Source organism: Colius striatus, chromosome 2 (genome assembly GCF_028858725.1).
Source record: "Colius striatus isolate bColStr4 chromosome 2, bColStr4.1.hap1, whole genome shotgun sequence".
Taxonomy (NCBI): Eukaryota; Metazoa; Chordata; class Aves; order Coliiformes; family Coliidae; genus Colius; species Colius striatus.
The window spans coordinates 96,051,694-96,195,872 of record NC_084760.1 but is presented as its reverse complement, the minus strand read 5'-3'; the positions used below and the strand labels follow the sequence as shown (position 1 = coordinate 96,195,872).

At 38.2% G+C, this 144,179-nt stretch overlaps 1 protein-coding gene across 1 annotated transcript; it reads left to right on the top strand.

The window, feature by feature from the left end:
• The first annotated feature begins 63,492 nt into the window (after positions 1-63,492).
• On the top strand, positions 63,493-143,554 carry FSHR (follicle stimulating hormone receptor). The gene is made up of 10 exons (XM_010196653.2): positions 63,493-63,755; positions 95,012-95,083; positions 118,057-118,131; positions 118,519-118,593; positions 125,463-125,534; positions 127,688-127,765; positions 131,204-131,272; positions 131,388-131,462; positions 136,137-136,322; positions 142,327-143,554. The coding sequence occupies exons 1-10, from the start codon at positions 63,493-63,495 to the stop codon at positions 143,552-143,554; spliced, it is 2,193 nt and encodes a 730-aa protein (XP_010194955.2).
• Positions 143,555-144,179: the final 625 nt, after the last annotated feature.

Here is a 144,179-nt window from a genome sequence, read left to right as displayed (position 1 = left end):
CACTTTAAACAGTGAATTGCAGACTCCAATTTTCATGCCTGAGAAAAGAAAACACGTGGAAAAGCAAGGCTAGTACTCATGCACACTTAAACTTATGAATGTCAAAAAACTCTTATACTTCTTTTTGCATCCAGGATTGTACCTCTCCATCAAGACCTTCATAGAGGCATGGTGGCTTGGATGATATTATCTTAAACAGCAAACATTACTTAATAGCTCTGATGAAATCTCATCAAGCAATTCATGCCTAAAAGGTGTCTTCTTTGATAAGTGCATGTAAAAATAATCAAGTTATAAATCAAACAAATTAGTTGTTGTCTACTCCTTTGGTGTTATCGTGCTACTGATAAACAGAAAATCCTCAAGAACTGGCTTGTCATTTTAAGTCTGTACTTCACATTCAAAAAAGAACTATACCTGGCTTATTTCAAATCGGAAAGAAAAATTGCTTTTATTTGCATCTTTATGTTGTTCTGAACCATTGTATGAATGACTTAAGGCATCATGTTTCTCATTCAGATCCCTACAAAATATATTGGCTGCCCAGAGGGGTTGTGGAGTCTCCTTCCTTGGAAGTCTTCAAGACCCATCTGGACATGTTCCAACCCAGGGGGGTTGGACTAGATGATCTCTAAAGGTCCCTTTCAACCCCTAACATTCTATGATTCTATGATATTTCTAGGCTCTTCTTTAGCAAAAATCGCTGCAGTTTTGAAGGTATTTGCTCAAAAAAAAAAAAAAAAACGAACTTAGATAGGACAAATGAAGCCTTAGCATGAGATTGCATGAGAAATCAGAGGTGCAACCACCAGCAGGCAGCCTATATTTCAACCTGGCATGTCTCTTTCCTATTCATCTAACAGGACAATTCCACCCAAGCTGTCCACACAAATTTGCAGTGGACTGTCTCAATATTTCTGTAGAGCCAGCAAGATTTAATATAGTATAGGAATTATTGTGGATGTTCAAGTGCAGAATTCACCCACCCTCAGTGAAGTTAAGTTGATGGTAGCTTTTGCTTTTGAGGTCACTCTCAATCAAAGCTTTCTCTCCTTCAAGGGATATATTTTGTTAGCTCTAGCAACAATCTCTTAAACCTCATTGGTTTGAGCTATATAGACCATTCTTATAGCAGCAATCTTTTTGTACTTGAAGACTGAAGGAGCTTTTACTTTATAACAGTTTCAATGGCTTTTTAAATGGTTAGTAGTGGAGATTTTATACTACTGGACTTTAAGGTGTCATTCCATACTCTAGTTACTAAATAAGATAAATAGACTGGGTTTGTTTCTCTCTGGAAAGACTAATTTCTGGGGTCACCATTAGATGCAAGCACTCTCATGTTTTAAGTTTTTACTAAAGAGCAATGACATCTCTGACTTTTTCCTGCTGAGGGGGACTAACAAACCCATGTGACTCTAGGAAGCTCTAGGTTTCCTATATTTCAGGTATATATAAATAGAATAAGCTATAATCCTGGCCCCCAAAATGGTTTCTAGAGGAGCTAGAATACTGGTCTCTGTGGAGTCAGTGATAATGAGCACATAAGCTCCAATACTGAAGTAAACTTTGGTTATGGAGATGTTTGCTTGCAAATGCAGAGCGCAAATGCTATACAGAAGCTGTTACAAGGTAGCTCTCTTCTGGGCATCAAAATCCTCACTGCTATGGAGCCTTGAACTGAAAGACAGTAAAGTAGCAACTTTTTTCTTTTTCTTTTTAAAGTAATCCAGACCCTTACCTAGACTAGGGCATGTGTAGAAGGGTCCTAGCTATGTCTGTGATGTATCATATGAGATGAAACAGCATTTCTAGCTGTTAGAACAGCACGAGACATGTAAACTGCTCAACTTCTATTTCCATGAAGGTGGCAGCTAAATTCATCATGGAGCAATCCCAATTCACGCTCAGCCTTCAGTGCCAATAGAAATTGTGCAAGAAATGAAGGTATAATCTGCTCTGAAAACATAACTACCTTACCATGGCTGATAGTTGTTAATGTTGCAACAGGACTAGTGCAAATTTACTGATTAGGACTGTTTGGAGCCAGACAGATAGTGCATGGAAAATAATCCACTAGCTCCATTAGAATTAATATCCTGCCCATTGATCCTTAGGTATCTTCCTCCTACTGCATTAGGAAAACCTGATTTAACTTTTCTTTGGTTCAGATAAATAGTAGTGCTGGCCAAAATAGGATTTGCTTTCCTGATCACCTTTCCAGGAAGCCATCCTCGACTGCATTTTCTGAAGAAAGCTTTTTTTCCCCAACATTGCAGAAAGAAATATAAAATGTTTTGCTACTTTTCCCAGTATTCTTGTGAGATTTTCTACATAATTTGATGCTTTTTTAATACTGTAGGGTCCAACATTTAGATATGAGTTTTCTTTCTGCAGTGACTGACACAAATACAAGCATATGGTGTGTTTTCTGAACAATACCTTGTGGTGGTTGCTGCTGTTGCAAATGAAGTTTTAAATTATGGATCTTGAACCATAGAGTAATTTAGGTTGGAAAGGACCTTTTAGATTTAATCTAAATGTTAACTTAACACTACCAAATCCACTACTAAACCATGACTCTAAGCACCACACCTACAAGTTTTTTAAACATCCACAAAGATGGTGATTTTACCATTTCCCTGGGTAGCCTCTTCCAGTGCTCGAAAACTCTTTTGGTGAAGAAGTTTTTCCTAATATCCAATCTAAACTTTCCCTTGTGCAATTTGAGGCTATTTCCTCTCATCCTATTGCTTGTTACTCGTGGGAACAGCCTAACCCTCACCTTGCTACAACCCCTTTTCAGATACAGGAGACCTTATCACTCTCTGTATTTGAAACTCCTCCAGGCAAAGCAATACCAGTTCCCCAGTCACTCCTCACAGGACTTGTGCTCTAGACCCTTCTGCAGCTCATTGTCCTTCTTTGGATACACTTTGGACTTAATATCCTTCTCACAGTGAAGGGTCCAAAACTGAACACACAACTCTGTGCAGCCTCACCAGTATTGAGTACAGAGGGAAAATCACTTCCTTGGTCCATCTGGCCACACTATTTCTGATACAAGCCAGGATGTCATTGGCCTTCTTGGCCACCTGGGCACACTGCTGGGTCATGTTCAGGCAGCTGTCAATTAACATCCCCAGGTTCTTCTCCACCAGACAACTTTCGAGCCACTCTGTCCCAAGCCTGTAGTTTTGCATGGTGTTGTGGCCTAAGTGCAGGACCCAGCAATTGGCCTTGTTGGACCTCATACAATTGACCTCAGTTCATCAGTCCAGTCTGTCCAGATCCCTCTGTAGAGCCTTCCTGCTGTCAAGAACATCAACAGTCCCACCCAGCTTCGTGATGCTGGCAAACTGACTGAGGGTGCACTCAATCCCCTCATCCAGGTCGTTGATAAAAATGTTGAACAGAAAAGGCCCTGACACTGAGCTCTAGGAAGCACCACTGGTGACCGGCCATTAGCTGGATTTAACTCCATTCACCACCACCCTTTGGGCCTGGCCATTCAGTTTTCCACTCAGAAAAGCATGTGTCCACCCATACTATGAGCAGCTAGTTTCTCCCATGAGAATGCTATGGGAAACATTGTCAAAGGTTTTACTAGTAACACCTATACAGACACTGTCCACAGCCACTGAGTCATCTTGTCAGAGAAGCAAATCATGTTAGTAAAGTAGGACCTGTCTTCATTAAGGCCTGGGCCTGGTCACCTGATTGTCCTGTACATGCCATGTGATGGCACTCCAGATGGTCTGCTCCATAACCTTCCCTGGCCCCGAGGTCAGGCTGACAGGCCTGTGGTTCCCTAGATCCTTCTTCTGCCCTTTTTGTAGATGAGCATCACATTTGCTAACCTGCAATCAACTGTGACCTCTCCAATTAGACAGAACTACTGACAAATCAATGAAAGTAGCTTGGTGAGGACTTCCACCAGCTCCCTTTCTACCCTTGGGTGGATCCTATCAGGACTCAAAAATTTGTGTGCATCAAAGTGACGTACCAGCTTGCTAATCATTTCCCTTTGGATTATGGGGACTTCACACTGCTCTGTACTGATACTGTACTATCTTCTAGCTCAGGAGGCTGAATAGTAAGACCAGTTTTCACTGGTCTTACTATTAAAAAAGGTGGGAGTGATTGCTGCAGAATGACTCCAATATACAGTCATATTTATGTAGAGGGAAAACTTTTATGCTAGGACCACCTTTTCTGTGGCTGTGCCATAAAAACAGTGGAGTTCAAACAAAGCTGAATTATGGTATAGTCCCATAATCTACCCAGTTGAGTCTACCGTAATGTGTTGGCCACCCCTGCCTTGAGAGGTAGAGGTTGCCACTCTGAGCTCAGTGTATCACTGCACGAACTAGCTCATTTATCATAGTGCCCCTTGCAACAGTGAAGCACAAGAAGTAAATGTCACACTGTCTGTCGCTGCAGCCCTTCCATACCCAGCAAGTCTTGTGACAGTAAGTTGTTAACTGGGATGCTTGGTTACTAGAGGAGAGGAAGCCAGCAAAACCAGCTTCATGTGATGCTGTACCTTGGGCGTAGAGTGGGAATACGCTGTTTACAGAGACTGTCTTCTGGTTTGGAAATAGGAGATAAAAAACTGAGGAGACATAGTTAGGCATAATGTTAAAGGATAGCTGCAGTAAGGATGTGGATATTGCAGTCAAACATTCCCTACAGGGCTTTTCTCCTATGATGTCTCACAAACTGAGATTTTTCTTTTTTCCTACGGTTCATAAAAACTGTGCTGTGGTAAAGCCCCCAGTGACTAGATCCACGCAGGGCTCTGGGGATACTTGGTGGTGGCTGCTCCCAATTTACTTTCCAGATATAGTATGGAGTTGGTGTAACAATGGTTTTGATCTCATGTCTATTCTGTCCCCTATGAAAACTGTTAATCATTACTTGACAGCTACAACTCATGCACAAGTGGTGCAAGGGACAGTACTCTGACCACCTCCTTTGGAGATGTACAAATCCACATTCTCCCTTCCCTGCTACTCCTTTACTTCTCATGGGATCTCTAATCTGGCCCTGATTACGCATGGATTATTATATGCATCCTTTAAATAACACCAACAGTAAGGAACTGGTAGCAGATTTTAATCATGGAAGGCTCAATAATAAGACTCTCCTTTAATTGACATAGCTCTAAAATTGTAATAAGGTGCAATGTAATTATCCATCTGGCCTTTATCCAAATCTAATGCCTAATGTTCTAGCAAAGAGAGTTTATAAAATACCATTAGTGGTAAGGAACAGCCTTATGACTGTTATAACACAGTGGCCCCAGCCCTAAAGCTGAGTATTGGTTTTTGCTTGTTCCTCAGCACCCCTTCCTAATCTGCTCTTGATGGTGACTGATAAGGACATGTTCAAGTCTGAAAATGTGAGAAACGGTAAGGGTGTATACCAAATGATGCAGCCAGCAAGAGCTCACCCTGTATCTTTTGGATCCATTATGTCTTTTGCCATACAGAACACTCTGGAGTCAGGAAGGACCTGAGCTGGTTTTAAGTTGAAAATATTATGGCTAATCACACAACAGCTGGACCTTCCTAGGAAAAAAATGGTGGGTTTTTTTTTAATTCTGTTTTTTTCTCCTCTCTCACACCCTGCTGCACATTCGGCATTACTAATAAAACAGAAAGAAAAAACAAACAAAGCAAAAGGGCTAAGCTTTTATAGTTCTCTTACTGAAGCAATTAAATTACTACAGCACTATATTGGGCCAAATGAAGTCAACACTGAGGCTGTGGTGTGCCTGTTTCTTTTGGGAGTGAAAATTAAAACTCTAATTCTTGATGAGGGAGGAGTTAAAGAGATCAATATCTGTCCATTTTCACAGAGAAAATGGTCTCAGGAAAGAAAGATTGTTTCAGCATAGGATCTTTGTCATTTAAGAGATCCTGGATTTTGCTATTTAAAACATTCTTTGAAAATAATGAAACAAAACAATAAATAAAAAAATCTCTAAGTAAACAACAGACCATTATGAAAAGTTTGTTCCATTTATACTTCAAGTCCATTTTTCACTGCTATTACTTTTTCTATTAAAAATTTTCCAAGAAAGCAAGGATTCCACACTGCAGCTCTTTCCTTAAATATTTTTTTCCATATACATGTATATGTACATTGGAAATTTGGCAAAGAATGAAATAGCACTGAATAATGCATACAAGTACAGTAGCATTCCAGCTGGAGCTTTTGGGTACTAATCCAATATAAATGAAAAACGAAAACAAGGAATTCTGGTTTTATGACCTGTATATTGTTTTTTCCATCAAACACCAAACTTAGCTATAGCCCACAGGTAGGTAACTGATTTCAGCATGACCTATGATGCACAATAAGAGGAATTAAGTTTAAACCATCATATACCAAATATATCTGCCAGGCTCAGAGCACTGCTTAGATGAATTGCACCTTCCTTTCTGCAGATCTGGCACCAGTCACACCAGTTTGTAGTCTAACATTTGTGGCTGCCCAGACCTGCAAAGTTCTCTTTACGCTTAAACACTTCTCCAGCAAGCCATGTTCTTCTGACACCAGGAGGTCTTGGAGTGGCATGCACTAAATCAAAAATATCCATCCCCTATGGATATCATCATTGTCAGGTTGTGAAATCAGCTAAGCATTTGCTAGATCTTAAGGCTTGGTAAGAAAAATCTGGTGAGAATAAGTGCTCTCCCGCTTCTTTGATTCGGTTTTCACCTAGCAAAATGAAAAGAAACTTAAAATCATATTATTTCTGAGGCAGTTTACCCAATGACAGTGTGGCTTTGTTTTGCCTTTCTTCATCTTTAAAAATATTTGTGTTGCAAGCATTGTTGGGCATATGCCTCCATTGTGTTGTATAAATAACAAGACTTCTCACATACAGGAAAACATAATGCACTGAATTAATGAATCTGAATATTTTCACCTTAGGGCTACATTTGATCCACACTATTGTGACAACTACATTGGCCATACCAGCTAAATGAATCTCTTCCTCCTAAAATGCTAAAGCCTTGTTTGTCATTTCAAGATATAGCAAAAACCAGCCACAATTGCAAAAGAAATATATACTGCTTTGACATGGTTGGGTTGTAATATGTGGTCATAACAACCTGCACAAGTTTTGAGGAGCAGAATATCAAAGAAGCAACAAGAGCAGTTTATCAGTAAAGGTGTGATTGATAGCCAAGTCCGCTCACAATTTCCACTGGGGGAATTGTTGGTGACGAGCATCGTCCCAAGTGCTTGGGAAGATGCAGGAATGCAGACCAGAGGAATGTGACTGGGGAGAGCAGAAGTAGGGAGGGTAGCTCCATAATCATCTATACTCATTCAGATTGAAAAGTGGACATCCATCACAAAGGGACTGTAAAAACAGTGGTCGGTCCTACTGAAATGGCAGAGAACAGCAGAGACCACGCTTAACACCTGGCAAGCCAAATGCACCTAGGAGGCTTGGAAGGGATTTTGAAAATTCAGTAGCATTTCTGAGAGTCTCATCTTCTGAGACAAATTCAACTCTTTTGTTTCAGTAAAGGCTTTGGTTTGGTTTGGTTTGGTTTGGTTTTCTTCTTCAACGTGACTTGTCATTTCCTGGTGTTGAGTGGACATTGGGAGTGGAGTGAACCCAAGTTCCTGGGAGGGAGGATGGGAGCAGTCTCCAAGGAGACCCCAGCATGTGCCCTCAGCATCACATGTGATTATCCTGAATCTTCCCCTGTCCTTGCCCCTCTCCCCACATCACAGATATTGGTCTTGTATTTTTTTGGTAATGAGTTTGATATACATGTGGATTTTTTTTTTTTTAAGTCTCTGTGGGCACAGGTAATGGCTTCATCTGTTTCCAGTTCACATTTTCAAGTTTATTTGCAATGATGATGGTGAAGACACTTTTAATGATATTTTTCTGAAAGTGGAGATTCTGCTCTAGTTGTGCCATTAGGTTAGTGGGGACCCTGCAGAGCTGGTGCCTGTCTGCCACTGCATAGAGACGTTTCTCTTTGACTGGGAGGGACCTGGAGCACATAAGACCCTCAGAAGATTTTCTGTCACTCTCACCGGGGTGGTTTCCCAGCACCACGCACCTGCTCCCTAGCCTGAGGGATGTTCAACATCAATAGAGACTCACAGTTGCTCACAGGATTTCTTTAAAAAGCAGGAAAGGAAAACATTCCTATCAAATGCACCACTTTTGAGTTTGAAACCATGTTCAGCTGCCGTAACATTCCCCATCCCTGCTTGTTTGATGTCAGATGTTTCACCTGTGCTTTCTGATCTGCAGGAAATGTATTAAATTAAGGTTTTTGAAGAGCACCCATCTTCAGATTCCCCTCTAGAGGTCTCATCTCTATTTCTCTCTGCACTTTTGAAAGCATGAACGTGTTCTAAAAAGCCACACTAACGTGAGGTTCATCAGTGCACTATATGTTCCTAGTAACTTCTTCATGGTAAGTTAGAGTTGGTTTGTAATCATCACGGAATGCAGAATGAATGGAGTACAACACAAGAAAGGTTTTTATTTCAAGTTTGTGCATCTGGATAGGCTTGCAGATGTTATGAGGTTTAAAAAGATCAAGAGCATTGATCTTTATTCTAGGCCTCTGAAGGAAAAAAAAAGTTATTAATGTCATGTGGAAATCTCCCAAGTCAAACGACATACAAATAAAAGGAGAAATACTGCGATTCTACAACCTCACTTTGCTGAAAGAAAACATCAGAAGCATTTTAGAGGTTTCTTTCTTGGTTTTTTTTTTTTCTTAACTTCATCTTAGGTTTAGAAAACTGTCAGGATAGATTGTTTTAATGTGTTTTATCTTCTCATCTACATGAGAAATTTCATGCAAGTTAAACTCAGATAACAGAAAAGTGATAGCAGATTACACCTGCTTGTTAGGTTCTGCTTGACTCTAGTGGCTGAGGAATGTTTTGAAAAACTGTGTTAAGACTACTTGCCTTTGAATTTACAATTACTATCATTACCCATATTGGAAATGTTAGCATCCTCTAGCTATACTGGGAAGGGCAGTGTCAACATTGCAGATATTTATAAACAGGAAGGGACTCAAACACTTTTACCTCTTAACCCTCCTACTTGTTTTCTTAAGGTCACTCTTCTATTATTTCTCAGTTAAATCAACTCAGTTCATCAGAGTGCCAATTAAACAGATTCTTCTGCATGCAGGGATGACATTACAAGATGCTTCTGCTTTGTTGTCAAACTTCAATTTTCACTTCTGGTAAACTATCATTTTCTTTACCTGTGCATAGACCAGATTGTTTTCCAACACTGCTGTCCAGAGACGGGCAACAAAGATGGTGAAGGATCTAGAGAACAAGTCTTATGAGGAGCAGCTGAGGGACCTGAGGACATTTAGCTTGGAGAAGAGAAGGTTGAGAGGAGATATGATCACTCTCTACAACTACATGAAGGGGGGTTGTAGTGAGGTGGGCGTCAATCTCTCCAGAAACAGATGACAGAACATGAGGAAATGGATTTAAGGTGCACCAGGGGAGGTTTAGTCTGGACATTAGGAAGAACTCAAGAAGGTTATTAAGCATTGGAACGGGTGGCCCAGGGACATGGTGGAGTCACCAATCCTAGACATATTTAAAAGATGCATAGTTGAGACGCTGAGGGAGATGGTTTATTTTAGTGATGGGCTTGGCAGAGTGAGGTGAATGGTTGGACTTGATGATCTTAAGGGTCTTTTCCAACCATAACGATTCTATGATTCTATGAAAGGAAAAGCCTGCACCATGTTTGTGCATGGACCCTCCTGTTCCAGCATTGCTGAACTCCAGACACCTCAGTGTTGACCTGAACATTAAAAAAATAAAATTCTGTGTTTTAAACTCTGTAGAAAAGATGTAATATATCTCAAAGCTTTCTAATTAATGACCACCTTTCTTAGGTTTTGTTTAGGGTATTATTTTGTTATTTAAATGAAATTAAATTTTATTGTTGAGAGCAAGCTGGTGGAAAAAAAATCCTTGCTAAAATAGCATTGAAGAAAGCAGTGCTGAACATAACATTTTATTTCTGCATAGCTAGGGGGGATTAATGTATTTGCCTTGAGCTCTTGCATTAGTATTCCCAGCTACTAAAACCCAAAAATCATAGTGTTTGAGGTGTTGGGTTTTTTTTTCCTTTTGAGCGGTTTGTCTAGCTCTGGGTGATATGCTTACTACTTAGAATTAAAAAAGCTATTAATTTTTTCCTAATTTATTTCTACCCCTGTAGGCTCTCATTTTCTCATAGGAAAAAAGTAATGGCCTTTATTTGGCTGCGTTATATGTATTTTTTTTTTTTCACAAACACGCTGTAGCTGTAGCAGCTGGGCACAGATCCTAACTCTGAACCCAGACTGAACCATTTATCATCATAAATTTAAATAGGTCTCAAAAGCCTTTTTTTTTTTTTTTGTCCAATGTGTGTATCAGAAATGTAGATATTTTTTAATTCTTTAAAGGGTAAAACCAGATTAACACAAACTTTTTTTCCCAATAACCTATTCAACCTAAAGAAAATGAAATTCAGGTTTCTTTTGTGTACTTTTTTCCCTTCTCTTTTACAATTGCAGCATTAGCTCCCTAAAATAGGTTAACTACTTGGGGGACCTCTTATCATAAACTGCTGCAGCTTCCCAATGGCAAAATGTGAGTAGCTCAGAGAATGCTGAAGGCAAAATATACAACATATTTCATTCACAACATATAAACCACAAGAAATTTTGGGTTAGCCCAATATTTGGACACCCACTTGAGACAAAATACCGAGGCTTTTATTTAACAGTGCTCATCTCCATGTAAGCTTGTGTCTGCTACGTTATTCATAAATCCTACCAGGTTTTTTATTTTATTTATTTTTTCTTTGGCTAGGAAAACATGAGACATAGTAGCTGTGAAGACCTGCACAAAGATGATGATGTCTGTCTGTTACAGCGGTGTTGTATCTGCCATCAGCCTTATGTAATCATAGTGAACATGATGGTGGGAGTCTTGTTCTCATGCAAGCATGAGATCTTAAGGACAGGGTAAGAAAGAGGAAAAGCTGCTTTCAGGTTCCTTATCACTGATGTTTGCACACAGCAAGGAAACAAGCCAAAACACCCATTGCTTGCTCTTCTGTGGAGCGCTAAAGTTAGTTTTGTCACAAGTAGTTCAAATGAACTGAAGGCTGAAGATGCAGAACTGTTCCAGTTATGCTGTAACACTTGCAAGGAACTGTGAAAACATCACCACTGTTTGCCCTGGCCTGTTTAGCAATGCCAGTAAAAGCTCTAATTGCAGGTATTGTAATACCTGTGCAAGGTTGCTCATGTTGACTGGACTTGTTGGGAGCGTGCTGGTATTGCTAGTGATGCAGGCTGCACCCTTGGTGAGTACCTCTGCCAGCACTTCTCAGGAGATAATGTTGCTATAAACAGTATTATTCACAGATACACATGAGCACCTAGGCTTTGGTTAGACTCTGAACTGTTTTATGCTACTCTTGGAAATTGAGGCAGTTTCCCTGGAGTAATTGAGATGACATGTAAATATGGGTGAAACAAATTCATACTTAGGTATTTCCCTTTAATTTTTTCTTTCAAGAAGGTTGTTTATCAATACATCATTAATCACTGGAGTTTATAATCATTTGCATTTCTTCTTAAAACTCAAATCAGGCTCTCTTTCCATACACAGGTGGTGGGTCTCCAGAATAGTCCTATCTGAAAGAGACACAATCTCAGAGGTCATCATAGGCAGGTATAGACAGAAAATCTCATGAATCTGAGGTTGACATAATAGAAATAAGAGTTAGCAAGCCTTGTCATCAGTTTTATAATATGTAACTGAGAGTAATTGAGACAGGTGACTTATTTTAATTGTCCATAATGGTCAAGGATAAATTCTCTTCATGGGTTAGCATCTCCCACCCCGTGGGGCTCTCAAGGCCAATTCCCTCACTTCTACTCTGCCTGATTCCAGTAGCATTCCCAAACTCTTTGCCTTTGTAAAGATGTTTTTGTAAGTAAGTACCCCTTACCAGAAGCTCTTCATCATACTGGCTAAAATTTATCCAACATGTTTTGAAACCATGATGCTGATGATTGTCTGAGTCTGAAATGCTCTTGTAAGCAGTTATTAGAGGTCCCTACTGGCAAATGCAATAGGTGGTTGATTTCTGCTCATCAGGCACAGTGTGTTGATACTCAAGAATATGTGAAGAACAGCTTTCAAAGCTAAAATGGTGTCATTAATAAAAATAAGTTTCTTATCCTACTGTAGTGTCTTATATTTGTGATACCAAGTTCTTGGACATAAGGCATTACAGATGCCTCTTACGTCCTGGGAGACAATTATTGTATGAGAATTGTACATCCTGAAGGAAGTTAATCTGCTAAGAAAAATCTTGCCAATAATATAAGGGTTAAATGAAAAGAGAAGAATCTCTAAATTCATGCAGTCTCATTAACAATGTGTGGCAATTTAGTTGTATCTTTAAGATGAAATGGGTACATCAGATAGATGCCTTTTACTTCAGAACATGGTGCATATAAACTGAGTACATTCATGCTCTGTATTAATTTTTATTCAAAGTAAATTTATTTTTCTTTTAATTAACAAATTAAAAGATTTAAGGATTCAAGCAAGTTAAACAATAAGAAACATTTATTTGTTTATTTATTCTACCAAGTTTGCTCAGATCCGGTTCCTTTTGCTACTGGCCTGAGATTCACCTATCTTCATCAAAATCTCACTGGAAGAAAATTTTAGCCAGGCTCTGTTCTTGATCATTATTATTTCAGTCCATGGTGAAGCAGCTTATGTTATGAGCAAAAATCTGCCCTTGCTGTAAATGCTTCCAATCAGGGAGTGAAAGGAGCCCAGCTGGAGCATTGTGAGTATGAGGCAGCTGATGATGAATGGCATGCACCTGGTAGTCTCTCAGGTACTTTACTGCTTGACCAAATCAAGCCACTGTACTAAATCAAAGCCAAAGAATAACCACTTACTTTCCTACCTATGACTCTCATACGCAAATAATGTTGTATTTGAGCACAGTGCTTTAATCAAAATTCATTTGTATTTATTTTCTAGAAGCTGGGCTTCCACTTGCAGTTGAAATTACTCTCACTAAAGGCTCAAAGCTGCCTCCAAGTACCCAGTAAGTGAAAAGGTCTCCACTAGCAAAGGAGAGGTTTTGTTTGACAAACTGCTTGTTGAGAGTTCGGTCAAAAAGAGCTGGTGTTTTAAACTCTTGTAGCATATTGCATTATTCAAAGTATCATTTTAATCTAGTAAAACCTTTACTCTCTTCTCTTTTGTTGTCATTGTAGTTGTTCCATTTCCCTGGTAAATGATTAAGCATGTACTTGTTCTAATTTTCAGTGCCTGCAGGTGGTAGTGAGTAAAGCTGTCTCTAGCCCTGCTCTGTAAACAATACAGGTATTATTCTTCATGAAAATCACAGTGTAGCTTTCTATAGTGCAGAAAGTAGCTCTAGGCAGTGAGCTTTGAATTGTGAAATAACTTTATAATTTAAATGTGGGCTCATGTTAACAAAAAGAAGTACCACAGTCAGACTGGCTACTATATCATGAATATGTTCATTTTGGCTAAAAAAGCACCTGTAAGTTATTGTATTCTCCTGGGCTTGTAAATTCAAACCGCAGGTAGTTAACAACTGAAAATATACTTGAATCAGAAACACTTTTTCTGCATGTCTCCTATGAACCTCTTTCTGGGGTTGAAGGGGACAGCCTTGTGTTGCTATGTTGGTTCTGCTCACTAGCTTTCATCCAAAGAAAAAGGTTTCACAGCCATGCCACAATGTATACTTCAGGATTGTGCTGCTGTGCTTTGTATTGGGAACAAAGGAAGAAAATGTATTTGAACCTGGGATTCATCTTTTAAATGCTTGGTAAGATTACAGTGCTGGTTATAATTAAACTGTCTCATAATTTCAGTAATTAAATATAATGTTGGTAAAAAGAGCTTAATCTAAGAAGCATTTGTTGGCTTCACAAACTGCTGCTTCAAAGTGGGGATGCCAGCCTTGCAGCAGTTAAACACTAGTATAAAGCACATACTCTAGACCACGAATGAAACTAAACAGAGATAGTTTGCTGGGCAACAAGCAGATGAGGAGATAAGTGGTATCTTGCATAAAACAGCACTTCTGTATTTTCTAGCTAAGGCCTGATAAGTGCTTAAAGGTGAGATTTGGTTTGATGTGATAGCTGAAATTACAGTTTTATCTGTAGCATAACAAGTAATGATAGGAAATGAAACTCAGGAACTGTAGGCATTAACTCTGCTCAAATTGAGATATGTGTGGTCCAAATTCTCTTTTTATTGACATATCTATAGTCAAGGATAGTAACTACAGTATCATCAGCATAAAGGAGTGGATGTCTGAGAGTACAGGGTGGAAATTTGTAGCTCTGCTGCTTTGTGTTCAGTAGATGGGGCACTCTGTGGTTGTTTGTCTGGCAATGCATGTGGATATTCAGTCCTTGAGGTTAAGGCATTTCTGTATTATACCTCTACAACATCCATTTCTTTATTACTATAGGAATAAATGATTACTGGCTTTTCTCTAAAACAAAATATTAGGCATCATTAGAGAAATTCTCCTGTTGTAAAATAATCAAAGTATTAATCTTTTTACCTTTCAAGGGACTGTGGGAGGAGAAAGATAAAAAACTAAACTGCAAAATGCCTTTGCAAATATTTTGTTAATAGAACATGAGATTGTTCTTGCATTCAATATAGCAACTTTAGATTCTCAGTCCTCACTCCTGGTAGTGTTCATTAATCAATACATGAATTATTGAGTCTAAAAGCAAAGACATATGACTAGTGAAGGCAAACTGTGGACAGATCAAGCTAGAGTTATCAATGGTGTATTTTCAGGTGAGTAATAAATGCTTATGTGATCAATAGGTTTAGCTTTGCACAGAGTGCCAAAAATGGGGCTATCACAATGTCTTAAAGAGACAAACTGATGTATAGCATTTTAAACTGAGAAAACAGCAAGTTACCGGAAGCAAGCAGTGCAAATTTGTTGACAAACTTGCAATCGCCTGCAAATTCAGCAGTGTCTTCACAACATGAGCTTATCTCCACACATCTCTGATATTGTTAAGTATATTTAATGACAAGAATAAAGACAACATGCTCTGTAAGTAATATTTTTTTGCCTTAGTTCAGAATAATGCAATGCACTTTCCACACAGTCTTACATTAATTACTTGTCTGTTCTATATATATAGACGTAGCATTACTGTTAAAAATAGACAGCAGAGGTTCTTACAAAAGTTGGTCCGATAATTCCACCTTGAGTATTAAGAGTGGGAGGCTTCATGTGATTTGTTGCCTTATTTGACTGTAAAAGCAGATGGAAACGAAAAAGAGTCTATTTTATTATTATTAGTGCATTGCCTTCTCTCACTTTTGCACACTCTATAGGAGCACAGCCTCCTCCATCTTGGGGTAGCAGCAGAGAATAGCTCACCTGTTCTCTTCGTTGTATTAACATCTTTATTACAGAGATAGGATTTTGAACATTACTTTTAAAATAAAAAGTCATAGCATATCTAATTACTAATGCAGGTCAGGAATATTTTGTGAACACTCTGTAATCCAAAAGAATAAGAATTGTGAGGAAACAGAGGTTTGTAAATTTTCCTGCTCACCAAACTTCTTGCTTGGCATGAGATAAAGTGTTAAATGTCCACGTGAGTAAATAAGATTTTTCCACCTTTTCTTAGTTAATCCAAAAGAGCATAAAAATCTTACCATTTTTAATGGGGTGTGAAGGGAACAGGTTTGACGCTACCAGGAAATTGTGGGCAACATAAAATTAGGTTAGAGTAGAAATTCTGAAGGCACTGTAAAATGCAAGCCAGGTATGTCACTGGTTGATCAAGTCTAAAAAGATTTTTCACTGAAGTGTGTTGCTGCTTTCCTTTAGGGTACCCCTCAGTTACCTGGACCAGCAATACTTCACTCCTACCTGCAGCCCACCAGGCAGACACTGAAATGCAGAGTTTTCTGAGATGTGTTGTAGTTATTTCTTTGAGAAATTAAATGCTAATTCAGAAGCTCTGAGTAAACATAAAGCCTTTCATCAGATTTCGGGAATGTTTTTAATATCTTTATGTGATGTAACATACTACTACATAGAAAACATGATTCAAGTTTACAAGGGATGAGAACGAGGATTACAAAGATTTCAAGAGGGATTAGCCAACAGAGAAAACAGAGGAGAGTTAATATTTGTGCCAAGAGACTGAAGTGAGGGCTTTTCAAATTCTGCAGCAACTAATGCTGTTACAGTATGGCTCATAAATGTTCTAACAGTTCAGCAGAGGTATTGACTATCTTCAGTTTGGTTTGCATTGAAATAGTCACACTCAAAATACTTTCTTTTAGTGAGTGATGCTTTCTTGAGATAGTTCTTCAGACACTTGCTAGATCTAGGAATATTGAAGGAGAAAGAGCCATTATGAAGTTTCACAGTGGTGAGCCGTCTCCAGTTGCTGTACCTTTACAGTAATGAGTAGATTGTTAATAACTTACTGCCCCTATGTAGCTTTGGTAGGCTGTATAATTTGTCTTTTTTCTGCACTTTGCTGGACTATATCAGAACTGGCTACCTTTGTCTTAAGGGTTGAAACATGCCAAGCATAAATATGTTAGTGTTGTTGAAGCAAATGAAGAAAAATACTGGTAAATAGCCCATTGTGTGTACAGTAGCGAAATTGTAGGCTGTGTCTTACTCATTGTCGGATTAAAGCACTTATCGGTGTATTTAAATACAGAATATTTGCATAGCTGTATGATCAGAGTCTTTGCTTTTTTCCATTATGCATCTGCAATGTACAGACAGGTGTTAGTTATACTCCAGCTCTATTGGACAGATATCAACTGAGTCATGGCTGGGTTGCTGTGGCATGACCTTTGAACAACTGTATTGACTCACAGCAGATGCATTAATCGCAAAACCACAGGAACTTGCGCCTCTCCGTAATGGTAGTATTTATAACTATATATCCATATGAAGGCTTTCTATACCACATAACTCCCTCAGCTAGGTAACTTGCATTCATTCGTGAGTATAATACCGTCTCACTTGTAAGAGAGGCACTGAAGATGAAAATGGGTCTTTTATACAGTTGAGCTAACGTGCTTCCCACAATAACGTATATGCAGTAGAATAAATTGCTGTCTTTGTAGAAATTGTTTGTTCACCTTTGCTGCATGCAAAGCCTCCAGACTATCTTTTTAGTATTAATGTGGCATTTTTAAAGATCTGCTCTCTATGAAGCAACATTTCTTTATTCTAAACGTGGTTTTTAGGGGGGATGTCAATCTCTTATTCTCCATAGTGCACTGTGTCCAGTTCTGGGCTCCTCAGCTCAAGGACAGGGAGCTGCTGGAGAGAGTTCAGCACAGGGCCACAAAGATGATGGAGTGGAGCATCTCCCTTATGATGAAAGGCTGAGGGAGCTGGGGCTCTTTAGCTTGGAGAAGAGGAGACTGAGGGGTTTACAGTTACATAAAAAGTGGATGTCAGAAGGATGGAGCCAGGCTCTTCTCAATGATGTCCAGTGATAGGACAAGGGGCAATGGGTCCAAGCTGGAACATAAGAGGTTCCAAAGAAATACAAGGGAAAACTTCACTGTGAGGGTGATGGAGCACTGGAACAGGCTGCCAAGATGGGTCGTTGAATCTCCTTCTCTGGGGACATTCAAAACCCACCTGGACGAGTTCCCATGTGACCTACTCTAGGTGGTCCTGCTCTGGCATGGGGGTTGAACTAGGTGATCTTTCGAGGTCCCTTCCAACCCTCAAGATTCTGTGATTCTGTGTGATAGTGCAAGCTCTTTCATCCAGCAACGCACATGTTAGAGTAACTGAAATCTTCTGACCTCTGAAAGTTACACATGTGAAATATAATACCATGAACTTGCTATGATATCATCCTTGTTTGGATAAAAATCCCACTGGTCCAGTAAGAGTTCTGTCTCAGTAAGAACCAAAATGGTGACCATTAGTTCCCACCAGTGCACAGTATCTCTGAAGGAATATTAAAAGCATGGTTATAATTTTTCATTAAAAACACACCCACCTCCAAGGTCACAGATGAGCTCATCTGTCCTCCTCCTTCTAGACCAGAATAAGAAGGGAATGCATTAATAGGAAAACGGGGAAAAAACCTAAAGAGAAAGGACTGAAAGGAAAAGGGATGGGGAAATGCCTCCCTTAGATAGGAGGCAACTTCATGGTTCACATCTTCATAGCTGTAGGTAGCCTCACTGCTAGTCACACCTACACATTCCTGTGTGTTGCCAGGCTTCAAAGGCATGTCATGTTTTTGGAAACAAAGATGTTTTAGAAACATCTTCATGATTTCTGGAAGGAGATATAACCAGCAGAAGCCTCGATTGTGAGAAGACAATTAAATAGGTGTACTCACTGCAAAACAGTTAGGTTAGCAGATTGATATTAAAAGCTGGCTTGGATGAAACAATTGCTCTGTCATTTTCTGTTGCACATAACTTACCAACTCACTGAATTGACTGAACCTCGAAGTTTCCAGAGCCACTGAAATCTCTTTTATTTCACTAGAGAACTGTGCCAAAAGAACATCAGGCTATTAGCAAACCATTGCTTACCCTCTATTACTAAAATATTCTCTGAGTGGATAACTTCCTCCAAGCCCAGGATCAGTGTGTCCCCACATGCAGGAAAGTGAGAAAAGGAGGCAGGAGATCTCCATGGATGAGCAAAGATGTGCTGGGACATCTCAGGGAGAAAGCAGCCATCTATGAGAGGTGGAAAGAGGGCATGGTTTCTTGGGAAGAGTACAGGAAGAGTGTCAGGAGCATACAGGGGTAGAACCAGGAGGGCTAAAGCCCTTTTAGAATTGAACCTGGCCAGGAAAGTAAAGGAAAACAAGAAGGGGTTTTTCAGGTACATCAGCAGCACAACCTGCTGCTGAATACAAAGAGAGGGTGACCTGGTGACAGAGGATGCAGAGAAGGCCAAACTACTGAATGTCTTCTTTACTTCAGTCTTTACAGCCAAGGCCAGCCTTGAGAAGCTCAGTCTAGCAAGGATAGTAGGATGGTCTGGAAAGTAGAGGACTTGCCCTGGGTGGAAGAGATTAAAAACTTTTTGGGAAACCATAACACTCATAAGTTAATGGATCCTGATGTGATGCATCCAAGAGTGCTGAGGGAACTGGCTGATGTGGTTGCTAAGACATTCTCCATCATTTTTGAACAATCATGGAGGACAGGTGAGGTGCCTGAGAACTGGAGAAAGGCCAGTGTCACTCCAGTCCTCAAAAAGGGCAGGAAGGACGGCTCAGGAAACTACAGGCTGGTCAACCTCACTTTCATCCCTGGAAAAGTGATGGAACAACTCATTCTGAATGTTGTTAATAAACATATGAAGGAAAAGATGGTTATCAAGGGGAGTCAACATGGATGCACCAAGGGTTGACCAACCTGATAGCCTTCTATTAGGGCCTAACTGACAGGCTAGATGAGGAGAGAGCAGCAGATGTCATCTACCTTGACTACAGCAAGGCTTTTGACACTGTCCCCCATAACATCCTCATCAGAAAACTCAGACAGTATGGATTGGATGAGTGGACAGTGAGGTGGATCGAGAGCTGGCTGAATGACAGAGCCCAGAAGATGGTGATCAATGGCACAGAATAGAGTTGGAGGCTTATGGCTAGTGGAGTTCCACAGGGATTGGTTCTAGGGCCAGTCTTGTTCAACATCTTTATCAACCACCTGAATGAGGGGACAGAGTGTACCCTCAGCAAGTTCCCTGATGACACCAAACTGGGAGGACTGGCTGATTCCCCAGAAGGCTGTGCTGCCATTCAGTGGGATCTCGATCGGCTTGAGAGTTGGGCAGAGAGGAACCTCATGAGGTTCAACAAGGACAAGTGCAGAGTCCTGCATCTGGGAAGGAACAACCCCATGCAACAGTACAGGCTGGGTTTGACCTGCTGGAAGAGCAGCTCTGCAGAGAGAGACCTGGGAGTGTTAATTGACAATAAACATGAGTCAGCACTTTGCCCTCGTGGCCAAGGAGACCAATGACATCCTGGGATGCATCAAGAAGAGTGTGGCCAGCAGGTCACTGTGTCCAGTTCTGGGCTCCTCAGTTAAAGAGGGACAGAGAACTTCTGGAGAGAGTCCAGCGCAGGGCCATCACAATGATCAGGGGACTGGAGTATCTGCCTTATGAGGAAAGGCTGTAGGAACTGGAGCTATTTAGTCCAGACAAGAGGAAACTGAGGGGGATCTCATTAATATTTCCAAATATCTAAAGGATGGGGGTATCAGGAGATTGGGACATCCCTTTTTTCTATTGTAGTTAGCAACAGGACAAGGGGTAATGGGATCAAGCTGGAACACAAAATATAACAAAAAACTCTTTTACTGTGAGGGTGAGGGAGCCCTGGCACAGGCTGCCCAGGGAGAGTGTGGAGTCTCCTTCCTTGGAGGTCTTCAAGATCCAGCTGGACACGTTTCTGTGCAATCTGATCTAAGTGTACCTGCTTCTGCAGGGGGGTTGGACTAGATGATCTCTAAAGGTCCCTTCCAACCCCTACCATTCTATGATTCTATGAATTCAGGAGACAGTTTCATTGCTTGATATAAAAGCAGTAATGTAATTATCTCTTGAATTATGTTCTTGTATTTTTAGTAATAAAGAAAATGGCCTAGGGGAGAGGCTGGAAAGGGAATGCAGCTCAAGTTTATATGCAGACCTCTAAGTTTCATTAGCAGTGTGTCTCAGACAACGCTTGTCAAAAATCCTGAAAATTCACCAACTCTCTGTGAGCAGCTTCACTGAAACCCAAATTGCAAATTTCATTCATTCACACTTCAGACAGGTTAAAATTTACCCATGTCAAAGAAATACGAACAGAGTATGACAACAAAATCTTGCATCTATTAGAAATACAGGCAGATTTCTTTCAGCTATACTTTGAACATCTCAGTATAAATGCAGAAGACTATTGAAAAACATCATAACAAACCTGGCACTGAAGGACAGGCTTTAACACTCTAGACACTGTTTTTAAAAGATCTTCATCTGAAGCTATATGGCTTGAGGAGGCAAATGTAATGATATATTACAGAAGATATGGGGGAGAAAAATAACTTTTGTTAGGACTCTCTGTAACATGCATATCTGTTATTTCTTTGCTCTTGGCTGTGAAGACAAATGAGTCTGTGGGTCAAGTCATTTGGTGAACACTATTCCTCTAGGAGAAAACTGCATGTATTGGTTTGCTCAGTTCAAGACACCAGACAAATAAACAAGAACAAGGTATAAAGAGTCTGTCCTGATGTATAATGAGTGAAGGGCTGACAAGGAGGTCCAGGCTGGAGTGTGTCTATCAGGATACCTAGCAGATGATGGATGATGATAAATGGTAAAAGCAAGCATATATGCAGATTCATTGCTTTTTTTCTGATTTACTATTTTTCCTTTTAAATCTGTAACACAGAATAACACAGAGCTTTCTGAAGGCTAATATGTGTCCAGTTTCCCCCCATTGTTGCCACTAAGACAGAAGACAAAAGGCAAGTACTTGTGCTAAGATTAGTTCCTTGGTGGTAATTACAGTGGATGACCGTGGGCTTGGAAGCTGAAAATCATAGTCCTGGGGGGAGAAAGGTGATCCTGGAAAGACAGTGGTGGCTTTATACCTATAAGCACTACCAGAAAGGAGAAAAAGATTTTTACCATTTTAATAACCAGTTTTATTTTTAAACTATGGTGAGCTGCAGTTTTACCTTGTTGCAATTGATTAAGACGGGTTGTTTCATTACATCAAAGCAACTCTTTACATAAGTTGGTAGGCCCCATAATATTTCTCTTAGAGAGCATATCTCATTCTTTTCAGTGACACAGCTGTACTTGCTTGTTGAAAAACAAAAGCTGGTCTCAGAGGTGGAACATCTTCATCTGATACATCAGTCTTTAGAAGCTACTAGGTCTCTACATATAATTAACGCTTTGCTGATGTATAAAACGTATAAACACAAGTATGGAGTCAAGCATTTATCTTCTTGCAGCTAATCTTGTTAGCATTCTCATGGGACGTCTAAGCAATGTAAGACCACATTGTCTGTGGCTAAATGCTTTTCTGCAGATGGACTTCAAAGCCCCTGGACTCACACGGTCAGAAAAAAAAAAAAGCGGTGTGAAAGTATCTTAACTTCTTCCCTTATAAAACTTAAGGGATAAACAGACTAAAACAGCTCTCACTAGTCTGATAAACTTAATTCCTAAATAAATAGGCCTCTACGCTAAATGTTTTACATTTTGGTTCCTGATTTCATCGAATGTGATCATTCATTGAAAGTTGTGTACAGAGTAGAACAAGTACCATCAAATCAACAGACAACATTTACAGTTTTAATTAAAATATGTCATATTCAGATTATCTTTTATTTTGAGATTTGTTTTTTAATCATGTGTTCAGCTGTCACTTTACATATTGTTATCAGCTAAGGACTACTGTAAAAATCCACTTATTCTTTCTTCAGCATCCTTGTTTTCAATCATCTACAAGGACACAAAATACTGAAGAACAAAACATGAATGGAAATTTAGTGTCCTCGACTAGGAAATACACAGTACAAAACTGAAACAGAATTAGAAACACAATAAATTTTGGAAAGCAAATTCTTCTTTGCACCTTAATAAAGCAAAACCAGATTAAATATACAGAATGTTTATGAAGTATATGTAAATATATGATAAGATAAATTTTACTTGTCTACTGAAAAGCATGAATTTAAATGAAAGGTATGTTAGAGTGCTTCTACACCACTTTTCTGGTAAGACATCTTGATTTTTGGTCAAGTTTAGAGCCATCCTGACTTCATAGCTTTCCAACGGATGAGGTTCTCACATGTTGTGCACAATTCTCTATTACTTCCTCAAAGTAATTAGTCTCTTCTTAAAGTAAAATGCAAAAAAAACCTAATCAAGAAAACGTGTGAAAGCAACCAAATTTATCTAGCCAAAATATGTCAGCAGAAGGACCCAGACTCATCTGTAACCAGAAACATGGGTGATGATTTTTTGTTGTTATTGTATACTTGAACTTAGAAAAATGTTACAGTGAAAAAGGATAGCCTGTTCTGAAAATCAAAAGTGTATAGGAAAATTGCAGAATTTTTCCTTGCACCTGTTGAAGTGCTGCATTTAAATACCTGAAGAACTAAGTGGCTTAAAAATCTAGGAATTTCAGGACCTTCATTAATGTTATCACTTTATCATTTCTCTGCAGATTGAAAATCGTGATTCTCCTCTTAGTGGGCCTCAAAGTCTGCATTTGAACAGAATCAGAATCTGATTCTGTTCTCTCTGGTTATGGGCTCTGGCTAACAATCTCTTACAAAAATGTTTTGAATGATTAGAGGTTTCAATACAAGGCTCTTGCCAAGTAGTGTGGTCTAATTAGCCCTTTCTAAAAGTCTAATCAAGACAAGGGAGGTGCCTTTTTGTGTGTTGAGATGAAAGATTTAAAGCTTTGTAAGGAGAGAACAATCATCTTCAACCAACTGTACTGCAAAGTAAAATCATACATATTCTTTAGTGAGAGTAAAACTTTTCAGTAGACATCCAAGGTCACAGCTCTCTCTTCAGATCACCTTTCTTAGGTTTCTCTTAGGGGTTAGAGTGATATGATATAGCCAATACATGTCACAGAACTCACTGTCAAGTCCTGGAGTGTACAAGCCACTATTGTTTTTAACAAGGAGAATCTGAATGAGATAAGCCACAAGTACATTTCATCTTTTAATCTCCAGGCAAGATTCACAAGATACTCCATTATCATTAAGATTTTATGGAGGTAGCTGAGATGCACTTCTGTTGGTGAGAGCAAGCTTCATCTTTTGAGTGAAGCCCAAAGCATTGCTGTGCCTCTTTGCTAAGGGAGAATTGCATACAACTTCATTTTGCCCTTCAGATCTGGTCTCTCATATCAAAGAGCAGATGACTGCTCCTATTTTCCTAGTAAGATGATGGTGTCTCCTTGAAAGGCCATGGCAGAACAGTGCAAACCTACTGCTATACTAAATGGAAGGAGAAGACGCAGTACAACACTCATACTTCTGCACCACTTCTGACGCAGTTTCAGTTTTGTATCTTATTCTGGGAGCCTGACCCCAACATGTTGAGCACTGAAAGTCACTTTGCAGGAAGAGACTTGCCAGACCCCGAGGAAGAAAAACTGCAAGACTCTAATTTTGCTTTACAGCCTGAGTCCAGTCTTCCTTTCTCAATGTTAGCCTAACCAGTGTCAGTCACCCAATTCACAAATTCCTCCTTGGGAAGATTTCTGATCACCAATACAGCAAGTTGAAACTCAGCTGACAGACACAAAATGAGGGTATGTCTGATAGATCTTTTTCATGAGTTGAGAAACTGTTAAGTACATTCACCTACTCATAGGAGCAAGACCAAATCATTTCAACAGTTAAAGACCTTTGTCTGGAGACCTTCTTTCTCTTCAAGAGTATCTGACCCTCTGAGAACAGGCTGAATTTAATTCACAGCAGAGTTGACCACAGATGTAAGTTTGTATTTCTTCTATCTCTCAGCTACTTCACTGAATTTCCTTGTAGGGCTAGTAAGCTGCTTGTGCTCCAGGTATGCACGAATGCTTTCTGAAATGCCTACAACAATTTTTTTTCTGTTTCTCAGCCCAACCTTTCCTGATGTTTCTTCAGCTTCTTCCTATGCTGGCACATTTGGAAAGATCTTTCATCTCTGATTGTGGAGTGGCTGATTCAGACACCACATCTAGCAAACTTCCTACCTCTAGTTGCCTCTACTTTCTGGACTTTCACTTGAGACAGAGCTCTCCTGGAAATGTAACAAAGTGACAGCTTTTCTCTTCTCTTGACCAGCAACCTTCTCTCTCTCTCTACTTACAAAATTCGGTATTGATGATACCTACCACAGAGGGACTAGTTTGTACCTTGAGTATAGTGATATGTTCTATGGCTTTTGTACACGAGGGAATTTGGGAGAAAACTTTCACCAACATTGCAATGTTTAATTCACGTATGGATAGAAGCCATCAATAACTTGGGTCTAAGGTGTCTTTCTCAAGAGCCAGTCAGCGCTGATAAAAAATGCAAATATGATGCTTCAAACCAAAGACCAGGAAAGGTTGAATCTTTTTGCCTGGATTTGTGACAAAATCATGCATGTCCACTAAGTCAACTGCATTTTGCTCTGCTAACATGTATTACACTCTGATGAGAAGTACAGGCCTTTAACCAACCTAGTGTTGATTCAGAGCTGTGAAAATCAAGGCACGCTGTTTCTATAGGCAAAGATTTCTGCCTTCATCAAGCCAGTATGTTTTTAAGTAGTTTTGGCTTTTTTTGCCAAGGTCTCTCTCAAGTGATTCAGGAAGTATATAAGCTATTTCTGCTGCTTCTGCCAAGTAAAGCACTGAATAAATGTCAAAATATTTGCATCTTAAATAGGCTGTCCATTCATATATATTTTCCTCTAGACCATAATAATCTTTATTCCAGACAAGTTCTCTAACTCCAACAAGATCAACCTGCCCTACCTTATATGTAAACTTTCATTTGCCTAGCAAGATACTAATACATTTTTATTTTTAAATCGTATTGAAAATCCTGTGAACATCTAGGTAAAATGAATATAGTAAAGTCTGCTTCTCCTGTTCTGCTCTCTTATGTCCTTGCTTGGTCCTGTACAAAGTAGGCTTAAGTTTTCTCAGTGTGATATGAGAACATTTACAGCCACACAGATCAACGATCACACAAAGTTACAGGCCAGACAAGTTGTCTTTTCAGCAACAAATTGCCAACATGCTTTAGCTCCCAAAGAATGTTGGCTTTCTCACCTCAAACATGACCATTCCACCCTTTGTTAATTGTAAATGCAACCATGGCTGTTATTGTGCTTTGAATCATTTCTTTGTTTTCATTATACTGCAATTTGTACTAATGCAAATTAATTGGATCCCATGGAATTTATCTTAGTTTCTGTGTAAATACCTGTCATCTGTTTGTCTGAAACAATTTCATTGGAGGGAATAATTAAAAAAATAAAATTCAACTGCATTCTTTTTTTGACAAGCAGATGTTCCATTTCAGTTAATGTTCGTTGATAACTAAATGTTATAAAAAATGATCAAAGAGATGGTGAAATATTAAGTAGTTACTTTCATTGCCTCAAGGACAAACCTAATGAAGCTTTAGTGTGAGTTATGCTTCTTGATATGCAATTTAATGTTTACCAGTTACTATTCAATCAGATATCTTTATGAGAGGTAGCCTGCAAACCTCAAAGAGATTGCTGGGTTGAAATGAGTGTTAGCATGACATCATGCTATAATTTTCATTGGACTCTTTGCCAGAGGAGAAGAAAAATGAAACAAGACCAACTGATGAAATAAGCTAAGTGGGGATTTATGTTTGTGATAAATAAAATCAGGTGCAGGTGAGATGTGATGAATTCTGCAATTCTTCGCCATTAGGAGAAGGAATCAGACGAATCTCCTTCTAGAAGGAGGTACGTCATGTTTCCTTGTGCAAAGTGACCTTGTGATCCAAAAGCCATTAATTTGATAGCACAGAACACGATCGCCACCCTGTGGTTGCTGGTAGAATCGGGCTAATATAATGTACTCGCTAATTAAAAAGTAATTAATCCTTCCTGCCATCTGCAGCAAAGGTATTTGCATGTGCTTTTTGGATGCAACCAGAAACTTGGAGGCGATGGAACAATGCTGGTTGCTCCTTTTGGAATGGACATTCAGAGCTGAGGCTCCAGAAATTTTTTTTTTGTGATGTTTAGCATCCAAAAATGACCCTTACCTCTGTGTGTGAACTATATATTTTACAGACCTCTAAGTTTTGGGGATTTTATTTGATTTTCAAAGGGTGATAAAAGACTCATCCCAAAGAAAAGCCATATGGGGAAAATGGTTTGGGCTGGAGTGTTTTGTTTTGGTTTTTTTTTTTCTCAATTCTACAATAGAAATCATGCAAACATTTCTCTTTACATTTCCCATGAAAAAAATCAGCATGCTATAAATTCCTAGAGAGGACTATCCACAATATTAGCCACAATTTAATAAGAAAATAGCCTTACACTGCCTTAGTATTTTTCTGAGAGAAAGCCCTGTCTCCTGAGGGCAATTTTATGCACAAAGCTATCTGTATGCAGGCTACGTTAGCAAAGAAGACTTTCTCCTTTTGCAGAGGAAGACTGAGAAGATTAATCCCCCTACTCTTGAACCATCTTGTATAAACATCTTACCCTGAAACTTCAGGTCAGTTTAAAAAAAAATATATAAGCTCCATAAAATAAAAGCCTCTAGCAGGAAGTATCAGGTGATATTTAATAAGCCTGGCTTCCAATACTGTGTTTTTGTGAATGCTTAGTGTTCATGTAAGATGCTCACTATTACAGGCCAAGAAAGACAGATACAGTGCAGGCTGGTACAGAAGAAAACTTTCATGGAGTGGTAGTGCTGTAGCCCTTCGCGTGGGTAGCTAGACCTGCATGCAGAACAGTTGGCTAGAGACAGTCTCCATGTCTTGTAGTCTTAATGTGCAGAAAATCTCTGTAGTGGGGACTGCAGCTTCAATGAAGAAAAAGGTTTTGTAGAGCATAAAGCAAGATCTGGTTGATGCTACTTGATTGGTTTTCTGCATCTTTGTGTTGGGTGATAAATCTCTTGTTGCTCAGAGATGCTGGAGCTGATCTCTTCTCAGAATGCCTCTTTAGTGCCATAATGCTTCTAAGCTATTCAGAGAGGCAATTCAAGGATGACCAGCACAAACTTGGTTCACTTCTAATTTAATTTCATTTAGAATTTAAAGACCTGAAAAGTTAAGTGAATGCATTTAATTTGCATCACTCCTAACCTTCAGAATAAATTAGCCAGGACGGACTGCCCAAGTTACAGTGAGAGCTTATGCTAACATTTTCCTTCTACCAAATGCTTTTTCATCACACCAAGATCCTGTAAAGGACAGAAATAAATATAACCAGTCACCTCAAAATCAAGATTGGAGGTGAAGAAATGTAACAGCAAAGCAGTGTTACCATAGTAACAAAAGCTCTAAAGTGATCTAATCTACTGTTAAATTCCAGCTCAGAGATGAACAAAATCAACATAACAGAATAAATGTTACATTAAAAAGGGAACAAGGATATTTTGAGAGTGCTATTATGTCTGTGACCCAAAATATAGCATAAAAACACATTTGAAGAGAGAGGAAATTTTTAAGCATTTAAGTTGCACATTCATTACATTTGTGTCTAATTTGGACTCTAATTAATATCCAATGAGTTTAACTGTCAGGTGATTTTGTAACATACTGCCTGAGTTTACTCACACAGATGTATTCCTTTTCAGAACACATCCCTCCTGTCACTCAGGTTGCACAGATGAAGAATGGTTGGCCCGTATGTTTTAATGTCCCAGATTTGTCAAGCCGTTAAAGTCTTGCACCCCTCACTGATGCAGGGTTCAAACGGTGAATCTCTTCTAAAAATTGGGACACACCACGAGGAGCTTCTGAAGGGCCTTGCATTGCTAGACAGAGTAGTTCGCAGTGCACGTTTTTCTTCCTGGTGAATGTTGATATGTCAATAATCATTTTCATTCTGTTTCAAAAAAGAAAAAAATCTTTAAAACTTCCCATGAAGTTCATTCACCCAAAAAATGTTAATTTTGAGAAAAAGTGGATTCCTGAAGTTTCTTACAGCCTTTCATGGCATATCACTCTGAGTATTGACACTGTGCATTAACTGAACAGGCAGAAAGTACTAATTTTCTTTCAAGTCTTGTTTTAATATTGTTAAGGACACTAAATAGTCAGTTGGCATTGAAGATTAGCTGTGATTTTGATTTGAGTATTGAAGGTTGGGGGGTTTTTTGCATTAAGCACTCTCTGCTTGTGCCTTAAGTTTGAGATTTTAAGTACCTGCTATTTAAGCATTTCTAAAGTAGATGAGAAATTCGTATTAGTAGTCTAGTTGAGTTCAATATCATTTTGACATATGCATTATAATGTAAAAGTAAAAGAAAATATCTGGACTATCACCAATACATTTGAAATAATTTCCAAAAGAATTTTCTAACAGACATTTAAAGAAAACATATTTTAGTGACAGTTTGACCAAAAAATCCAGACCCTCTGAATCTCAGCATCTGGCATGTATTTCATAACAAGATATGTCTTCATGATCAAAGACACCCCAAAATTTTATTTCATGCTGAAGAATAAATTAACTTTGTGTATCTTTTAAAAGTAGGTCTTTGACTGTATTCGTCAGCAAGAAACACACGAAAATGGAATTTGCAGAGCACATATTTTGGTTTACCTTAATAGCTTATAAACAGCATGTGAACAGCATGCTTTAAAGTTGAGTTTTCCTTTCCCAATGGGAGGGGATGTGCTCTTAGAAAATGATAATTCATTTGCATGCAATTTACACACTGTATTTTTGCAGGAATAGATTTGACTTTTTGTACTTTTCTCTGGTAGTTCCATTTAATTTTCTCTGTGCAGGATAGAAGCATTTAGACCAGATTTTAAAAGACAGATGCTATATTCTTTACATAGCTAGACTTAAGAGTGGTATTTGCAAAGAAGAGAGGTCTCTCTTCCTAGCTCTCTCTTGCACATTGTATAAAATCCAATAATTTTTTTTTTCTGGTGTTAAATTGTGTGTGTTTCTTTCTCCTTTATACCATGCTGATCATTGTGGTATCTTCCATAAAGTTCTTGCTTCATTATTGCAAGATAGGGAAAGTAGAGCTATTTCTGAAGCAATAATCCTTGCTTTTATGGTCTATTCTCCTTCACATTGATTGCTTGAATTTGAAAGTCTCATGACATTTTGCAGGCAATAAAAACCAGAGGAAGGATGTGTTTCTTTTTCCCAGTGTATTGTTATTAAGCGAGGCCAAGCTGCTTACAAGCTGGATGCAGTCACTCTCACCAAATTCAGGCGAATGAGAAAAAAGAGCAATTGTCATGAAGGATGTAGCTGGAGTTTCCTTCATCTGTTCTACAGGCATCCTTTGCTTTTCCATCTCAATTTGTCCTCATTCTGTTTGAATCTTCAATGAACTTGAATATATGAAGTTCTCTAGGGAGGAAAAAACCCTGTCTCCTCCTCTCTCAGACAGGGCACTAAATCAATATTCTTAAGTACAGTGCAGTTTCTGAAGGGACTGGCATAACCCAAAAATCTCTGGCCCTCCAAGTACATTAGAATGTGTTACACTGTAATGAACATTTTTGTGGTCCTTCTGGACCTACGTGGTTTATTGACATCAATGTATTTAAATAAAGAGTGCAATATAATATCTATTGATATAGAGAAACAGTCAAACTTGTGATTCAGTTTTCAGGAATATCCCCGCAACAGGTTCAAGGTCCTTGTGTGTGGAAGACACCAAAGAGTGCAAAGAGTGCTGTTTCATTTCATACTTTATTTTTTAATGGGTAGCTTCAGGTAATTACAGCAAATCTTGTAGGTAAATACCAGTTCCGCATCCTCTTTTTGTCAAACATTAATTCATATTTTAGTTACACTTAGAGGTTCTAGTCAGTGTTCCAATCCGTATTCTTCTTGCATTGTGTAGACATTTTTCAAATAGACTGGGCAGTTTATAATTTGATAACTGAGAAAGAGAAAATCTAAGAGAGATCAAAGCAGTTTAGGTTTATTACAGAGGAAGCAAGTGGTTTACATTGCCATGATAGGATGAGAATATGAGAAATTTCAGATCTTAATTCCTTACCAAACTCTGAGCAAGTTTCCATAGATGTTTGCAATCTTGAGACATGATGCATGAAAAATTCTTATTTACTAGGGAACCTTTTTACCTCAAGGCTGTATCTAACTGCCCAGAGCCTACTCAGACAAATTCAGACTTAACATAAGAAGGTGCAACTTCTCAGAAATATGAGGTCTAAATACAATAGGGAAACTACCACAATATGTATGAAAGTGGAAAAGAAGTACAGTCTTATGTCTTACACATCCAGAGTACAAAATGATTGAGACATCAAAATCTAAATAGATAGGAGACAAAACCAAGTTAGTAAAAAGAAAATAAAGATTCAGAAATCAGGACTTGATTGCTCTTTTATTAAGTCCATGTCTGTTCTCTTGGTGTTCCTCATTGTCAGCCACTGAGGGTGACCAGTTGTGCATGTAGCCCTGTGTCTGACACTGGCCAGGAGCAGATATTTCTGAAAATAACATAAGAGCAAAGCAAGTACATAGTAGTTGCTTCTCACAGCACTTCCCCAACTTCTGGCAGTCTGTGGCTATTGACTTAACATACCAAACCTGCTGTTGTGGTAACATCTTTCTGGCTGTTATAGGTCATTCCTTCCATTGTTTATGCAGCTGGTTTTTTTTACCTAAACCCATTTATACAGCTGGCTCCCACAACATCCTTGGTAATGAGTTTTGACATTTTAGTTATAAATTGTGGTCAAAAAGATAAACTTGTTTTCCTTTCCCAGTTTTCAAACTGCTATTCTGATATTCAAACTGCTGTATTCTGATAATACAGAAATTCAGAACCATCAGATCAAATGTGCTTAATAAATAACTTGTTCTCTACGATCCTTTAATGAAACTTTCCTCTATTTTCAGTAATTCCACCTTATCTTTCCTTGATCATTATTTTCCACATTCTTAGTCTGTATGATCTTTCTTTGTATGGATGCTGTATTGCATCTTGGATCCTTTGGTTGTCTTTACCTGTTTTCTTCTGCAGCTCTATCCTTTTAGAGGTGAGATGCCTAGAAAGTCATGCAGTATTCAAGCTATGGGAACACCATAGGTTTATAAAAGGCCATAGTGATGTTTTTGCTGTTGTTTTTCATCTTTCTTTAATGATTCTTGCCATTCTGTTTTCCGTGCTCACTGCCCATGGTCCTTGAATTGATATTTTCAAAGAACTGTTCAATAATGACTCCAAGATCTTTCCTGAATGTTGAGAGATAATTTAGAGTACATTAATAAATCTGTATATATTTAGACTCTTTTTCCTCCAAATGCTATGCTTTAAATTTCATTTGACATTGATTGATTGTCTCATCATTCAGTATTGTGAGATCATTCTCCTACTTATTGCAGTCAGTTTTCATTTTTAGTACCCTGAATAATTTTGAATCATGAATAAACTTGTCACCTCACTATTCATTCCTTTGCCAAGCTTTAAATACGCTAAAGAGGATTCATATGGTCCCACAGTTAAACTACTCAATGCTATGAAAAATGACTATTTTTTCTTATGCTTTACATTTTACATTCTAATAAGTCATTAATCCTGTGAAAGACTTTTCTTGTAGTTCCATATAGCTTAATTTTTTTAAGAGCCTTTTGTGAGAAACCTTGTCAAAACCTTATTGAAAATCCAAGTACAGAAGATCAATTGAAATGGCCTCATACCCGTTTATAATCTCTTTCAGAGAGCCTGAATATCCTCATGAGACATAGCTTTGTGTCTTGGCTTTTCTATGTTATATTTGTTGGTTTACAATTTCTTCCTTTATTAGAGTTTTTTATCCATTCACTTGTTATAAAAAGTCAGCTTTACTGTTCTGAACTTTCCCCAGTTTTCTGTGAATTCCTTTAAGGAAAACTCAAAAATCTGTGTGTCTGTTGAAGTGGGGAGCATTTCCATGTGTGATTTCTTTTAGGACTCTTATTACTGCTTACTCTTTTCTCATCTTAAACCTTCCTTGTTTACTTTTCAGTGTGAGGCAGTTGCTCTTGATTTTTCTAATGTAAAGAAATTCTGTGCCATTTCTCTTCATTATTTCTTAACAAACACTGAACTCATTGATTTCAATTCTCTAATAAAGAGCAATCCTTTTGACCAATTGTTACTTCTAGAAACTCTTTGACAGACACACTACAATCAATATATTCATTTGAAAAAAGAAAAACAAAAAAAAACAAAACATCTTTGCTTTTGGTAAATTGATCTTTGAAATCTATTTTGCCTGTCCATATTATGATTTTCAGATTTTACTTTCTAATATACCCTTTCTTGTTTTCTTCAACTGAATATAGCTTCCAGTTCTTGATTTGTTGAGTTTGCTGGAAGCTTGAATATAACTTCCAGTGTGATTTTTTTTAATCCTCCTTCCTTTCCTTCACAAGAAAAAATGAAATGGTTAACAATATTGACATCTGAATTATCTCCACAAGGTGCTTGAATCAATTCCGTACTGAAGGATTTCACCTCCCTCACTGCTTTATAGAGACTTGATGAAACATGAGGATAAATGAAGACACAGCAGCATGGGCTTTGGTATGTTGTTAATGCATTGCTGGATTAAGTTATTGCTGCTGTATCTTTGGTGCTAGCACTACTGGAAATGAGTAGATTGAAAGTCAGTAGTTTTGCTGATTCATCTCTAGCCTGCAATACAGGCATTAATCAGACATTGCCTACAAAAGAGCTTTTTGCCATCTCAGGTGTCTAAACCCAAACATAGTATTCATAGTTTACTTTGTGTGACAGTACCTGGTTTCTACCAAACATCCATGTGTATTCTGAAATAAATATGCTGTGCATGTAACTCCATGAAGGCCCTTTTTATTAATCTGCCTTGTTTATTTTGCTATTAATATACCCAGTGTTGTTACTGACTTTAGTAAAGTATCTTGTGAAGAAAATGCCTTGTTAAAGTAGACTCCATGTGCTGTTTGGAAACAAGAAGAGGTACATGCTCTCTGACTGTACAGACAGCTTGCTCTTCAACTTTGAGAAGGGGAGCCTTTAAGAATATCTTGGTTGTAGCGCACTAGGTTAATCACAGGTGATGGAAGGCAGGAAAGGTAATGTTTCTGTAGCAGAAGGTTTTGTTGTCAGGAATCAGGTTTGAGTTTGGACCTACTACCACTTTATGTATGGAAAAAAAAAAACAACCAACCAAATCCAAAACAAACCTTATCCCCAAACCAGGTTTTATCAGGAAAATATTGAAAATTAAACCAAATATTGAGCTTCTCTGTATGGGATACTCTCTGTGTATGCATTTAAGGTCTGCTTCATCTGCTGTAAGAAACAGCAACTACTTTTTAGACAGGATATTCTGGTGAATATCATAACATATTTTTGACGACATACCATGCTTTCTGTCATTTCACTCTGAACCTGGACCTCAAAACATTTAAACTTAAGATTTAAAATCCAGTTTCATATACAAAATACAAGGACTATATCTGCATAGCTAAATATGCCTCAGGTTGAGTAAACACATGAGCTGCTAAATTCATGAAGAAACATACACGATATTGTTTGTGCAAACTAAACTTTGTGGGAAAAAAAGAAACCTAGTTTCAGAATCTTGCAGTGTTGAACATGGTATTTAGGCAACAATTTTGTAAAACTTTTAAGAAACGAGTTCTAACTTAATTAGGACTTTCTGCTGATGAAACCATAAATATCTGCCATGATACCAAGTACAGTATTTCAGTTTTCGAGAACTTTTTCTGTGAAAATACTCAATATTTAATGACTAGGGATCTGGAGTTTTCCAAAACTTTTGGGGGATTCAACTTGTACTTTCTCTCTGACGTATCAGTTGCTTTTAAAGTGGCTAAGCAGTCTTTATATATAAGTATGGTCTCTGTAGTTTTGGTTTTGCATCGTCATTGGTATCTTTCAATTTTATAGCAACGACACTTATTAGGCATTTATCAGTCTGTATCAGTTCTTTTTATTCCAGTTTTGTTTTTACATTTGAAAGGCTATTAGGGTTAGAAGAAACCTCTAATAAGTTTTTTAATCTTCTTTTAACTGTAATAAAAGTAGTTTCCCTATGTTAAACCATCTCTAATCCATGGATATCCCAGTCTAGGATATTGCCAGGATATTATTAATATGCATGATACCTTCTTCTTAATGCTCTGTGTTGCTGTCATTATTTCACTGTATTTTCTCATGAATTTGATGACAAAGTGAGTATTGGTGCTTCTACTTACATTTTCTCCTGAACAATCAAGGTGTAGTTTCATATTTTCTGTAGTACATTAAACTTTCTTTTTTTCCACGTCAGCCACTTTTAATCTTTGGACCAGAACACCAGTTTGCATTTCCTGTTGACCTCAAAGATTAACTTTATTCTTTATAAGTTGCTGTATTTTACTTGCACCTTCTAAATTCAGCCCATATATTCCCAAATTTCATTCATTTCTCACAGTTTTAAGATTTGTAGGTTAAACGTGTAGAGAGTAAGGGAGGGAGAATTATTCTTACTTTGAGTAGTCTTTTCAAACGTGGTACCTTTAAACTCAGTTTCTGCAGGTCTCTTACGTATTTATATACAACAACTGAACATATTTTTTAAACGTAAAAGATTCTCAGAAAACTTTGAAATTATTTCTTTTTATGTTAAAGTATTCAGAGTAGCCAACATTTGTGTATTACTCAGGGTCTTTCTCAGGTCTGAAAGGCAGAACTTTGATACTCTCCTTTCACTACATCTAAAGTAGTGCAACGGTAGATCAGTAAAAGAATATAAACGTTGAGATCTGCAAAGCAAATGTCAGAGAAAAATTTGCACGAAAAGCTAGTACAAAAGATACTGGAGCTGTAGAAAGTTTCCATCAATTTGTATTAATAATCTGCCTTTGTGGGTAATTAAGCTGCTAACCTGTCAGCTTAATATGAAACATTTTTTGCAATTTGCATCTTGTCCTTTATCCACAAAAGACATAATATGAGTAATGATTTAAAGACATGTCTTAAGATGATACCACCACATTTACCACAATGTTTCTAGTACTATACCATTTTTCATAAAGTTCACTGGCACTTTTATGAATCCCAAGCTTTTCACAATTAAATTCATCATAATACAAATAAATATTGGATTCACCTCCATGCAGGAAGAGAAAATCAGACAGATTTTGCTACACTTCTTCCTCTATTGGGAATAGAGACTGGGTTGATTGCACTTATTTTTTTCTAAAATAAGCCAAAATTTCTGTTTAATGTTGAATTCAAAGATTGTTTGGAGTATTTATGTATTTATGAAATGCAGAGTATTATGTATTTCAGAAAGCTGTAAATCCTAGTGCTGGACTGAAAATCAGCCCACGGGAATGTAGCTTTGGTCGGCTGTGCCTCTTCAGGCTGACAGTTTCTCAGATTGAAGGAGCGAGCAACTTCCAGTGTTTCTCTGGTTGCAAACTGTGGGGTTAGTTAGTATGCTGCAGCTGTGCAGATTTTCATTTCTGATAAAACTTAGTCTAAGAGGTATTTGTTGATGATTGTCAACAATCAAATGAATTATAGATGATGTTGGTAAACAAAATGCTGCCTTGATGAATGATGAGTTGGCTGTACTATGACATGACTGTTAAGTCATTCAAAGCACTGATTAAACCCATTACAGTAAAATAATCACCATCCATTACCTTTAATGTCGTGAACTGACAACCTAGTTAAGGCAGCTGATGGTGTCAGCAAAATGATTTGTTGGTCTCATGTCCAATGACAATAAATCACTTCGATAAATCAATGAACAGTAGCAATAAAACAATATATTTTCATTTTTTTGACATTCAATTACAGAATGTGTATACAGGCTTATTCTTAAACACTCAGTGATATGGAAAGATTCAGCACCTATCAGCAACTAATGCATATGTTGTTGAGATTGTGTTTTGTCCAATCATGTTTTTCCCTTACTTGTGTTTTCTGCTGCATCTACTGTTGTGATACATCACTTCTCTTATGGAAACAGATTCATTCTCAGGTATAAAAGGCAGAGTTTTTGTATTCCTTTTTCATTACATCTGAAGAACTTTCTTCTTCTAAAAAAGTTTCTATAGGTGGTGTATATTTTTCAAAACTTCAAGGATTAGTGGTAGCATTCTTGTTTTTTCTCCTTGCTAATAACACTTCTAGGCTAATACTGTCTATCATTGGTCTTGCAGGTTAAACAAAATCTGAACTTAAGCATTTGATCAGCCAGAACTGACTTCAGACTCTTGTTCTTCCCATGAATGAGTAGTTGAAGATACTGCTAAAATCCAACTCAACTGGCAGCTATCATCTTCTCTCTGTTCTGCCATCATCAGGGCTGTACTGAATGCTAGTTCTGGCAGGCAAACAAGAGTTTTGGGAGATATTACTTTAGAAGTCTACATCTATATCTACCAATTTCTCTTTGGTCACCTAGATATCTTCCTATGTGTGTGTTGTTATCAAATTAAGTGCATACATTGAAGTATCAATCCTTTAAAGTCAATTATATGCACCCTGGAATTTATGAAAAGCAAGATATCTCCCAAAGATGTGAAACTGTCTTGTATTTTTATTAGGTAAGGCCTTGTGGTTTTTATCTAAATATGGACAAAATTCAAGTCCTTGTGTTTGTTTGTTTCTTTTTGGCTAAAGAATAAGTTTAGAGTACTCAAACATTTTTTCTCCAGATTCCTCCCTCTATCCTACCTATGTACAAACTCTTAACATACCCCAAGAAATTCACAGAGCATAATTTTTTAACAAGAAGTTGGGAGGAAGAATGGCCAGGAGAGCTGACCCATACTAGCCAAAGGGCTATTCCATACCATAGAGCACTATACCCATTAGAGAAACTGAGGGGAGTTGACGGTGAGGGGCAGATCACCACTCAGACATCAGTCAATGGGTGGTGAGAAACTGCATTGTGCAGCACTTGGCTTTTCTTGGGTTTTGTTTCACTCTTTTTGTTATATTCTTTTTCATTACTATTACTGTTATCCTTACTTTCTTATTACTGTTATCAAATTTTATTTTCGTTATTACATTGTTCTTAATCTACAAGTTTTGTTTTCTTTTCTGGTTTACCTCCCCATCCTCTGAGAGAAGGATGTGGGAGTGAGTGAACAGCTACACAGTGCTTAGTTACTGTCTGAGGTTAAACCACAACAATATTACCCAGGTGGATAACAAGAAGACAAACCTGGAAAACCAGATGTCTGTGAATCCTCTCCATTGAACTCTCTTACCATTCATGTGACCCAAGTCTCCATTTGGTTGATCTTGATTTGTTTGTGTCATACTTGAGTTGTAGGAAGTTTACTATCAGCAGGAACACATATGTGCAAAGAGAATAATCTGTGGTGGGGTTTTTTCAGAGTAGTCCCAGAGATTGAAAGGAAGAGCTCTGACTGAGGAAGTAGGTCACACGTATCACATTTACATTGACTAATGTTTAGAGCTACATCATAAGTTACTTCAACATACAGGGCCTTGCCTTTATTGTCAATGTTAAGCAAAATAGGAAGTTCTAAAGATATGCATTGACTGTTACATTGCTAAACTTTCTGACATAAGATTGAAAATCAAGCCTGGTGTGCCCAGTGTCAGATCCTGTGCAGTACAAGAAGCTTCCTCTGAAAATAAGATACAGTTTTGATTTAGTTCTGGAACCAGCACAGTCCAAGGTAGCTATTTAACATGGGATCCATTTCCCTGAGCACTTGCTTGCTGAAGACAGAAAGATCATCATGGAAATTAAACTTTTTTAATGTGGCTATATTACATGGCATATGAAAGATTTTCTCATTTCTTTCTAAAAATGAATCTGTCAGTGTAGAATGATTGGTCTCACTGGACATATGGGCAGTTAGAACAAAAAAACCTGAAAGTCACTAAGGAATGGTAAAAATGAAATGTTTGACTATAAACTATTTTTTTATGTTATACTTAAATTAGAATATATAAAGTGCAAGTAGTCGATATAAGTTATGTAGCAGATACCAGAACACATCAAGAAATGTTCCATGAGTTGATGAAAGTAAACTACGATGGGGACTCTGCACTGACTTTGCAGAAGATATAAGTTGTTAATACTTCTCCAAAATGTAGTATCTGCAGCAAACACCTCTGAAATTATGACTTCAAAACATTGTGGGATATTTGCTCTGTAAGGGTTATTAAACAATCATTTGAGATAATCATCTTCAATTTGGTTCTAGAAATCCTCAGTAATTGTTCAGAAAACAGATAGTGGCTGCTGTCCTTTTTCAAATTATCTGTGAGATCTGTATAACCAGTTAAAGTTTGTAAAAGGCACAATTCAAAGACCTTTTGTGAAAAAGTTGAGTCTTCTCAGAGTTTGCAATAGAGGCAGGGGATTATTTGTGTTACTATCAGTGAGAACTCATTTCCTTCCTTATAACAGTGATTCATTTACTTGATTATATCCCACCCTCCAAATGTTGCATAGGTCAGTGTGTCCAACTTCATGGCTTTTTCCAGGGGTTTCTTGGCATACTGGTGCCTTGCCTTACAAAGAAGAATGTGCCTTTATCATCAGGCAGGCTCTCATCTAGAATTTTTCATCTTTGCATCTGTAGAGCATTTTTCAGGATATATTGTTCCATAGCTTGCAAAATCTGCAAAGAACAATAAGAAAATGGATGGTGCAGCATAGATAAAGTTTAGAAACAACATGTAGCTCATAATTTTTGATAGGATCCTAACTCTGTTTAAGGGGTCGAGTAATGCTTTTTTAAAAGTGAGAGAGTCACTTCTTGTACTTTAAATTGGGAAGTTGTTGTAATAAAGTAGTACTTTCGTACTGTACCTATAGAAAGCATTCATCCCTGTGCACTGTCTGTGCCTGGGAACATCTGCTTGAAAGGATTGCTTGAATGAGGCTGTTGTGATTTAAGCCAGCTGTCAACCAAGGGTTACACAGCTGCTCACTTTATCTCAACTCATGGGTTAAGAGAAAGATAGTTTAATAAGTAAAGTAAAAGTTACACATGCATGCAAAGAAAAACAAGGAATTAATTTACTACTTCATATGGGCAGGAAGATATTCAGCCATCTCCAGGAAAGTAGGGCTTCATCATGTGTAATGGTTATTTAGGAAGACAACATCATCACCCTGAATGTCCCCCCTTCCTTCTTCCCTCAGCTTTATATGCTGAGCATGACGTCATATAGTGTGAAATATTCCCTTGGTCACTTGGGGTCAGCTGTGCCAGTTGTGTCACCTCACAAATCCCTGTGCCTACTCACTGGTGGGATGGTGTCAGAAGCAGAAGGGGCCTTGACTCTGTTTAACAACTGCTCATTGGTAACTGAAATATCCATGTATTATCAACACTGTTTTCAGCACAAATCCAAAGCACAGCTCATATAGTAGCTACTGTGAAGAAAATCAACTCTATCATGGCCAAAACCAGCACAGAGGAAGATTATTACTGGACATGCTTTCCTACTGTTTGTTCATTTAAAATTTCTAAAGATCACACCTGAATATACCTGTTATCATTACCTGAAGGTTAATAAGAATATGATACAACATACTGATTTAAAATATGTATTTTTACATAGATATTAACATTTTTTATAATTTTTTAATTGTTTCTCAAAATTACTTTCATTGAACATATATTAGGAGACCCTTTTATGTTATAGTCTACGGTCCTCCTTGACTCGGGAAAGGATGAATGTATTAACCTTTTTAAAATGTCATCTATAAAATCCATGCAATGAAATAGTTAAGTACATAAGCTCCATCCCAATCAATATTTATTTCTTGGTAAAACTGACTCTGCAGCATAAGTCTTGCATCCCTATAAAAGTTTACATAACAACCTTAACAATTGCTCTTTTTCAAAACTGCCGTAGAATTTTTGAAAATGTCTGAATTCGTTAGTAACACACATATTGGAAGTTGAACCCAAAGTTTGCTTCCCAAACTCCTTCTGGTCTTGCTCATGGCTGCAGGAAATGAAAAATGAAAGACTGAGACTGCACAGTTCCTGTCGTCCAGCTTGAAAGCTATAACAAACCCTGTCGATCCCTACAATGCATCATTCAGTATAGCTGCACATGTCTCAGAGAAGACTGGGTAGATTTGGCTCATTATGGCAAGTGGACTTTGAAGGCATACTCTAAAACAGGAGGAAAAAAAAAGTAAAAAAAAGGCAAGCATACTCAGCAGGTGGACAAAGGATTAAAGAAAGAAAAATAAAGGGAGTGGACAGTATTTGAAATCTAGCTAGAATTAATTTTTTGGTCACATTTTATCTCCTCACGGACCACTGTCACCATCAGAGCAGCAGTGTGTGGAGTGACTTGTGACACAGCTGGCAGAAAGCAGAGCCCCAGGGCTCAGGCAGCAGGGATGCTAACTACTGAAGCATTCTTTGCTCCTTAGAGAAAGTGCATCTCCTCAGACTAGGACAAAGATCAGTATAAGGGTAGCGAGGGGAGAGGATTGTGGGAGAGGAGTAGAACAAGCACATCAAATTTTAATAACTCTCACAATGCTTTCCCTTTGTCTTTGACACCTGCTCTAGTGTATATGCAGCATACTGCTAAACATCTTGTTACAAATACCGAAACAAAGATTACACTCAGACTGGGTTATTAAGACAACTTTATTTCACAACTTTCTATTAAGATAAAGTAAGTAACCGCATGGCAAAAATCATCTTCCAGAAAGAGAATGAAAGGTTCTTTAAATGGTCTTGGCTTTTTAATATCTCGCCACTGAAATGACCAGAGTGCTGTACTGCAATCATAATTAAAGCAATATAAATAAATAATAATAAAAAACAAACAAACAAAATACTTTCTCCTTCTTAGGCATGCATTCTGTGTCAGTGCTCACCAGCAGTTTATCAAACAGACTTTCCATTTTGTCAGGTCAGTATATGGTGTTCATAGGACAAAAAAGAAGCAAACATCTATTGAAAGCCTGCTTCCCAGCACTCAGTTAAAAAAACAAAGTAAACCTTATATTTCATCATTAAGTTTGTTGTTTTGATTAAAAGGTAAAAGTTGTTCACTTTAATTCCTTGTAAGGCTTTTCCACTTGCCAATAATCTCAATTTATACCTCCGTTTCTCCCCTAAGAATGTAGTCAGGACTGAGAATCTAGTATACATCGAGAACATATTTGTATATAAATTTTGAATTGGTAAATTGCAAATATTTACCAAAATATCCACAAGATTCAGAGCAAAGTAATTATCAAGTGAAAATACAGGGATAAGAGAAGTAATAGATGTATGTATACATACTATTTTGCAGAATGTCCTCCAGAATGACTTTCTGGATTGGAATATCTCTGTTAACAGAGCTTAAGAGCACATTTACCTTTCTCACGGCTGTAGTCAATTGGTCATCCATAGTCTCTGTTAAGTCTGTTACGCTCTTGTTACTTGTGCTAGTCCTGACAGCTAGATGTCATTTACTTTACAAGCAGAAGAAGTTTCAAAGTATATGGTGAGTGAGCTGCAAAACACCTCCTCCAGCAAACATAGCTGTATTTAAGTAAGATGATTCAGGCATCTACTGATTCTCTGTAACTGTGTTGCCAGGGAAATGGGATTTAGATATCACAAACTTGCATTTCTTGAACCATTTGATCTTCTTGAGAATTAAATTCATCAGTAAGTTAATAAACCAACAATGCTGTGGCATGGACACACTTCCCACTGAGCCATTCCTGCTTTTGGTCAGTTGCTTTTAGTAGGGGGACACTTGTGTGACATCTTCAGCATTTAAGGTTCATTTATCAGACCCTGGAGCCTGTCTTTGCTCTGGCTCAGTTCTTGCAAAAATTATTTCTGTGACAGAGCCTGATGATCATTTGTTACCAGTGTGGGTGCACCATAAGTCCATACTTACAACCTGTGGTTACAGAAAGCATTTAGCTAATGTTAAACAAATTGCCAAAAGAAACAGACTGACAATAGCTTTATCATCCCCAGGAAGGGATCTTATTTCACTTATCTGAAATAGATTGTGATAGGTAGAAGGTTCTGTCAGTATAAAGAAATACATCAGTATGTTCTTTATTTGTTTGTTAACTAGAAGACAAAAATACTTCTTTTTTTTGCAACTTTTCAGTGTTCTTTTTTCCTAAATAATCACCATGAATTATAGTATTTGTGTTATTATGTCACTCCTTGTATAGCCTTGTCCTGTTGAAACATTCACAGATCTTATAAAACATAAGAGCTCTCATGCTAAATGTTTATTTATGCAGGGAGCCATACTTTCTCTCTCAATTCCCAGGTTATGCTTCTTTCTTCTATCGGCTATTCTGTCATACCATTCAAATACCAGACAATAGCAAACAACCAAAGCAACAGGCTCACAAATTTGTGCAAGTCCTCTTCTAGTATATTTCATCCAAATTTATTTTCTTGTAAATATTTGCAAACACACTCAAGGACAATCAGGCTTGACAAGGAAGACGAGTCTTGCCTGGACTCTGACACATATGGCTATGGGTTGAGAAATGCAATACAGATGTGTTCCAGCTATCCAGCAGGTTTGTTTGATGACTAAAACCATTCTTTTTCTTTTTTTTTCTTTTTTTTGTTTTTGTTAATGATCATGAACTGCATTGGCATGAAGGAGAGTTTACTGTAACTCCCTCACTCCATCAGACCCAGTTCATATTGCTGTGATAAGAGGAATTTTCAGATAATCAATTAATTGCCTTCATGGCAGGAAAGAAGCATAGTAGTTGAGGGAAGTCAAAGAGTTTGATTTTTTCTGTTTTCTTTTAATGGATAACATGGATTGTTCTTTACATGCTTTGCTCTGATGATTAACAAGACATATTGAACTCTGAGGAACAGCGTGGGAGTAAACAGATTTGTCAATGATATTCTCAGTATTCATGACCCAGAAGAAGTCCATAGGTTTCCATACAGAACACAGAATATGAGTTTTTTCTTATGTTTTTGTTTCATATTGTTGTTTTATATATATTTGAATTCTTCATTGTGCTAATGTTCAGTTATTGGCAGTTGCCAATAAAAAAAAAAAAAAGGTTATTGCATGGTAATGGGAACCACATGTTACACCATGAGGAGTAGTTCAAAGTTAGTGCAGAGTGAAGCAGATTTCTGCATAACTCTGGGTTTCACATGTTCTCTGAAATCTCTCCTGTCACGCAAAAGAGATAGCATGATAACCATCCAGCATTGTGATGATGTAAAGATTAAGTGCAGGAGTCTGTGATTTGGTAAACCTGCTAAAACAAATCTGAAGTGTGCAAACATAAAATGTGATGTAAAGCCAAAGTAAAAAGTGTTTTAATTCAAACACATATTCACAAATAAAAATGATGAGTAGTCTGACTGAAGATGTTTATTTGGCTATCTTGAAAGATATCTGCAATTTTGTCAGCTATTCCAATGGTGACACCAGAATAGGCTGAATCCAGCTTCAGAAATTGCAAAGATGCTGTAGCAAACTGGTATTATTTGTACTTACCAGGCAATGGCTACAAACATTCTATCATTATTTTTAAGTTTTGCAGTCTCTTTAACTTAAGTAAATCAGCAAAGTATTTTCACCATATTCCTTCTATGCTTCCATACGAGATCCCAAATGCATTATGACATAATTAATGGTTCTCTTAATCATTCTGTGAATTACTTGGAGTTTATTTGTTTCTAATATATTGTGTCTTTGCAGTTAATAACCAAATGAATACATTAATAAGATTTAAAATATTAAAAATATGCAATTTTAACATAAAAGTGAGGCAGTCAAAAAGTCAACAAATGCCAGAAGACACTTTTTATGTACTGTCAATAAACATAACAACAAAAAATTGAAAACTCTAGAATCCTGCTAAGACTATATCCTTTTACAGTATAAAAGGGATTTATACCAGTGAAAGATACATTCCAAAATGATACTGCCTTCATGCAAGATGGATGTGCAATATCAGCAGTGAGCACTCCCACACTATTTAGCTGTCAAATGGTCTGTGGACTTGTAAAACTACATTGCTTGGTTGTGAAGAAATCTGTTTGTGAAAGCACCACAACTGTAGTAAGTCAGCCTAGGAATGGCTCTGATGTCTTTTCTGGTACCTCCAGGAAACTTCTGAGGTAAATAGTTGTAATGTTCTCCTTACTGTGTTGACATCTTTTTTCCCCATAGAGATAGTTGTAATTTGCAGGAGTTGTTCCCTGCCTTTTCCTAATCACTGAGGTAAAGATTAATAGTTCCTAGACTGAACTATGGACACGGTCTTTTTTTGAGGCACCACTGCACCCTAATATCTCTTAAGCCTCTGATGACAGTAGGTACTTCTACACAATAGGTGGGTAGTGACACTGCTTAGTCCTTTGCCAGTGTCTTGGTCTTCTGGATTGTTCACACCCATTTGTAGTAATTCTTATATCCAAGCTAAAGTTCTTACATATTTTCTTGCCACTGGTAACATTTCCTTAAATACTTTAGGAGACAAGTCCTAAAATCTCCACTTCTGCCCAGTTGTCTCATATAGACTAGTCCTATTGTAGTTTACCTTTTGCCACTGTTTTGAGCAGCTGTTTGGACCAGTCCTGACCTCTATGTACAATGACTTCTAGTAATTGACACCTCTATAGCAAGCTGTTTGACTTATACAATATTTCTGTAAGCTAATGTAAACACTAAACCATGTCATATTTCATTTTATGCAGCTTTTAGCCACAGCCTGCTCTTGCCAGTTGGCCTCAAAAGGCTTATTTTCCATCACCTGCAGTTGGTCACCCTTGCCCAGTCTAAGATTGCTACTTATCATTGTTTTAATGATATTGCATCTGGCACTACAATCCATCTGGAATCAAAACAGTCATTCATTTAATAGTAAGACTACAAATACAGCAGCTGAATGATAGGTGACTGACTTTGCTGTGCATACGCTTTAAGAGTTCTTGCTTTTATTGAAATTGTGCTGTAGACATCATCTTCTGCACTAAAGTCCTCTCTGTACTCTTGGTCTGTGTATGCACTACTCTCTTCTTCCTGAAATAGCTGCAGGATTGGGGATTACAAATTTCTCTATTTCAGATCATCCTTGCACCTTTCCCTCTCTCATTCTTCATGATTGTGTTTAGTTTTGTGAGTGTTGGTTTTGTGTTTGTTTTTTTCCCCAAACTGTAGTTGTGTTGTTTTCTCTAGTTACTTCAGTGGCCCAAGTGGAGTGTCCGTGTCTGGAGGTGCCTCTTTGAAGGGAAAGCATTGCTCTCTCAGAAAACTCTCCTGTAGCTAGGATCCTGGATTGGTAGGAAATCATCTCCAAAGCTACATGTAAATGAGAAAATTTTCACTTCTGAAGCTTAAAATTTTTGCTACTTATTTCCACATAAATACGTGGTAGGTCTCTTCTGGCTCAATTTGTTTGGAATCACAACGCTTATTCCACACTTCTACCGGATGTGGTTGTTTCAGTTATTGTTCTTGGCAACGATGTTTATCTCACCTTTCCTTTTTTTCCTCCCAGTGCAATGGATAACCTTGCCCTCTTTCCATTCTTTATCTTTTAGCAGCCAACACTAGTTCTGTATACAGACATTGTTTTCCCAAAATTTATATTTGTGACAGATTCTTTGTCAGAAATTCAGCACGGCCAATGGTCTGAGTCACTCTATGTTAATCACTTTCTCTGCCTAGAATGCCTCCACCAGATTTCACATACCACATGTTGACTCATAAAACAAGAGGGTTTCATGCTGATAAATCTAAGTTGCTCTTTATTTAGCGATTTACTTCAAAGGTGCTGCAAATGAAGCATACACAATGCAGAATATATATTCCCTACATTATATAGGTTGTTATCACAGTTCATCCCTCAAATTCTTCCTCCTTTTTGTGTTCTATGCGCTTTGGATTTTAATAGGGAGAATATCTCTAGGGTCGAAACAGTAGTTAAAGTTTCATTTTCCATGAGTATTTAGTACTTTTGCAAACAGTATGCTTACTCTTTCTAAGAAAGGCTATTCACTCTGCACCTGGACAACAGCCTGAGTCTATGCCAGACAGGCAGTCATTCTGATGAATATCATATCAGTGATAAGTGTGCTCCTAGAGTATCATTTTTCTGTTCTGTGAAAATTTGCCCTCTCTTTTCTCACCCACAAAAAAAAAAAACAAAAAACCCACCTTTTTAACAGGAATATGACTTTTTAATCAGTGAGAAAGATTCTGAGTGCTGGCCTGGGATGTAGGAAGCCTGGATTTAATCCCTACAGCTACTGCAGAATTACAGTGACCTAGTCCAAGACATGGATACCCACTACTTACCAGATCTCTCCTCTCTAAGGTGATTACTAGAGGTCATTGTCTACCTTTCCAATTGCAAGTGATTTGAATTAAGTGGAGTTACACTTTGGCTACTAGAATAGAAAAGTCTCAATACAGGCCATTCCGTCGTCATAGAAAACATGACGAGACTGAAAAAAAGTCAACCAAACTGAGGAGAGAATGTGTTTTGCAAATAGGATTGGGGCTTGATAGAACTCAGGGAACTGAGCTTGCCCTATGCAGAAATTTGCCTGTACACACGAGCTGTGCAGAAAAAGATGACTGCTCATTTTGACTTTGTTTCTTTTGTGTACATGAGTGCTGCCCTCCTCAGATTCAAAAGAGAATGCTGAAAATCTTAAAAAATATTTTTTGAATGTACCTGTGATGTACCAGAACATGTAACAAAGCTTGAGAGACACACAAGCCCAAAAGTGTTTGAAGAACTTTGACATAGTTAACTGTTAAGACACAAGTTTCAAGAAGGCAGATAATGCATGCAATGTAATATTCACTGATCTCAGGGCCTCAGTAAATTAATGTCACACAAAGAAATGGGGTTTTTGAGCTAATTCTGTACATGAGAAATACTTTTCTCCCTATTTTAAGCCATGGAAGTTAAGACGCACATGGGTATGGAGGTTATGCTGAAAATCTGTGAGACGTTCATTATTCTGCATCTTACTTAGAAACCTAAGCCAAAAAGGAGAGAAATGGAGAAAAAAATCCCTACAATATGATGGCTCCAGCACTGTTAGTAGAAACCAAACATTTGAGAATTTCAAACTTCTTTTTTTTTAACTAAATAGTGAATATCATTATACTGCACATACATTTTTTAGTTGCAGTTGTAGAGTTTATGTATGTCTTGAAATGAGAACTTCAAAGAGGGTTAAGGAAAATGTCAGAGTTCATGTTGACACTTTTACTATACTTATATAGATTTTGTGTTCAGTTAAGTTGCCTGTGTTTGGCTATTTGCAATTTTGATTGTCCAGAGAATTCTCATGGTTTAGTCAATCTTTTGTTCAAGTTTTTTTGGGTTTGACTATCAAAAAAACTTCTGATACTGCTATCACAGAAATAGATGAAATACAGTAATCTATAAAAATATAAGTTGTTGTGTCAAAGTAATGCAAACTGTCAGACCTGGGAACAAATCTGATGAAAAACAGAAGAGTGGGTGAAGCCAGATGTAGAGAGCTCCTTGGGATTCATCATCTTCAACAATTCAGATCATTATTCCTCATTGTGGATAATCAAACGGGGGAAAAATTAAATATGCAGTTTTATTTAACAGAAACATTTTGAAGATGTATGGAATTCTTTGTGAATAATTCATACTCTTTAAGATTAGAAGCATTGAAACAAAACAAAAAAAAAAGGTGGGAATTCTGCTGGGACATGCCAGTTTAGAAACAAAGCAGCACTCTTGCTACATGTAAATGTAGCTGAAACAGGATGGCTCTAGCGTCAGGGAAAAAAAAAAAAAAAGATGTCTGCTATAAAGTTGTAGCAATGTAGATGAATTCTTCCTCAGAAAGTAAATTATTCATTTTGTCCTTGATCAGTTCCAGTTAACATGTACTTGTGGCTCACAATTGTTTCTCTACAACATAAAAGTAACTCATGGGGGAAAAGAAAAGTCACACTTTGGTAAAAGAGCATCAAGAAAATCCTGCCACACTGTAGCCTTCTCCATCTTATGCCCTTACCAGGCATCTCTGATTAAATAACACTTCCAATGACTGGCACTAACAAGTTATTTAAATTTTCCTTGCCTCTCTCAGTACATTGCTCTACTTATTTTTTTACCAGATTAGATACAAAATTGAAACGGAAAAGGAAATATCGGAATGTGCTTTCTATTTGTGGCAGTTGAACAGCAGCGGGTGTAGTACAGACTGCAAAGTGAAGCCTAGGGAGGGATGGGTGACAGCTCTGTTACTTTATGTAAGCTTTTGTGTGCTTTCTTCTGTGAGCTTGCACTAGCAGAGTAATGCAGGTAGTAATTAATATTTTTTCTTTATCCATAGATAGGGCCCCTAGTCTTACAATCCAAAATGAAGAAAATGGGAATCTCCTGGTGCTTAAAAATTGGTTATTTTGTGAAGAACTGTGGCTTTGTGGCACATGCACATTGTCCTCTGGCAGCTTAGTGCAGGATATGCAAAGCAGCTTGTCGCTGTTGGGGATACCCCATCAATGGGCAGCTTTACAGCTTTCTTCCATTTCCTTATTCTAGCAATACTTTCTGTTCCCCTCATTACAGGGAATGCATGAAGCATTCTCCAGAATTGATATTTCTTTGTTTTTTCATGGTGCTTTGATGACTTCTGGATTACCTTGTGGTTGGAGTCAATGGTCTTAAAGGTCTTTTTCAACTGTAATGACTCTACGATCTGGAAATCTTATTTATCTACCATTTTTAACTTATCTGAAAATTGGATGTAAAGTGTTCAAACTGTATCCAGAAGCTGAAATACTTCTGTACATTTCCTATATAAAAGCAGAGTCCTTCTCCCCATATGTGTGCTAGCTATTAATATATCCCTTCCTGTTCTCGGGGATGAATAATAAATTTGAACAACCAGGACAGGACACTTCTGGCTACACAGGTGACTCATAGACATGAGGTAGAAGTATGGTTTGTCCACTTACACCATAATACCAGGATATTTTCACTACCTAGGTTTTCAAATGACACTTGGTTGGGAAGGCAAGTGTAACAGAAATATGTCAGTCTTAAAATATTGCTTTACCAACTGTTTGGACTTTTTTCAAACATAAATAAATAAATTTATAGTTTGGTGATGAAGTTCATCCAAATTAAATTATCTGAGTACTAACCCATTTTTTGGGACTGCTGTAGCCTGCCCTGTACCACTTCTTTTCCATTTTACATGCATGCAGAGAAGGTCAACCAGTGAATTAGCAGACAGCTTTGATGGTGCCAAAGACAACAACCTGCTTCAATACATTATCAAATAATAGACTATAAATTATGTAAGCACTGAAATGCCAAGCAGCAAACAGCATTTCCACTGCTAAATAGAATCACTGAATTCATTAGAAGCTGCTAACCCTGATGATGTATTTATATTGAGGAGTCTGAGCATTAACTCTCTGCTACCATCCTTCCTTCTCTTTCTACCTTTATCAAATGGGGTCGTTTTTTAATCACGTTTCCTTATTATGTGATTCTCCATCAAATCCTGCCTCCAACATGAAAAAACTGTATTGAAATTTACGTTTAGATCAACTCCATAAGCTGCCAGGTGTTGAAGGCAGTTTATGGAGTGGCACTATATAGGAGTAAAATGTCGAGTAAGTAAAGCTCAGGATTAAAATGGCCCAAAATTGAGTTGGAAACTTGGAGTTCCAAACCTTTTTGTGTAGCTTAGCTCCAGAATTTCCATAAGAAGGTGACAGAGAAAAGACAAAGCCAGAGGCTTTGCATAAGTACATCTATGTATTACCTGCTATGCACAGATCCTGCAGCCTCTGAGACAGGAATCTCTCAGGGCTTTGAGCATCTGTTGTGGTGAGAAGGTCTCAAAGGAGATGGAAACGATAAAAAAATAAAGGTGTAAAAGGCAGATTTTATTAGAAGTTAAGCTATTATTATTTTTTAATACAGAAATATCAAAGTAAGCAGGATAGATAGAAAAGGCTTTTAAAAAGTTTTATGCGTGCTTCTTCCACACCCTATGCCCTTACAAGTTGTCTGTATTTCTAGGCTTGGTTTCTCTCACTTCGTAAAGGGCAGCAAACTCCATCCAGCCTCTTCTCTTTCCTGGAGACCTTTCTGTCTTTTCTGGAGCTGGACTGATTTCTTCCCATCTCCTGCAGCAGCCCTAGGATGCGCTGCTTCTCTGCTGCTGCTATCATACTCTGTGTACTCCCAGCTTTCTCTCCTGGAGTGTACTCAGACACAAGTGCAGAGCTCTACATAAAAATGTAGTTTATATACAGTTTCTATACAGACTGTTATCAGTGTTATTTTGAAGAACCACTAGATTCAGTGAATCACTATCAAAGGATAAAAAGCATAAAGTTTAAAACACATCAGAAGTATTGAATCCAACCATCTGCCTCTGAACATTTTACTTCCTAAGCCTTTTTCTTTCAGTGAACTCTGAAGTTCCTAAAACATCTCTCCTTTACATGACCGCATATAGCTTTTAGGACAAACTAGTTCTGCCAAAAAAATAATAGCATCTTTTTTATGTTTTATCTCAAGATTTCACTGAACAGAGAAATTTTGTTAAAGCCTCAAAAGCAAAGACAGTTTTCAAACTATTTTCTCTTCTAGTCTGAAAAAAGAAACCATCAAAAGAGCATGCCATGTCCTATGGCACTGCATTTCAGTAAGAGTAAGGGCAGGGGACACATTTAATGATGTGTTTCTTAGTTTAAGTTTACTCTGATGATTTCTATGCTCATGATAATTTGCTAGCAATATTGCTTAAAGCAGCGCTGTGGTTGTTCCACATCTTAGTTCAGGTGGTCTGGATTCCTTCTTCTGCAAGCAAGCTTGAAGTGGATGATCAGAGAAATATATTTTTTGTGTTGTTTACTCCATGTACCAAGAGGCCAGAATGGTCTTTCAGTTATAGTCTTCAGAAGGAGAAAAGCTTAATAAAGGAGAAAAAAAGCAAATTACTTTGATGTATTTCTTCAAAACAGGGGAAGCTATACCATACCAATGGAAGTCCCTAACTGAGGAATATTCTCAAGTAAGTATCCAAGTTTAAGCATGAGTTGTCATTTTGGTATGCATGAAACAATTCAAATGCATAAAATTAGACATATACTTGACAAGCAATGATTTCAACTCTTAGGAATGAACCACTGTCCTTACATAAATCTGGAAGCAATAGGGATATGACTCAAGAGCTAACTCCTAGAAAGTTTCTCCCACTTCTAGAATTATCAGTACCAGCATATTTCAGTGGTATGACTTCTACACAAGACAGTGAGTATGTCAGGAAGATTAACACAAATAAAAACCAAATTCTTCTAAATCAGGTCTTTTTTCCAGCCTTTTCATTTTGACTTCTGTGTCCTAGGTAAGTTTTTTTCCCAGGTCAGCATAGTCCAGTTTCTCCCACAGCTATCTGGCCTCCTTAAAAGCCATTTTGGAAATATAAACAGACTATTTCAACTAGATTCCCCATTTCTAAAAAGATCTGTAAGGCAGCATTTCTCTTTGCAGTTCCTCACAGCTCTGGCATTTTTCCATGCTCTGTAGCTGCATCTTTTATTACAGTTTCTGCTAATTTACACAGCATTGTCATAATGATTACAGACCTGAAATTCCTCAAGTCTCCCTGGGACTTCTTCTTAAGGATTCACATTACACCCATTCTTTAGATTGGAGGATGTTTGAAGTGGCTAAAATGCTTTCATATTGCCATCAGTAACTCAACTACTTGACTCTTCAGTTCTCTTAGACCTCCTGGGTGACTGTCGTTTAGATTTTGCAATAGGTTAGCACTCTTCTGGAGCTGAGTTTAAGCAGTGCAATTGTATTATCTGCTCTCACTGCCTTTCTGATTCTTCTCAGTACAGAGCAGTCACTGTCATTGGTCTCGTAGGTCATTCAGTAAGAGGTGCTTCCTAAGGGATGTCCTTCTTGCTAGAGGGTCCGTGGATGTGGATCAGTATGATTGTTTCTTCCTCTGCCTATTCTAATTATGTTTCTGGAGCTAATCATCTTTTACAAGCCTCTCCCTATCCTCTTCCTGGGAAGAAGCATTTAAAAACAAAAGGAAGAAAAGTTGAATGTTGGACTCTTCATCAGACATGACCCTGCCTCATGTGCCATAATTGGTTCTCTTTGAAGGTGATATTTGACTTCAGCATTAAGTTTTGCTGAGAAAACAAGTACAGTTGGGACTGTGAGTCTATTGTTTCAAGCTTTTTGCAGAATGGGGTGGATTCAGAGTTTTTTATCTGAGAAATGTTGGATTTTTTTTTAATGAATCAGACACTCTAATCTCACCATGAGATCTGAAGACTAAGCAGGAGCAAACAGTATTTACTTCTCTGCCTCTTTCTGCTGCCAGAAATGTGCCACATTGCCCTCTGACAGATCAGTTGGAGACAAAAAAAGAAGAAAAGGGATGAAACAGAAGCTATTTACAGATGCAAGGCTTAACTTTGGTGTTCTCACCTTCGTACAAGGCAGAAATGTCACTTTCTCCTACACACTTTGAAGAATGCTCCCTACAACAGCTGTGGTATGTCAGTGATGAAAGCCAGAGATTGTGGTAGGATGTGAAAGTGTGACTATTGGCCAAGAACAACCTTGGGAACCTTTTCCTGATGGAGCTGGTATGCGTTTTGCCCAGAAGCTGGATGACTTTCTGGTGCTGTCAGCTGATTCTAGCTTTAGATTTGGCCAAGTATCCTATCAGAAGAGTACATTGGGCTGGGTTTCTGTCTCTCTCAAAACTTTATAGACCTTTCTAGTGGCTCACGTACCTTGACTGTTATTCATCCTTTCTTCTTTAGGCACAGATATGCCTACTGTTACACCAGTGTGGCAGGGTTGTTTAATGACCATGGAGAGGCAAAATAATTCAATTTCTTACACTACTCTTTTCACCCAGAGAGTCTTTTTTAGTAACTTTCTTCCTCCTTCAAAGTTGAATCCTGTTCCCACAGCTCAGTTTCACTGCTAGCATTTGGTAAAATCACTCCTATAATGAATTTTAATTGAGACATATTAGGATGATCAGTGGCTTAATGGCTGTAACCATTCCTTGAATAAGCTCCTGGGTAATAAGTGAGGTAAGAATAGCACCTCATCTTGTGTGTTGCACAACCTGAGTCTTCTGCAGGTAGCCATCATTACTTGCTACTTCATAGACTGTTTGGCCAGATAATGCTTTGCAATTAGGCCTTAAGATCAAGCGATGGAAAGCTCTCCATTAAAGCTTATTATATTAGAGCCCAGCATTACGCCTGTACCACCATTCTCTGAGATTTGTTGCCTTTTTGATGTCTCACTGTTATTGCTGTGATCCAGAGGCCAACTGTTTACCCAAACTGCTGCAGGCCAAATCTTCAGCATTGGTGCTCCGGTGTAGCTGCGCTGAAGTCAAGGGAAATATGGCCCATGTCCTTCTGACTTACATCCCTTTGTATTCCATAATGTTAGTTGTATCCTATTGGTATTTTTCCATTTTCTGTCACATTCATCTTCACACAGTTGAAATAGTGTGTCAACATTAACTCAATAGGTCTGTTGTTGGAATCGGGTTTGCTGAATCATGATTTTTGCATGGGCAATGAAATGTTTGTAAGGGTGGTAGGAGATGACACAAAAATAGAAAACCTTGAGATTTTGGAGAATGTCAATACAATTTAGCAATAAATCTTCACTGACTCTTATGCTTACACTGTGGTGTATGAAAAGGATGGCTAGTTTAAATTGGTCCCAAAAGTAGTCCCATATCCTGAGTAGATGGAACCTGCTTTGTTCATGCAGAGTAGCAAACAAGCATAACTGGTTTCTAAGGGCAGCCTTGCAAGCCCAGTTTTAGCAGATTATGTTGGGGTGGGGAATTTATAGGGAAATTTTTAACCTTCTTCCATTCTGTCAGAGGGTATCCATATGTAGCCAGGAGCCCTCTTTCCACTTCCCATACCTGCTGTTGTTTGAGAGGGTACAAAGCAATTTTCTTTTGCTTTGTATTTAGACAAGCAACAATAATCTCCCTGAGGCTGGCAATGCAGTGTTCTGTCTCCAAGGGCACACTACACGCTGTTTTGCAAGCAGAGGCAAGGTTACTTTACCCACATGCCAGGCCAGTCAGGAGTTATATGAGTAAGACTGGTTAGCAGTGAATGTGAACTAATGGGTTCTAATGAGATTTCTGCTCAGCTTGGAGCACAAGCAGAACAGGCTTGGAAAACACAGCCTAGATACTTTTTAAGAGAAACAGTACAAAACCTTACCTGTAAGCCTTTTGGTTTCCAGGCATTTTGAACTTCACCTGGTTAGCATTAATTGGCCAAGATGTCATTTTCATCACCTGGTTTGGCAGCATTTAACAGATTGTGCTTCACCATGGCAGTCTATCTTAATAACAGCAAAGAAAAGTGACCATGAAAGATAAAATAGTCTTGCAGCCTTTCACAGGCAGTTTGGACATGGGTTGTTGTGCCTAAATTGTTGTCAGCTCAGTCCAAAAGATACTTGTTTGTTTCATCTCAGATGTAACATAATAGGATATGTCATTTGTCAACAAATTATATCATACTACATCATGTCATGTGAGTCAAAAAGGTAAGGAAAATCATAGTAGAGGCAAGAAAAATTAAATATGTTGGTGGATTATGGCTTTTTTCTATGCTTTGGGTTTACAGTATTCAACAGACTTAAATCTTTTTTGGAAATCTAATACTTTTCTCCTCTAGCTGTTCTCATCAGTGAACGGTACTCATCATCATTACAAGCTTGGTAGCAGCTAGAAAAGCCTTTCTGAGTGGAAGACATAATTTCTCAGGATAGGCAAGTGGGTAGTATAACATAAATGTGTTAGTACTTTTTTTCCCCACACAGGTGAGGATCTTGGGTACACTGGTTCTTCAGCTGTGGCTTGTAATGTTTGTCTGAATTCTTTGAATAGCAAGTAACTCCTATGTAAATGTCATGTATGATGGCATTTTAGAGACAAGGGGTAGTTGAGGTGTTGACTGGGAATCTCAGTGCATCTCTGTCATTCCACAGGCTTCCCCTGATGGATGCCATTGAGATCCCCAGGGTGCAAGCAGCAGTATTGCTTTTCAATTGTCAGGTCACAGCTGCATGTGCAAAGAAATACACTGTAGATGCGAGAAGTGGCTGTAGATGGGCCAGATAGAGGTCAGGTGAGGATCCTGTGAGGGCCCCGATACATAGCTTTCTGGCCTGAACATATCACTGCAGGGATATAGTGTCCACAGAAGTGCATCTCCTTGGAGTCTGCCTCTAGGGATCTCTGCTCTGCACTCTGGTGGAATCACTCACCAGCAGGTTGTGGATTTGCCATTAGTTTTCCTGACATCTAAACAGCATCATCTGTAAAATTTTGCTAGAGGTCTTTTTGTACTTTAGAAGTGAGGGTCAAAAAGGACATTAGAACTGCAAGGTGCCTTGGTAACATGGTTATTGAGGACTATAAAGTACCTGGGAGAGATGGAAAAACTTCCTTTACATCATCTGCAGAATTGCCATAGTCTATCTGCTATGTCTTTCTTTGCCTTTAAGAGTGGTGGCAGGATCACATCCTCCTTTTGCAGAGCTGTGACTGACCTACTCCTTGGCGCTGAGAGCACCTGCAGGCAGATCAAGAATTGGAAGCTCCTCTCTCTGTCACCTTCTGTGCAATAACCTGCTTCCTGGTAGAGAAAGTGTCAAAGTGAAACTATTCCAAGAAGGAATATATCACTGGGCAGTGTTACAGCACCAATTCAAACTTGCTGAAGCAACTGGAAAATGCTCCTTTTTTTTTTTTGGTTTTGCCAGGACTCCAGCTGCATGAAGACAGACATGCCCAGCTTTCCTTTCAATGCTCATTTGCTTGCATTTAAGTGCATGTGTCATTTTTCATTATTTTATACACTAAGGAGCAGATTCTGAATATTTTAGTCATGTTTGACAGAACTTTGTTCCATAAATAATCTTATTAGCTTCAGTGGATCTGTTTGTGGAAAATAGTACTGTTCAGCAGCAGCTGAGGAACCCCAGTGGGAAGAGCAGGGAGAGTGGAAGAGGAAAATGGCTGCCAGAGATCAGAGTAATATTTAGTTTGTGATGCAGCCCCACATCAGTCACTGGATGCAGTAGAACATTTTATTAAGTTTACTGTAAAAGATTCAGCAGGAGTAGGAAAAACCTTGGCTGCTCTTCTAGGGATCACTTTAAAACAAAGGTGCAATATTCATTCTCACTCTACAGTGTTAAAAAAAGACACAGTGACTCTTTGGCTCCTAATTATCACCTCAGGCAGCTTATTTAGCCTACCTGTCATGAAGGCAGGAAGTATACAACACGCTGTAACTCTTGCAACGTAATTGAGCCACTTTTTTAGCTTTCCTCTATCAATATTAATAACCTACACTAATTGCACAATACTTTTATATTTTTTTTTCTCCTTTTTTTCAGTCTGCTACAGGGATTAGTTAGTCATTTGCATCTTCTTTAGAGGCCTTAACAAATGTTAATTTGTCATTTTTACACCTTTTTTTTCAGATTCGTTTTTTTATTAAGTGTCAGAATAAAATTAATTTCCCAGAAGGATATTTAGTGTCTTTCATGTATCAGTCAGGGCTGAGCTCTTCCTTTTCTCATGCAGAGATTGTTTCTCCTAAGCTGTATGAGGTCAAGAAAAGAGAAGATACAGTTTTATGCATTGAAGAGTACCTTGAAAATAAAGACATAGGAAGTAGAATGTTAAGTCACTATGATGTACTGTAAAGATATTTCCATTTCAGTCCTCTTTAATGTATTTTCAATACCTGAAATGCTTATCCAGTCTGAATGAATTTCAGCAAACATAGTAGCACTGGCAAAACATCAGGTTGTTAGTACTGTCTATGAGCAGGTTGTAAGCACTAGAGGAGTAAAGCAAGTTTTCTCCATATTTCAGTCCTTGAAATTCCTCATATTCTCTGCACAGTTGCTCCTTTTCTTTAATAGGAGATGCTAATTACGTGATGTGTTGGGGAGACATTATTAAAGTTTCTTTCTTTTTACTTAATTATAAATTATATTTGAAAGTATTAATGGTTTCTTGAATTTCAATGAGTAAGAATTTTAGGTTTGCTATTAAACTGCATAGCTTCCTGAATGGAAGGTTCACGAACTTGCAAATGGTGGATAGGAAGCACTGACTGTCCCTGTCGGACTTCATGAGGTTCTATTGGTGCCAATATGAACAATGCATGGTTCTTGTGGTTCACAGGCAGGTCTACTGGAAAATACAGTTAGGAAAGCTTCTTCTTATCTCCCATCTATGACCTTCAGATACATTTTGCTGGCTGGGAAAGGCATCAGGGAAGAATATAGGATGCCAACTGCAGTTCTAGGCAGGCTTCAGTGTCTCTTGTGCATTATTTTGGTCTAGTCAAACCCACTCATGGACAGTGAAAAAAAAAAAAAACACTTCTATAATTGTGCTTCTACAGATATGTGGTAGGAACCTGACAGATGGGCTGCATCTTTTATTATTAACTGGAGGTGAACAGACTCAAGCCTGGGGAGCAGTACTATATGGGGTGGCCAAGACTGTTCTCTGAGTTAAGTGTTGCCTCTTGCATATTTCTCCCATTGTCTGAAAATACATGAGGTACTTATATCCTCAAATTGACTCTGAAAAATTATAAAGGGCTGTGTGGGAGCTTGTCAGCCATCAAAGCCACAAAAGTATTTGGACAAAGTGAAATAAAGAAAGTCATAATTCCCCCGTCTCCCCCACATGGTAACACAAACGACTGCTCACTGCTGAGAAGTGTCAGTAAAAACATTAGAAGTCTTCTAGGACCATCCATCTGGGCAGTGCCCTTCCTGAATCGAACAGATCGGCAGGGACATTTTCATCAGATGCTAATTAGGCTTTAAGGAATGGGGTGGTGGATAACAGGAGGGAATCGAGAGACACAAAGAGGTTGGTTATTGCTGCATTAAGAAGGATGCTATGCAGTGTGCTGCTCTACGGTCTGCGGAACTGCTATTTAATACGGGAGCTAACCACGGCCAAGTTTGGAACTCAAAAGCCAGACAGTCAAAGGAACCCTGTTTGAGCATAGATCTGTACAATCTCCAATCCTCTCCTGACACTGGTGTGTTTTCTCGCATGAACGCACTCCCTCTGGCGGCTAATTCAGTACGTCCATTTCGGTTTTTAGAGTTAAGGTCACATGAGAGAAGACGGCCAAAGAACAAGGGGGGGGCGGGAGGGGCAATAAGCTATTGCGTTTATTAGGCTAGTTTCATGTTTTGTATTCTCAAGGCTGAGGGTACAGATAAAACCTGGCCTTTCAAATGTATCTAAAAATAATCCCCATTCATGGAAAAAAGATGAAGCTAATAAAACCCAAATCTGTTTAGAACAACTATTTTCGGGAAGAAGACTAAAGCACCACATTTTTATCAGGCAAATGGCCACTGCAATCTGCTGTTTTGAAACACTTTTTACTGATTATAGCATGGTAGTCTGGACAATAGATGCCACTGCTACCTAAAAACCCCTAAAGAGAACCTATGTGCTGGAAATAATCAAAAGAGCAACAAATTGCCACTCTTTGAAAGATAAACTTCTTTTGGATGTGATTTGTATGTCAGCTGTTCATACAGGTGATTTATTTGCCTAGACATTTTTATACAACACAGTTAGGCAAAGCTGGTGTTACAGTGGCATTCGTTAATTTAAACACTATTCTGAAGCTGGGAAACTTTAGCAGAAAGAGTATTTACTTAATTAGCTGTCATGTTGTGTTTCAAAAGAGAGAAACATAAGCAGAAACTGCTGCAAACTTACTTGCCTATGGGTTGATACACTCCAACACACTGTAAGCTTCCTGCTTTATGAAAAAGAACTGTTCTCACAACTCTGACAGGTGGATTTAGATGCTGAGCTGACCATGTCTGCACCATGGTGGAATATGAGTTGTTTCAGTATATTTGGAAAAAATTTAGTGAAGGCAATAGGGTAAGAGTAGTTCATTTTACCTCCCACTGTATCCTCATCAATCCAGGTGATAGCATGGTCTAGGAAAGGCACCACTGCTTAGTCAGAGAACAGGATCTGCAAAAACCCCTCAGTTACTCTGGATCGGTGCTTGAAGAATCAGGCCAAACCTGACATTAGAGGCCAGTTCTATCAACCAGAATCTTTTACTATTGTCTTAAAAAAGATCCCTTGGTGACCATATAACCTTGAATTGACTATCTCAGAAGCCATCTAATTTCATAATCTGTAATATCATTGTTGAGTTTCTGTCATAATTCGCTTAATTGCATGTCTGTTGCTACAGTGCTTCAATTTGGGGAAATTTCTGTTTCCTTACTCGGGAAAACAGTTTACACTCTCAAGACCAATTTGCCAGCTGGAGCATAGTTCTTCTGCAAATGGATGCAAAGATGAGGCTCTTATAAATATCTGAAAGCACCATCATCTGTGTGTTTATCTTCTCAACAAGTATGTATCTCAATGACAATGCATCACAGTCAGCCATCTCCACAAGATAGGTTCTTGCTCCTAGTATGTGGGGCTCTGAAGGTGGCAATGTGCATAGCTGGGGCAAGCCTATGGAGGCTTGAGTTTGCCCCTTGCATTGCATTGACCAAGATACAGAGAAAAAATATGAAAACTTTTGATGGTACAAAGATGTGGGACATATTTATGACTAGCTTTAAGTAGCTTTCATGGTTCCCCTGCAACAAGTCCTTTGGGTTTTCAGGCATGGTTCTAGCTGCAGCCTGGTTATCAAGAAGACTTGTGAGTCAGGCTCCCCAGAAAGAGACCAGGAAGTATCATGGCATTTTTCCCCCTCCTTTACACAGATTTTGTTCCTGAGAGGAGGTAATTGTACTTCTGAACTGATAGAGGATCATCAACTGACTGATCCATCCAGGGGCCTGCAGTGATTTGCATGTAGGGCTATGTGTCATTTGAGAATCATGAACAGAAATCAGGAGAGAGGTTCCCAGTTCAAAAATAGACATCAGAGTCTATTCTTCACAACCTTGTTATCACATGTATGAAACAACTATCCTCAGATAGTTTTAGCATAGTCCAGAACTAGTGCTTGCTCTAGTATGAATGAAATGTCAGTTCCATTTTGCATACTAGTCTAGTCTAATTTTATTGAATTTAGTTATAACTGGATATTTTCCTCTGAGACTTATCTGAATTATATTTCAAGAGAATCTTAGAGTTTGGAGGTTTTTGTTATTTAGAATTGTCATCTGACTCTTAACTGATGAAAATGACAGTAGACTAATGTGTACTGTACTGATAAAATGGCCTCAACAAACAAAAATGGAAAGGAGTCAACCTACCCCCAATTTTTCTTCTTGATGCTCATGACTTGCTGCTGGACCTGACATGAGGTTTTAAGAAGTCTACATTTTACTAGTTGTGTGAAAGCACGCTTGGTATAGTTTTAAAAGTCACTAATAATTGGAAAGGTATCTTGTAGCCCTACTGATATTTTCATAACTTTTGCATATGGAGGAATTATTACTATTGTCTGAAACAAATTTTATACTTTGACATATGAAATCCAAAGTCAATCAAATTACAATGTCTTCATATCAGTGCAGATTATTTTGACATTCAGAGTATGTTACTACTTTTTGAAATATGTTGTAAATATCACTATCCATTTCATCAGTTTAACAAGACCATTTATATTGAAGCATTTCAGAATAAAGGGATATGGCTTACATTTATTTATAACCAAATGTTCTTGTGACCTCTATATTCCTCAAGCTCTATTTTTTGTTTCTTGAGTTTTGGTTTTGTGGTTTTTTTCAGACTACTTTCAGTCTACAGCCGTACAAACTAGAGATTTGCTATTGAAAAGACAGAACCAGCCTAGCCTCAATTAATTGCCTTCCTGGCATTTTTTTAAAATCCTGAAGAGTTTACTTAGTCCAGTTTTTAACTGGTGGGAATTTGTTTGACCATAGGATGGACTTTTCATCCTACTGAGTGTGAAGGAAACTAAAGGTTGTACTCTTTTCAGAAGATCTTGCAGGTCTAAGCTCTTTCAAAGGAAAGGAACTACAGATAGGCAGGCAGAAAGACATATATATAAGAGGAAAGTTTTTATGACAGTCACCGTAATTCTTCAGATGGCTTAGTAAATTCGACTCTGTTTTATACATGCAGCTAAATGAATCCTCTTACAATTCATACAAGCCTATCTTTGTTAGAGATTATTATGATTTTTTTGTTTGTTTTACTTTTTTAATGTAAATATCACTGTTGTCATCTTGAGTAGGCTTAAATGAGAGGGCAAAAAATAAGAAATAGTTGGTAACATTTGGTAAAATTAGAGTAACTCAGGATATCTAAAAAAATTAGTTGAATTAGGTTTTAAAATCATAATTCGCTCCTTTAAGAAACATCTACATTTTGGGCCTTATTTTCTTCAGAGAAGAAGAAAATGTAATGTATCTCATTACATTTACTTGTGCATTTTGAATATGAGAAAAGACAAAAAAAAAAAATTACCCAAACCCCAGAAAAACAACCAAACAGTTGTGTTTAACAAGATCTAAATCCTTCCTAGCAATGTGAATTCATTGTGAGTCAAGTTTATTAGAACTACTCCAGCACTCACTTAAAATACACATAATTTGAAAGCTTTGTGTGTCTGAAACAGCTATTTACGGTTTAAAAGGGAGAGTGAGGGTGGGAAGCTCACAAAAAACCCCCAAACTGACAAAACTCACCAACTCTGTATCTCAGAATTCTCATTTTAGATGTCTTGTACTGAAACCCTGGTTCCAGTCGATAGCTTTACTCAGAGACAGGACAGAATTTACAAGATCCCTTCCTCAAGGTTTAATATTTGTAACAAAAAAGACATTTTAGCTCAGTCAAAAAGTAAATAAAACAAATAAGGATTCAAATATAGGATTCAATATCCAGCCCTTATGATTATATTCTTGAAGCTATTTTCCTCCTGTTTTGTCACAAAGAGCCACTTCATATATTTCTGGGGTTTTTTGTGAGGTTTTTTTCCCAGATGATGAAATTAGTATATCAGTCTTCTGGGACTATTGGGACTGTAGCATCTTGTCCTGTTACAATTCCTGTAACAGTGCCAAGGAAAAAAGAGGAGAAGAGATGAAGAACCACATGTAAAAAAAAAAAAAAAAAAGTGTATTATTTAGCTCTGGCTTTAGGACTGTAATCCTTTTAACCTATAAAATAGATTATATACCCTATAAAAAATAACATGTTTCCCTTGCCTAGGAGTAAGAAAGAAACAGGGGCTCTCATATCCATGAAGGGGATCATAAATAGTGCTTCTCCTTCAGGGACAAAAGTCTGTGGACTGTAGAAAGTAAAAATTCTTTATTTTCCCTTAGTCTTACCAAATAAGACATGCAAAATAGCATTGCTGAGAAGGAAGGACCTTTTCACAGGGCATCAAAAGTATCCTGATTAGTTTACTTGGGGCCCATGATTTCAACACCATTTTAGATATAAAATACTTTTGTCCTGGAAAATAAGCATTGCTTATCTCCACCCCTACTCTAAGGCTGTAAAGGATCTGGGGCTATGAACTGAACTTTGCTGAGAAGTAATCCACCAACCACATGGTCCATCCCAGTTTTTTGGGCGGATCTTCCATTCAGGGAGTTGAGCTGGGAGGTCTCTGCATTCCTCCCTTTGAGATGAAGGAGACAGGCACAGATATGAAGGCAGACATGTCTCCAGTCCTTGCCTGTTTGGTGGTTTTCCTGGTGGGCTGCTCAGGATGTCAGCACCATGCCTGCAGCTGTGTGGGCAGGGTTTTCATTTGTCAGGAGAGTAGAGTGGTCCAGGTTCCCCGGGACATTCCTGCCAACACCACCGAACTGTAAGTAGGAAGAGGGAACTTTTGCAAGAAGCAGTCTTGTTCCTGACTCTCAAACTGCTGCTTGGCAAGTCAAGGGTCAGATTTGCAGGGAGACACTTGGGAGACTTACGCCAGTTGTTTGGAAAGCACAGCCCTTCTTCTGATGCTTGCTTAATTCCATCTTGAAGCTCCTCACTGTTACTCTGATTGGGCTCATTTAAAAATCTCTGTTAAGAAAAGATATGGTATGTTATAATGCAAAGTGTAGACTAAATTTTAAACAAGCTTCCTTGGTGCTATGACAGTAATTTGAAGCATAAAGTGTAAGCTTTCTTTACAGCTTGCTTAACGTTGTTGAAACGTGTAGTGCAACTTGTCTGCCCCAAACAACTTGATGATGAGAGTTTGTGTTTGCACTGTGAAAGCTTTCCAAAGGTTTGTGCTTCTTTGCCAAGAACCAACTTAATGTTTTCTTTTTGAAAACATAGAGGCATTACAGAAAGAACTCTGATAAACATTCAGAGAACGATCCTCCTCTATCAGAGGAGCAGCATGACTGCAGTTGGAGAGAAAGAACAATGTAAAGATACCATACTTTGTTACTCAAGGAAGGGTTTTATCTATCTTAAAGCTTCTCTTTGTTTTCCATAAAGTAATGTGAGCAATACCATATGACAGCTGTTTTTTGTGCCAATGGCACAGACGAGAAAAAGTGCTTATGCAATAACAAGTATGTAAATGTGTATGTGATTGTTTTCATTTTAATTTTTTTAAAGTAAATTTTATCTCCCCTTGCTTACACCCACATCCATTTCACATCATTACAACCTAAAGCAAAAACAAAAGTACTCCTGGATAAACTGTTTGGTTAGTGTTAAGTTTGGAGGCAGGATACAAGGAAGAATGATATGTCACTATTTGGAAAAATATACCCCTATACCAATTTTACACACCACGATATATCCATGGTTACCGCACCACAGTTCTCCTAGGGTAGAAGTTTGGTTTCATTCAGAAAGAGAAGTTGTTATGCTCACTGAATAGGTAGTGAAAACTTGAGAAAAAATGTCTGAATTAGTCACAGAAGGTCAGTAAAAGTTTAAATCATTCTCTCAACTAGAGGCAAAAATAATCCATCTGTGATTTAGGTCATCTAAATCCTGAGTCAACTGTCCTCCAGGCATATACTGCTAATTTTGTTCAATTTTGCTTTGATTGTTTCTTTAAATTATACTGTTAAGTTCTGCCTTTCAGGGATTAAGCAAAAGCTTTTTTATAATTATTTCTGCAAAGAAGTAGAGTTTTATATTGCCAAAAAGCACCTGTTAGCAAAATGGGATTTGTTCACAGCTGATCCTTTTTAACTTCTTGAGAGTTTGTGGAGGATACTAATTTGCAGGTTCCTCAGTACAGGTGACTATTCTCTGAAAGAGGCAGACTACAATGTTAGTGTGACTGAAAACAGCAAATGAATCCTTACTTCTAGCCGCATTGTGTAAGTATTGGAATTAGAATATCTCAACTTGACTCTCTGTTTACACTAACTTTTGGTTCCTCAGGAACTAATCCTGGTGCTGTTCAATCATTGTAACCCTGAGGCTGATTTCAGCATGGCTTAAAAATTTGTGGAAACTATGTAGGGTTGTTTTGAATATGTCAACTATTGGTGTTACTAAAGCCAGACACATTCGCTGAAGAGCTATTTAGTGACAGATAAACCTTAGATTTTTACCTAAAAGTCAAAAGAGGACTCTAGAAAGGTGCCTTTGTATGCATATCTCAGTTGAGTGCCCAGTGGGGTGATTCAGGTGACTAAAATAAACTCTCCTGCTCCAGGTGCTGTTGCAAATGCACTTTTGGTAACAGGAAAAGCTTGCTTTATGTTTCTTCAAAAAGCTTCAATGGGTCAAAAGGATAATAGGTCAAAAGGATTTTAAAATCAGTGTAGCAGTTGAGAGTAGATGACCATGGTGCATAAGGACCCTGTATAGGGCACAAGCAGAGACCTTCTTGTTAAGTACAGCTTCTGCAAGGTGCTTTGTTCACTTAAGAGCTCATTCTGGGAATGCTGGTTGCAGTCTATTTTCAATTGCAATAAAGGCGGACAGTACACTTAGAGCTCTTCACCTTCTCTTGTGTGGTCTTGATAGTTTTCCTGAGCTATCCTAGTGTCCTTTCCTAGTGCCTTTTAGATGTTGAATAACAAGTCAGTGAAAGCTTTGGAGAGAGGAGTCTGATAAGCACCAAGCACTTCTGTTGCTGTGTGTTTCTGTTCTACTACAGCTGTTTCTTAAGTCAGGACATTGGTGTTGTGGCAGACAGCTCAGTTATTTGATAAGAAAACCCAGGATAAAGGTAAAATTATTACCCTCAACAACTTTTACCTTTGCTCTTTGCCATAGCTGGGGTTTGGGTTTCTCTTGAGGATTGGACACCGATAAATGTTTCATAATCGGTTTCTTTGCGGTTGGTTTCCTGAAAGTGAGAGCTTATACACCAGAATGAACTCAATCTCTTTGGCATGATACGGCAGCCAGAGGTCTACTCCTGGCTGGGTTAGCATCTGCTTTAATAAGGGTGTTGCAAGGGGGAGAGCTGGCCGTGAGTTTATGGTGAGAGATTTCATTTTGTAGTTACTATGTGGAAAGAGAGCAGAAATCAGAAACCACGAGGTTTTGTTACTCCTCTTGCTGCCAGATCTACTTTTTCACTTGTAGGCCAAAATCTCACAAGAGGAGATTTACAATGTGTTTTCTATGCCCTTTCTTGTAGATTAGCAAGCACTCTGCGGCTGGCTTGCTCCAAATGTTTGCAGGAGAGATATTATTAGCTGTTTTGCTTTGTAACCTTTTCCTGGAAGAGAAGCTGCCTAGAAGAATTTTTTACATATTTTAATAGATACCAAAATGCCTGTGAGAAAAGTAGATGACTGACTTACAGTTCTGGAGCTCTGGAGGTAATACATGAGAAACCAGAAACCAAAAGTTCAGATGGTTGATCTGTGTCAAAGTATTAACCATTAATTACCTTGCAAAATGAGAGGGAGGTAGCAACTCAGTGGTCACCTAAGGCAACTTATTCCTTGAAAATCTAAAAGTGTTTTAAAACTCAATGTTTTGTAACCCATCCTTAGTATTCACTAAGATATCCTTTAGTCATTAGAGGTCTTGCTTTGAGAAAGTAATGCAAATAAAAATAACTTATCTGAAGAGAAAAGATACTTCATAAAGTTTAGCAAACTAAGCAGAAAGGTATGAATATCAACCTTAAATGCCTTCCTTGCTTTTGGGTTTCTCATCTCAGCAATGCTTGAAGTCACTCTTACAGTATTTCAGGGAAACAGATCTCTGCCCTATCACCTAGGTGCATCCATTTGCACAATAATCTATATCTCTGTTTTGACAAAATAAAGCAACTTAAGATGGAAGGTGAACAAGGCTGTTTGGTGCAATTCTGCTCTCAGTCCTGCAGAGTTATAAGAGAGAAATGTTAATATCAGCATTTTACTAGCATTCTGTAACTAACTATGTGATAAAAAGGTATTAGGAAACCAAATTTGGTCATGTTGTATTTGTAATAAAGAGGAATTGCCTCAAACTCAGTTATTTTCTTCTCCTCCTAAACTTCCCTGCCTTCTCGTTTGGCCATCCTTGGCTGACATACCAGTGCAGCAGCTAGCACTAGAATGTAGATGTTGACCAGTTGGTTCCTTTTGCCTGACTCTTTCAAAACTGTGTAAGAAGCATTTCCTGAGAACTGAAGCTTCTCAAAGAAAGCTTGCAAACTTGGGTGTGTGACTCAGCCAATTAAAAGGAATTGTTTAATGTTTTAGCATGCCAGAGGCTTCAGCAGAAGAGTGGTGCCAGTTTTAGAAAGGAGCAACTGAGATGACTGAAATAATTGACAACAGAGACAGTCCATCATTTGGCACCCATCTGTCAAAGTGCTATTTAAGAGGAAGTTGTAGGTGAAATAAATAAAGCCTAGGCTTTATTATGTGGTGTTCTGTATTTTAAAAAACATTTTCTGGCTTCAACAGCCAGTTTAGCCATTGCCAGAGCAGTTTAGAAGTATGTTAGATAGAATGTTTTCTCCCAAGCCTCTGCAAACTATAAACAGTGGGTTTTTTTACTTGCTCTCTGCATAGGTGTTTTTGTACAGTTGCTCAAGGATATTTATTTTAGATTAGCAAGTCAAGGCTGAGTAGATGTCTGACCACCAAAACAGTGTCTGCCTTGAAATAGCAAGTTCTGTGTCGTATACCGAGTTAGATGTGCTTCCCTGTGACACAAACTGCAAATGATGTGAACAGTAGCTACAATACTGTTATTGACAGCTGCAATCGAGATCTCTTTTTTTGTGCTTTCGTACTTATATTTGGAATTACATTGAAACCTGCAAGCAATTACAGTTCTGTCTCAGGTGTTTATACTAGTGGACTGGCTTTAATCTAACAAAAACAGGGTGTAGAGAGGATATGATAACAAAACGAAGACCCAAGAAATTTCAAGTCCGTGTGTTAGGGTGGTTAATCATGTAGTTAATCAATAAACTCACATACTATCAGAAGACAATGAGAATATTTTCACAGCAGAGAACGTTGAGAACATATTACATTCTATATTTTTTTGGTTTGTGGGTTTTTTTTAAAACCAGCTTTCCTTCTGTTAGGGTAGAATAAAGTCTGTCGTTAGCGCTACATTCTCCTCATCCTGAATTTATGATCAGTTCATACTTTGAACCAGAAAGCTATAGAGGTTGCTGTATGAGCACTGGCTGTATATCGGTGGAGTGGCTTAACTCATATGCTGGATTCTGTATTTGACATTTTCATTGAGAAGATAAAAAGACATAGAGTATAAGAGAGAAAAAAAGAAAAGGAAGACAGACACACTAAAGCATAATAAACTCTACAGGGCAGATCCTCAGCTAGTATAAATTACCAAGTATATATCTTTATAGAAACATCCAGTTTCCAAAGCTTCAGGAGTTTTTCAACATGAGGTGTGCTGTACACAATGGGAGTTGCTTTGCAGTGTAGTATTGTCTGCTGGCTTACTCACAATACTATGGCAATAAATTCACACATATGACTTTCATCTGACTTATAATGACTACAGTTTGAGGCATCTATGAGAGATGTATGACCAAGTCTGAAGATGTATAGATTTGTGCATATCTATCTAATGTGTCTTTGAAATGAAGGTGTATTCAGTTAAAATTTAATGTCAAGTATGTGGCTTATTAAATCACTGAGCTTTTTTCAGGGAAACACAGTGAAAGATAAGATTTTATTTTGTTTTTATGCAGCATTGATAGAGTACTAAGTTCTATGCCAGCTGATGCCTCTCACTGGAGTCAGCTACAAAGAGATCCTCCCGATGTACAAGTTCTGGATTTTCCAAAGCACACACAAAACAGAGGGCCCATATCACATTCCTACATGTCTGATACCAGGCAAAATGGATTTCTGGGCCTGATTAGCTCCATGTTCTGAAATAAAGCCTCTCTGTTAAACATTTTAGGTATATTCTGTGTCAGTTCCTATAAAAAATCAAAGTTTGCCTATTTAATGAGATTATCATCAAGGTTTTTATGAAGTGTTTGGAAGTTTAAACTAGTCACTTGTAGGTGTTACATTTTCTTGTCTCAGATATGATGTCTTCATCTTGATTGTCCATCCATTCAGATCTTGTTTTATATAATTACAACCTGGGAGAGTTTGACAGTAATGTTATTCATGAAATGCGAGCTGGTAAATACCAAGTTTTAGTGTAAAGGCACAGCAAGAGACAAAAGCCCTAGTAAGATAAGAAATAAGCAGTTTTAAACTAACATGTGGTTAAAATTGAGTTGATAAGCCATGGGGACATTACAAAGTAGGATAGAGGTCTATCTTTTACTTCTACAAGAAGAACATGAATTACAAAACACTTCTGAGGAATCATTGACTCACTGGTGTCATGCAGCAGTGAATTTCCTTTCTTCTGAATGATATGCCATGCTAAGTTCTTCAACAGTATGGATGATTTCCTAGCTTCATTTATTTTCCTTACTACAGCTTCTCACAAGTCATCAGTTTTCATGGCATAATATTAAAATTCTGCATTTTAGACCTTGTTACCTTTTCTTTTCTAATATTAAAATGTATTAACTTTATCTCTCACCCCACACAGGGAGGCCAAGACACTTTGGCACAGGGAATCCTACTGATACTCAAAGGTGGCTATTGCTAGTTGGGAGAGCAGAGCATAGTCAGAGCTCTAGGGAAAGGTTTTGAAAGCTGCTTTTATGAGCTCAAAAGACATAACAGTACTTATATGTTCCAGCTCACAGTATTGCTCTCACATCCCTTGCATAGGGAGCTTGGGGTATTTATACACAGGGGAGTGGAGGAAGAGCAGGAGTGTGCGTGTCCCTTGTGCTCTGACACAGCAGGGTACAATCTGCTACCCTGTAGGAGACATCAAGCCAGAACAACTTATCCCTATCCCTTTATCTGCATTTGTCTATGCAATATGCTTTCAGCTGCTCGCTCGAGTTTATAAATGATAACTTGGGGATTTGAGTTAATTGTTTTCTGAATCTAGCCCTTAGCAAAGTCATATCAGCATTGCAGTCCTGAAGAACAGAGCTTATTATCTCTCTCAAAACCCAGGCCATGCCTCTTAAATAAAAAATAATTTAAAAAAATTTAAAACCTTCTCAAATACTTTATCTTCCCAGCAACATTTCTGAGAGGTAACAGAGAAGACATTTCCAATGGAAAATGTCTTTAAAGGCTCCAAATGGAGTTCCTCTGGAAGAGTATCACACATAAAATGCATCACCTGATAAGCCAACAGGAGAAAGTCTGCTGTACAGCTCAAGGGTTTGCTTTGCAGATGCCAAGGGGGTCTCATCAGGCTGGCATGTCACTGAAAATACTGAGTATGTGAAGAGTTTGAGTGAAATAAGAGAGTGGATGAGGAATACTGCAAGAGTAGAGAGAACAGTTGCACAGAAGAGAGATGTCAAGTAAATATATATGCCAAAAGGAATAGCGGCTCTTATTGCCAGCAGTTTGTATGCAGTAAGGGCCCTGCAAAGCCAGACTGAATTATCTACCAAAGATAGATGAACAAACTTGTTAGACTCCTAATTGAAGAGTAAAAGAAAGCCATGCAAAGTTAAACATACCTCACTCTCTTCTTACTTGATGATGTATTAGTTCTGCTTAACTTTCCTGAGAGTCTTTGCAAGGTAGAAGATAATTGGGGTAAGTTCGCAGCTAATTTAAATTGTCATAGCTTCATTAACTTCAGTGGAAAGAACTAAGTTCATTTTCACTGTCTGACAATGAAGACCTCTATCAGCCATGTGTTGTTCATTTTGGCAGCAGCTGATTGGTAATTACTGTATGTGTGTTTGGTAAACAATATACTTCAGGCACAAAAGACAGGTATTATTTTTCATAGCAGTCTATTAGTTTTACACAGCAAGGAGCAAACACTTCGTAGGAAAAGTCACTTTTCTTTGTTTAAGACCTTGACCTTTTCAGACAAAACCTGTAAATTATTTTACACTCTTTGCCTGTAGTTTGGACTACTCTTATTAGCAGTGAAATTTAAGTCATTAAAATGAAGCTTCTTTCAAATTATAGGTCATAGTCAAGCCTGGATTTCGTATAAGAGTACAGAAAATTATTTGCATACACTGTAGTAGTCCAATTTCAGCCTTTACTCAGATGCAGCTTCCTTGATTTTGAGTGTTGTCTGGGTCAGAAAAGTTTGTGATTTCTTTGCTTCTGCTTAATGTTTTCCTCCAAATATCCTTAGGTGTTTCAGGAGCTCAGCCTGGGAGGTACGGATGCTTCTTATCTCCCTCTACCTTATCAAACTACTCAGATGTATTTGCTCCTAGTTAGCTAGAGGAGAATTTACAGGCTGCTATTATAAGAAGAGGGAGATATGTTTCTGAGTGGAATGAAAACACCTTTCAACCCAACTAAGATGAATCAGTCCTTGTTTTCCACAAGTATATTGAGTTTTCTGAGTCTTTGTCTTTGCCTGGACCAGCTAAATAATGCTATACCCTGAACTGTAACTTATTCAGAACTTGCTATATGCAGGGAAGCCTCAATTTTAAACTTATACCTGGTGGATGAGCTGCAGGCTGAAGTTTTAACCTCTGTCCACTCTCTTATCTACTCAAGAGTGCAGTTGCTTGTCATCATTTTAGCATATTTGCCTGGAAATCCTGTTTTGCTATGGAGCATGGCTTTGGTAATGGTCCTACTGACATAAAGTTTCTCCATAGCACAAATGAGGATGTACTTTATGATATGAATCCTTGCCCAAATACAGTCAAATAATCAGAATTAATTTGAAAATATTAATTTGTAACAACCTGTAAATCTTCAGTGGGTTTCCAAAAACTCCATGTGCAGAAATATGCAGTGGGGAAAACTTCCAAGTTTTTGATGTTTGATTCCTCTTCCGTTTGAGAGTGGAGCAAGGAGTGAATACATCTTCAAATGATGGTCAGTAGGTTTGGGTTTGTTTTTTTAAATTTGAAATAGTGTGCAATGAAGAATTGGATTGACTGTTTTAAGACTGGAAAAGGAAGTGGTGCTTGTTTTCTCAGGAGAGTTTCTGATGGCCTATATTCATGTTCTGAACATAAAATTGTGTGATGTGTTCTGATACCCATAAAGCAACCTCCCCTCAGCCTTAAGCTAATACTAGATCCTACAGAAAGAAGTGAAGGGAATGGCATGCATGCACACACCTGCAAGTGTGCATGGGATGACTTTGTGTTTAACGTCTTCCTTTCACTGATTTGTCTCGGAGCAAAGAATATAAGAACAGAAAACAGTAGTACATATGTGTACCTATAACTGATAAAATAGCCAAAGCTCAAATGGGAGACAGTTGCAATGGAAGAAGGGAATGTTCCTGTCCCTTTTTTCCCAAAACCAGGAGTATGTGATGGGAAGGAGTGATATCTAGTTATTTGGTGTTGGTTTTCTTCACTGAAAAGAGTTGTCATATGGGTAGGATAAGGATTATAATGATTTCAGTTGCACGCCTTCTGAAAGCCTTCTGATGGTTTTATATTCTGTGCTGTTCCTCATGCTTTAGAAATGATCCCTGGTGTAGCACTCTTGCCTAGCCTTGGCTTTGAGAGGCTTGCATTTCAGTGCTAACTTCAGTGTAAGCACTGATTTCTTTTTTTCACTTGTACCATAACACAGTATAAATACATTAGGCTACTGCCTTTAGTGTCCCAATAAGCATTTTTGAGGAAAGAGCCTTGTTAAATAACATCATATTCAATGGAAAGCATTCATGTTTATGAGAGCCATGGACTCTCATCAAGTTCAGAAAACAAATCTATCTCCAGCAGTGGAAGCACTGCCCATGCTGTTTTCTCTGATGTCTCCAGTCTCCCCACAGATACAAAAGATCAGCCAAATCTTTTTTTTTTTTCCCCTTGCTTGTTAACTACTGGGAAGTAATCCATTCTAAGGAGCCTTTCCTTTGAGTCCAGGCTCCCACCAGGAATATCTATAGACAGAAATTTTTGAACAAGCAAGGTATAGGAAGATAGATTATAAACTCTCCTGTTATGGGAAGGCAGCAGTTTGATGCTAAAAAAAAAATGTGTTGTCCCTGAAGGTTTCTTTAGCCAACAGAGCTGCTATGAAATTTTTGCTTTTCCTTTTTTGGCAAGTGGAGAGTCATAAAAGAAATACAGACCGTGTCAAAAAAGTGACAGCAAAACAAGAAATGCCCCGGCAGAACAACTCTCTCTAGGTGGAATTACTGTTTTGGGGAAATACTCACTGTATCTGAATCCCAGGACCTGTAATTTCCTATCTGCAGTATATTGTTACCATGGCAGATGAAGCCCAGACCTCATTCTTCAGTCCTTTGAAATCAGCATTAGTGGCCCCTGTGAGGGAATACCCTGCAAGAAAATCTACGGTTTGATTCCACAGGCATTCATACACATCCTAATTGCTTGCCCAGGCAGCTCCGTTACATTCCAGTGGGATGGATCACAGGTGTGAAACTGCCCGTCTGTACATGTTTGCAGATTCAGGACTCTGTGCTATTGCAGTAGACAGGAATCCACTCTAGGAAAAATAAAGCGGGTGTTGAAAACACAAGTTAAATAGGTAACCAACTGTTTTAATTTCATTACAATTATTAGGGGAGATTTTAGTTGTTTTAATGGGCCATATGGAAATTATAAGATTTTCTTAGGGCTTACAAAGTTTTCAATAAATGTTGACAGATTTCACATCATTCCTGGTAAGTGTGTAAACATAATTTCACCCATCACAGAAGCAGCAAAGCTATAGGTTGTGAAGGACAAACCATTTCTTAAGAGTACAGGGTAAAAAAAAAATCAGTGTTTTAACTGACACTATAACCCCTTCAGGATCCCACTCACCAGAGACATGGAAATATATTTCTTCAATTTTACAAAAAAACTAAAATTACCTCTTGTACATTCGTATTTCTTTCCAATATCTACTTCGCATCAGAGGAAGACTTTATGCTCAGCAGCATGAAATGTAGGCCCGCTGCTTTGAGTCTCCCGTATAAGGCAGTGCAAAGTCATAGCTCTACTATTTTTTAGTGTTCAAGTGATGTGTGCACAGTTTCAGAGTTTTTTTTCCCTCAAATATATTTTCACTGACGTCGTACCTCTGCATCATAGCCTAACTCTTTTCATTTCTGTACTTCCCTTTGAATCAGTTTCTGTCTCTGTATTAGACGAGCAGCATTCACAGTAGTGTTACAGTAAGTAATTTAAAGACAGCTGAGGTGGTGATTTTTTGTGGCATTTCAATTATGGCTAACTGTTGGCTCTGTTATGGTCAGTAGGGCTGCCTATGGAGAACTAATTGAAGAATTTTAACTCTTTCTGAGTTTAACTACTCTCTGGACACCTCCTTAGCTAGAGCTTTTCATAAACACCTGAATAATGCATCTACATTATTTTTTTTATATACAGTATTAATGTAGCAAAAAAATTTACTTTGGCTTAATTTCAGTACATGTTATTGTCCTGTTATGTCAAAGCAGCTGAGCATACTGCATGGACCCACATCCCAGAAATAAGGTTGGTGTTTGACCACTTTGCCCTAGAAGCTGGAGCATGATCATACTGGACTTTACAGGAGCACTACATGGGCTGGACACAGAGGCATGTCGCTCCATGAAGTGCCCATTGAGGAGTTCCTGCCCTTGGACATACTCATGCCCTCGTATGGTGGGGACAGCATTGTAGCTTCAGGGCTGTTGAACCAACAGTAGCTAGGGCTTTGCCATTTTGTTTGTCTGTCACAGACACAAACGCTGTCTGGAAGAAACTCTCCTGCAGTGTTAGAAAACAGAGAGATTGGCTCTTTGTTCAAGGCTTTGAAAGGCTTTATTATTTTTTTCCCCCTCTGCATGAGGCTGCCAAGAGGTGGCCTTGGTTCTAGGTATAGATTGATCTACTGCGTGTCATGTAGTAGTGGTTATCAGCTAAAATAGGGAATGAGGCAGGGGGTGCTTCAGAAGCTACTGCTTATGTCTTATTGAAGATTTTCTGCATTCCACAGAGAGCTTGTTAACCTCTGCTTTGAAGGGATGGCAGGTTGTTATTTTTATTAGTGGTGCCTGACTTGCCAGCCACAGTACATCTTTACAATGTTCATCATACAAAGAAGTTCATGCATTTCTGTAAAACATCTTATGCTAGTATCCTCCTTTTGTGAACAACTCTGGGCTTCAGCCTATGTTATGTAGAAATATTTAAGGTTTTGTTTGTCTGAACTCAACCAGTTCAGGTTGTCTCTTCATTCTAGAAACTCACAAGTCTCTGAAGACTTAATCTTCAATATGATGTCAACCCCTTTTCTTAAAATGCTCTGAGAAGGAAAAAGGCATGTGTAGACTATATGGCGTTCTAAATTTCACCTTCAATATCAAGTATAGCATCTGTGTGAGAGTTTCCATGGTGTTGAGTGCCCACAGCTGGAAAGTCCTTTTCCAACATCAATATGTGTATTTCAGCAGTTGCTGTAATAGATCTCAATGCCCACATTTTATCTGCTAGCCTGCCTAACACTTTCATGTTATGAGTGGATTGCACGGTCATCTGCAGGTTCTTTCCTCTTGTTGACCTTATTCAATAGGTGATGATGGAAAATACTTTCACTAGCCATTCCCTACTATCTCATTACTAAAACAGCAATAATCTATGTCAGAGGCTACTTCTGCCAGATAAAGGGATAACCAGCTGAAACATGTGTGTTTCAGAGGATTACCTTTGAGGGAAGGAGGTAAGAAAATCAGAAAAGCATACATAAAGGCAGACAATATATTGGTTATGGCTTTCTATGCTTTCATTGCATGTTATTTGCTCTTCTGTAACTCAATATATGGGCCCTAAATATTGTTTTGGTGAATGATAATAAGAATATCACTTACACGAACTGCAGCGTTTGCCAAAAGCAGAATAAAATAATCTTCTAAATGCTGCAGTCTTATAAACAAAGCCCTAGGAAATACACATCTTTTACAACTGTGAAACTCAGAGCAAACGTTCACTTTTTCATCGCTAAAAATGTGCCTCAATCTGAGAAAGTGAGAGAACCACCACTATTATGTCTACTCTTTGAACAATCTATTTGCAAGAACGGATATAGATGCTACATTTTAAAGAAATAAATAAAAAAAGATTAAAGAAAAAAGAAAGTTGGCTAGTGAGATGAAACAATCAAAAGGCTGAAATAACAAGCACTACATCTAAGCCAACAGGTCAAGGGGTATAAAAGAGTGGCAAATTTTCCCGACTATAAAATTCCTGTGTGCTCTTATTTTTTTTGCAAGTTAAACTCAAACTCATCTTTAAAACTTAATAGATATTTTACTATGTAAAGCAGAGGAAAAAAAATAGAAGATCCTGCAAGGAAGCTGCAGTTAAAATAATGACGCAGACCTGTGAAATAAATCTGAAGAAAAATTTTAACAATTCTGGAAAAGTACATGTGAAACTTCACAATGATATTACAGGTTTGGTGGTGATGCTGGCTGTCATTTTTGCTGGCCTAAAGCAAAAGAAGCATAGTTAACCAAGCTTCTTGCAGTGAATTGTATCAGCTAGATAAGATGTGGAGTACTTAATGTACAGTACATTGACTGATTGTGGATGTCGCTGGAGAAGAATGTGAGGCCAACTCATTTTTTTGTTACAAACTCTGATTGGGATGATTCCATCTCCACATAAAGAGATTACCATTGTGTTTCTGATTGTTTAACCTCTGTTCCCATTATTCAGACTTATGCATGCAGTAAAAGATCTACCCAATACATGTTGAAAAATCAGTAGAAGAATTTCTACCTATTGCCATTAGATTATGCCATAATATTTGGCTTAGTCTTTCACTGTATTGTTTCAGCACTTGGTCATCAGTACTGAAGTGTCAGCTAACAAGAGCCAAGGAGTCATGGCAATATTTTTCACATATGACTCATGAAGAGATGTATATATAAAATGAGATAATTAGATAAAGTCAAGTTCTTATACAATTTATATCTTTTAAATTATCTTAGATCACAGTAAGTTTTCATTGTTTTTAATTAAGCAGTCCTTAGACTACCAAGATGTGTTGTTTCATGCTTTATCCCTACTGGAAATGTTACTTCTGTTTTGAAATGTTAATATGAAATATCAGGGAGGTGGAAGGCGAGACGAGGTTTTAAGCATCCTGACATCTGGTACTGGATATTATGTTTTCCTAACTCTCTCTTCAAGGTGAGCAGTCGAGATAAGCCAATGATTTGCAGCTCATCTAATTTGTTTTTACATAATTTTCTTAAGTTGTCTTACGTGCAATAATCATTACAGTGTAAGTGACACTGCTGGGAAAATCAATTCTTCCTCACTGAATAGAAAATAACTAACACTACACTTGAATCGTAATTGGTATTTTGTTTATTTTGTCGGACTTGTAGTTAACAGATGAGTACTTTGGCCAAGAAAGTTCTATGTCTTCTGGCAAAGGCACTGCTTGCTATAAAACATTACAAAATCGACGTCTGACTGAAAAGCAATAAAAACCTCTTATGAATCTACACTGAATTTTCTGTCAGGTGTTCAATATTATGTCCTTGAAGATTAAAAAGTCTCTGAATATTTATCAGCCAGAAGAAGGCTATTCCAGATAGGCTTTGAACCATGCTTGTCACTGGAGCATGTGAATGACTTTAGTAGTACATCTGTCATATATTCTATTATTATAAGAACATTACTCCCCTTTTGCTGTTTATCTATAATTCAACCACAACAATGAAAAAAACCTCAGATGTGCTATACATGGGCACAAAGCCCAGGTAACTGATGCCAGCTTTTCAACCTGAGGCTGAATAGGACGTAGCAGAGGTTACCAGCACTGTGCATTGTTCTCGCACCTCCAGGGTGACATGATGTGCCAAATCCTCTTCAGCTATACTGAATTTAATGAAATAAATTCAGGTCTGGTAGTTTGTACTTGGCCTAATTTTAATAAGAAAGTTACATTGGAGGTGGAGGAAGGGCTAGAAGCATTTTATAAGTGCTTTAGTTTCCTGTGCAGCACTTGTTAATGTTCGGAGTGTTTGGGATAAAACCCTTGCAATGAAAAGTGAACTTATATTCTGATGATGAACAATGCAAGCTCTTCACATGAAGATCCAGGGCTAGTGAACTGGGGTCCAGTTGAGACTTGCTGGATGTTTGGAACTACAATGTGCTTTTCCTGGTTTTCATTGTTGGGGGAGGAAGCCACTGTCAAAACAAGCTTCTTTGAAGTAAGGTTATCCTCCCATTATCCCTAGTAAGGAGGCAGATGCAATTCACTATTTTTTCCCTACTCTTGCAGGTGGTGTGTCATGTACCAGGAGTGTCTGTGTGCTGAACCTTTACATTGCCACAACAGATAGGGAGACCATCTGCTGCTGTGAGCACTCATAGAGCTGTGTGCCCAGGTGACAGTGCCCCATGCAGAGCAGGGACCCACTGCTAGCACACTGCAGCTCGGCTCCTCAGTGACACAGACCCAGTTTAGCAGAGCTGGCCCTTGGGTGATACACTGCAGCTTCCCCAGAGGAAAGTCTCACTGAGAAAAAAATGAAACAAATGAACAACAAAATACAAAGAGGAAAACAAGATTCCTGTGTGTAAATACTCTGTGCCATTGACAAGAACCTGATTCCAGTTAAAGACATCTCCCTTTCTCTCCTGCAGTGGATAACCCTTGGGTGATTATTTAGGGGAGAGAGAAGTCCTGAATGCGTTCCAACACTCCTTCCTAACCTAATATGTGGAAAGACATCTTTCCAGATATTTGATCAAGAATCTGTTGTCTTGAACATTAAATCCCATGTATAATGTAGGATACTTTGTGCTTGTTTGCCTATTTAGTTCTGTCCTCCCCGAAATTCCTGTGTTTATCTTCAGGACAAATTATTTGTTTCCTGATTTATTTTTTTTTCTTCTTCTGGGTAAAGGAAAAAGAAAGAGAATCTGTACTCTTGTTTGGATAACCAGGAGCATTTTCAGGCTCTGCCTCCAACATCTGTTCTGGGAGAGATACTGAAAAGCTGCACGTGGATTCTTGTGCCATCTTATCTCTTTCAGACAAGAGACGACACCCCTTGGCTTATAATGATAAGCTACAGCCTTGATAGATTTGATCTATGTTTTTGTCCTTCATAATTTGAGCAATTGATTCTATTCATTAAAACCATTTTTAAAAACAAAAGCTCATAGTGCTCTGCTGTTCCAGATCAGGCTGCTCTGGGCAATCTGATCTGAAGCTAATCTGTTCATTGCTGATTTATTTTCTCTCTGTTTTTAAGCAGAGTCCTGTTCTGGTTTTTTTTGTCCTCGGATTCTCTGAGAAAAAAAGACGTTTGATTTCACACCTCCAGTGAGAGAAGAGTGATCTAGATTCCTTTGTTTGATATGTGAAGTTTGCTCAGGAAAGTTTACCTGGCTCATACTCATGCAGACTATGCTCAAATGGTGGCGTATATTGTCTTAAATCAAAGCACTACCTTTATGATAGGTAAGAAACTGGAATATTTGCTTAAATGCACTGATCTTGTCATACTGGAGTTAATGGGACTCGTGTTCCTGAATTAAGGGCAGTAGAGGAAATAATTTTCCTCCTGTGAAGCACAAGTTTGTATAAGTGCTGGGTGAAGTTCACTAGAAATAAATACCTTTATTCACACTTAGATAAATCAAATAAAGTCTTTTTCATTAAAAATAAAAATACCTTAAGGACCTATGCACCTTTTAACAAAAAGATAGATATGAGCCTCTGGGCAAGAATCAGAATTTAGTGACTTAGTGGTGTTTATTTATTGTCAGTGCATTTTGCTGCTGATGCTATTTTTCATTTTTTCCCTTAGGTTAAGACAATTGTTTAAATCTCAGCCTTCAAATTCTTCAGCTGGTTAAAATCTCTCTGGGTGTCCTGCTTGCACAGAGACTGCATATCATGTCTAACACTTCTTTCTGTGTTTTCTGCTATAATGTACTCTTTCCACAGTAAAATAACTCATAGTCCTGTTCTTAATTTTTCCTAAGGTCTTCTTGGTCATCCTCACAGTCTAAAGCCTGTGATTTCTCCTGCAATATGCCCTATCAGCTGCAATCAATTAGACAAAACATAAGCTTATATATCATCATGAAGAAAGCAGGCATAGGGTAATAGCCTCTAAAGCCTTGTTTTGATTTTAAAAATGTTACACTTCAGAATCAGTACGGACAATACTGACAAGATGGAGTCAGTATACTGAATATCTCTTTGTAGGTTAGAAATGCCTTAAGAAGTGCAGTAGGAAAATATCTTTGTTTCAAATTGAGAGCCACGAGTAGGGTATTGATTGGATACTTGCTGCAACTAATATTTAAGCAAAACCATAGCATTTCAGATATGGTAAGAAAGTGAAGTCCTTCAGCTTGTCATGATGTGAACTTGGCCTAAAGCTTCAAAGAGATCTTATATAGCTCAGCAATGATCTTCGTGCTACTGGTCAACAGCTCAAATTTGGCCCATTAGGACCAATGAAGGATGTGCTAGATCAAACTTCCACAATCCCCTGCCTTGCCTTCAGGCAGGAGTACAGCCTAACAGAGATGACAATCAGTCTTTACTGCATAGGAAGGGAGCCTTTTCTTTGCCTGCTCTTCTCTTGCAATATAAGCTATGGCTCTAGTAAGATTGACCAAAAATCCTGCATACAACATGGATTCTTAAGAACTGCTAAAGGTAGAGTAAGAACACGGCAAGCATTTAAAGTGTATTATCACCACACTTCTCCAGCATCCAACTAATTCCAGTCCAAGGGATTGTCTGAAATACTTATTGTTTGTTTAGTAACCCTCAAATACTTGTACATCCCACCTGTGAGCCCGCACCAGTTTCTTGCACCCAGGAAATCTGCATGAAGGGCTTCTGGCAGTCTGGAGTCTGCACAAAGAGACAGGTCCTCTTGTTTGCTTTGAAAGCCTTTGGGCTTTCCTCCAAGTTTTTGTAGGGGAAGAGCTGATAAAGCATCAGTCCTTGCCCACTCTCTCCAAGATGTTTTGTAGACCTCTAGCATCTCTAAGTTTTCCATGCTGAAAAATCTCAATTGAATTTGTTATTCCCAAATTTGTTAGCCATATCATGTCTTTGATCAGCCTTATTGCCCTCCTCTTTATCTTTCCCAATAGGCTTTTTGAGATTAAAGGGATCAGACCTGCACCCTCCATTCAAAGCCTACATTAACCAGTGCTTTTTTACCATATAGAAGGTAGGGTCAATGTTTTAGAAAAAGAATGTAGCAAACAAGTGACACAAAACACATGAGCATTTAGAGTATTATGAGCCTGAGTCTGCTTTGTAGTCCACCTCTCAAAGTCAAGGTGGAGAGGACAATGAGGGACAACTTGAGATTTTGCAGTGGCACTGCATTTCCCGTGATTTTACAAAGATTATCGAAATGACCTAGCAAAAGAATTGGTGGGGAGCTGAAACATTTTTTAATAGTTTTATTATTAAAGAATGCTGAAGTATCCTTTTAGCATATATTTTCAAAAATTTTTTGTAGGAGCAATTCTGTGCCATGAAATAGGAGTCTGAATGTGGTGCTGGAAACATCTTCCCTGACTCAGTTTTACCCTTTCGTCTCTGGCAAGGGAAGGGAGTAATCCTTGAATTGTTCTAATCTAAGGAGCAACTCCTTCTTCAATGTACAAAAGCTTGCACTATCTGTAAATACTGAAAAATACTTTTACACTTCCAACTATATAGAGATCACCTGATATAGGTGAACCCACTTCTGCAAGGGAGTTGGACTACATGATCTCTAAAGGTCCCTTCCAACCCCTACCATTCTATAATTCTATGATCACTTGTTTCAAAGAGTGATAGCTTTTGCTTTTTGACAAAGCTGTCCCAGACTGGATGCAGTGCAAGCTCTTTGCTGCTGTGAAGTGTATCTCATCAAAGAGATGTGTGCCTCTCCAGCTCTGCATGGCTTGGGGACATCTTGAGGACAGCAATATCTTGGTACTCAACCCTCTTCATATATTTTACTTTTGTATATTTATCCATTTCTTCTTGAATGTCTACTATCCAGTGTTCTGTAGCAATGAGTTATATCACTGAATTGCAAGTTGAGTGAAGACTTAATTCTGCTTTTCAAATCTTCTCACTCAGCTGTTGTTTTACCACCCTGGTCATCATATATGTTTTTCACTTTGCTCCTCACTCCCATACAGGTCCCTTATGACTACTGTATGCAGTCCCTGCAGAGGTCTCTGTAGGATGCCGTTCGTGATCTTCCTTCACTCAGATGACTGTTTCAGTCAGATTTTATCTACTTTTATGCAAGAAGATGCTGTCACAGTCATTTAGAGAGCTGATGACAGTCAGTTCAAGGGAGCTGGTAAAAGGGTAGAGCAGAAGTCTAGGTTTCATCCAGTGAGGTTAGATGTTGCAAAGCATGTATTTTTCCAGGTACCACTGCTAAGCTCTTTCTTAGAGGTCTTTCATAACCTGTAGCTGTCCCATGAGCAGATCAAGTCTCTTCCCTATCTATTTCACTGTATTATCATCCTTTTTAAGAGGATTATTCATTTAAATATAAAATATTTAGTATATTTTTAAATACTCCACAGATGGTTCGTGCTTGAGAAGCATTCTGAACATGAAAGCACAAAGCACATCCTTATTCTGAACATAAGCTATTTTTACAGTTGTGAGTGTGGTCAAGCTGGCATCTTTCTGAAACAATGACACTCTCAAATATATTAAGGATCCATGCTTGACACCAGTGCAAACTTTGCCCTGTATGTTACTGGGAAGAGACTTGTCAATCTTAAACAAAATCATACAGTCAGTAGTTTTAAGTTTACTAGTACATTAGCTGCTGTGCTATATTTATTCAGGAACACCATTTTAACATGTAAAAGTAAATCCATGGCTAGCAGAATGTAGATAAACTCAGAATTTTCAGTGCCAAGCTAATTCTTGCTACAATAACAGGAAAATATAGGGTTTTTTTCTGTAGTACAAGGAGAAGTAATAAGGATTTCTTGCTTTGTCATTCCTTTTCTATCAAACTGGTGATGTCTATGGGAAAGAGATCTCAATAACAGAAAAAAAACTGTGAGGGAGAAGAAATGCTCTCAGGAGAGTGCAGGATGAAATTGAAAGAGTCCATCCACGAGCAGCTCATATGCCTGTGAATGTTTCCCTCAGCAATCACTAATAGATGAGCCAAGAAAATTTCTTGACATGAAAACTGTGCAGCTAAGAAAAGCACCAGTGACATGGCAATGCATGGCAAGCAATGGTAGTAAACAGGAATGTTTAAAGGACTTGAGCAAAATGTGCAAAGTGCGTTACAGCATAAGGACTACACGCTCTCCAAGGCATGCAGAAGCCTATTGCTCACATTAATCTCATTCTTGATGTGCTCTGTGGTTCATCCTCTTGCACAGGCAGCAGCAATTCAAGGGGACAGCTTCTGTCTCCCTGGAAATAGTCAGCAGAGACATTCAGAGTAGAAGAAGGGATGACCAGAAGAGATGAAGATAAGATTTTATTTCTTTGCATGGTGCTAGCATAACAAAAGGTGGGGATTTTACACCTTTGTCACTTTTTAGTATTATTTCAAAATACAAGTGTTTAAAATTTAAATGTGCACTTCTGTAGGTATAGAGAAGGAAATGCTTTACTCCCCACAGTGGGAGAGAGTGGGAGCATGTGGCACAGGCCTAGAATATTTCTATATTTCAGTACAGTTATGTCAGTACAAGTCTAGCTGGTGTTCTGAGAACACTGGAGTACCTGACATTTGCATCCAGGACCCCTCTTTTTGGGAGATGCTCTTTTCTAAAGGCTGCCAGCTCATACTCCAATTCAGAGGAAAAAGGAGTGCAAAGAAATCTCCAAGTGCTGTTCCTTAAAAGGTCTCTGACTGCTCTAGCATCAAGGAGTAATAGATATCTTATTACAACTTCAAACAAACCTTTGAATGTATCCAAATTAATGCAAATATTTTATGGAGACCCTGTTACTTATTAGGCTCTGTGTGCTAATTAGGGAATGTAAGGGTGAGCATCTTTCTTTTTATTAATATCCTGTGGTATTTCATCTGTGTCCCATTAAGCAACATAGGTATAGTACCTATGAGGATGTGGATTAGAAAAGAGGTAAAAAGCAAGCTAGCTCTTTCTAATGAATTTGTCAAGCAAGATAAAGTGGCAGAGGTAGGTGATTTGGTATTTTGCAAAACAGTGATGGTTCAGCAAGACATTTTGCATAAAAGCTTTCTTTTTTGCCTTCACTAAGGCATCCAATCTAGAACTTAAAGCATTTTGTCCCTGGAAAATTTGTCTCAGTCAATAAAAATAGCATTGAATATGGAGGGCTTGCCAACATAGAAAGTCTTAAGGTCTTAGAAGCAGAAATACTACACATGAAGAACACTTGTAACCTCCTGCTACAACCTTAGCTGATGAATAAACCACTGTTGTCTCCCTGCTGCAGAATAACATCCTTATTGACACGTTCCTGAGACAGGAAAAGAGTTGAAGTGACCGTCTGTGTGTGAGAAGGGTATCTATCCTTGCTCAGAATCAAAAGAAGGGAAGAAAGTTTTGAAGACAAACCGTAAAAATCCTCCATATGGTTGGACCACAGACGTTTTCCATAACCTTGTTTGCCTTGACACATTGCCCATGGGAAAGAGCACAAAGCAAAATTCTATTTGTGCAGGAACAAAATATCCGGTACTTGTACAATGTTCCTTTTGTTAGGGAAGTATGCAGAGACAGTAACATAAATAGTTGCAACACCAAGAGTCTGCTAAGAGTGAATAAATTTTTAATGGCTCCTCACCATAAAGATAGTTGCAGATATCAAGGTCAGGTTTAAGGAAGTTGCACATTTATTCCATTTCTCAAAGGCCCATGTGAGGAATCTGTGAGGAATGAGGATATGCTCTTCTAAAATTAGTGTGGTGTCTTACAGGATAATCAATACTAATAAAAGTATAGCTATTTGTAAAAATAAAGCAATCACTATTTTCTGGCTTCCAGTAACCAAGGTGGGATAACTCCATTCACTTGTGTTATTTATCTCACACAAAACACTTTTCACAGCATGCCTTTGACATTAATAGAAGCAATTTTAACTGTGTTTTTAAGCATACTGCTGTCTTTTTTTGTACGTAACTTATTCCTAGCAGTTAAACTCTTCCCAGATGTGAACATGATAACTGTGATTCTTCTCATAGGCCTAAAGAGGACTTGTTTGTTGTTCCAATTTGTGCTCAGTGACAAACCCTTTTTCTCTGCGTGTATGTACTGTAGAGGAATCCAGAGCTACAGCTTTGCTTTGTTTTGTTCAAGCTCCAGGCAAGCTTGAAGAAAGAAGGAGATTCTTCCTGCCAAGAAAGCATTTCTTTGCTGTCTCCTTTACATGCTGCAAGGGTGCAGGATGCAAACTTTGACCTGCAGCCACTCAGATCCACTGAAGGGACCAATGTCCTCGTGTCAGAGGATACTCTGGCAAATAAGCCTTCTCAGGGAAGATGTCATTTGTGCATATCTTGTGTGTTACTGCTACTTGCACTTAAATCTTCAAGAAAATTCATCCTCAGACACTAAAATGAGTCACAGGCACACATGGGCAACTGGTCTCTATAGTCACTACTCTGTTCCTACTCAGTTTTACCTAAGCATAAAGCAACCCAGACTAAATACAGTGAAATAATTGCACTAACAGCAGACCATTAAATATATCAGATACAGTTAATTTCCTGGTGTTGTATCTTTTTCTGATCAGGAATTTTGCAATCTTCTCTTTTTTCCCTCCATCTTGTTGCTTTTTTTTTTTAAATCCCCCATCTCCAGATTCATCCCATCCTATTCAAGGAAAGGTATTTTAAAGCAGCTTGGAGCTTTATTTTTAGCTGCCTGCACGTGTGACCTCAGAAAGAAGCTATCTGCAGTGTTGCAGAGGCCATGTACCTTGTTACTGAGGACAGTGTATCCTTTGTCCAGAAAAGAAAAGGGTATCAGTGATGAGACTAAACATACCATAGTTTGGGAAAACTAAGGCAGAGGGGAGGAGAGTAAGCTTTACAAGTGTGTTACTTGACCACTTTTGAGTCTTTCAGATGTTTGGGATTTTTTTCTCACAAAAACTTTCCATCCTTCCTTTATCACTCCTTATCAGCTGTTGGCTGCTGAGAGGCACCCTGTGCAGCTCACTAGCTGACCTAAGCAAGGTCCTGGGGGAAAAACAAATTCCACAGCAAATTTGCTGTGTGCCTCTGTGATCAGCATCGCAGCTATGTTGGGGAAACAGGTATTTTGTTATCCATGTTATGGTATTGTGGGAACTCTAAAAATGAAATTCCAACAGGACATCAGCTGTTTGATCTTAAAAAGCTTCCCTTCATCTTTTGTGGCTGGGTGGCATTATTAAGCAGAGAAAGTATTCACTAAATTTAGGATAGAAATGCCATCAGTACTATTCATTATCCTTTTAATTTAATCCAAAAAAACAAAAGAAAAGGAAATTGATTTTTAAGGGAGGCCACTACTAAAGATTAAGAAGTGCTTTTTCACGAGCTACTGCACATATTGCCTTTTAGATTCAGACCTGCAAAGTAGATGAGCATCACTAATTACTTTATCATCACAGTTCTAATTGTGTTTACTTTGTCTGTACATTGCTTTGTTTAATAGCACCCAAACCACAATATTTTTTTTCTCAGAGATGCCCCTTACGTCACTCCCAGACCTGAAGAGATTCCCAAGTAGCATACCCGAAAGGAGGACACGTGCCCTCTCAGATTTATCCTGCATTTTTCAGTCAGATAGAAGAATGGTTTTAATGCTGAGTATAACATTATATGGTATGATATATTTCCTAATTAGTTTAGGTCACCTACCCAGTTGTGTGACCTCCAGCCCACCACCAGGCATTCACTGCAGAGGGCAGTGAAAAGTAAGAAACAAAAACAGAGTTAGCCTTCATAGAATCATAGAATGGTAGGGATTGGAAGGGACCTTTAGAGATCATCTAGTCCAACCCCTTCGCAGAAGCAAGTCAACCTAGATCAGGTCACACAGGAACGTGTCTAGTGGATCTTGAAGGCCTCCAGAGAAGGAGACTTCACAAACTCCCTGGGCAGCCTGTGCCAGTGCTCCCTCACCTGAACAGTAAAATAGATTTCCCTTATGTTTAAATGGAACTAAATAGGTTTTCCTTATGTTTATATGGAACATTTTGTGTTCCAGCTTCATCCCATTACCCCTTGTCCAACAGGGGTAGATATCATAGAAAAAAGGGATGTCTCAACCTCCTGACACGCACCATTTATATACATATAAATATTAATGAGATCCCCCCTCAGTCTCCTCCAGTTTAAACAGCCCCAGTTCCCGCAGCCATTCCTCATAAGGAAGATGCTCTAGTCCCCTGATCATCTTAGTGGCCCTGTACTAGACGCTGTCCAGAAGTTCTCTTTCCCTCTTGAGTTGGGGAGCCCGGAACTTGATACAGTACTCCAGATGAGGCCTCACCAGGGCAGAGGAGAGGGGGAGAAGAACCTCCCTTGACCTGCTGGCCACACTCTTCTTGATGCATCCCAGGATGCCATTGGCCTTCTTGGCCACGAGGATACATTGCTGGGTCATGTTTAGTTTATTGTCAACCAGGATTCCCAGGTCTCTCTTATGGAGCTGCTGTCCAGCAGGTCAATCCTCAGCCTGGTGGTATGCCTTGGTGTTATGCAAACACTAAACTGGGAGAGCTAGAAGATTAGTGTGTTATTAGCGATGTTTTGGTCAAATATCTAAATCACAGAACTGTATGAGTTGCCATGAAGAAAATTAACTCTGTCCTAGCCAGTCCCAGTACAGCCTGAACCTCAGGAGAGGATTTTTATTTTCTGTCTTCTTCATAAAATGTATCTTGCCTAATTTTTCCTTGGAATACTCACCTTTATCAGCTGAACTCATTTCAGTGAACTAGGCCCTTAAAAATATTCTGCATACATTTAAATTAAATCACATTTAACTCAAATGAAACTCATGATTCATTCCAGTAAGAATTAGGACAAAACTTTAGGTCCAAAATTACATAGCTCAATTGAAATATACCATCTATTTGTCTTCTATTACAGTATGAAAAGCAAAACAGTCCTTCACTTTTGCATTGACTAATTAAGAGAAAAGAGAAAAAAAAAACAGGGCATTTTTTTTTTATTTTTGCATTTAATCAAGAGCACACTTAAACAGGTCATGGCATCATTGTCTTTTCCTGATATAAAGCAAAGACTCATCTGTTGCTTGTGCTGTGGAACCTCCAGTACATCTCCAAAGAAAAAAGTAAAAACAAAGAAACGGCTAAAATAAATTCTAAAGAGTAAATTAAATTTCACTGAAAATCTTTGTTTGACAAAACACGCATTGCTGAAGAGGATTGGAAGATGATAACATCAGTCTATTAACTCAGGGATTAAAGTAAAATATTCTTCAAAATCCTATCACATTTTTTTCTGTGGAACTGAATTTAGTGATTTAGCATTATGGCTACCAAATCTTTTTGTCTTTTTGGTTTTTTTTCCTTTGGTCCTTAAGTTATAAAGTTTATAGTATCTGCTTGATATAGTTCATTTTAACATCGTGAATTTGCAATTTACATGAGCCAGAGAAGATAATTCTACAATGCACACATTTTCTGATTAACTGTATGTGACTTAAGTGGATCTGAGAAATGAGTTTTTAAGAGTGTTTTGGAAGACCTAAATTCAGCCATGCTTTATGAAGCAGATTTTTTTTTTTAACTAGTCTAATTTCTGATAATCAGTGCAGTGCTTCGTTGTGCAAGGTTTTTGTCAGTGGTGGGGAATGCTTGACAATGAAGGGAGCTGAGAGAAGGGGGCATCAGTGCAGTGTGAGAGTAAGCTCTGGTGGACAATTTACACCAAAAAACATCTTCATAATTGTTCCAGAAAAAGTCTGTGGGACCAGGGCATAGGAATCCATTTAATGAATAGGCAAAATACATCATTTTGCACTGAAACAGTTAACCTCACAAACATAATGTATTTACATTGATTTGCTTAATGTGCACACCTCACATGTTTTCTATGCACTTTTTTGTAGAGACATCCAGTAGAAATGGCACATATCCATTCACTTTTTTGATCTTGTAGTTTGTCTTGTCTTTTTACTCACCCATAGACTGAGTAACAGATACCTGAATAATGACATCCAGTCCCCTGCCCCTTCATGATGAGGTCAGTCTGATTTCTGTCACTGCATTCATGTGTGGCTGGATGGAGGAATGCTAGATTTTCTGGAGGACTTTTCTTTCCTTTCATTTCTTTTGTCCTATTTGTCTGAACTATGTCAGCTGAGGGAGACTCTGTTTTAGGAAAAGTTCAAGAAATCTCTTCATAACAGGAAATATTAGAGAATTATTTAGGAAAATTTTACCAGTATCTGCTAATTTCTCGATTTTTCATTTCATCCTCTATAAACTTTGAGATTAAACTGTGATATTTCTCTTATTCTAAACACAGCCATACAGAAACAAGATGTTTTTACAGTGGTATAAAGTGGTGTAAGTCACTTGTGTCAGTGGTTTCATATTAACTGAGATCCCACTGATTTAAATAAACAGGTTCAGATGTCTCTGTCTAAATAAACTAAACAGTTCTGCCCTAGTCCTCACACATCTAGCCTTAATTAGCAATGTTTTTTAGTAGGTTTGTGATAGAAGAATTTACACCCATTCATGAGAAAAACTAAATAATAAAGACACGCTTTAAATGATATAATTTTATATGATAAATGATGTATTTCTAATGATATCATAAAGAGGCAATTTAGGACACTTTAAAAAGATAAATGGAAAAAACTGTGGGAATTGTGCATGTTCAGTCCAGAAAATTATAATGATTGTAAGCTTGCCTTCCCTTCCAGATGTAGGAGGATATTGCTGCTCAATAGAAAACAATTACTCTTTCAGCGTCAAAGGTTTAAAGGTCAAAAAATCAGAAGTAGATTAAAATCAATTGCAAGTTAAGCAATATTACATATTTAAGTAAATATAATTCAGAACACATATATAAAAATATATAAAGTATTGATGTGATTGCACAACTGTGGCAGACATCTTGAGTTCCTATCAATAAACTAATCAAGAATCACTTTTAATAGATGTATTTACATGAGAATTTAGAAACCTCTTCTGCATATCAGGACATGTATAAGACCAATGAATCAGATGTAAATCTACCTTATACTTCTGTAGGAGGGGAAAAATAATAGTAAGTACTGGCATCGTCTATCTCTAGCTGTGCATATTGACTTCACATGATGCAGGATAAAAATGATACTATTTAGAGTTTGTTTCCTTTCTTGGATTTGTTTCTGCACTCTCATTTGTTAAGTTTTTGGTGCCTCGAACACTGGAGCCCTTGCTAGGACTTCTGGGACCTGCTGTAGCCTAAATAACATCAACATCATAGAATTTTTGACTTAAAAATGTGTTTTCTTTTTTTTTTTTTTTTAATATGTGTCCCTGTGAAATCAGCTCCTACTATAATGCCTCTAGAGAGGATGGTAGGGTTAAGTTTCCTTTTGTGTTCTTTTTGGTGGCACTAAGAGTCTAACCCTGGCTGCACAATGCTTGAGCCATGATTAGTTCTTAGGAGAAGGATCCCTTGGCCACTAAGCATTCTCCTGGGGCATGGAATGTGAGATTTTGCACCAGTCAGGGTGAGCAGGAAGCCAGGACTCCCATGCCTTGTGTCTGCTTCAGCTGGCAGGGCTGTGTTGAAAGACCATGATACCTTCTTCTCTCCCAACAAAGACTGCTGTGAGTGAGAGATCCTGGTGTGTGTTGAGACTGGTGCTACACCTGCAGCTCTGACATAGAGCTGAAAGATCTGGGAATTGAAAGTTAGTTTGTCATGGGGACTAACTCTGCATACTGATTTTTGGATCATATAACTTTCAACATAAACTTTCTTGCACTTTATGTCAGGCACTTGGCTCTACATTCTCAATTCCTTGCCATGCATAGAGATTTTAGGCATTTCAGTGCTTTCCTTGCTGGTTCCTAAGCACTAACATAATTTTTTAGGACCAAATACTGCATCTCTCCATTAAGCATGTGTTTTTTAAAGGATGGTTTTGTTTCTTTATTTGTCTTGACACGAATCAGGATTGAACAAAGGTGGGATATGTTAATTTATTTGGCCTTAAATTTATGCCAGCAACGAAACCAATGAAATGCTTTTCAGTTGTTTTCTTCATATACCTCAGAAAAAAATGGTTCTGAACAGCTAGTATTTCAAATAAAATACAGATTGATTCCTGGAACCTAACTGCTGAGATTTATTGACAACACGGCATTTGGCCAGTTATAATAGACTCCTATTCATTATACAGTTGATAATTCAATAAGTAGCTGATTCTAATTTCCAGTATTCGTTATACCATTAAGGCTGACTTTATTAACCTACTCAAGGATATTTAAAAACAATTTACCTTAATTTTTTTAAGTGGAATGTGAGACTACAGCTATTAAACTTGCATTCTACTTTAACTGCTTCAAGGCATTAGACATATGGCTTCTGAACTCTAGCACTTTATTAATGTAGGATAGCAGGGTGTTCAACAAAGAAACCCAGGATTTGGTTTTTGCTTGTATGTACTTGTGGCTTTCCTCATATAATTAACATCATCTTGTGAATGAATCATAGAAATATAATATCGTAGAATCATTTCTTTGGATAAGACTTTAAGATCATCAAGAATTAGATATGCTTTCTACAAAGGAGAGTTTAGGAAAGGTTTCAAAGCAGATCAAAGTTAAAGAGTTTCCTGATGGTTTAGCTTTATAGCATTAGGCCTGCTGGGTGTTCTGCAAGGATCCATTGTACCTAGCTGCATGCTGAAAGCACAGACACGGTTTTGCATGCATTGCACTGGCCATGTTTTCAGTAAAGCTCTACAAATTGCCTAATCCAGGTTAGGCCTTTTCTGGAAGCTCTTTAATCCTTCTAACATTTGCATAATGATCTCAATGCTGTAATTCTTGTGTGACAGTTTGTTGAAGATATTTCTGACTTTTATTAGTGACAGTGCAAGAATAATGGAATACCAAATTGACTTCATCATCTTTCAGGACTGAGAGTACCATAAATTTCAATGTTTAAAAAAGTGTGGGGCCAAGTTCCCTCCTAATGTAATCACAGTGACATCTCTAGAGCTAGGTAAGGTGTACATTGACTTTGTCCTGCTTTGGTAGTTCATATTTATGATTCCAAATGTGGGGTGGATTCTACTGAAGACTTACAATTAAAAAATAAGAACCTTTCACAGTAGTATTCTATCAGAATAATATTTCTTTTTCTCCCTAAGACTTTGATTAAAACATGATAATCTCCCATGAAAATTCTAAACTAATCAGCTGAAATAAAAAATAGATGAGGATTGCATGAATACTTTATGTGAATGGTAAGAAAGTAAGTCTCTAGTTCTGAGGTATTGTGTTAAAATTTGCATGACTACGCAGCACGTAATACCAGGCTGAGTTCCCTTTTCTGCCCTCCTGCAGACATTGCAATAAGTCAGCACAGATATGAGCTGAAAGGAGATCCCAAGCAGCCATGCAAACCCAGTTCTGAAATTATAAAAATGACGTGATGTAAAAAAAAAAACCAAACCAAACAAAAATACGAATGAACCCGTTTTAACTATGACTCAATGCAACCAGTATTATCTGATCTTGCTTATATATCTGCTTGGTGTTTTATACTTGGGAGTTTGATTACTTTTATTCTGCACAGAAAATACCAACATGTGATACCTCTCCCTATGACACCTCTGTGAGCTCTATCAGTTCTGCTTTCTTGACCCAGAATCTAGTTATAAGCATATTATGTGAAGCATGTACTTTGATGAGCAGGTTGTGTTAATATACGCAATTGTTTGTGCTCACTACCTATGAATGATTAAATGTGTGAAAGAAAACAGTTATCCAGATAACAGCTTATTTCTCCCAGGAGTAGTAGAAACCTTACTTTTCATTTACTGAGTGACATCAGAAGTTTTATAGTTCTCTTTGTTTATTGTGATAAAAGGCGATGAGTATAGGTTAACAAAAAGGTTTATATGATATTTTAAATATATTTTCTTCATAAAGCATATTCTGTGACCTTTAAAAAATGATTCAAATGTTGTCTTGGTGCATGTGTGATTAAGTTGTGTATTTCAAAGCCGCAATTTCATGGCAACTTATGAACTAATTAGAAGAGAAAATGTGAGAAGCAATAAAGAGTATTAAAGTTGCATTGATGGGAGACAGACAGTAGCTGACTTCTTATATGATCTGCGCAGCAAGTTAAATCTTATCTTGCATCACCGTGCATGTATCACCTTACAACTTTATGTATGCAACATATTCCAAGTCTTGCTGCATAGGGATCTCCATCCTGTGCTTGAGTATCTCTCCAAAAAGAGATCAAGATATGAAAGACCATATCTTCTCCCAGCACACAGCAAAGCTGTAGTGACTGGGTCAGCAATTCTTACTGAAGCAAACAGGGAAATTGCAACTACTTTCAGACACTTTTTCCCCTGAGGAGCTCCAGAGGTAATCCAACACTGCTGTAATTTTTAGCCATGAAGGCAGCTGGAGTCCCACAAAAGGTTTAAACGTTACATGGTAAAGCCATGTTGACTGTTCCTAATGACTCTCCTGTCCTTTAAATGCCTGGAGACAGCCCCCATGATAAGTTATACCATCACCTTTCCAGGGATGGAGGTGAAGCAGACCAGCCCGCAGTTTCCTGGGTTCTCCTTCTTGCCCTTTTTGAAGACTGGAGTGACATTTGCTTTCCTTCAGTCCTCAGGCACCTCTCCTGTCCTCCACGACTTATTGAAGATGATGGAGAGTGGTCTAGTAATGACTTCCACCAGCTCAACTCCCTCAGCACCTGCAAGGGCATCTTTGGGTGTATTAGAAGGGCTATAGTGAGTAGCTTGAGAGAGGTTCTTCTCCCCTGCTACTCTGTCCTCATAAGACCACGTCTGGAATGTTGTGTCCAGTTCTGGGCCCCTTAGTTCAAGAAGGACAGGGAGCTGCTGGAGAGAGTTCAGCACAGGGCCACAAAGATGATGGAGTGGAGCATCTCCCTTATGATGAAAAGCTGAGTGAGCTGCGACTCTTCAGCTTGGAGAAGACTGAGGGGTGATCTCATTAATGTTTACAAATAAATAAAGGACAGGTGTCAGGAGGCTGGACCCAGGCTCTTCTCAATGATGTCCAATGACAGGACAAGGGGTAACACGTACAAGATAGAACAAGATAAGAAGTTCCAAAGAAACACAATGAAAAAATTCTTCACTGTGAGGATGAGAGAACACTGGAACAGACTGCCCAGATGGGTTGTGGAGTCTCCTTCTCTGGAGACATTCAAAACCCATCTGGACAAGTTCCTATTTGGTTCTGCTCTGGCAGGGGTGGCTGGACTAGATGATCTTTCGAGGTCTCTTCCAATCCTTAAGATTCTCTGATTACAGCTGTATCTAGATGCCAAAGCCTTCAGCCTGAAGACTATCCTTGGACCTATGATAAAGACCTCTCCTGTGCTGAAATGGCTCCAGTGCAGTCCTATGTTGTGAATAGGGAATAATCACTTCATTTTCTCTGTTTTTAGGAGATTTGTCCTCACCAAGATGAGAGTCATTCCAAAAGGAGCTTTTGCTGGACTGGGAGATCTAGAGAAAATGTATGTATTGTATCAATATTTACTAAGAAACAACTATTTTTACTCCAACTCAGAGTTTCTGGTTGCAGGTCCTTTTATAGCCTTTGAGCAGGAGTCTAAGCTTCTTCTAGTTTCATCTTTCTGTTTAAAAGAAAAAGGAAAACTTTGTTTTAACACCATGTTCCAAAACATTGCTGTCATGAATACATATTTATATCAGCAAGCCAACAGTCCTCGGTCAAAGGGTTGGTTCAACGTGGAATGTCATTGTATTTAATAAATACAGTGACATAGCAGAAAATCATTGAAAACATTATTTTGAGAATTTTGCAATGAAACAGTGGAAAGCTTAGGGAGGAAAGCAGTCCTTGTCATAACAGGTCAGCCAAGTCTCTTCTCACTAATGAATAAATGGGATTGTTTTGTGCATGTTCAGAGTCAACTGGCAGGATGTGTGAGAAAAGTTTCTTATGGGCAATAGGTCTCAAAATCTTAGCGAATAAAACCTGTAAGCACCTACTTTCTGATAAGCCTGGAGATGCACTTATGAGCACCTTTGATGAGCAGAGGTATCATACGTTCATTGGTATACTCTTGTGACTATATTGCAGCCCTCCACCACAAGAAGGAAAGGTTCTTAGTAATGTTTCCTACTATTCTTCAGCAACAGAAAGTCTATGAGTTAACTAATGCTAGCACTAGAAATTATAACTATCACTATCCAACCTGAACTATTCTGGGTCATGTACACTTTTTCTGAATATGTACAAATCCCAGCATTTTGTTTAGAAACACACCCAGTGCTTGCACCCTGACAGGACGGTAGTGGGGAAATGGCCAGTGCCTTTTTCAGTACTGAGTGTGTAATGACAAAGCTAAAAAGGAACAGGCTTTGTTGGCACTTTTTTCTTCTCAGTCCTGCAGTGTTCCTCTTAGCCTAGTCCTTATAGAAAATCATTGAGCTCTCTGCGCTATAAAGTAGGTTGCAAAGTGCATTGTAAACCGCTTCTGTTATCTTTAATTACTCAGAAACCATATGTCAGATATATGTGAAGGTAGGAATAGCATTGAATAGGATGTCTTTAAATGGTGATTTGTTGTTAAACAAAAAAATTATATATGTAAATGAGTTAAATTTGAAAATATATCTATGTACTAGTAGTACATGGAGGAGAAATGGGGACAGACAGTTTGTAGCAGAATATCCTTGAAAATAAAAGTGTGATAAATATGTAAATGAGACCAATCAGCATCAACAAAGATGCAGTATTTGCAGATGATATAGCAAACAGATAAAATTTGAAATAGCTCACAAATCCTAAACCTAACTCATAAAACATTCATCAGAAATATTCATTATAATGTAGGGACAAAAAAGCATGTAATCAAATGATAGATTTGCATATAAAAACACAGTCTTTGTATGAAAGTCTTTTTACTCTTGCAAGATCATGCTCAGAAAGGAATATTAAATCAAACTGTAGTCTATTTAAGGAAAATGGCTATTAATAATATGATACATCCATATGGTAAAATGTGGACAGACTGATGTATACAAGTTAGATACTTTAATGTAGTATATGTATGTGCTCAACTAGAACTAAATAGACTACAAATTGAGAGGATGACAATATTTTCTGAGTATGTTACAGAAGAAAACCAGTATCTCATCCAGTCCAATATATAGTTGGACATCCAGTACGGGCTGGGGGTCGAACTGCTGAAGAGCAGCTCTGCAGAGAGAGACCTGGGAGTCCTGATTGATAATAAGCTAAACATGAGCCAGCAATGTGCCTTCATGGCCAAGAAGGCCAATGGTATCCTGGGATGCATCAAGAAGAGTGTGGCCAGCAGGTCAAGGGAGGTTCTTCTCCCCCTCTCCTCTGCCCTGGTGAGGCCTCATCTGGAGTCCTGTGTCCAGTTCTGGGCTCCTCAGCTCAAGAGGGACAGGGAAGTGCTGGAGACAGTCCAGCACAGGGCCATCAAGATGATCAGGGGACTGGAACATCTTTCATATGAGGAAAGGCTGCGGGAACTGGGGCTGTTTAGTCTGGAGAAGAGGAGATTGAGGGGTGAACTTATTAACATTTACAAATATCTAAAGGGTGGGTGTCAGGAGGTTGGGACATCCCTATTTTCTGTTGTACCTAGCAACAGGACAAGGGGTAATGGGATGAAGCTGGAACACAAAAAGTTCCACTTAAACATAAGAAAAAACTATCTCACTGTGAGAGTGACGGAGCAGTGGAACAGGCTGGGTTGTAGAGTCTCCTCCCTTGGAGGTCTTCAAGACTTGCCTGGACATGTTCCTATGCAACCTGGTCTAGGTGAACCTGCTTCTGCAGGGGGATTGGACTAGATGATCTCTAAAGGTCCCTTCCAACCCTACCATCCTACGATTCTATGATATATGTACATATGTTTATTATCATTACTCGATCCTTTCTAACTGTGTTTCTGAGAACAGGGTAGGTTTTAAAGCCCAAAAGTTGTAGGGAATCATCCATTGGATAGGAGCTGTCTGAATACAAGTTAAATCAGAGACAAGTCTTCAATGGGAATCTTAACTACGTTGTATTTACATTCTAGGTGAATGAAGGCTTTTAAATACAATGACCAAAAATTTCTGGTTTTCAAAGAAAAATCTTTCAACAACATTTTTCAACATTCCTACTTTCTTTATGTGTTTTAGCTTCTTCCCCAACACCCAAACAGCTGAGAGCCTTAAAGAGATGTATGTTGCCACAAATTGTTAAATACTTCCAGTCAGACTGCAGTCATAGTAGCCAGGAAAGATCTTGTTTGAACTGTTCAAGGACTTTCCAGAATGAACGCTAGTGACCATGATTTGTAATGGGAAAAAAATAGTGTGACCTGGAAATGTCAGTACAAAGTACCTAATCTGCCCTCCCTTATGAAACTCTAGTTTTAGTTACTAATTTAAAATCGTATAGTTTTAATTTTATTTTTATTTGGCAAAAACACAACCTCGAATTTTATTTGGAAAAATTGTGACTGGAATACTTTTGCCATTTTTATGTTTTCTGAAAGAATAAGAGCCCATTTGAAGTATCTCTAGGTTGTAATTTTCTTCTCACCCATCTAAATTCCATCAGTTGCTCAAAGAAAACATGAAATGGCTATTCTGCAGACTATCATATAGAGAACAACTTTTCCCAAGTATAGTCTAGGAGAAAGATATTTTCTTCTGAGATAAAATAGTTAAAATTATAAAATAAACTCACAGGCTATCTGAGATCTTTCTTGCTAAAGGTACATCTTGAATTTTTTTATAGAAAACAAATTCAGAAACCCACTTAAGAGACTCACAGATCTAAGGAAGAGCCTAACCAGCTTATTGCTAGCAGCTCCACATCTTCTGCACAGCTCTGGCTTCATATTAATTTAGGAAATAGATGTTCAGGGAAGTAGATTAGTTATTCTCAATACATGTTTAGTCTGCTCCTTAGTCTTAGCCAACTGGAACGTGGCAGCTTGTCTGGACTTCTGCTTAACCAACCTGTTTATACACCCAGAACTAATTAACCCTTCAGTTACTAAATTAAAAAGCAACCCCATTCAGGCACATACCTCGCAAAATCAATTCAATATCCTCTACAGCTTCTATGTCATCTTCAACCTGCTTAATTTGGAGGAGAGTCAATGAGAAGCAATACTGAAGACTCCCTTTTTCTCCATTTTTCTTGATGAGTTTCCACCTGTTACTACAAGTTAGCAAACTGAATTTGTACATGTTGATCTAATAAGGCCTGATGCAGGCAACATATATATAGGAAGTTGGTCTGATTGCCTTGCCTTATTCAAGGCAAACAGGCTTCACGTTTGTATCCTGAGGCATAATCACCTTCAAAGTTCATCATCAGATATTTATTCTTTTGAAGGATTTATGCTCAAACATAATGCTTTGTTTCATCATGCATTCTCAAATCTAACCTGTGTGTGGTGCAAGGAAATTTAGCCATGTGGATGAAGTACTTCTTGAACTAAATGTCACACAGAAAAAACGTCTCTATTGGCCCTGCTTTGTAGTTTGAAGTAATGGGAGAAAGGGAATTCTTTAACAGACTGTGGCAAAGAGACATTTTAAGAACATGAACTGTGCTGTGATTAACAGAGCTTGAAGAGCTAAATCCTTGATGAGCTCTGAAAACCACAGAAAAGTTTAAACTTTTAGAGCTGATGGAATCTGCCAGAGTTGGCACTCCTAGAAACTGATGTCATCTGTCTATGGAAGACAGCAGGAATACAGCATGAGCTATCTGCAGCTTCCTCATGAATTTGTAGAGAAAGTAACTCTGAATCATGTATTTATTTAATCACTCAGTGCATTCAAACTTAGACTTTTTTTTTTCCACTGGGATTGTTGATTCAGTGATGATTCATATGAACAAATGCCTCTATTCTGTGACCTATGACATATAGGCACCAACTTATTTCACATACAACAACTAACCTGATATATGATGTTAAAATCTCTCCTGTTCATCCTTCTAGGTTAAAAGGCAAGATACACATTTCTTTGACTTAATTATATTTGACTGAGATGCCTTTAATGTTTTATTTAAACTGAGGTGAGATACTTGACGACAACAGAGACACTCTATTGTGGGTATTGTGAGGCACATGCTAAAGTATGCTGCTGAATCAAAGTGTATCTCTCTTCATATAAGTGGAGGAGGAGCAAAGTTCTTGGCTTGATTGTAAAAGTCTCATCAGGAGAATCTGGCATACCGAGAAGTCTTCACTTCATTTAGCAAACTTTAACAAGTTTGTAGACTGTTGGATTCAACATCCAGACCCTCTTCATGAACAACCATCAAAGCTTCCTGGGCCAGCAAATGGCTAAGGGATGTCCATCATCCTGTGCACTCCTGAAATTGGTTTCATTCAGTTTCAGCACGTGATTCTGTAACCCTTGGCAGGATTCTGCCCAAAAAGATGGGAAAGAAGGAGCAGAGGCAGCAATCACATGATCACCAAGGAATGAGCAGACTGTGTCTTCTGCTACCAAGAAAGCTGGGCAGTGTTCTGCAGCTTCTCCTGGTTTTTTGATTGGAGTTTGTTGGGTTTTTTTTTTTTTTGCACTAGCCCTTTTGGTATGTAGAAGGCTATGATTAAATAAGGTTGTTAACAGCTATTTTGAGAAAATTGTTAGGATTCAGTGCAACCAAGATATTTGGAAATTGGTTCTAGGCGGGAGTTCTTTTCGATCTTTTGTTGCATCATTAAGACAAATCTGCTATTTATGTTTTTGAAAAAGGCAAAAAATAGATTTTCATGGGCTGCTGTGATATATAAGTTAAACAGTGCATGTGTACAGCAATATTTATTTACATCCCTATAGTGAATGAGAGACACAGTGCATTCTATGTACCAAAATCTGTACTAAATCAGGTAACAATCATACTTTGGTAATAAATACTCCAGGGTATATTCTCAAGGTGCAACTCCATGGATATTAAATTCTAATTTACATTATAGGAAGTTATGTGTAACATTCTGCATTTTAAGGCCAGGACATGAAAATAAGTATGCTTCTTAATGCATTTAAATGAGTCTAAATATGCATTTTCTCTCAGGGAACAGAGGACTAGAGTTCAAAAACATTAAGATGAGTAACCAGCATAAGAAAAGAAATTCAAAGTTCAGGCTGACATCCCAAAGAATAAATGTTCTAATGAGACCACAGTTATGATACAGGGCTTTCCTCTCTGTCTGTCTGGTCTAATCCTGCACAGGTCAGCAGGCACTAAATCTCACAGCCATTGCAGGCTGGTGACTGGGCAGTGAATAATCACAACAGGCTTCCTGGTTCCTATGAGTGAACTTGCAAGTCCCAGATGCCCTTATTCCATCTAACTGTTTTTGAAATAGGCTTTTTCTATCCTGGAGTGGTTGTGCTTCAGACCTTTGGTTCAGCAGCAAAATCGCATAAGAAATCTCGTCCTTTGCTATACACAGTGTACGCATTCCTCAGTCCCAGCATGTCAGTCTTCATTTACCTATCACTACAATCTGTCCTTTGGAACAGGTTCCTGCAAATGGGATTTGAAAGATAAACAAATATGTGAGCTTCTCCCAGAGCCCTGAGACGTGGTCAGTGGAGGAGCTGGGCAAGGTAGTGTCTTGTGCTGCTGTCTCACAGTAAGGTCATGAGTGGCTTGAGTGTATTTTCTTCTCAAAGGAGTGTCATTACTTCACATGACCCTTCTGCAACGTTTGCAAATATCATCCCTTGAATTGCAAACTTAAGGATTCGGTATGAAGACATAAGGAACCTTGTGTGTTCTTAGTTCTATTTATTTCCTGAAGATAGAAGCTATACCTTGTGTTCTAAACATAATTAGTAATGAACAAGGACTAGGTGGTTTTATTATAACTTATAAAGTTTTTCCTGCATCGTCACCCAGGATTCTGCTTTTCCCTGCCAAAGCTTATCTGTGAAAGAGATCTTACACTTGCACTTATTGTCATCCCTTGCACAATCACAAAAAAAGTGAAATAGAATTTTATTATCCTTATCAGTAAGTCTCTGTTGATGTCAAAGGGCAGAGATTCTAATTACAGCTTTGTTATATTTCAGTGAATGCATAACCTGATCTCAATCTTTTGCTTTGGGTGGAACGAAATTACAAATAAAGTAAAAGCCCTTAAAGGAAGCAGCTAAGAAATATAAAATAATTTCATAGTGTCCATATCAACCTTTGCTAGCTTTTCTATTTAAAAAGTCCCTGAAAATCATGCTAGTATTTGCATATTTTAATTGGAACATGTTAGAGTACAAGAAAGGAAGCATTCCATTTTTTTCTTCTGTGTGGTTTGGAATCTTGAGGCTTGCTTTCTCTGATAAAATAGATTTAGAAAAGAAAAAAAAATATTTTGTCATTACATCCTTTTCTTGAACAAGAACGAGTTTTGCGGTAATGAACTGTTAGTAGAATCCTTATTTGTTCACTGCATTGTTACCAAGACGGCATTAGAGCCTGAAGTATTTAATGGAAGAATCATCTTGGACATCATTTCTAGTCCCTATTTTATATCTGTCTAGACACAGAAATAAGTAAAGCAAAACCAAAAGAAATGGAAATTCACTTGCCTGAATGTATGCTAAATGCTTTAATGCCTCTCTCCAGTGATATACTGTTCAATTTACCTAAATTTATAAAAGATGAAACATGGGCAAACACTTCTGTCAGTTCTCACTCTTCTTTAGGAGGAAACTTTGATCCAATATTCTTCTGCCTTCCTCTACACAAACAAATCAGATAAAATTAAGCTAAATTAAGATAGCTCTTTTACCTATCTAAATATGGGCTCTGAAGTAGCCTCATTCATTCAAAATGAGATTTGAAGATTAAATGTACAGTTCATAAAAAAAAAAAGGTATCAGTCCAGTGATAAAAAAAACCCTTCTCCAGATAAAAATGCCAGGAATAACTTTTTTTTTCAGTTATTAAGATTATTTCTTGATAGGCTTGTCCTGCTCTTACAGTGTTTTCTGGGCTTCTCTTACCATTGCTAGAGCAAGACACTGGGCCATGTGGGCTGCAGGTTTGGCATCCTGAGATTGTGCATATGAACATACTTGCTCTTCCCAAATCATTCAATTTTGCGAGGCAACTTCACTCTGGGTCCTTGCATCAGAGTCATAAAGCTGATTATTGCTACTGGTAAGCATAGCGAGGAGCCGCAGAATTGATAGTCATCCCATGGTGCAGAATTAATCCTATAATCTTTCTTCTTTTCTCCTGTGGGATATGCTTTATGCATACTGAAGAGGCTGATATGTCCGTCTACAGCCTAACTTTCTGAGATTCATCTCAGTTGATTTTGGGTGGGTTTTTTGTTTCAAAAGGGGCCAGAACCAGTGTTATAAAATGTAAGATGGTTGGCAGCAGAGTAAAAATTCTTTCCCCAAAACATGTCACTTCAGTTTCCATCTCTTCCTTCTAGGATCTTCACTATACTTTGAAGAAAAGGAATTTTCAAGTTCTATTTTATTGTGAGATTCTTGTACTTTCAAAGTAGTCAGTAACCTTCTAAGTTACTTTGTAAACATAAAAATGCATATTTGCTAAGAAATATAAAATAATTCTTAAACTACGTGAATGATACTTTTATTAAATTCCTGCATGTGTATTAAAAATGAAATGAGAACTCAGAGTTGCTGGTTTTAATTACATTTTACATTTTCAAAGGTAATTCATAGCTCATACATGGCAAAAGGCAGTTTTCTTCATGGGATGTTTCAGAATATTGCTCTGGTTTAAATAATTGCCTTTTTATTGATAAAATCAGGCTACTCAGTTCTAATATCCTTAAATAATTTGAAAACAAAATCTTCTGTACTAATTACATATTAACTAAAAAAAATCTGGATGGAATATATTTACTTTAAAACAAATAAAGTATAAATATAAAATTGATTTACAAAATTAATACAAGTTAGCATTAAAGTCAACAAATGTATTTTAAAGAGTTATAAGAGGATCGTTATAAAGGAGCTTCTTTCTAAAAAAAAGAAATTTAAAATCTACATTCTTATGTGTAATCAAAAAGAAAGCAATTCTGAGACACATGCCTTCAGAATTCCAGTGGTTGAACCTCACTTGATTGTTCAGTACCTCCATCTCCTCTAAAAGACAGGCTGGTGAGGGTCTGTGGCTTCTGATGCGCCACAGTGCTGTGGTGATGGGAGACTGTGGGAATTTAGGTGATGGTATATTCCCCAGAGGCATTATAGTGCTCTCTCCTTCCAGATATATCCAGCTTTTGGGTTTGCTTTAAACAGTTTTGCTATTAAAAAAGGGGGGGAAAAAAAAGAATTAGAAGTTCTTTTTTCATGAGAGAATAGGGGTTTATAGGATTTTTTCTATTAATCTCTTGTGTGTATGTAACTATACCCATGAATGAGTACAAAAGGTATGACCTAACTGAAATTATGCCTGATTTGTTTTAAATGGGATTTTCTTTAATATTTATTGTTGATGTTACTAAATACTGTTTGTCACAAAAAGGAAGGCTAGAACCAGCTGGGAAATGGTAATTCAATTTCAGGAGGATATCAAAAACACCTTCACATACTAATTTTATCTAGCTTTTTTGTTTGTTTTAGAAATAATTTTAGTGTACTTGGCACGTTGCAATGAAGGATTGCTTCCCATTGCTATACAAATGCTGTTACAAACCTGAACGTTTATGGAAAACAAATATTGAGATGAAGTCAAGACATTTATTTTCTAAGCAGGAGACATTGATTCTCTGACAACATTATATTGCATGGCCTTTATTTCTATTATGCCAAATGATTGATGTGGATTTAATCATTACTTTGGTGGCTACTTTGCTCAGTGGAGAGAGAACAGAGCATTTTATTGTTATTAGTGAGCTGCATTTTGATTTTTCTATCAAAGACACTGCTGGCCCTAATTCATCCCAGGTGTAAAACGAAAGATTCATTGTGCCCATTGTTTGTTTTCTCATCAAGCCAAGAACAATTTCCTCACAAAATACTATGAATATTTGTTTTGATTTCCTGAGCAGGAACCTGGTTTTTATTAAGACTTTCATATATATGTTTGATTCTTTAAAAATAAGTAGGAACAGTGTACCTTTTGTGTGTAATCTACTTACTGTAGGATAGAGTATGTATGTACTTTTGTATGTACCTGTGTGTACATATATACACAGAGTAGTCTGGAAAATATTTAAATTGCTAGGATTTAGAATGGTAGAAATAGACTAAGCCAGAAAAATGTTTTAAATGCTTGGAGAGCCAACACCACAGATGGAAATTACAAATGATTGTAAAGAGAAATGCAGAATGTTGAAAAACTTGTTGTCTGTGCATTTTCCAACGAGGTCAGTAGATGATTAGAAGCTGAGGGCACAAAAAGACTTGTAGCCTACCCAGTTCAGAACCTTATCCCTGAGAACTGCTGATGCCAATTGCTGAAGGGGAACATTCACAAAAAAAAACATGTCTGGAATGATTATGGAGTAACCTGTCCAGATGGAGAATATGTTTTGTCCATTTCATAGGGTGCTTTCTTTTCTGAGAAGGAAAAGTGTACCTAATAAATAATTGTCTGCTCAGTACAAACTCCTGGAATCATCTTTCTATGTATGTATTAATCCTGAAACAAGGATTAATGCCGAATTTCACCTTGGGACTGTATTAAACTAATCTCTTTTTTTAAAGAAGCATCATTTATTTCTGTTCAAGAGCACAGAGATTCACATCTTTATCTGGAAATGTTTATCCTTTATACTGTAATTATGAAGTGAAGATGCTCATTAGACATGTCTAATCCTTTTGTCAACCTTATCTTTTATTTTGAGTGAGATTTTTATGATGATATGTTTTTCAGCTTTATTTTCAACATTTTTTATACTTCTTGTGATGGATGTTTAAGATTTTGGCTTTTCCCATCTGTGCTGTGAGAAGGGGCAAGTACGATATGGCAAAAAGGATTCACTTATTTATTGCTTCTATTCCCAATTAGATAATGCTCTTTAGGAAATTACAGGAGCAGAGCTCGCTGGAGGAAGGGGCATTGGATCTTCACTTTGTGAGCTTCATTGAGGAGTAGCTTTGAGGTAATACAAGTGGCAGAAGGTTTATAGGCCAGAGTTGGCTATATGCCACCCAAAGCCTGCAATGGGGAGCAGGGAGCAGCGCCAGAGGTGATGAACAGCATTTCACAGAAGGTCTGGGCAGACTTTATTGGCACTTAGAATAAGCCATTGAGGAACTCCAAACTTTCTCCAAGGCATTGAATGTCAGGATAGAGTGGGATATAAAGTCTTCTCAATTCTCTTCCAATATCCTTTAAGGTTTTTCTACATTAACTATCCTAGCTTATATTCTAATAAAAGTTCCCTGTTTTGAGCTTAAAATCCTTTCATTCCAGGCATAGTGCCTAAAAGTCCATAGCTTGAAGTACCATTGTACGGCACTATTCAGACTATCTTGTCATTACATTTTCACAATGTACCATGTATCACCTCCTCTGTTCTCTGAGCTTGACTCTCTGTCGGGGATGCAGGGATGAACTGAGGCTGAAGGCACAGCCACAGTGGAGAGTTAACATCCAGAGGGGAACACTCAAGAGACACTCGAGCAGTGGCATATTTTTACAGAGGCAAGTAAATGGATCACAGTTCATCTGCAACAGCAGTGTGCCGAGGCATAGCTGACAACACACAGCGTTTATTTAAAAATAAGCTTGCTTTTGCCTGTGTTTCTTGGTAGCAGACTTAAACATGCTAACAAGTAAAGTGGCTTTTCACAAGCCTTCATCTGTCAGTACCAAGGAGCCTGTTTTTTATTCCTGGGACCCAGAGTATCTCTGAATAGCACATTATGTTTTCATCCTACTGTGCTACCAGACACTGTGCTTTCAGGATAAGAGATAACATGTTAACTACTGAAACAGGCTGTAAAAATCAGGGTGAAATTGTGTCAGTGATGAGCAATTGCTTAAATCACTAGAGGGAAGACTTCCTAATGGAATCTCAGCTAAACACTGCACAGGGTTAAATCCCAGGGAGCTTCTTGCTGTGAACTGGACAATCTCACCTTATTCCAGCTTGCAGGAATCCTTCCGACACAAGGAGATTGATTGTAGACCTAGGTAACATTGATAAAAATCTATGCTATATTTATTCTTGAGTTTGGTGGTGTGCAGTGAACATCAGTCCCAGCATTGTGTCAGTAAGGCTTCCTTTTATCTGCAGATCTAAGGATGCTTCTGTTTTCCATATTTTGTGAATTTTGTTGGCATGTTAAAAGCTTTCTGCAGTCAGGTAAGCAGGAAAGCTCTCATTTGCCACGGGTCCTTTTGTTCACAGGAGCCTGAGTAATAGCAGAGCAGTGACAAACCTTTGGGGAAGATCCTCTAGGAGCCCACTCCTCCTCTTCTTGCCATTATTGACTCTCAGTAGCCTTTTTAAAAATCTATAGAGCTTACTCTAGCGTTGACCTTGTCTAATCGTATTGATTGTTAGTAACTGAAGGCTAATTAGGAAGCAAGTTGCTATGGTAATTCTTGAGTCATACATACAAAGAAAAAATTCTGCTAAAACCACTAGTGCATGGTGACTATTAGCATAGTTAAACAAATTAAAAAATATTATTCATTCAGATTTGTTCTGGAATTCAGATGAAGCTACAATATGCAACAATGAAGTTTTTCCATTGCTGCTACATTTCCCGCTTTTGTAGCCATTTTGTTCTTTTCTTTTCTGTTGAGTGTGTTATGAGTAATTTTAAGACTAAATGAAAAAGTGGTCTTTCTGTTGTTTCCCACCCCCCTACCCTACAGCCCACACAAAATGCATCACAACAAGCTGCACGTGACAGGAGAATGACTCAGGCAGAGGGTAATAGGATTTGGAACCCCCCAAATTTCTAGTTCAATTGTTCATATCCAGTCTGCACATCTGTGATGAATGGTTTATTTTCACTTGATCAGGTTAATGACTTGTAGACCATGAGATGGTTATCTAAGCCTGTGCCCTCAGGAGATGGTGATTCATGGCAAGCTAGGGCTGCTACAGCCAGCTTTCAGCAGCAGCCCCTTTTAGCCAGATTTGGAAACAGGTCTGCAGCAGATCCAGTGCCTTAGTGGGTGTGTCCACACTTGATTGTGGGTCACTGGGGAAAGACTGGATTGCTTTGTCTGTGCTGTGCCTCACATATGGATAGATGGAAGATTTTGCCAGTCACACTCTATAGCATCTTTTCACCTTATTTTTAGCTAAATATGACCGGAAGAAAAATCAAGAGCATTCTTTCCTGTGTAATGGAGACCTTTCTCTCCTCCTGACTAGTTAGTCATGTCACGCACACACCTTAGCTCTCCTAATGAGTTTCCATCTACACGTCTTTAAGGAGGAGGAGGATATAAGAGTATGTATCCTGTTGCTACCCTTCTGGACAGACTGAATGATGAGGGAAAACGTGTTTAGGAGAGTCACAGAACTCTCTGGAATGGGAAATAGGTGTGTACTGAGTTCAGGTCATATCCAAGTGAACATGAGTTTCTCTGCCCCGCTCAGTCCTCAGTGAATTGATGTCCTCAGATTGACTTTAGCAGCACATAAAGAAAAAGGTGACCAGAAATGCAGGTGCTGTATAGCGTGAATGTCTTTTAACAGGTCTCATAAATAAACAGAGTATTCTCTTTATGGCTTCTTGGGACTCGCAGAGTTGCATTCATATAACTGAAAATAAGATATAAAATTGATTAGTAAGAAGCTTGTGACAAGTAAAGCTTAACATGGTCAAGTTACATAGACGCCACTGTAGAGACAGTGTAGAGACTGTAGAGACATGTCCTGAGCCTGCCACTTCATGTTACCAATAATTTAGCCTCCTGACAAAAAACAAATTAAAAAACCTTGTACTTAGCTGCTGCCTGGTTCTGTCCTCATTCAAGGCTCCCAGGTGGGCATAGGGCACAAGAGCTTCACCTAAGGAATCTCGTAACCAAAGCCATTTTGCAAAGCCCTCTTCAAACTAAGAGAATATAGCAAAACCATATTACCTTTGTGTAGAAGAATGAGGTGTGTGCTGATGGGTTTCTGTTTGTTGTACCTTTCTGCATGTAAGAAAAGTGCACTCCTGTCCAGGGATCCAGTCAAAATTAATAGGGATTCGTGTATCTTCAAGATAAAACGTGTTTCAGAGGAAACTCAGATCATGTTCCATGGTATGTTTTATATTTGTTTCTTCATTTTCCTGTTAAAATAATCTAAATCCATGTTTTGTTTTCAGTGTGATGGAAGGAACAATACAGCAATTGCCTTTTAGTTTTTAATTTGGTATTTAATGTACACAAAACATTCCTTTAAATCTGAAAACTAAATTGCTCTCATGGGACTGCCTTCAAGTTTGTGTATTTCTGTGTCCTTTTATGTGTTGAACTGTGTGCTTTCTAGGGACAATACTTATTTAAAATTAGAGACAAAACTGCACTCCTCTAAATTGTAGAATATTAGTGTAAACACAGATACAATATATTAAAAAACAATGAAATTCCATGTCTTCTGACGGAGAGTCTGAAGTCTCCTTCAGTCTCAACTAAAGCAATGATAGTAATCAGAAAAGATGGATTTAATTTTCTTTTCTTTTCTTTTAATAAACCTGACTTTTCCAAATGGTAATTTTTGTGGTTTGGGATCTCTTCAGGATTTTTTTTCCCCCCACTCATCAGTAGTATTTTTTCAAAAGATTTTACTGGAAATAGAAGTTTTTCCCAGGCTTGCATGTTGTGAAAACACTGTAAGTTTCAGTTTGTTTACATCAATACAGGAAGCCAGACAGAAGATGCAGTGCAGTACACCAAAGGAATAGACATAGTAACTTCTAAATAAAACATCATTTTTTACTCAAACATTTCTTACTCCGTCTCCTTCTTTAAGTGCTGTGACTGAAGAGGAAGATTCTTATTACTTTTCCTTTGATGAGGAAGGAAAAACTACTTCACATAAGGTTTTTGCATCATCTCTATGTTCATTTTTTTTTATGTCCTCAATTAGATATTACCCAAGATAATGTGGAGGAGAAGGGCTCCCAGGGACATCAAAGTGCTCTCATACAGGAGAAACAGGTTGCTGCCAAGTGGCCAGGAATTGTCTTTGGATTCTCAAGGGTTTTGCCTCATTCCTACAGAGACTCTGTGGGAATCGATAGTGAGGGCTCTCAATCAAACACCTGAAGCCAGTCTGAAGACTTTCTTGTTAAAGCACTATAACAGCAGACGACAGCAGAAAGCTTTTGTCTGTCAAGCCTTTCTACAAGTTTGAGTTACATAGCATAGTCATGGGATGGACTCTTCATGGTGTAGGTGAGTATTTCTTTGGAAATAGGATTAGATGTGCAGAAAGGCTGCTGCTGGCTAATTGAGTAGGTACCATTGTGTGGACATGGGTTTATTATTTTCATTGTATTTAGTGAAATGTTGTTCATATACACACAAACATAGAAATCTAATAATATCTTAAATTTTGTCTCAAGTGTTATGACATATTCACTTTCCCTATCAAATCTTTCTTGTGTGTGTGCAGTCTTGGAGTGTTTGCTGATGAAGAGGGTTATTTGTGTCAGGGAAATTCAGGTAGAAACATGTGATTTTCCAGGATTTCACCAGAGAGCTGTTCAGTTATTTGTCAAATAAGACTAAATTTATTGAATCAGGCTCCTCTTTGCTGCCATCAGACATTTAGCAAAGGATTTGGGACTGTACATAATTCCCATGTTTGTGTAGTATGTCATCTTTGCATCTTCCAAATTAGAACCTGCAGATTTGGGCTTGATGGTAGTTTTTTTCTGCACAGTATTGAAGTCAGATAAGACAACTCTTGTTGCACACTTACTCTATAAAGCTTTTGACTTAGTAGCTTCTTTCTGTTACTTGAGTTTTCTCTGGCAGTCTGTTACAAGGCAGAGGTTTGGATTTAACTTTGGAGGCATAAAAGAATATTCTTTTCCCAAGTAAGTTATATCTAAAGTCCTTTATCGTGCAAATATTTATGCAGTAGGGTCTTGGCTGAGCCTGAAGACAAAGCTTGGGGATAAGAGTTTGTATGGTCAAGGCCTCAGTTAGACATAAACCAGAAAAATAATAAGCAGTTTTTATGGAAAGGAAGAATGAATGCAAATAGAAAAGAAGACAGAATGAAATCTCCACACTAGAAAAAGGTATTTCACAAAGAGACTGTAACATTGAATGTGAGAAGCCTAAATCCCTTCAGGAGGACATTTGAAAGACGTAGTGAATGGTGTTAGCTGCTATATTATTCAGAATTGTGTTTAACAGTAGGCAATGGTAATATTTTTCTTGTGATGGGTCAAGTCATGGAGATTCGTTTTCACTGAAGTGGGTTTAACAATTGCATGATTTACTCTGGTGAATACTTAGAGTCTTCTCATAAGCCTGGGAAGACTTTTAGTGCCAGAACTGAGGAGTAAGAGGGATTTTGTGGGTTTTTTTTACAATTTCCTTTCTAAGCTGAAAAGTTTAATTATGCCTGAGGCACTTGCTATTCTGCATCTTCCTGTTTCTGTAATGCATTGCAGTTAGTAATGAACAGTTCTCCAGAGGCCTCTTGTGCATGTGTGCTTCCTGAAGACATTTCAAAAATGTCCATTGAAGCATCTGGGAATCTGCTTCAGGATGGTCTGTTTGGAAAGGCTCATACTAGACTTTGGGTTCTGGAAACCATACATTCTCCCCATCCAAGACAGTCTGCCTATAGACTTTCTCTAGAAATTATTTTTCCCATTGTCTCATTTGGCTGCTCTCCTGAGTGATTATCCTCAATGTAATCTTCTCATCTTCCCAGGTCATCTTAATAAAAGTATTCATCATTAGCTGGCTATCAAAGCCAAGAAAGAAGTGATAAAAGATAAGTGGTAATAAATGCTACTATCTCATTTCCACAGAGGATGTTACAATGTGGGCATGAAACTTGTGTCAGCATCTGTAAATGAGGAGGTCCCTTCCTCAGTTGAACAACCATCTTTATCTGTCAGCATGGTCTCAATATCCTCTAGAGACCATTGGGTCCAAGAAAGATGTGCTGTTACCGGGGCAGGCATTTTTATTTTAGAGAAATTTTTCTGCCTTCCCTACAAGCTTTCATAGACAAAGGTAAAATTTACTGATGCTCAAAGGCAGTGGGTACATCTGTCCCTGCAGCTGGGGGGCACTGAGTTATAAACTCCATCTTTCTGAGCTGCCTGCATGGAACTAGCATTTCTGAGGAAAGCTGCTGTTTCCTCCAAAGACTCCTTGTTTGACTCTACAAAGATTCATCCACTTCCAGCTTTGCTGGCAATAAACTAAAACTAGTATAATACATCCCCTTACTGGTAGAGTGTGAGGAGTTATCTATCCCCCCCAAACTGTACTGATTATAAAATCAATTCTTATAATTATGTGTCTTCTGCTGTTGGATCCGGTCATTATCAGTTCCAATTCTGCAGACTAATCACGCATTTTCAGATTAGAGAGACCAATTTTAAACTGTTACATGGACAATTAATTTGATGCAACCAAACTCTCAACAGACTTTCATCTGGATTGCTGGCATGGTGCTAAAACACGGATAGAAATAAACTCCTCTATCCGTCTGCTCTGCAGAAATTTGCATTTTATTTTTCCCATGCCTGTATTGATTTATCTGAGAATATGTGTCATGCCCTTTGGAGAAGGCAGGAAGACATAGTAATGGTGCCTCCTTATAACCTCCTTCAATGACTTAAGTACACTCGGTTAAATGAGTATCCCACATATTTAGACAGATCAGTACAACATGTGTGTGTATCTTCAGCAAACTAAAGAGATGATGAGAAGAGTCAGTGCTCAAATTCGTATTTGAAATGTCAATAACTGCTAAGACATATTAGCTTGTAACTCCCTGGTGTTCAATAAATCATGGTAGGGAGACAAGTTTTTCATGTTCACAAGGCAAATGGCAGGAGAAGGTGTCAACTATGTATTTTTAAAAGGTCAAAAGTCTCAAATACTTTTTAAGAAAAATAGCTTTGTAACCTGTTGAAATCAATGTAGTAGCATTTTGCTGTCACTTCAGAAGGAAGTTTTCAAAAGGCTTCAGACTGGCTTGTTTCTGATCAGACTGAAAGAAATAAGAGCTTTTCCATCTACAGGACAGAGACAGAGGTAGACAGGTGTTTAATTTTCAGTTCAGATGAATTACAGGCTGTTCCCATGGGTCCTCACCCAGTGAGTGCTGGGCAAGACTGCTTGTGTGACACCATACTGCTGCAAATTCCATCTTCAGCTTGATATAAATTGTGGCATTAGTCAAATTGTCAAGTAAAACCAACCTAACAAATTGCTCTAAAGAGTATTTATATTTAAGGAGGGGGTAGGGGAAGATGAAAATTGTTGGCCTTTTTTTTTTTATTATTATTCCCTTTCCCCTTAAATCTGTGCAAAGCTACTGATTTGTTCCAGTGCAGAGAGCCCAGTTAGGCCACCTGGTCTGGGAATCTGGTAACTGACACCTACAGGATTGCTGCTGCTTGCAGGTACTTATAAAGTGCAAAAAAATGTTAACAGGAATTCACAGGACATTTTTGCCACAAAAAACCTGCCTCAAAGGCTGAGGATAAAAGGGCAAAAGGCACAATTAGGATATATTGTAGAAAACATAAGGTAAACACATCAAATATATAGCCTCTGTAGGTATCTGCTCTGGAGGGGAATTTAAGCAAAGTGGCTGGAGTTTGCAGGGTGTGGGTTGCACACAGCACTACACATGAGGGCAGTTTGGCTGGAAAGAGAAGAAATCCTTCCTTCATGTCATGTGCCATGACTGTGGGCAAAGTGCATGCACCAAACAAGTGCCCAAGAAACCTCCACATACAGGGCAGCCCCCTCTTTTAGTCTGATGAGGAAAATGAAGTGCAGAAATCCATATAGCCCCCATTGGTGTGGTCATCAAACGCGCACCAACTGGGCACCACGTGCTCCTGCTGCTGGTATTACAAGGTCTTTTGTGCTCAAGAGTGTATGTCACTGGACAGTGTGTAAGGGACTGATGCTGTGATCTGCCCCTAAGCTGGTCTTCTGCCATGCATATGCTTTGCTCTTATTTTGACATAAGTTTCCACTTATTCATCTATGTTAAACTTCTATATCTGTGTATATATACCCATACATACACATACATTTGCCTTAGGTAGACACATTTCCTAGCAGAGGAAAACTGCTAGGGAAAACCCTGTCTGTGTGCCCCACTCTTATACTGAAAGAAATTCTTATCATAAAAGATGTATAAACATCTGGTCTCTTATTCTTTCATCATTTTGAAATGTGAGAACACTTGGCTGCAAGACCATTAGTTTGTGAGTTTAATACCATCTTCCTGTTGCTGTAAGACTTTGATTAGTTTAAGAGACTTTTTCTTGAGAGAACTACAAAGAAACAGCCATGAACTATAAATTCCTTGCTAATAGAACTGTTTAAAAGTCAGTTTCAATGTATCTTGTTTCTTATGGGTCATGTTTTGAGGGCAGCTGGTTTAAAGAGGAATATTTCCTGTGCTTCATGCTGGGCTCTGTCACAGATGTCATGAAGATGTACTCCCAGCCCTGCCTAAGGACAGCTCTACAGTCAGGCTACACCAAGCTAGGACTTTACTGCCACTAGCAGCACCTTCCTCCTCCTCTCTGTTTTCTCTGTCTCTCTAATGGCACTGACTCTGGCTCCTGCACATGGAAAAACTATGCTGCAGTCAGTTGCTTGTCAATAGATTTAATGATTTAATACAGTTTGCTATCTTAATGGCAAGTTAGAGGGAATTCCTTAGTCCTGTGATGTTGTCACACATTAAACTCTTCCACTCCCTTTGAAGAAAAATAAAAACAATTATCCTTTGCCCATTTGTAAAACATTTTCACTGACTATCTTTTGCTCTTTTAGGCTGTATTTGTGTAAAAAGGTATGCCTTTAAGGATTACTGTTGACTTTGGTAGAACTATCCATGCAGTGGAAATTTAGCAGACCCTTAAGCACTCTGCAGCCACTGGGTGATCTGGAATTTTGGAGGTTTGGGGTTTTTTAAGAGATTGCCGCTGATTGTTTTGCATACTGTCTATTCAAAAGCTTGCATGCGTCAGAAAAGATGCTCAAATTGCCAGTGAATTTGCTGTGATACCTAGCAGTACAGTGAATGGTATCATTCATTACAAACAAGCAACTTAATAACAGTCCCATCTTGTCTCATCATGACATATAATGAGATATGTATTATGAGTAATCATCTATTTGTGTGTATTTATACTGTAAGACAAATCACTTGTACAAATACTAGCCAGCAATCCCCGTTTTCTGTTTGTAGCTGCTGCTGCTGCAGGTATTATTTGCTCTCCTCTACAGAGGATCTGAGTCTGCAGATTCAGTCGTTTGATGTGAGCGACAGCAGTTTGTAGCTTTAATAATAATGAGATATCTGTATCCAAGATAGTAGTCTTTCAGTTTTCTATGAGCAGAGTGTGATTTTTTTGCCAGTTACAAATAAATGGTTCAAACAAATCATGCAACCAAAACCCAGACTGGTGTTGGCTATTCACAGTGTGTGACTGATCTCCTGAACTGGATGCTTTTTAATTGATCCCTCTTACCTGAAGGACAGCCTATAACAGTTATGTGGAGTCCCCAAAGGACAAGAACAGCAATGACCTTTTGTCAGTAGCCATCACTTTAGTGCTGTAAACTGCGATTCTTCTGTGAAGAAAGGTGATGATGAATAAGGTTATCACCAACAGGATTTCCTAGAGACATTGTAGCAAGGATTCACAATTTATTGTGGGGTACAGAGGATTTTGTCCTTTGCCCTTACTCCCCACAGTCCTCTGAATACAGAGGATGAAGCCCATCACCAGAAAGGTTATTGCCTTCTGCCATTGGCAATTTTCCTTTTGTTCCCGTTACTTGTCTTGAGAGGCTCATAACTACAATGACTGCAGTAGTTGTTTGCTTGAGATGGAAGACAGCAAAAAGTATTTTTAATTGACATATTTTCATTACTTGTTAAAAACTGCTGTTGCCTTTGTACCTGTGAATGGGAATATTAACAAGCATGCAAATTCCCAAAATCTCTGAAACATCCCCTCATACAAGTGCTGTTTTCTTCTATAAAAAACTTAATCTTTCAAAAACTTAATATTGTAAAAACAGTTTAGAGAGTCCTATCTTTCCTCTCTCATTCACTTAACCATTCATTCTCCAAGGCGTCCAAAGTGTTGTGACATGCTCATGCTCTACTTTAGCCAGATCTGTACCTTCCATTTCTCAAACTGAAACAAAGCCCATAACCCACCCCACTCTTAGGAAGCTAAAACACTTCCCTGATGCAGAAACATTAAGTTTTAGGCATTCCACTAAAAATTTTTGTTAAAAAAATAACATCCAGGTTGTTCCAAAGTCAGATACCAGATTGGATCATAAAAATTTATTACCCTTGGCAGCCCTAGCTGTCAGGCGAGGTCACTACTTGTTTTGTGGTTCCTTAATAAACTTTTTTTTTGCCTGTATAAGGCTGACAAATCTACAACACTTTTCCCCAAGTTGTTTGGTAGCATGAACTCTCTTCTGGCTAGATTCATTGGTATTAAATGTTCTGGTTTTTCTGTGGTTTTATTTCCCAGAGAACTGATTGTTAGATTTCATGAAATGGCAAATATACTGCTGACCTCCAAAAAAAGAGCACAAACAAAATCAAACACAGTCTTAACAGTCTGAGATCCCTCACATACTGTTAAATCCTCTATGCTGTAGTTAAGCAGGTGAACAGCGCTGTCATATAAACACAGCATAGGAGGTGATTGCTTCTAGTGTAGGCCTTACAATTTTTAAGGAAAACAGGAATAAAAATTCTTTGAAACACCACTTGCAATGGCTGTGTGCTTAGCATAGTGGGAAGGAAACCCAGTCTCACTCAAATCATTTTGTTGCTGCTGAAACCTAAATAATAAAAAGGAACATGTCCACTTGTGAGCTGGTTAGCTCAACAATGACAAACACACACAGTTTTCACCACATCCTGCTGAGCACCTATTGTCAGTCCTCATGTACTTTTATTTTCTTGTTCTTCAGTCAGTATGGAGCTCCAACAGCAGAGGAGAGCTGGGTTTCTTCTGTAAAAACCTTGAGGAAGCAGGAGGGAAGAGCCTTTTGACAAAATAAAAAATATCAAACCACTAAGGCATTTTTTAAAGCAGAAAAAGTCAGAGGAGCAATTTATCTTCTTTTGCAAGGTTTTTGTTTGTCTTAAATGGGCAGGCAATTTGTCAGGTATGGTTCAGTTCTTAGAAGGAAGTGGAATACTTCTTCTATTACTTGTAATATTTTTTTTTTGCTCTGCATCTCTAATCAACAATCTATTGTTTTAACTCAGGCCTATTCAAATCTATTTGCATCCAATATAATTTTAAAAAAACCAAGACATAGAGGAACAAGTGCCAGCTGGTTTGCAATCTATTTATCCAAGGTTTCATTCCAAAGATGTGTACATTTACCTTGCCATCAAAATCCAATAGACCATCACACTATCACTGAGTTATATCTGTGATACAAATTTTACTTCCTTCAGCTGACCTCAGCCTGGGAGATAACATTTTTGTTGCATTTCCAAAAATGACAGTGGGGAATCTTTTGGCATAGCTGTGTTTACCTCAGCTTTCCCGGTTAGTGCCAACATAAGGGATGTAATCAGGACAGGTTTTACTGCAGTAATTACCCTTTGATTCACCACAATGCCTGAGCTGTTAATTACACCAAACCTGAGCCATCTCTTTGCTGTCCTATAGATTAAGAGAGGAAAAAACCCAAACATATTCTGGACCAGCAGGATGTGCATTCTGATGTGTTGATACAGAAAACTGACCATTTTTATCCTGCAGTTCTGTGGTTGGAAGTGGACATTATTGTACACATGAGAGATCAAATAAGGTTTTTTCCAGGGTATAGAAGAATTCTTTACATCTGTGATCTTCAACTCCCGCTAATAAGGATATGTCTGCTGGTGACTTAATTTTAGCCTCTGTAATTTATATCAAGACAACATCCTGTCCGACTGCTGAAATTGTGCCATCAAAAAGTTGAAAGCTTTCATTAAATCTAAGTAATTAGTGATGTCAGAGATCCGATAGCCAATGATGGATTGGCCCTGCCTTCTAACACACGGAACAGTGATGGCAGGAGGTGCAGGACTGCTGTTACAGTACAAACTTTAGTTTCAGAGAATGACTGTTCCTGACTGTTGTTTGACTTGGCAGCAACTCATCAGTGTTTTGGAGGTCTGATTTCTAATCTTAAATCCACCTTATTTTTAAGACTCAAAAGTAATCTAGAAGTAAGTTCCTTGTAAATTTTTCACTTATCCATTCTCTACTTCACCATGGCTTGAAATATCTTGGCTTTTAAATTATTTTTCAGAGAGATCTCACAGAACGATGCCTTGGAGGTCATAGAAGCAAATGTATTTTCCAACCTTCCCAAGCTACATGAAATGTAAGTAATGGCCAACCTAAATTCAAAGAAGACCATTATAAAGATTCATAATAGGCAAGCATCAATTTTTTTCAGTTTGATTCAGGTATGCTCTGAAGAATTCATAGTGCTAAAGGAATATTAGAAGTCTCCATTTATCTTTTCCATCTTCTATAACTGTCCCTTTCTTTCCCTGGTTATCCAGAAATTTATCCTCAAACTACCTCTGAAATCCAAAAGGTATGGGGTCTTCTGGTCTGCAGTATGTTGCTTTTTGAAATTGTGCAGATTTTCTGCTGTCAAAAAGAACATCTCAGCAGACACCACCACTATGTCATGGGACAACCGTTGATATTTTAAGATCAATATATTGATATATTTCCTCTGATGTTTTATTTCTCTTTGCAGAAGAATTGAGAAGGCAAATAACCTCGTGTACATTGATCAAGATGCCTTCCAACACCTTCCAAGCCTCAGATATTTGTAAGATCTGTTGCTCTTTGAAAATACTATAGTCATTTTGAATGACACACATATATGTCTATCCAACATATGCTGTGCACTTTTGGTAATAAGACAGGATAATGTCCTCTCTTCTGCTGCTAGCTGCACATTGTCAATACACATTTTCACTCTTAGGCCTGCCACAGTCCCCAGAAAAGCCGAAGATAATATCCTCCATAGAGTATCCTCACACAAGATCCTTGAGCCTTTCTTAGAAACACTTGAAACTGAGTGATGAAAAATGGAGTTGGGCCTTTTTTCTGTCTCTAAAAACAACTTTCAGTTGAAATTCCTCCTGAGAGCTTTGGGACAAAACCTCTCTCATCTGTTTTTGCTATGGCTCTGCCTTCTGTTATACTTCATGCACATAATATTAAATATTCAAATTCTCTTTTCTTTAGCAATGGCAGTGCTATAGCAGTGGTTCTCATTAACACTTTATGTGAAATGATTGAAACTTTAGAATATAAACATATCAGTGTATCATATGACTTTTCATTAGCCAGTCTCATTAAGAATGATGCTGCACAACTGTGCTGCCACAACTTCTCCCATGGGGTTGCCATCACAATTCAGTGATAATTGAACACAACTTTAAAATAAACTGTTACCCTAAAATATTTTCATGTCTTTTAGCTTGTGATCTTAACTTGACTAATAATCTCTCCTCTGCATTAACCCCCAATGAGGTCTAATAAGCTCCTGTGATGTTCTTTGATTAACAATGACAAATACACTCAGTAGGATATTAGCTTAACTTTTCTATGTCCATCCACCTGAGCACATATACCTAATCTTGTTTTCCTTACTTACATAAGAAGCCTTACTCATCCAAGAAGCCTGACCATGATTTGTACATTTGAGTACACAAGTGTTTAATTGTGTGGTTAGATATTTCTTAAAGATAGGATGAAATCAGGTCAGTGGTCTGATAAGCGTAGCTCCCAGAAAGCTAATGAGTGTTTAAGATCTCTAAAAGTCATAAGCATCTAACAGGTTCTGAGCTCAAAAATGCCAAGAGGCATTGGTTTGACTTTGAACTTTAAGATTTGAGATTTAAATTTTGGGCTTTGACAGATAAAGTGTATTTAGTGCAATACAAATTATTACAGTTTAAGTCCCTCAGTGAACTGGAATATGTGGCTAGAGTTGCGGAAGAATTGTTATTCTCCTCAGTATTTTTTACCAATATCTGCTTTATCAGAGTCATCTTGATTATCATTTTTTATGTTCTGAAACATAGATTCTTCTCTTGGCAGTAGGGAAATAAAGCTTTAAACTGTACTGCCATGAGGAGAAATCATATGGCTTTTTCGTTTGTTTTAAAGACTGAGTCATTCAGTGATGACTCCTGTCTTTAAGTAATTTTGGCTACCTATGAACAAAAACACAGCATTTGTTTATCCCATATAAAATCCCCAGAACAGACTGCTATGGATGGTACAGTTGTCAGGTGCACAGATGGTTAGAAAGAATGGGAGCACATTTATCTCATTCAAAATTGAAGAAGAAATGTGAACAAAGTAATGAACATAATAATTTCAGTGATTTTTTAAAATCTGGGAGACACAAACTATAGGTCATGAGGAAAAGATAAATCTGCAGTTTGAATATCTGAGTAGTGTAATTTTTAATCCTGACAGTAGTGGATGTTCCCTCTTTTGAACATTTGTCATTTCATGCTCCCATAGATGTTGGCTCAAACAATAAGACATTCTACCTGTATCAAAATTCAGCTGCAACAGCTCTCCTATGACCTATAGAACCAATATATAAAACATAGAGGATTGGTGTTTTTTAACTAAACATTCCCCATTCCTCTTTAACTAGTTCTCCTCACTGGTTAGAATCAGAGGAAAATCTATTTTGGGCACATTTTAAGGTATTCTCTCTTGTGACAATACAGGACTGAAAGAGATTCCTCAGACTATTGTATCCCATTTCTTACTGACTCTACACCATGTATCTTATTAATGAAGTGCTTTATTGACATTTTGTATTCTCTCCACATTTTCTTTCTATGGCTCTTTTTCCAGTTGAGGCTTTTCCTGAAATTCATTGTTTTGGTGATGAGAAAAAAATCTCTAATTTTATTCATAGCCACCTCATTCACATTCCTACTTGTGTCAAAGGGTTTCTCTAATTTAAATTGACAAAATTCATCTTTGCTCTTTACTCCACTAATGCATTTATGCTGTGTCTTTGTTTCAAGAGGTAAAAAACCCCAAACTCTTGTATGACTATAAATAGTACCAAAGGTGTAGACTTCTTGGCTCAGGAGTCTTAACAGACAAATGTGTCTTTTATTCTTAATACAAGGTTTGACATAGCTATGCTGGAGGTATAATTCAGCACAATACCTTTGGCTTCAGAGGAGTTACATCAATTCACACCATAGGGATCAGGCACAGGACCTGAAGTCCTTGTAGGAAGGAGCTTTTCACAGTGAGCTGGGTGTGATGCTGATTTAATCATAGAATGGTAGAGATGCTGCAGATCCTGCTGTAAACCTCTGTACCCCTTTCTTATCTGACCTACCAGTCAGACAGGCACAGGTACCCCTGTATCTTGGTGTAAAGAGGCATAGTGAGACCCAGCTAAGACTAGTGTGACAAAACAGGGAGACTTGGGTAGCTGCCCATTGCTGGGGTCATCGTGGTTCTGAAATTTCCAGACACAGTGGCATTTTGGCTGCATACAAAATGTGTGGTCTGGTTCCTCACGACAGTGCCATGGCTACGAGAATTGTTAAAACACAATTCAGAAAACCCTGCAAAACAATATATACTTACTGTCAGTTTTCACTATTAAAAAAAAAAAAAAGATAAAAGCTAAACAATATTAATGCTTGGGACTGAGCCTAGGAACCATAGCCCATCATTTTAATGACCATTGCAACATGTTGTTTGGAAGGCTTTCTCTGTCCTGCTTCAAAAATTGTTGTATCGCCACTAGCTCTTATTTATGGGCAAGCAAGAAGCTCTGGCTAGCCTTGTCAGTCCTCTCATCAGCTTCGTGGGATTGTTGCAGCCACTATTTATTGAACATTAATGTTTTTATCTCTGTCAACTTGGACACAAATACATTTCCTGCGCATTCCACTGTATTTATCTCCTGCATCGTCATTAGTAGTATAGCAAAAACACTAAGGAGATAAAAATAATTTTTTAAATGCAATGCTGAAATACTCTAAATCTTCTAGAAAAATGCATCCTTAACTTTATCAACAGTGTTTTAGAAGTGAAGAGAATTTTTAATTGGTCTTCCTGGATACAGGCCAAAGAGACAGACTGCTTCAAAATGGTAACTTATTGACCTTTCCATGAGTACAAGATTATTTATCTGTGTCTCATTAGGCAGAGCTGTGGCATTGTTTAATAATGTAGTGATGGCTATTCAAGCCCATTTTCTTTCCAAAATTAGTTCTCACATGTAATCTGTGTCCTTTGGTTCTTTTTTATAGTGGATACGTCAATGTCCTGTATTAAGCAATCTCAGTTTAAAATAGATTTAAAAGTAACACTTCATTCAGATCAATTTTGAAGGCATATAGCTGAATCATTGGAGAAAAGGTGAAATTTAGGTCACAAAAGCATGCGTTTTAGCTGCAAAATGGTTTGTATTGTGAAGAGCAGAGCCCAGTTCCAAAGCCTCATAGCTGCTTGTACCAGCCTGGTCTTATTTCATGGAGGACTTGACACACACGTACCTGGCATGCTTCCTAAACACAGAATGGTATTTGCTGCAGATGTGGCAAAGTCCATGAAATCAGTGACCCTTCTCATGGAGTTGAGTCTTCAACAAAAAGAAGTGATGCTCCATTCCTTCCTGTGGCAGCCTCCCAGTTAAAGACCTTACCCCAGAAGTGGATTACAGGCTCGACTTAGCCTCAAAGCTGGGACACATGAGTCAGAGGAATCTCTTGCTGGAGTCAGGCTCACATGCAGTATAAAGTAACCAGCATGATTAAGGGACACCAAAGTAACACTTCCTGAGTGATGTATTTATCTCTGCCTAACTTGGGATTGTAATTTAACACATACTCATAATAAATTGATGAGTTAAACTGTGTTACCAGCTTTGCCAGAGTAGCTCCTCCCAATTTGGTGTAAAAAACAGCAGGCATGTTGCTATTTCTGGAGATAAGCAGCCAGAATCTTCCAGGAATTAGTTTCTGAAAGTTGTTTCTGTTTTCCTCTGCTGATTACGGTGCTGTTTTGTTAAGTGCTGACTCCAGTAAGCTTTTTCAGAAAGACAATTAATGCCTTGGAAAGCAGCCATCAGCCGTCTGAAAAACAGGTTCTTACAGAGCTGTTTATGCATGGCAAGGGGGGACTCAGTTATAACACAGATTAAAGAGGACACTTGTTTAAAGTGAGGCTACTAAGGACGTATATGTTATATGGTAAATATATTGACAAAGCTGTCCTGGAGGAAAGATATTCAGTAAATTGGATTATCTACCTCCTAACGAGATTATCCACTTAAAGGCCTCTGGAGATTTGTTGGTTGAATAAAAATATAGGCAAGATCTAGCCTAGAGGAAGATCCAGCTGAATATTTTTTTAGTTCTTTTCCTGCAATTAATTAAGAGAACATATTCTCCTACTCCTAATCACCGTTCTGTACCTCTGTACAATCAGTGCTTTGTGACACCTGTAGATTTATTTCAATATATAGTGATTTGTCAAAGATGCCTTCCTCTTCATGTCATGCTGTTCAGTTGACACTGGCACAAATTGAGCACTCAGCATCTTTGGAAGACCGAGACTATAGCATCACCCAAGGCCTTGAATGTGGTTTCTTTTGCACACGTGTGATGAGAGCCTTGTTAACCAGTATGGCATTTTGATGTGTTGGGAGGAAGTTGCCATTGGGAGCAATGTTTGAATAACATATGTTGGAGTACTATCATCTCTCCCTACTGCGACATGAGGACTGAGATATTCTTTGGAAAGTACTGTAGAAAGGAAAGCTTCTCATGTGTTCTCCTCTATCCAGCAACAGCCACACACTACTTGACAGTTTGCTTCTTCATTTACCTACTAAAGGAAATGCATGCTTTAATTCATATTCAGCAAGTGGCTTGTAAAAAGAGTTTCAGGAATTTTTAGCATATAATTCATTTAAAATTAAAGGTAGATTTCAACTAAAACAATACAAGTACATCTCTAGTAATCTGAGAGTATACTTTAAAATCCTGTAGAAGGGAAGGTATCAGTTCTTCTATTGCTTCTAATATTTTTGGCTTTTTACAAAGTATAAGTGCAGAAGTACTTTAAATAATAAGAGCCTGGTGAAATTCACCTGCTTCATTAATCATGATTTCTATTTAACTATAAGTAATGGTTTTTGAAAAGTGTTTTTGTAGAGCTTTCGTGGTCACATTTGACAGCTGTTATTTTTCAGATGATGCAATATCAGGCCACTCTTGATTCCTGAGACAAAACAGTCGTGATATTTCAGGAACTTTCCCAAACTGGCTTTTTGAATATTTACTATACTTCTTTAATTTTTTTCTTGTATATAATGCACTGCTTTTTTGTTATAAGATAGATAACAAGTTGGCTTTCCAAAATCTGAGCCTATCCAGATGCCATTTTAGAGGGTGCTCAAACCTGTACTGGCTATTTTATGGACCTATGTGTCACCTTGAGTGCTCATGGTTGTCACATGGAAGTGTTCAGTTTCAGTTCAGATTATGAAACCTGAAAGGTTGCAACTCTCCTGAAATAATCTAGATTCATAATAAACATCAAATTAATGCAGTTACTTTTTTCCAGTCTCAATCACTGTTTTTCACCACAATTCATTTATCCATAAATGAATATGGAAAAAAAAAATCCATCACATCCACTAACAATAGAATATTTTTTGTTTCACCACCAGGATAAAAAATACTTTCTATACACTACCAATACATTCCTTAAGGAACTACTATTCTCAGTAAAAGATTGCCTTTTCTGTCATCTCTAATACTAAAAATACAAAGATATAACTAAAACTTCAAGAACACAAATTTCCTCTTCATTTATTAAAATCAAACAATTTGGTGACTAGGAAAATCTTCCAGCCAGTCAATCTGGTTCAGTTCCTCCCCCTTGCACTCAGCCCTCCTTCCAGCCATCAACAGGCACCACCTCCTGCTGCATGACAGTATCATGTTTGTCCTGTTCTTAGTACTACCCTGGATAAGAAAAAATGCTGAATTGGATGTGGTGGAGCTCTGTGGATACCTATGGCTGTGTTTCCTCCCTGGCTGTGGGCACAGAGTCAGCATTTCTGGGATAGTATTTCATGGACAGGAATCACAACGTAGAGGACATGGTGGGAGCGTTCAGGCAGTTAAATACCAAGGCGCAGGTCCATTTCCAGAAACACAAACTGTGGAAACATTCCCATTTGTTCGGTTCCTAACTTCTGGACATGCTGAGGAGTAGAGCATCCTAATTGTCTCTTATGAAATGTTACTTCCAGTGGAATTCATGTATCCTCTATTGAGTAGAAGGTTAAAATTGTGCTAAGGGATTTGTGTTGATACTTTTGTCTTAAAAGAGCTACTGTGAAATAATGGTTCTGTATCAGTGGAGTTGATTTCTTAGAAAATGGTTGGGATTTCCCAAGATCATCAGGAGGGACCATTTAATTATCCAAGTTTAGGTTTCTCCCTTGACTTCAGCATAGCAGGGCTCATGCTTTGGAAAAAAAACATTTTTACATTACAATGTCAGTTTTCCTATGTGTCTTTCACGGCTGCCATTTTAAGTCCAATGTTCTTCCTTCTTTGTCAATTAGTACTTCATTCCTGGGGCAGAGTGAATAATCTTCATCCGTTCTCTACCCTTTAGGTTAATATCAAACACTGGTCTTCGGTTTTTGCCTGCTGTCCATAAGGTGCACTCTTTCCAGAAAGTTTTACTGTAAGTTTTAATATCTGCTTTTCACTTTTTAAAGGCTTCCTTTGAACACTCTCCTGCTCCAATAAAACCTTTCAAGATGTGGTTCCCCTTCTGTTCGCTTATGAGCTTCACGGTAGCATTTTGGGTTGTAATCTTGTAGGCATTGATGATAATGTTTCCCAAAAGGTCTGAATTCTTTGTAGGTCTCCCTTCTACAAAGTATTATAACTTGCACTTTACAGACCACTGTTCCTTTAACTACTGTGTGTGCCTGGACAGCCCAGAGGACAAATTATTACCCCTTTTGCTTCTCTTTCATCACATGGAATCCAAATCAGGCTGGTGGCAGTGGAAATTTGTTGCCACCTGGTGACAGTTCTCTGGCCTGCATGGGAAGAGTTGCTGTTTTCTGTGGACAGATGACAGAGAAAAAGAAATAAAGAAAAAAACCCACTGGAAGATATCTCTAACTTAATTATTTTTTTCAGTGGCAGTAAAACTGAGCAGAGAATAATTTTTTTTTCTTCCTATGGAAAATTCCAATACCAGCAGGGAAAAAAATGTGTAAAATTTTGTGTTTAATCAGGTGCTTTTTTTCTGTAAAAGAATCTTTATTTCTGTTAAAAATGCATATCAGAAAAAGCTTGATTTTTGTTTCACTGTAAAGGATCTTGACATAAATTTTTCAATCAATTTTTACTATAATTGAAAGCAGAAAACCCAGGAAATAAGCAACTATTTCTTCTCTTCCTACGCACAGGATATATTGCTACTGCAGAGTCAAAGTTCTGCATGTTCATATATTTGATTAAATGGTTTCAAGTTGCCGAAACATTAATCTGGCAAGTGTCTTAGTAATGGCCATTAATGTAAATAAAAATGCATAAAAAACATAGAGAGGGCTGCCTAAATATAGTATACATGCATACGACAAATACATTTCTATAATACATTTGACATACATAATTGTGAGAACTACACTTCAAGGCTCCCCAAAACCATCAAGCAAATGCAAGATACAGAGCTACAGAGCCTTCCTCCTGTAAATCTTTATGTTTATCACCTGTCTTGACTTGACTTAAATTATTGTGTCCTGCTGAGGAAGAGAGAGCTAATTTTTTATCAGGTGAAACTCATCATTTCCCTGGAAGAATAAGTAGACCTTGATTCTGCTTGAATCCCAAACTAGATCTTGGTTCAAACCCTGACCCCACCAAGGTCAATAAGAAAATTCCTTTTGGCTTCAGTTGTGAGATTATTTAAGTCCCAAAGACAGGTCATTGGCATTTATAAAGTGCTCTTGCAGATCCTTAGCAGAAGGATACACTTCAATTGCATGGGTGCCATGTTCCCTCCCTTTTCCTATCTCTGCTCACTTCAGTTTGCAGAATGAAGCCTCTGTGTGTCACTTAATGCAGAGTTGTGGCCATATTCAACTGTCAGCATGAGGTAATTTTGGAACCACACTTAATTTCAAGCTTTGCAGATGATTAATTTTGATCCGTGCTTTCAAACACAAACAGCATGAAAACAACTACATCCCCAGTCTAAATTATGACTAATACTATTTAACTTTTTTGAGGTCTATTTTGAGCAAGCAACAGAACACATATCTGTCGTTCCTTCTTTCATATCAGTGAAAACTGCTGAAAGGCTGAAATGCCTACTGGTCAGTTCAACAAACTACATTGACAGAGGTCCAATGTCTTAACTGCTTAAGCACATATAAAGCTTATAAGCAACCCTGTTGACATCAGCATGGGAATGATTTGTGGGCTGGTAGGTACCCTGCTGAATCAGGCCAAAAAGGCTAATGGCTTTTCCTTCTTCTGGTTGCAAGAAAGGGTAGCCTCTCAGCTTGCATTTTCTGGGTGGTATGTTTGCTGTAGAACTATTTCATCTGTCTAGGTGTTATGAGACCAAAGCTTTTATGCATTTTAACAACTTCAGTTTATTTGTGAGGAAAGTATGGGGGTGTTGGAAATATTTTTCTCCAGTTTTTTTATCAAGATTTCTGCAGAAAAAGCATCTTAAAAACGTGTCATTACCTTCTGCCTATAATTCTTCCTCAGAGTGAATATAAGAAAAAAGTAGCAGGTATGAAGTAACATATGGTACTGAAAGGCCCTCAGAGGTACAAAAACATGTATTTTCTATTGTATTTTATTTTTCAGAGATATTCAAGACAATATCAATATACGTACGATTGAAAGAAATTCATTCATGGGCCTGAGTTCTGAAAGTGTGATTCTGTGAGTAAGATATAGAAAATTCATTATTCTCCTTGTTAACTCATTTATTTTCCAGAATAAGGTCAAAGAAACCAGGGGATGGGCATTGTTTCATACACTTGCAGATTCAATTTGAGGTTTTATGCTTCTCCCCTACGCCTGAAAACTTTGTATTCTGTTTCCCTGCTATGAAAAATAATGCTTTTGTGGGTTTTGTTGTATTCTAGTTCTGCTCTTTATTTTACAAGCACAGCATAGAGCAAATTCAGTAATTAGTGGTGCTGAGGTTAAACGTATTCCACCTACAACAACAGTTCCATGTGATACAAATTGTGTTCAAAAGGATGATATGACTCATAAATATTTACAGTCAGACACATCATTCAAAGACATTTATTACTCAGGCAAAATATATGTAGATGTTGTGGAAACGTGGTGTATTTGTACACAATGTTAATGCATTGATACAGACCAGTTCACAATGCAGTTTCAAGGTGCATCGTTAGATGACTACATATTTGCCTTGAATGGTCATGCATTTTAATGAAATTTCTGGCTTCTTTGATCCTTTCTGTTGGTATACCAAAACGTACTGTTTGCTTGCTAACAAGCTGCCTTCCTTTCACCTAGCCAGTGGCCAGACTGGAAGAATTTCCCACTGTGTGTGTGCAGTTTACCTCGCATACTGAAGTGGACACGCAAGGTCTGATTGACTGATTGGGCTCATGTTGATTTTGGTGGGAGCAAGGTCAGACATCAATATTTGAAGAGAGGCCAGTAACAGGTCACTTAGCTGTTCTCTCTCCTTTTTTCCCCATCACTTATGCACAATCTCTGTCTACGTCCAGTTCCTGAAGTTTTAAACACAAAGTTTTCTCAAATATATGTTCAAGTAATGATAGCCCAAATGCACTGGTTTATCTTTTTTCTTGTGATGATAATATTTACTACTCAGATGAGACTTTGCATTTTCAGACCACTGTTCAACAAGTACTGTATTTGTGTCTATAATACCACTAAGGGGTAAGATAAATATCCTATATTTTTATTGTGATCTGACCTCTGCATGCCACTCGAGTAGCATGAAATTGGCTCCCCTTTTCTCCCCAGCATGTCTCATTGCCTGGGTATTGAAGGATAGTCCTCTCTGAGGACTTGAAGCTGCTGGTTTGATAGCAAAATTGGCCCAGAGGGGAGATCGTGTCTTCTTCTGGTTGCTTTGCCCTGCCTTTTGCAACAGTACCATTGTCATGGGCTCCCCAGTTTCATCTCTGTGCAGCACTAGTAAAAGCTGTGGGAACAGATCTAGCCGCCACCAGCCTGGTCAGATGACATCCTGACTCTGCTGTAGTTCTCCCTTGGGATAGAGGCCTTGCGTGTGCTCTTTCAGAGTCCCTGATTAGGCTTTTCTTGTGCCATGAAGAATTTACCTGATTTTATACCCAAATTTGCTGTTTTTCTACATAAAACTGAAGACATTACACAATACAATAGAAAGTTACTGTTACAACAACATCCTGCGGTGAAACCAGGCTTGTCAGGATAACATTGAAAGTACCCAAGACCCATTGAAACTCTGTGTTCTAAGCAGGCACAATTTTCACAGGTTTAGCTCCAAGCATATGTAAGCCAGTAATTTGGATTATATCTGATCTTATGCTATGCATGGGTGAGATCATCACAGGCTGGAATTGTGCATACATTTGGTAAAAACGTGCTAGAAATTTATGGAAGAAATTCACCTTGCTTCCAGGTCTGCAGGCCACTTCCAACCTAATATACAGTTTCTTGCCCCAAAGAGAGTATAAATAGTACCTCGGGGCAGTGATCTCCTGCACCAGGAGCATTATAAAGGGTGTTTTAAAAATACTACTATAGCCATGAAATGGTGAGCAAAAGCCCACATGTTCAAGTTTTGAATCTCCGTCACTTTGTCACCTGTTGCCAGCATAAGAGTTAGTGGAGTCGGTGAGGATGCTGGCTAAAGTGAGGGGAGAATCTTATCTCAATAGAAAGTTGTCTATATGTAGCATAAGGATGTCTTGGGATTAGAGGTTATTTCTTTTTTACTATTTTTACTACTTGAATGCAATTAGCCAGGTGACAAGAGTGCGTAGTCTATACTGTATGGCAACAGTGACTGATTTTACGACTTTAGTATCTCATTGCATTGGCATCATGTTCAGTGAGAGAACACAGTAAGTGCTGATACTGTGATTAAAAGCATATATATCAGCCTGCTAGCTATGAATGGATAAGATCAGAGTAATATAATAAATGTTTTAAATGCTATAATCAGAAACACGTCTCTCCTCTGTGCCTGCTCACTCATGTCTAACAGTGCTTGCAAGTGAAGGGGACAGTGAAAGTTCTCCTAATTTGACCTGACAGACACTATAGACAGAGAGCTATGTACATGTCTGTCATGGTCAAAAGGGTAATCCTTTCAGCCAAGCCCATAACAGATTTTAATGCTGACCTTAGCCCACCACTTCAGACCTTAGATAAGTGGGTCACTTGCACACTCAGCTTTCAGTGTGAATTAGAAACAAAACGTCCATGTTTGCTGACAGTTTAATTAAATGAGGGCATTTTTTCCATCAATCAGAACTGTCATTGCCTGTTGGAGGGGGCGTGAGCTGCAAAGTGACGTTTAAAGCACGGTGAAAGATTGCACCGTAAAGATGATAAATATAACTGACCCAAATGTAAATTTTTAGGACCGTGAAGGGAAGAGAAGGAAGGACATTAAACATTAATTAGTTAATGCACTGCAGCAAAAACTTGGCAGAAAGCTCCAGTAACTCCAATTCCCAGGTTCACTACCCGTGTCTCCTCTTGGGGAAAGGAGCTCAGGGAGGTGGGACTGTGGAAGCAGAGCAGACAGGGAACGTAATTTATGGAGGCAGCAGAGGGAGAAGGAATCAGTTGCTTCCCACACAGTATGGCACCACTGCCATTCTCCTCCTGCCCAACTCAATGACGGTCAGCCTTCCTCTTTCACCTGCTCAGTTGAGGACATGTGACCACAGCAGATGTTGGTCTTCTTTTTTCTAATACCTATCCCAGGTTATACCATGATCACATATTTCAAAACCATCTTGAAAAAACTAAAAGTGGCATTGACAGCACCAGCAGGAAAGGTCTCATACCTTCTGGGATTAAACTGGAACAGCCTCACTGACTCCACTACAGCCTTTCCAGGGGAGCCATGAGCAGCACCAGCATCTTCATCAGCTCTGCTCTTGCTTCAGAAACTTTAACTATCACCTCTGATGGTAGCACTCATCTGCCCTATTCATATCTGTACTCTCCAGCTAGTATCCACAGACATTTCACCATTTGAATCTCCATTATTTTATTTATTTGAGATCCCTTTCACTGATTTGATTCACATAGATTCTAGTTATGAAGCATGGATAAGAATTCAGATCCTTTTTTTTTTTTCCTTTATTGCAGATGGCTGAATAAAAATGGGATTCGGGAAATTGAGAGTCATGCATTTAACGGAACCTACCTGGATGAGCTGTAACTATTTCTGTTGTTTATTATGCTGAAGAGCAATCATTAGCAGCTAGTAACTTCTGCAAGCTATTATTTTAATCTCAAATTGTTTTAACATGAATATTGTTGTGTTTTTCAGAAATCTAAGTGATAACCACAACCTAGAAAAATTACCAAACGAGGTTTTCCAAGGAGCCAATGGACCCGTTGTTTTGTAAGTAATAATCAGATATTTTCTTCATTATCAACTCCCTAGAACAGAGCATAGAAGATCAGATGAATACCAGTCTGGATTTCAACATCTCAGAAACCTTGGAGTTTAAAAGTGGAGGTGTAGTTCTAAATATAAAAAAAAACCCTTGTAAGCTGTAACTGAAATTTCATTCTAGTTCCCTGTTTTCACTTTGTCCTCAAGTTTTGGGAAGTATTTGGATCCAGAGATTTGGATCCAGATGCCTCTCCACAGTTAACTGAGCTCTGTAAGAGAGTAGTTCTGTCTTATTTATTTTCCAGAGAAATACGCTATTAGCTTTTTGTTTGAAGAAAATCAAGAGTAGGTGAGTGTGTACTCAGTGCTTAAATCTGAATTGCTTAACACTGAATATCTGCCCCTGCATCTCTGAAGCTTAATTCTGACAAGAAAAGCTCTACCCCACAGGAACTGGGACTGAGATGTCTCATCCCCTGTAAAGATAGGTATATCTCATGCAGTTATATTAGGTTGTCTTTCATGGGTGATAGGCTGGAAAGTGAGATCTCAGCAGTAGAGATTTCGGCAGTAGGGATGCTCAGGGATCTCAGTCACCATTACCACAAGCCACAGCTTGCTCTAATGTCTGAAAATGCTTGTGAGTGTGTAAAACTGTTTCTGTTTCAGAGCACAAGCCACAGCACATAAGAGCTGCAATAGGGACATGGGAGTCTGTTTTTGTCTCACCAATTCATCAGTGTTTCTCTCTTCCCATCTACCCTGGATGTCCAGAGAGGGATAGGAGTCACTCAGAAAGTGTGAAAAGGGCTAACTGGAGATGTTGGAAGATTTTAGACAGAGCTTAAAGTGGTGAAAAATCTAAAAAAGAGGGAGAAATATGTCTTTTTCCCTGAGTTCAGATCAGAGCTCTTCTGAAGGTCTTTTTCCCATGATTGTCAGTGCACCTATGATATAAAGAGCTATGGTTTGGTTACTTGCATTTGGCTCCACTTCCATCCCCCCCTCAAAGCGTCTTCCTTCTTTGAAAAAGACTGCCAGTGGACCATCTTCTCAGCAATAATATGATAGATAGTTCTTTGGAAAAGCATTGCTTCCTGGAGCAAAAAGTAAATGCATTTTCTTTGCACATTGTAGCTGATACAATCATATTCTGGAGGTTTATCAAATTGATTTGGCTGTAGTTCAGATTCATTTGATAGTTCAATTTCTAACACTGAGTTATTTGTGTAAGAAGTTTTCTTTTCCATTACCAATATATCCACTATTCTATGGATGGGAAATTACCTTTTTATCCTGAATAAGATCATGAAAGAAGAGCCTTCTTAGTCATCCATCACTGTAGTGTACACCAGGAACGTGCTTCACTTGTGGAAACGATTGACCTGTAATCATACCTTTGCTGAGTCAAATTGTGTTGTTGCAATCAAATCTGTGTCACAGACTGGAATGTATTATTAGAATGACCATCAGGATGTATTAACTCTTGAGCTTCCCAAACCACTGTTCTATAGTCAATTAATATGAACTTCTATTTTATAATTCAGCATATTAATGTGAAAGTAACAGAGAAAATACAAATAGTAATGTCAGGAAGCACCAATCAGCCCTTGTACAAGCTACACAGTTTCGCGAATCAATTCCTCTCTCTGGCTTACAGCTCTTGGCTGAATTAGAATATCTCTTTTGGAAAGACATCAAGTTTTGAGTTAAAGGATTTCAGCACTGACAGCAGGCAAGTAAATCAAATGGCTAATTACTCCCACACCTATACATATTCCTTCTATACAAAAATACATTGTATATCAAACTTGGAGTTTCAAAACTTCAATTTTCAGACATATTTGTTCATTTAATCACCTTCTGGTGCTCCTAGAGATGTAGTGGCTTACACTAGCTTTTACTGAAGTCTAAGGAGTTCTCTGGCTGTGTTCTGACTCAGACACAGGGCAAGGTATGGCTGCAGTTCATTCTATCCTGGCACTTTATCTTAGATGGTAAACCCACATATGGGGGTCACAGAACAGCTCCAGTAGATCCCCAGCTCAACAGCTGTGTCCCTGAAGCACAGGCAGGAATCAGTTTAGATAGAAGCACAGAGAAAATTGTTCTTACTGATCACTCTACCTCTCTCTGATTTCTGTTCTGCCAACTGTTTCTTGCTATTTCTCTATGTGCCTTTCAAACCTCAACAAATGGTCAGTATTTTGCTAATCCAACAGAGACTCCCAGTGGGAAAGGCAAGTGATTGGAAGAGAAGTCAGATTCATTTTGCTCTTCCTGTGCTGGGTGCTGTCAAGGCTGATGACTAGCAGCCAAGCAACAGTAATACAAGAACATGTTTTTCAGTCACTGGTGCTTTCTGGTTTGATTTCCTACTGCCACTTTATCATCTTGTTCAGCATGCTTATTTAATTTATCAAGCCCCTAACTAGAGAGCAATATCTCAAAGAACCTTTGCACTGAGGGCTGCATGTGGTGACTTAGTGGAGTAAGTTACTAAACCAGCTGCATGTTGTCTGTGTTTGCTGCAGAGGGGCTTGGCAGAGGTGTATTGATAACTGTCCCCAACAGACATACCATCACACCCCACAGGACTGTGCAAGGCACTTTCCCTAACTCGTTTCTTTTTATGTGTGTTTTTAGCTAACAAGCCAAAGAAAATTGTTTTCCATGAAGAATTATGAGACTTTGTGAAGTTTCACAAGTTCTTAATGATGCCATGAGTGATGCTGCCTGTGGATTTAGACAGAAAACTGCTGTTTGATTGTTGAGTCACAAGCATATACTCTAGGTGACAGTTTTTATTAGACAGCATACTAAGGGCAATAATCAGTCCATGAAACAATCGAGGTTGCTTGTTGCAACCTAATTACCTCTTCAAGTATCTAAGTCAGAAATCAATAGCCTAAAATTTTTCAACAGCTGCTGCTTTTAGCTCCGGTGGGAAACAGACCTAGAGCAACCTCAAGATCACAGTGTAGCTTCTCTCATTCTGACCTTCTGAAGTTCAAAGCATTTTGGATACCACCAATCTGTCTTGCCTTTCCAATAGAAATCATGGCCGTAGGTCAGAGTAGCAGAGTGGGATCTGTGTTTGCCCTTTTTCTGACACAGTTCATGGCCCAGTTGTGGAAGGTAGTATACTCTGCAGAGCCTGGATGCAAAGCCTCAGCTGTGAGCCCAGCGTGGACACAAAGATCATCTTTACCCACCACCAGTTTACTAATTGCTTTGCTATCTACCTATGAATTTGTTAGACTTAGACATCTTAAGCTAAAGACTGAGTTCAAACAGAGCTATTTCCTGGTATTAAGTTTGTTTCTTAGAACAGAGAATAGAGGTGCAAATATACATGTGGTACATAGGAACTGTCTGAACTTCATAACATGCTGCTAAAAGCTGATATCCTCCTCACATGACATCGCTCTACTGCATCAATACAATAATAAAAGCAATTTGTTCCTGTTGGGTAACAGAGATCAAATAATATGTTGTCCTGACATAGTATGGTTGCAGATTAATTGGAAACTGTACCTTGGAGGGGACATGGAGAAAATTACAAATATCGTCTGTCCAACTCCTTGATTAGGTGAAATTCCTTTCTCTTTCTTTTGTCAGAGAATAAAGAGCAGAGCAGCCTCAGCACACACTGCATCCTGTATCTACCTTGAGCCTTAAGAACACAGGGGCCAAGGCAGGAAAGGGTCATTTTGTGCAGTTCATTTTCACTGTTACCCTTAAGACAAAGGAGTATGTTCTTCCTCTGTCACAAGCTGAGGGGGACAGTTTCTGCAATAATGAGGGAAATGTGGGGATATTTTGCCCCATTTGTTACACCCTGGAACCATGGGGATGGGTTCCCAAGTATCTCTTAGCCTGAAGATGAAACAACCTTGGTCTTTCTTTGCTTTTCCTACCTGTATGGCACAAGTCAAGATTTAGTGTTTGGACTATATGTTTCCTTTTAAAAGTTCAATTAATGTTCTCTTTAACACATTTGTAGCTGCTGTATACATCACTGCCTTTGATAGCCTTTCTCACACAGTAATTGCCTTCCACATAACTACACCTCTCCTAACCTCCTGTAATCTTGCCTCTTTCTTCGCTTCAGTCTGTGCTCTATGTTTTCAAACTGGAAATGTTTTGTGATTCTTGTTCCTCACAGTTTGAACCATATCACCCCTGTCTCTCTTTAATCTCATATTCTTTCTAACAAGTACAAAATCTAGTATCCCCCATCCCTGCTTACATCTATATCCCCATGTGAGCTTCTCCTTTTGTGTTTATTGCCTTCTCCCATTATATGATGTTCACGTAGCAAACTTCTATTGTGATTTCATCAGCCTGTTTTAATCCTGTGACAGTATTCTTGGATGACTGACGCATTTACTGGGTATTTACTAAACCCAGTATTCTATGGCCCTAACGGTTTGTGTCCCAGATAATTGTTACCTAGAGGGTTATGGATTTTTTTTTCTTTTTTCTCAAACCAGATTAATATCAAGTTTCCTGGTGAAATACCTGAGTTATCCTTGGATGCTCTCTTCAGTGTAGATTTTCATCTGATCTCTTTCCAGTCTCTACTCTGATAACGAGTATGCAAGTCTAAAACACATAGCCACTGTTGAGTAGAAGTAAATTTGCTTTTTGCTGAGATTTTCATCTGTTTTCTTAAAGGGATATTTCAAGGACAAGAATCAGTTTCCTGCCAAATCATGGATTAGAACTCATTAAGAAGCTAAGAGCAAGGTCTACATACAATTTAAAAAAGCTTCCTGACTTAAGTAAATTTAGATCTTTGATTGAGGCAAACTTCACCTATCCTAGCCATTGCTGTGCATTTACAAACTGGAAAAGACAAAAGTAAGTGTTTTGATTTGTTTTTCTTTTTCATGCTTCTCAGCAGTTGATAGTGAATTAAATAAACTTCCCCAAAATCTGCATAGAAAAGATCTCTTCAGTGAAGGTAAGTAAATGGATATAACTAAATAAATATACAATATGTATAGGTTTATACATGCTGCCTAGTGCACTCCCTCTCAATTACAAGGTAGTAATGAATATTGATAGCAGTGTTAGCATTAGCATTTTCCCCAGCTTTGACTATCATCCCCACCTGTCCATATGTCCATCTTTCACTGGAATTTGCCATCCTGCATCATCTTGGAGCAACACTGAAGACAGTCAACAGGAAAAGTTTGATAACCTTTCAGGACATAGCTAGAGTTAAAGCTGTGTTTGCAGTGAAGCTGATCAATATTGGACCATCAATTCAGGAGGATAAACAGAATGATGAGTGCTCTTAACTCTTATCTCAGAAAGCCACATTTATGTTGGAACACCATCCAACCAAGCACCGCAGATACGTCATCTGCCAAGTCTACTTATGCAACATTTCTGGACACTATTTCTGAAATAGTTAACCTAGAACAGACTCCTTTTATCCAAATCAACAGGTGGGAGGGTAACATGTGTCTTTAGACTCCCCAAACAATTTTCCATGCTTTTTTTAATTTTCCATTAGCGTGTTTCATTGAGACTTAAGGTATCAATGATCCTCATTAAGTACTTTCAACTTCTCAGACAGGTTAACTGTACAGGTAAACTAGTTAATGAACATCCTGAATTTGTGACACTGGAAAACGTGAGGAACTGGTGCCTATAGAAACCTCTGTTCAAAGTTCTTCCTTTACTGAGTGTCTTCAAAGACTTGGAATTCGCCATGGCAGGAATAAAATTGGGGATTATTGTTATAGTTCAAGACACTGTCTTCAGAAGTTGCCTAAATGTCAAAGAAAAGTAAAATCATGAAGAGAAAACATAAACTATTAGTAGCTTTTATTTTAGTATTTAGATTACCATTTGTTTTATTTTTAGAATCATATCATCAGGAGGCAATGATCTTGCATGTGGTGATAGCTACTAAGTATCACCTTCACGTGCTTTTAATAATCTCTATGTAAAGAGTGCAAGTCTGATGGTGGCGACTGTAGTGATAAGGGAAGTATCTGTAGTGATAAGAGACGTATGTGACAGAATCAATTCTCCATTTTCTATTTTTGATCAAAAACTAGCTAAACTTTTTACTAGGACAGTTTATAGCTAGACTTTTCACTGAGTTTAATCGCAGGAGACATTTTCACATATTTCTGCAGGCATGGTGCTTGGTAGCTTCCTAAGTAGAAATGGAACTCATCCTTCCACAACTGGTGGAAAAGTGATATTTGTCAATGAGTCCAATGGAAACATGAATCTGCAAAGGGACCTCGGTATCAATCATATTTTCATATTTTTGAAGGTACTTCCTTCTAGACTGCTTGGATCAAATCAGGACTCAAATCCCAGAATCCACTATTTAAATTAGTCAATTGGACTTTTCAAAAAAAGCCTAAGAGTTACTACTGAAGGAAAGCTACAGGAGGAAAAGACCATGTGGTAAGCTTACCTAGTGGTAAGCTCTCACTATCTTGTCCCCTCAGGTTCTAAATATCTTCCATGTCACACACACTCCAGGGAACTGAAGCGCACATTACTCACTTTCTCTTTAGTATAGCCTCACTTTTGCAAGCTCCTGCCCTAGCAGGTAAGAAGCCAAGGAGGACATAGCCCTTCTCACAGTCTAGGCAACTGTAATTTTGCAAAGAAATACCAACGAACTGTGCAGAGTTTACATAACCTAAATGTGGATGGCCAGCGAGAGGGGCTGGAGCACAATGTGGTGGTGAGTCTGCTTCTGGAGCAAGTCTGGTCACAACTTCACAATCCCCTCTAGTATCAGGTGTAATTCAACATGAGAAATAGTAGGCAACTCAGATACGCTCTTCTTTATGAAATATGGTTACTTGGATGAATGTATGTGTGAACTATGTCACTCTGGTCAACAGAACAAAATTGTATTTACAGATGTCTTTAATAGTTATCAGATGTATCTTTTTTAAAATATTAATCATAAATGCAAAATTATTAGAATCACTTATTTAGATCTACTCTTCCTGTTAACTGCTCTAAAATATGATTCAAATGGCATTTTTTTTCATACGTTCATGTGTCTTGTACTGAAATTGTTGGGAGACTGATATCCTCTCTCCAGCTTAAAGAGAGAAAATGGATGCTCTGTTTGAATACCATAGGTATTACCATACACTTGAGCAGAGATTAGTTAAATGTACAGGAACTACATCTGCTTTTATTTCAAAGCAGGTTTTTTAACAGCTGGTACAAGCTGCATGTGCATTGAAGATTGCTCAGGTTGCTTAAGATTTATTAATAGTGCTTGATAACAAAACATGTATTATTTCTTTGGTGAGAGCTGTGCTTGGTTCAGTGCAGTGAGCATTATTTGTGGTAGTAACTGTGATGTGACCTGACTTGCCATACACCTTCACAGGAAACAGTTATTATCCTGTGGCTGTTTAGGTCTCAGAATACTTCCAGGTAGTCCAGGCAGGATAAAAAAGATGCCTCACCTTGCCCAGAAGTGCATCTTTAAGGATCATGGCAGCAGCTGGCATTCACATGGTAAATTTGTCAAGGGATTAAGATAGAGATGTGTGGCCTTTTTCTGACTATTTCTGTCAGATTTCCCCTCTTTGAGACTTATGCAGCACCCAAGAGCCTTAAATAAGTTGCCATAGTGGATCATGCTTGATCTCCTCTCCCAAACCCATGTGCACTCGTGAACAGGCATTGCTGTGACAACAGAAAGCCTTTGACCTGTTACAGTGACAGTGCTATCTAAATTTCGGAGGATGTCACATCAAGCACAGCTCCATCAGACTGAGACACAAATTAAAACACAATAATCCAATAATGACAGATATTGACCTGCAGATTTATCACACTGGAGCATTGTGATACTGGCCTTACAGAAGGTAAAGTACTTTTTTAGGACAAGTCCAGTGCAGTATGTTGAACTCTCCCCACATTTTCTTGTGATTGGACAATAATATCCTTGCAGTGCAGATAGGGCACAGGCTGAATGTTAAAACCCTCAACTTGACATAGATCATTATGAACTTCAGCAAGCTTTTGCCTTTCTTTGACATAAAGATCAACTCCTGCCTAAAAGAATGACATTGATAAGACTCTGTCCTTACCCTTGATCATTATTCTTTGGAGGAGCTGTCACTTGAAATCCTAACTTTTTAAAAAAAAAAAAGTGTCAGCATCAGGAGTCATGTTTGGGCCTCATCTCATGAGTACACAATATCAGTTTCTCACAACTCAATGTCACTTTTCAGTGAAGATGATTGGTTTGAGATAGGGCTTAATGCAGAACCTAGGCTGGGACTGTTTACTCTGCTGAGCATGTTTCTCAGCACACAAGATCCTCCTGTCACTGGATCCAGACAAAGCACATAAAATAACCACTTGTACAAAGGTAGCAATTTTTGCTTATTTTTGTCAGAGTGCTCCATCAATTTTAATGTTATTCTTTAAGTTGTCCTTTCTCTAGCTTATTTTTCAGAGGGTTTACTTGAGGACAACAATGTTAGACAGTAGCACAAGGTTACAAAGGGACTGAATAAATGAACTATATTCCGATACCTACCACCTCAAAAGCAAGTAAGAAGCTATCCCTTGCCAAAAGCAATTATTTAACTTGTTGCTCTGAATGCACTGCAAAGTACAAAGAGCAAACATCCAGAGCAAGGAACAGGTAAGCAGTCAGTACCAGAGGATGACTCTTCTTTCCCCCAGGAGTTTGCACCTTTCCATCTTACATGCTCACTGTACAGGTAACCAACCGGAAGACTCCTGGCCACCCATCCACGGAGCAAACAGAATAACTAACTCTGTGGGACCTTGGTTTTATTTGGGACCACTGGATGTAAAATAATTCAGCAATTTCTAAATTGCAATGATCAGGAATATTTAATTGGTCTTAGACAGCAGTTTATCAGGGGGATAGATTTAACTACAGGTAGTGCCTCTATAATTTGGGAAAAGGTTTATTTTTAACTTATAGCTGAGTAATGATTGGGTAAAAACATTCCCCTTGGTTCATTTACAAAGAACTATCAATTGTAGTAGCTTTCTATGCCTTCAAGTGCCTGTTGCACTCAAAACTGAAGGACTTTCTCTCCTGTTATTGTTCCTTAGAAGCATGTTCCTTTCAGTTAGAGAACTATTGATATATCGATCAATACATTGGACCCCTCACTCATCCTTATGTGAGCCGAACACAGGGGACTGAAATGTAATGCCTTGTTATTGCTGTTGTGACCTTCAGAGTGCATATTTGACCTCACAGAAAATCGGTTTTCTGCCTCAGTTGACAGGCAAGATAAAAAATATTGATAATAGCAGAGGATGTTCAGAACCTCATAGGAAAAGTCCCTTACCTTCTAGCTCTGGGTCTTCATTAGTTTTCCTTTTTCTGTGGAACTTTTAAACTCGATGTTTAGAAGATGTAATGAATGCAGAAAATCAGAAGTTAAAATTAGGACACAAAAAATAATTCTCCCTTTTGAGCAGCTACCAATTGTTTCAACCTATCTTGCCTAAAAAACTCTTCTCTCAACTGTACTGCAAGTCAGGGTGGAAGATAAGATGGAGTCCTGTGCTAGAAATTATACACCTAAACTGCTGTCTGAGTTGTAGATGAAAGTAGCCTGAGATGAATTTTGTTGATTTTGCAACAGCTGTTTAATTCCCTAACTCAGATTAGGTCTAGATCCATTTTATGCAAAGCTATGGATGGAAGTTTCTGAGACAGCAAACTTCAAAGGCAGCCTAGGAAAAGCAGTTGTCGAAGTCTGACCCTTTATCTCCTGTTGGTATACCCTGACCTTTCTTAGCTTGATGGAGCTGATATCATTGTACCATCTCAGCTAAAATATTTTTTTATTCTGTTGATTAAGCATGGAGAAGGGCATAGAGTTAATACTCTAGGAAATAAAGCCAAACACAAAACTATAAAAAAATACTGATTTTACCTTTGAAGACTTTTTATTTTCTTTGAACTCTTTTTGTTTACTTGCTTTTGTTACTGAGTTCTCAAAAATGTTTAAAAAATACTTTCTGACAGAAACAAAAGTAACCACTGTTTCCTTAGAAGTGTAGGTTTGATTTGGTTTTGTGTGGTTTGATGTGACTTGGCTTGGTTTAGCTTTGCTTCACTTAGTCTCTAATCCATTTTCTTTGAAAAACAGTTTTTAAATGAAATGTTCTCCTATGTCTTGTGTTTGTATCTGTGTTGGCATCTGCACTGTAGAGATTATCTGGAAGCCTGCAACAACATATTTTTGTTATTTATTTGTGCTAATGGCCAGTTACCAATATGATATTAAATACTTAAAATGAATGGCACAAGCTGGAGATATTCTGCATCCTGACAAAGTTACAAGATTGAATATAGCACACTGTCAAAAACTTTAGGAAAATGGGAATTCAAGAGTAATGCTAAGAAATAGTAACATTATTGTGATTATACAGACTCCTTATGGGCACAGTTGAATTGACTCATTCTTCAAAATTCAGTCTTACATCAGAATTCATCATCGTGTATTTTCCCCATGCAAGACTCAGCTTATTGAATAAAGGTTATGTGAGAAATGTGGTTGAACTAAGGAAGCTTCTTACAGAAAGCATTATCCAGTTGGATAACTGCATCACAAGTGTTGGGAAGGCAAACATTAGGCTTTTCTTTCCCTTACATCTTATGATCTTTACAAATCATTTATACTTTCATGTCATTTTATATATAGGGACCAGCTACACTGTTAATGTCAAGCTTCAGGGTAATCTATATAATCAGCTAACCAGAAAAACTGAGCTATTAATGGAAACTGGATGATTTCATGTTTGTTGTACTCCTTGTGCTATGTCGCTCAGTTTCCAACTCTATTCTTTTTTACAATTTCAGCACCGAATTACATCCAATATGTAGCATGTCTCAAACCAAGCAAGACCTTGACGAGCAGCCCGGTGATAAGATGCACAAACGATCTGCAGCTGAAGATTACATTTCCAGCTATGGCATAGGATTTGACCCAGCAGAGAATGAGTTTGACTATGGTTTATGCAATGAAGTAGTTAATGTAGTTTGCTCACCTAAACCTGATGCTTTCAATCCATGTGAAGATATCATGGGATACAACATTCTGAGAGTCCTCATATGGTTTATCAACATTTTAGCTATCACTGGGAACATTGTTGTCCTCACTATTTTAATAAGCAGTCAATACAAACTCACAGTACCTCGCTTTCTAATGTGCAATCTTGCATTTGCAGACCTCTGCATAGGTATCTACCTGTTGTTTATTGCATCTGTAGATATCCAGACTAAAAGCCAGTATTACAACTATGCCATAGACTGGCAAACGGGGCCAGGATGCAATGCTGCAGGATTTTTTACAGTGTTTGCAAGTGAACTCTCAGTCTACACACTAACTGTGATAACTCTGGAAAGGTGGCACACCATTACCTACGCCATGCAACTGGATCGCAAGGTTCGATTTCGTCATGCTGTGATTATAATGATTTTTGGCTGGATGTTTGCTTTCACGGTGGCACTTCTCCCCATATTTGGAGTCAGCAGCTACATGAAGGTCAGCATCTGCTTGCCCATGGATATAGAAACACCATTTTCTCAGGCTTATGTTATATTTCTTTTAGTGTTGAATGTACTTGCGTTTGTGATTATATGTGTGTGCTACATTTGCATCTACTTTACTGTGAGAAACCCTAACGTCATCTCTTCAAACAGTGACACCAAGATTGCCAAACGCATGGCTATACTGATCTTCACAGACTTCCTCTGCATGGCACCAATATCTTTTTTTGCAATATCAGCCTCACTCAAGGTTCCTCTCATCACAGTTTCCAAATCTAAGATCCTTCTGGTTTTGTTTTACCCCATCAATTCCTGTGCTAACCCTTTCCTCTATGCTATTTTCACAAAGACTTTCCGGAAGGATTTCTTCATTCTGTTGAGCAAGTTTGGTTGCTGTGAAATGCAAGCACAGATTTACAGAACGGAGACCTCCACTTCTGCCCATAATTTCCACACGAGAAATGGCCATTGCCCTCCTGTATCAAAAACCAATGACAGGACTTCTTATTCATTGGTTCCTCTGAATCACTTGAACTAAAATGCTTGCATGAACTTGTGTCTGAGGTAATGCAATAATCACTTTTGACTGTGAATTTGAATAATGACTTTATCGTAGCATGTAAACTTATTTTTTCACGAGAAAAAAAATTTATTTCCGGTTTACTATTTTTTTTTCAATGAACAGCCGTCGGAGATGACACAGAATCTTCATCAGTTCTTGAAGAACAAAGAACAAAACTTCAATATGTGCCAAAATGTTCTTGTAGAATTATCTCAAGAAACAAATGAGATTTTAAACTGGTACCTCCCACCCACCATACAGGCAGAGATTCCCTTTGTTCTAGGAAGATGTTACTGCTTATGGGGAGTTAAGTAGTGAACATATACAATTAAAAAAAAAAAAAAGTAGAATTAAATTCTTTGCCTGTGAAGCTTGTTATAACAATGGCAGATAATTAGCTGCTTTCATTCATTTTATCTTCTGAGGTTACATGAGACAGAAGGCTATCTTAAAGCCCTCCTTCAGCACAGACTTACTAGGAATGAGAACATCTTATGTTGTTTCCATTTCTGCTAACCACAGCAGAGGGGCAGGAGGTATCTCCAGCTATGTTGATTTTTGCTGTTCCACACTTCCTTACTCTGCACAAAAGTGTCAGTTT

Bases quoted from the DNA above. Each gene is read 5' to 3' on its own strand.
- FSHR (XM_010196653.2), top strand. From the start codon at position 63,493: ATGGTCCATCCCAGTTTTTTGGGCGGATCTTCCATTCAGGGAGTTGAG. The intron at 118,132-118,518 runs GTAAGTAATGGC...TTCTCTTTGCAG, and splicing joins CTTCCCAAGCTACATGAAAT to AAGAATTGAGAAGGCAAATA. The intron at 131,463-136,136 runs GTAAGTAATAAT...GTTTTCTTAAAG, and splicing joins GCCAATGGACCCGTTGTTTT to GGATATTTCAAGGACAAGAA.